The sequence below is a fragment of the Oncorhynchus kisutch genome, linkage group LG5 (assembly GCF_002021735.2).
Source record: "Oncorhynchus kisutch isolate 150728-3 linkage group LG5, Okis_V2, whole genome shotgun sequence".
In the NCBI taxonomy this organism is placed as follows: Eukaryota; Metazoa; Chordata; class Actinopteri; order Salmoniformes; family Salmonidae; genus Oncorhynchus; species Oncorhynchus kisutch.
In genome coordinates this window covers 31,755,398-31,896,455 of record NC_034178.2, presented here as the reverse complement: position 1 = coordinate 31,896,455, position 141,058 = coordinate 31,755,398, and the positions used below count along the sequence as shown (strand labels likewise).

At 41.8% G+C, this 141,058-nt stretch overlaps 13 protein-coding genes, 1 long non-coding RNA gene and 1 pseudogene across 29 annotated transcripts in view; 6 read left to right on the top strand and 9 right to left on the bottom strand.

Moving 5' to 3' along the window:
* Positions 1-9,043: 9,043 nt before the first annotated feature.
* On the bottom strand, positions 9,044-10,617 carry LOC109890165 (transcription factor HES-5-like). Its single transcript, XM_031823881.1, has 2 exons — positions 10,495-10,617; positions 9,044-10,374 (listed from the first exon to the last, which is right to left on the bottom strand). Exons 1-2 carry the CDS (start codon positions 10,615-10,617, stop codon positions 10,207-10,209), a joined length of 291 nt encoding a protein of 96 aa, XP_031679741.1. The 3' UTR covers positions 9,044-10,206.
* Positions 10,618-13,200: 2,583 nt separating this feature from the next.
* On the bottom strand, positions 13,201-14,748 carry LOC109890166 (transcription factor HES-5-like). The gene is made up of 2 exons (XM_031823880.1): positions 14,650-14,748; positions 13,201-14,531 (listed from the first exon to the last, which is right to left on the bottom strand). The coding sequence occupies exons 1-2, from the start codon at positions 14,710-14,712 to the stop codon at positions 14,100-14,102; spliced, it is 495 nt and encodes a 164-aa protein (XP_031679740.1). The 5' UTR covers positions 14,713-14,748; the 3' UTR covers positions 13,201-14,099.
* Positions 14,749-20,466: 5,718 nt separating this feature from the next.
* On the top strand, positions 20,467-22,042 carry LOC109891514 (transcription factor HES-5-like). The gene is made up of 2 exons (XM_031823879.1): positions 20,467-20,565; positions 20,682-22,042. Exons 1-2 carry the CDS (start codon positions 20,503-20,505, stop codon positions 21,111-21,113), a joined length of 495 nt encoding a protein of 164 aa, XP_031679739.1. The 5' UTR covers positions 20,467-20,502; the 3' UTR covers positions 21,114-22,042.
* A 2,569-nt stretch (positions 22,043-24,611) lies between these two features.
* On the top strand, positions 24,612-25,565 carry LOC109891513 (transcription factor HES-5-like). Its single transcript, XM_031823878.1, has 2 exons — positions 24,612-24,702; positions 24,825-25,565. The coding sequence occupies exons 1-2, from the start codon at positions 24,640-24,642 to the stop codon at positions 24,999-25,001; spliced, it is 240 nt and encodes a 79-aa protein (XP_031679738.1). The 5' UTR covers positions 24,612-24,639; the 3' UTR covers positions 25,002-25,565.
* A 6,108-nt stretch (positions 25,566-31,673) lies between these two features.
* On the top strand, positions 31,674-32,634 carry LOC116374091 (transcription factor HES-5-like). The gene is made up of 2 exons (XM_031823877.1): positions 31,674-31,767; positions 31,886-32,634. Exons 1-2 carry the CDS (start codon positions 31,705-31,707, stop codon positions 32,309-32,311), a joined length of 489 nt encoding a protein of 162 aa, XP_031679737.1. The 5' UTR covers positions 31,674-31,704; the 3' UTR covers positions 32,312-32,634.
* Positions 32,635-34,785: 2,151 nt separating this feature from the next.
* LOC109891512 (transcription factor HES-5-like) lies at positions 34,786-35,999 on the top strand (annotated as a pseudogene).
* A 3,452-nt stretch (positions 36,000-39,451) lies between these two features.
* Positions 39,452-46,485, top strand: LOC109890920 (bactericidal permeability-increasing protein). Of its 2 annotated transcripts, XM_020483064.2 has the most exons (17): positions 39,452-39,548; positions 41,864-41,922; positions 42,198-42,315; positions 42,410-42,524; positions 42,644-42,775; positions 43,120-43,275; positions 43,425-43,488; positions 43,648-43,708; positions 43,935-44,026; positions 44,135-44,311; positions 44,401-44,460; positions 44,635-44,802; positions 44,895-44,962; positions 45,054-45,096; positions 45,181-45,244; positions 46,050-46,126; positions 46,249-46,485. In XM_020483064.2, the coding sequence occupies exons 3-17, from the start codon at positions 42,213-42,215 to the stop codon at positions 46,288-46,290; spliced, it is 1,422 nt and encodes a 473-aa protein (XP_020338653.1). In that variant the 5' UTR covers positions 39,452-39,548; positions 41,864-41,922; positions 42,198-42,212; the 3' UTR covers positions 46,291-46,485. The 2 variants fall into 2 exon arrangements, with proteins under 2 accessions (XP_020338653.1, XP_020338654.1); XM_020483065.2 differs by lacking the exon at positions 41,864-41,922 and having other exon boundaries at positions 39,479-39,548.
* Positions 46,470-51,179, bottom strand: cdk5rap1 (CDK5 regulatory subunit associated protein 1). The gene is made up of 13 exons (XM_020483063.2): positions 50,526-51,179; positions 50,338-50,441; positions 50,202-50,236; positions 49,993-50,093; positions 49,661-49,871; positions 49,348-49,468; positions 49,003-49,233; positions 48,400-48,497; positions 48,225-48,280; positions 47,900-48,030; positions 47,524-47,673; positions 46,991-47,131; positions 46,470-46,738 (listed from the first exon to the last, which is right to left on the bottom strand). Exons 1-13 carry the CDS (start codon positions 50,812-50,814, stop codon positions 46,607-46,609), a joined length of 1,800 nt encoding a protein of 599 aa, XP_020338652.1. The 5' UTR covers positions 50,815-51,179; the 3' UTR covers positions 46,470-46,606.
* Positions 51,180-51,714: 535 nt separating this feature from the next.
* Positions 51,715-55,445, top strand: ghrh (growth hormone releasing hormone). The gene is made up of 6 exons (XM_020483062.2): positions 51,715-51,933; positions 52,415-52,505; positions 54,221-54,322; positions 54,453-54,557; positions 54,939-55,067; positions 55,229-55,445. The coding sequence occupies exons 2-6, from the start codon at positions 52,423-52,425 to the stop codon at positions 55,299-55,301; spliced, it is 492 nt and encodes a 163-aa protein (XP_020338651.1). The 5' UTR covers positions 51,715-51,933; positions 52,415-52,422; the 3' UTR covers positions 55,302-55,445.
* Positions 52,120-54,470, bottom strand: LOC116374196 (uncharacterized). Its single transcript, XR_004210006.1, has 2 exons — positions 54,074-54,470; positions 52,120-52,498 (listed from the first exon to the last, which is right to left on the bottom strand). It is a non-coding gene; the product is annotated as an uncharacterized LOC116374196 (long non-coding RNA).
* Positions 55,446-55,649: 204 nt separating the features above from the next.
* rpn2 (ribophorin II) lies at positions 55,650-65,045 on the bottom strand. Of its 9 annotated transcripts, none has more exons than XM_020483059.2 (17): positions 64,931-65,045; positions 64,219-64,406; positions 63,924-64,019; positions 63,578-63,753; positions 63,261-63,336; positions 62,986-63,120; positions 62,617-62,793; positions 62,146-62,264; positions 61,899-62,004; positions 59,928-60,019; positions 59,641-59,755; positions 59,251-59,532; positions 58,833-58,928; positions 58,408-58,483; positions 58,172-58,301; positions 57,412-57,506; positions 55,650-56,265 (listed from the first exon to the last, which is right to left on the bottom strand). In XM_020483059.2, exons 1-16 carry the CDS (start codon positions 64,941-64,943, stop codon positions 57,455-57,457), a joined length of 1,929 nt encoding a protein of 642 aa, XP_020338648.1. In that variant the 5' UTR covers positions 64,944-65,045; the 3' UTR covers positions 55,650-56,265; positions 57,412-57,454. The 9 variants fall into 9 exon arrangements, with proteins under 9 accessions (XP_020338648.1, XP_020338650.1, XP_031680729.1 ...); XM_020483061.2 differs by lacking the exon at positions 64,931-65,045 and adding an exon at positions 64,793-64,885; XM_031824869.1 differs by lacking the exon at positions 64,931-65,045 and adding an exon at positions 64,689-64,772.
* Positions 65,046-65,671: 626 nt separating this feature from the next.
* On the bottom strand, positions 65,672-87,328 carry mybl2b (v-myb avian myeloblastosis viral oncogene homolog-like 2b). Its single transcript, XM_020482136.2, has 15 exons — positions 87,121-87,328; positions 86,479-86,575; positions 86,304-86,375; positions 86,043-86,135; positions 79,222-79,442; positions 76,053-76,197; positions 74,293-74,346; positions 73,842-74,048; positions 72,299-72,571; positions 68,377-68,549; positions 68,155-68,254; positions 67,942-68,049; positions 67,722-67,838; positions 67,511-67,642; positions 65,672-67,416 (listed from the first exon to the last, which is right to left on the bottom strand). Exons 1-15 carry the CDS (start codon positions 87,138-87,140, stop codon positions 67,288-67,290), a joined length of 1,941 nt encoding a protein of 646 aa, XP_020337725.2. The 5' UTR covers positions 87,141-87,328; the 3' UTR covers positions 65,672-67,287.
* Positions 87,329-91,511: 4,183 nt separating this feature from the next.
* Positions 91,512-96,389, bottom strand: ift52 (intraflagellar transport 52 homolog (Chlamydomonas)). The gene is made up of 14 exons (XM_020483057.2): positions 96,223-96,389; positions 95,813-95,956; positions 95,585-95,672; positions 95,213-95,342; positions 95,023-95,098; positions 94,758-94,829; positions 94,356-94,482; positions 94,151-94,234; positions 93,680-93,748; positions 93,443-93,597; positions 92,614-92,701; positions 92,270-92,378; positions 92,014-92,159; positions 91,512-91,900 (listed from the first exon to the last, which is right to left on the bottom strand). Exons 2-14 carry the CDS (start codon positions 95,929-95,931, stop codon positions 91,859-91,861), a joined length of 1,305 nt encoding a protein of 434 aa, XP_020338646.1. The 5' UTR covers positions 95,932-95,956; positions 96,223-96,389; the 3' UTR covers positions 91,512-91,858.
* A 5,644-nt stretch (positions 96,390-102,033) lies between these two features.
* On the bottom strand, positions 102,034-107,712 carry LOC109890163 (serine/threonine-protein kinase Sgk2). Of its 3 annotated transcripts, none has more exons than XM_031824866.1 (13): positions 107,451-107,712; positions 107,192-107,240; positions 106,957-107,009; positions 106,101-106,158; positions 105,896-105,979; positions 105,620-105,751; positions 105,406-105,500; positions 105,172-105,208; positions 104,987-105,073; positions 104,805-104,900; positions 104,497-104,652; positions 103,711-103,800; positions 102,034-103,582 (listed from the first exon to the last, which is right to left on the bottom strand). In XM_031824866.1, exons 2-13 carry the CDS (start codon positions 107,207-107,209, stop codon positions 103,424-103,426), a joined length of 1,065 nt encoding a protein of 354 aa, XP_031680726.1. In that variant the 5' UTR covers positions 107,210-107,240; positions 107,451-107,712; the 3' UTR covers positions 102,034-103,423. The 3 variants fall into 3 exon arrangements, with proteins under 3 accessions (XP_031680726.1, XP_020337723.1, XP_020337724.1); XM_020482134.2 differs by having other exon boundaries at positions 105,406-105,518; positions 107,451-107,710; XM_020482135.2 differs by lacking the exon at positions 104,805-104,900 and having other exon boundaries at positions 102,037-103,582; positions 105,406-105,518.
* Positions 107,713-119,289: 11,577 nt separating this feature from the next.
* The window catches only part of LOC109890915 (ras association domain-containing protein 5), a 58,153-nt gene continuing 36,384 nt past the window's right edge, over positions 119,290-141,058 (bottom strand). For 2 of the 5 annotated variants that reach the window (XM_020483053.2, XM_020483055.2), the window contains exons 3-6: positions 126,578-126,685; positions 126,045-126,369; positions 124,250-124,365; positions 119,290-124,117 (exon numbers count right to left, since the gene is read on the bottom strand). In XM_020483053.2, coding sequence (XP_020338642.1) covers positions 123,974-124,117; positions 124,250-124,365; positions 126,045-126,369; positions 126,578-126,685 — 693 coding nt within the window. In that variant the 3' untranslated portion in view covers positions 119,290-123,973. Of the gene's footprint in view, positions 124,118-124,249; positions 124,366-126,044; positions 126,370-126,577; positions 126,686-138,588; positions 139,716-141,058 lie in introns of those variants that run through there. The other 3 variants (XM_020483054.2, XM_031824865.1, XM_020483056.2) reach the window with 2 other exon arrangements.

The window sequence follows — 141,058 nt, the reverse complement described above, 5'->3', positions numbered from 1 at the left end:
AGGAGGGAGACAGTGACTCACATCTGACCCACAACAACAACAACAACAACGCCTAGACTGCTTGGGTTCTTAATATGCCCTCTTTCTCCTCCTTCGCCTCCTAAGTCTGCTGTCACATGTGGTCTGTAAATGGAATACCTACTGCAGCGTTGTTGGTGTTCGTTCTTAGAATCTAAAAGAATATCAAAAGGATTTGGTCATAGCGATTTGATTAGAATCCTTGTAGGCGACCACCATCGTATCTCACTTTTGTTAACGTTCAATAAACCTGCATTGTATAGTGTAAGGGTGAGCTATGTTTGAAGTTATTTGTACTAGCGAGTTATACCTTCCTTGCAGAGGTACATGTGGCAGATACCTTAGTTATAACCAATTACAAATAGTGCAGGGGAACACCCTCTCACTCTATCATGCACCTTGTTTACACATAAGTCTTGTATGGTTTACCTCTTTATTCAGGTAATAAGACACCATTTTCATAACAACCTTTTTCCACTGTGTGGGAAGGGTCCCCTCTTCATTGTGAAACCTAGTGAGAACTACTTAATGGATGCCATTCCCAGAAGAAGACAATGATATTCCTACAATCAATCAATCAAATCAAATCAAATATATTTTTATAGCCCTTCGTACATCAGCTGATATCTCAAAGTGCTATACAGAAACCCAGCCTAAAACCCCAAACAGCAAGCAATGCAGGTGTAGAAGCATTTATTCATAAAGCCCTTTTTATATCAGCAGTTATCACAAAGTGCTTAAACAATCAACCGAACCCAAAACGCCAGAGAGCAAGCAATGCAGATGTAGAAGCACAGTGGCTTGGAAAAACTCCCTAGAAAGGCTGGAACCTAGGAAGGAACCTGGAGGTTCCAGGCTCAGAGGGGTGGCCAGTCCTCTTCTGTCTGTGCTGGATGGAGATTATAAGAGTACGTGGTCATTAAGAACAGGGGAGGGAGGGAGGGACAGCAGGTTCGGGACAATGTCTCAAATAGCCCCTAATAGCTGTGCTATTGAACATAAACTCATGACATTAAGGGCATTGGGGCTACAGAACTCACAGTCCCCTTTTATTGAAACAGAATTTAAAGAGCTTTGATGTTTTCAGATACAGAGATAAGGAAAAATATATATATATATATATGGATTAACATTTTTTTAAATATCCAAAACACTGAGGCCTATGCATTCCTCTCCAGCCATGGAGGATCAATAATTTGCACTACTCACTGCAGTAATTGGGAACGATATCAGTTTAACCATGAACTATTACTGACGATTTGTAGAATCCCATCATTTTAATCATAGCAGCTATTTTCTGAACGGTATCCACAAGGGTGGAGATGATGCTTGGGATAGGTGGCTTCTTTTCCACACTGGTATCAAAGGGGTGGTCTGCCAGGGGTGGGCGAGAGTTCTACAGATTCCAGCATATCGTGTACATTCATATGTGTTGTTCCCTGAGAACCTGTCTCAGACATCCAACATTGCTTCATAGGAATGTGTGCAATTAAGTCACTGGCTTTGTTTCAGGACTATGTGACAGTTGCACTTCATGCACTCACCACAGTGGTCCAACTGATGATGCCCCTCCTCCCAGATAGTCCAGAGAGGGAGAACTACAGACCAGCTCCTCCTCTTCAACTCCACACCCTGGGGCCTCGATATCCTGGGAGACCGGGGGATTATTTATTGACTTCGTGACCAGGGCAGGAAGAACCAGTGACGGCAGTTCTTCCTAGTCAAGTCGCACAGTCAGTAAACCTCTTGGGCCTGTTCATATCTGCATGTGCAGGGAAACAGAATGTCTGAGTGAGTGTCACCCTTGACTGTAGTGGATGGGGGGGGGGGGGGAATTACACAATGTCCCTATTTCTCCAATGTGTCTTTGAAACCACCGTTTTACCCCCAGACACTTGGCAACTCCATTCAGGAAGTTCCCTGTGGACCCAGTGGAGTTTGGATGGAGCACTAGTTTAGGCCTACTCTTTCCATCAGTGGACTATGTCTCCAGCAGTGAGGCTGTAATGACACTGGTGGGATGGTGGGTATTGTGTGAACTGGGAGCAAACATAGTGGCACATTGTGACAGAGTCTAAGAGTGAGAGTGAGCGGGGAGCCTCTTCTAGCTCTCTCAGTCACTCTGGGGCTCTGGTCAGTAATCACTATCAGCCCAGTTCTTTCTGCTTGATATTCACTGCACTCCTCCTGTCCTGTCGCTGATGCACTGCCCAGTGCCCAGTTTGCACTCTGAGAGAGATGAGGGAACGTCTATGTGAGGACGTAGCCTGGTTGTGCCAGATCGGTTTGTGATCTGGCACGGCCAGTCTGACCACGGGTATTTGAGGCCATCTGCACCATTACAGGACTGCCAAACCATTTGAATGCATCCTGTTTCCTATGAGAGCAGTGCCCTTGGTTTCCCCTGGCTCAATTTGCATTTATTACAATTTACTTAAATATAAATCTGTCATTGTGAGACACTGCAATGAAAGATTTTTGGGGGATGCTGGCCTTCCTCGGCAGAGTTGCAAAGAAAAAGCCATATCTCAGACTGGCCAATAAAAATAAAAGGTTAAGATGGGTAAAAAAACACAGACACTGGACAGAGGAACTCTGCCTAGAAGGCCAGCATCCCGGAGTCGCCTCTTCACTGTTGACCTTGAGACTGGTGTTTTGCGGGTACTATTTAATGAATCTGCCAGTTGAGGACTTGCGAGGCATCTGTTTCTCAAACTAGACACTCTAATGTACTTGTCCTCTTGCTCAGTTGTGCACCGGGGCCTCCCACTCCTCTTTCTATTCTGGTTAAAGCCAGTTTGCACTGTTCTGTGAAGGGAGTAGTACACAGCGTTGTAACTTGGATTAGCTAACACAACATGCCATTGGAACAGAGGAGTAATCGTTGCTGATAATGGGCCTCTGTATGCCAATGTAGATATTCCATAAACAATCAGCTGTTTCCAGCTACAATAGTCATTTACAACATGAACAACGTCTACACTGTATTTCTGATCCATTTGATGTTATTTTAATGGACAAAAAATGTGCTTTTCTGTCAAAAACAAGGACATTTCTAAGTGACCCCAAACTTTTGAACGGTAGTGTATATAATTATGCCCTCCCCACTTCTAAAACCAAAGTTGCACCCCTGACAGAAATATTATTACCATTGTCACCAAGACCATCAGCCCTTAAATGTGCTGATGTACCTGGTGGACACATTAGTGAGGTAGCAAGAGAGTCAATATCAATATTTACAAATACTGTATTCTATTATCTATTAGACTAAAGCAATCGTGTGTGATTAAGAGCACCTACACTTAATGGTTTAATTGTTTTACAAATTGTTCTCCGGACACTAGAGATGGACTTGATTTGGAGGTTGGCTCAGAAATTACGGACAGATGTTGTAAGACTGCAGTCTACTGGTGATTTTTAGCATTGCAATTAAAAAATGATAATTAGACATTTCATAACCTTTAATCGATGGCAAGAAATATTTCCTTCCTGGAAATATCCACAATCCACAAGCCAGTTTTGGTTGCTTTGATGATTACTCATTATCCCAGAAAGCTTATGACCAAAATATCCATCTCACTTCATAAAGCCTTTTTTCAGAACTATGGAAACAGCCCAGCAGAGCATCAGCATAGAGAGGAGTCCAGTCAATAGCGCCCTCTAGAGGCCCTGGTAGAGAACTACAGACAGGAGCCCCACTCAGACAAACACAACGGGCCATGTTGGTCTGACATAAATGTCAAGGACAGCAATGAGAACAGGAAGATATCTTCAGCACAACTGAAATGAATACTCTCAGTCACAGCGAGACTTTGAAAACCTCCTGCAAAAACAAAAGATGGAGAAGATACGTTTCCAAGAAAATTATTTGATCTATGAAAACAACATTTTTGTAGCGCTATAATTAAAGTCGTAATCTTGGGAAACGTGTTGATTATGTTGATCATGTGTTTATTCATAATCAACAATACGTTTAACAATCCTCCTTGAGGACTTTTAACCTAAAATAGGTATTATATCATTAATCTAACCGACAACATTTCTGAGACGTTTTTTTTACCAGTACATTTGTGTAGTGATATCAAATCAAATCACATTTTATTGGTCACATACACGTGTTTAGCAGATGTTATTGTGGGTGTAGTGAAATGCTTGTGCTTCTAGCTCCGATAGGGCAATAATATGTTTTTGTTGTGATGTTTAATCACTTTATTCGTCTTGAAATATTTACCTTAAATTAAGATCATTCATTGAATCCTGATGTACATTTGAGTAAATCATCAAATTAAGCTTATTGCTCTCGATTTTCTTTTCTTCCTTTCTTGTATCTTATTTACAGGAAACTCCGACTTCCAAATGTGCATGTATAGGCCTGGTACATATTGTTTCAACATCAGGCCTTGTGCTAATCATTTTGGTTACTTTTAACTCACAAAATGATTGTTTTCTGCCCACGTCCAACAACAAGTAGCAGCCATGTTTGGTTTTATCTCATTGCTCAAGATCATTTACGAAACAATTTGTTCTTTAAATGGCACTAGTTCTTGAGAAAAAAATGTTGTTTTTGTGCCCACACCAGTGTAAATGGAGATGTACTAACACGGCTAAACAATGTCTCAAGTGGCATTCACCTTCACTAACATCACATATTATGTTACCACAACATACGTGGTAATTGTGATGGTACAGTGTAGTTATATTTCAGGTAGGCCTACACATTATGAGATAGTACTTTAAATAACATCACAAATCTCCTGCACATTCTGATGAAGAATATATCTTCACACCGTCTTAATTACTGCTTAATTACATTCATCTTAGACCAAAATGTAACATTTTAAGTATTTGACATGTTGAGCCGAAATGTTAGCATAGTACTTTAAATAACATCACAAATCTCCTGCACATTCTGATGAAGAATATATCTTCACACCGTCTTAATTACTGCTTAATTACATTCATCTTAGACAAAAATGTAACATTTTAAGTATTTGACATAGGGAAAAGCAAAATAATTCATTTGATATATTTTCAATTTATTCAAATTGACTCGATTAATCACTTTGTAGAGAACAACTGCAACTTTGATACATTTCCAAGAGATACTGGTACTCCACTAGTTTGGCTTAGCTTTCTTGGTAGAGCATGGTGCTTGAAACTCAAGGATAATGGGTTCAATCCCCATGGGGGCACCGTATGAAAATATATGGAGTCACTACTGTAAATTGCTCTGGATACGAGTGTATGTAAAGTCTAACAGGCTCGAAGAATAAACAAGGGTTTTAGAATGAGAAAAATGTGTTCTCCAGTTGTTCAGGTAATGTAAGCAACATTTTCACATGTAAAGACTGATTTTAAAACAGATCAAATACTGCTCATCACATAGTGATTTTGTTAAGTAATCCTCATGGAGGGACGTTGGCGCCGTAGCTCATGTTCATCAATGTCAAATATATAACTGATACATGCTTCACAGAAGATGCTCAATACAATGTCAATATGACTATATCACTACACAAATGTAGAGGCAATACGTTTGTATCTTATAGAGTTTGAACTTCAAAACAGATCAATCAAAGAAATCAAAAATATATTGACGATATAACACCCATTTGGGTTGGAAGTCCTCTAAGAGAACCATTGCAGCTGATGTTGACCATGAATGAACACATGATCAACATAATCAACATATTTTTCATGAAACATAAATTATTATGATTTAATTTTAACACTACAAAAATGTAGCTTTTGTAGATCAGATCATTTTCTCAGGAAAATGCTTCGACTTCAGCACAACTGAAGTAAAATTCTCAATCACAGCAAGACTTTTTAAACATCCTGCAACAGCAAAATGGGAATTCTTATTATCCCCACATTAAAAATAGATGACAATTGTCCATTGTGGTTGTCTGAGTGGAGCTCCAGTCTGTAGGTCTCAAACAAGGTCTCCAGAGGGCGATGTTGACGGGACTCTAATATTTGCAGATGCTGGGCTGGGAGGATGAGGCAGGTCACTCTCCCTCCTGTTCTTATCAGAGGATGGCTGCAGGCTCTGGAAGGGGCTCAGCAGGCTTCTCTGGGACTGTGTCTTCACCTCATCTTTAGACAGGAAGTGAACAATCTCTTGGACACACTTGGAGTAACCCTGATTGACAGGTGCTGAGCAGGAGGAGGAAATCCTCCTGATTGGCTGGTCCTGTTGCTGTCATCTCAGGAAGCAAACTCTAATCTCCAGGATGTTGAAATTCTCCAGCTTGGAGTCGGACTGCTGATTGAGGATCTCTGGAACCAGAAAAGACCTGAATTGCTAAATGCTGTTGTTGATACGAGCTCTGTATAACTTCTCCAATGGCTTTCTTAGCTGCAAGAAGAGAAAAGGAGTGATTAATTACCTAAAGTCTGGTGTGTGACATTATTGAAACAAAAAATAAATAAATCAATACAATTGAATAAATGTCATTGAATTTGAATCTTCAATTTACCTTGTTTGTCAGAGTCAGGTGCTCCTTAGAGTAGATCATAGCTGAAGTGATTGTAGGTGCCATGGCTGGATCTCTGTGCTGTAGAGGTCTGTGTAGAGAGAATCTGATCTCTACTGGCTTCATCTCTCCTATATATTGTCCCAAATCTGCATATGAATGTGTGGGTCTTGGGCTTGTTGGAGTTTCTCACAGTCTGTAGCCAATGGGAGAGCTTGGGAGAACAGTGAGGAGTGTGGAGCTGCCACATGCTCAGTGTTCTTATTTCTGGGGGACAATCGTCACGTCTCAGGGGACTAGGTGGAGGGGTGGGGGTGATGGAGAGTGACTGACAGAGCGCTGTGTGAATCTGGGAAAGTGGTGACCCCTAGATCTGCTGCCTGATGTTGGCATCAATGACACTAACAGAGCACTTCAGACTTCTGAAATGAATTAACGACTCTACAATATGGTTTTACTTCGCACATACCGGTAGTTACATTTAACAATATGATGATGTGTGACAATGTTTCACAATTTTAATTCCTGTTTAAATTCATACATATTTATATGTTCAGTCAGTCAGAATGTTTAGGAATATATAAGATTTTTGACAACATTAACAGGTGAGTGGATAGATACCAGGATAATGTATACCTTGGTTTTCAGTATTTTAGGGGTCATCAGTATCAATAGCAAGGATGCTCTTAACTCAGTATTAGTAGTTATAAGGTCAAGCATTCTGGAGTTCAAACGTAGCAGATGTGTCCTCTGTCTTGAGGCCACTGGTCAGTGTGAGTAGAGAGCTGATCTGAGTTTCCCACACTGAGTCCTGTGTGCTGTGATCAACGCATTACAAAAGTGGACCATTAGTGACGGCTATCGACTCTGTGTTGTACTAAAGACAGACGCTGACGTCACAGACCTTCTGGATTCTGGAGGGAAAGATCAGCACTGGCAAGATTATACTAACAGGACATACCTTTATAAATAAATATTCATCCTTTAATGGTAAAAAACACATGATTTTGAGTACTCTGTTGAAAATGATTGTCTGTGATTTGTTTCATTATAAATCGACAAAGGGTTCACTTTTTTATGCCTAATTTGAATTGAAAGCTGTTCATTGTTTATCATACAAATCACTGAACTACATACATTTACTGAATAAAACCAAGTCCATCATCACGATAGAAAAAGCCTATCATAACTTGGGTAAATAATTCAGAATTTGCTTTATTTAATAATTATTGTATTTCCATCCTAAGAAAGAGTAAGAAATAACCCAATTATACCCCTTCCCACCCATTCTATCCCCTGAACAATAGAAGTGTGCCTATTCACCATAGAGAATCACAGGTGCTGGTGGGACTGATGAGGACACTAAACTGTGACTCTGCTCTCCAGAGCTTTCCCACACTTTTCCCATTGAGAGAGCTTCCACCAAACAATATAACTGTGCCTTGTTAAATGCTAATTCATCTCTACACAAGCAGTTCCTATCAATCCCTTGGGGGGTGAAGCTCATTACACAAATATTTATCTTAAGCTACAGATAATCAATTCAAGCTGTAATTGTATGTTTACACAACAAAATATCATGTTTTCAACCATGCCCCACATACAAACAGCATAAAAACATCATTAATTGCATTCATCTTGAAGAAGGGGCAAGTACTGCCTAAAAGTGCTTTCAAAATGCAAAAAAATTATATCTTGATCTTTTTTTTGAAACATACAGTATGTTTTAGCAGATTTCTAAAATCAAGACCCAAATAGTAAACATTAAATATGGGATTATCAGAAATATGTCCATTGATTTCCCATAGAGACACAGTCCCCCACTCTAACCTCTGACAGTCCAGGGTCGAGGTCCCAGTCTATTGTCCTGAAGAGGCCCTGTGAGTGAATTCTCCTCGGTTTCCCACATTCTCTCCATTCACTGCTTTCAATGGAGGAGCAATAGAAGTGTGTCTTATTACACATCACATTAGCTATTGAGTTTGAGGGTCACAGCTGCTCTAAACATTTAAAGCATTAAGATGACAGTACTAGTTTTTGCCCAACACCTGGAATCACTGATATATTATGATTAAACTAAAATAATTGATCACTTTCTGAAACACTGAAAATACATTTATTTAAAACAGGTGCATTAATAAAAAACATATGAGTCATGTCTCCTAAGGAAGTCAGAATGATGATCACTTACATCTCTATAGTTCATTACACCTTTACTACAACAAGATATGATATGACTGTTATGTTTTATTTAAAATCAATTACTGTAAAATAATCATGTTTGACTAGAAATGTCTCTTAACTTTGATATTACTCTGTAGATTTTGAATGAAGCATCTAGAGATAAAAATGAATATATTGATTCAATTGAGTGTTGCATTCCAATGCAGTCAATATAAATTCTGCATAGTCTTGGGTCATCATTGCTATTGCATTTGGATCAGCCACTTATTCTATGTGGAGTTTCATAAATCAATAATTTAATAATGTAATGTTGTTGAAGGATTGTCTTGGTCAAGAAAAGAATGAAGCAACAGACAAGAATATTTCATTTGATGATTTGTGTATTTATTCAGACTGACTCAATGAGTCACACCATTGAATACCTTAATTTAAGGTAAATATTTCAAGAGAAATACAGTGATTAAACATCACAACAAGAACTTGAACAAATCTCCAAGATATGATACTCTATCAGAGTACAGGATACACAGTTACTATCTCTATAAAATACAAAATAATTGTTTCAAATAAAGAAGGGTTTTTCAATTAGACATTTCTTTCTCCCATTTGCAATAAACACATTATTCAAATTACATGATCGATAATTTCACAAATGAAATTCGATCTTTAAACAAATCAAATATTGTTAATCACAGAGTGATGATAACAGGTATAATACCCAGTTTGGGTAAATAATCCTCACGGAGGAACATTGATGCTGTAGCTCAAGTTGATCAATATCAAATATATAACTGATACATACTTCACAGAAGATGCTCAATACAATGTCAATATGACTATATCACTACACAAATGTAGAGGCAATAGGTTTTTGTCTTGTATATTTTGAACTTCAAACAGATCAGTCATAGATAATCACAGACTGACTGATAATATAATATCTATTGTGGGTTAAAAGTTCTCATGGAGGAGCATTAAAGTTATTGTTGATCATGAATATAAAAACAAGATTAATATAATCAACACGTTTCATAAAACATTAACGTTATTTAAATGATCGATTTGATCATTTTCTCAGAGAACGTTAACGTGTTCAGTACAACTTTAATTAAACGTCTCACAGCAAGACTTAAAAAACTCCTGCATAAGCAGAAGATGAAGAATATATTGTATTATACTCATTACTGTCCATGAAATTAATCTTAGACCAACATGGTCCATCCATTGTGTTTGTCTGAGTGGAGCTCCAATCTGTAGGTCTCTACCAGGGCCTCCAGGGGGCGATGTTGACTGGACTCTTCTCTTTGCTGATGCTGTGCTGGGCTGGGGAGCTCAGCTGTGGACCGTCAATCTCCCTCCTGTTCTCATCAGAGGATGGCTGCAGGCTCTGGAAGTGTCGCAGCAGTCTTCTCTGGGACTGTAACTTCTGATCATCTTTAGAAAGGAAGTGAACAATCTCTTGGACACACCTGGAGTAACCCTGATTGGCAGGTGCTGAGCAGGAGGAGGAGCTCACTGGCTGGTTCTATTGCTGTCGTCTCAGGAAGCAAACTGTCATCTCTAGGATGTCGGCTTTGTCCAGCTTGGAGTCCGACTGCTGGTTGAGGATCTCTGGAACCAGGAGAGACTTGAGCTGCTCAATGCTGTTGTTGATACGATCTCTGCGTAACTTCTCCACCACTGGCTTTCTTAGCTGCAAGAAGAGAAGAGGAATCATTAATAAGATTATTCTGGTGTATGACATTATTGAAACAGATTAACAATCAATCAATACAATAGAATAAATGTAATTGAATTTGAATCTTCAATTTACCTTGTTTGTCAGACTCAGGTGCTCCTTAGGGTAGATCATAGTTGAAGTGATTGTAGGTACCATGGCTGGATCTCTGTGCTGTAGAGGTCTGTGTAGAGAGAATCTGATCTCTACTGGCTTCATCTCTCCTATATATTGTCCCAAATCTGCATATGAATGTGTGGGTCTTGGGCTTGTTGGAGTTTCTCACAGTCTGTAGCCAATGGGAGAGCTTGGGAGGACAGTGAGGAGTGTGGAGCTGCCACATGCTCAGTGTTCTTATTGCTGGGGGACAATGGTCACGTCTCAGGGGAACAGGTGGAGGGGTGGGGGTGATGGAGAGTGACTGACTGCGCTGTGTGAATCTGGGAAAGTGGTGACCCCTAGATCTGCTGCCTGATGTTGGCATCAATGACACTAACAGAGCACACGCTCATCATTATAACTTACAGGTGTGAGACTGACACTGATTCTCTAAATAAAAGAACTGTGTTATTAATCTCCACCTGTAAGAGCATTGTTGAATGTAATATTCTGTATCCAAGCTTCATCACTGACTTAGAAACATTTTATTATCTCCATGGATATGACTTCTGAAATGAATTAACCACTCTACAATATGGTTTTACTTCGCACATACCGGTAGTTACATTTAACAATATGATGATGTGTGACAATGTTTCACAATTTTAATTCCTGTTTAAATTCATACATATTTATATGTTCAGTCAGTCAGAATGTTTAGGAATATATAAGATTTTTGACAACATTAACAGGTGAGTGGATAGATACCAGGATAATGTATACCTTGGTTTTCAGTATTTTAGGGGTCATCAGTATCAATAGCAAGGATGCTCTTAACTCAGTATTAGTAGTTATAAGGTCAAGCATTCTGGAGTTCAAACGTAGCAGATGTCTCCTCTGTCTTGAGGCCACTGGTCAGTGTGAGTAGAGAGCTGATCTGAGTTTCCCACACTGAGTCCTGTGTGCTGTGATCAATGCATTACAAAAGCTGCTCAGTGGACCATTAGTGACGGCTATTGACTTTGTGTTGTACTAAAGACAGACGCTGACGTCACAGACCTTCTGGATTCTGGAGGGAAAGATCAGCACTGGCAAGATTATACTAACAGGACATACCTTTATAAATAAATATTCATCCTTTAATGGTAAAAAACACATGATTTTGAGTACTCTGTTGAAAATGATTGTCTGTGATTTGTTTCATTATAAATCGACAAAGGGTTCACTTTTTTATGCCTAATTTGAATTGAAAGCTGTTCATTGTTTATCATACAAATCACTGAACTACATACATTTACTGAATAAAACCAAGTCCATCATCACGATAGAAAAAGCCTATCATAACTTGGGTAAATAATTCAGAATTTGCTTTATTTAATAATTATTGTATTTCCCTCCTAAGAAAGAGTAAGAAATAACCCAATTATACCCCTTCCCACCCATTCTATCCCCTGAACAATAGAAGTGTGCCTATTCACCATAGAGAATCACAGGTGCTGGTGGGACTGATGAGGACACTAAACTGTGACTCTGCTCTCCAGAGCTTTCCCACACTTTTCCCATTGAGAGAGCTTCCACCAAACAATATAACTGTGCCTTGTTAAATGCTAATTCATCTCTACACAAGCAGTTCCTATCAATCCCTTGGGGGGTGAAGCTCATTACACAAATATTTATCTTAAGCTACAGATAATCAATTCAAGCTGTAATTGTATGTTTACACAACAAAATATCATGTTTTCAACCATGCCCCACATACAAACAGCATAAAAACATCATTAATTGCATTCATCTTGAAGAAGGGGCAAGTACTGCCTAAAAGTGCTTTCAAAATGCAAAAAAATTATATCTTGATCTTTTTTTTTTAACATACAGTATGTTTTAGCAGATTTCTAAAATCAAGACCCAAATAGTAAACATTAAATATGGGATTATCAGAAATATATCCATTGTTTCCCATAGAGACACAGTCCCCCACTCTAACCTCTGACAGTCCAGGGTCGAGGTCCCAGTCTATTGTCCTGAAGAGGCCCTGTGAGTGAATTCTCCTCCTCGGTTTCCCACATTATCTCCAATCAGTGCTTTCAATGGAGGAGCAATAGAAGTGTGTCTTATTACACATCACATTAGCTATTGAGTTTGAGGAGCACAGCTGCTCTAAACATTTAAAGCATTAAGATGACAGTACTAGTTTTTGCCCAACACCTGGAATCACTGATATATTATGATTAAACTAAAATAATTGATCACTTTCTGAAACACTGAAAATACATTTATTTAAAACAGGTGCATTAATAAAAAACATATGAGTCATGTCTCCTAAGGAAGTCAGAATGATGATCACTTACATCTCTATAGTTCATTACACCTTTACTACAACAAGATATGATATGACTGTTATGTTTTATATAAAATCAATTACTGTAAAATAATCATGTTTGACTAGAAATGTCTCTTAACTTTGATATTACTCTGTAGATTTTGAATGAAGCACCTAGAGATAAAAATTAATATATTGATTCAATTGAGTGTTGCATTCCAATGCAGTCAATATCATTTCTGCATAGTCTTGGGTCATCATTGTTATTGCATTTGGATCAGCCACTTATTCTATGTGGAGTTTCATATATCAGTAATTTAATAATGTAATGTTGTTGGAGGATTGTCTTGGTCAAGAAAAGAATGAAGCAACAGACAAAAATATTTCATTTGATGATTTGTGTATTTATTCAGACTGACTCAATGAGTCACACCATTGAATACCTTAATTTAAGGTAAATATTTAAAGAGAAATACAGTGATTAAACATCACAACAAGAACTTGAACAAATCTCCAAGATATGATACTCTATCAGAGTACAGGATACACAGTTACTGTCTCTATAAAATACAAAATAATTGTTTAAAATAAACAAGGGTTTTTCAATTAGACATTTCTTTCTCCCATTTGCAATAAACACATTATTCAAATTACATGATCGATAATTTCACAAATGAAGTTCGATCTTTAAACAAATAAAATATTGTTAATCACAGAGTGATGATAACAGGTATAATACCCAGTTTGGGTAAATAATCCTCACGGAGAAACATTGATGCTGTAGCTCAAGTTGATCAATATCAAATATATAACTGATACATGCTTCACAGAAGATGCTCAATACAATGTCAATGTGACTATATCACTACACAAATGTAGTGGCAATAGGTTTTTGTCTTATACATTTTGATCTTCAAACAGATCAGTCATAGATAATCACAGACTGACTGATAATATAATATCTATTGTGGGTTAAAAGTTCTCATGGAGGAGCATTAAAGTTATTGTTGATCATGAATATAAAAACAAGGTTAATATAATCAACACGTTTCACAAAACATTAACGTTATTTAAATGATCGATTTGATCATTTTCTCAGAGAACGTTAACTTGTTCAGTACAACTTTAATTAAACGTCTCACAGCAAGACGTTAAAAACTCCTGCATAAGCAGAAGATGAAGAATATATTTTCTTATACTCATTACTGTCCATGAAATTAATCTTAGACCAACATGGTCCATCCATTGTGTTTGTCTGAGTGGAGCTCCAATCTGTAGGTCTCTACCAGGGCCTCCAGGGGGCGATGTTGACTGGACTCTTCTCTTTGCTGATGCTGTGCTGGGCTGGGGAGCTCAGCTGAGGACCGTCAATCTCCCTCCTGTTCTCATCAGAGGATGGCTGCAGGCTCTGGAAGTGTCGCAGCAGTCTTCTCTGGGACTGTGACTTCTGATCATCTTTAGAAAGGAAGTGAACAATCTCTTGGACACACCTGGAGTAACCCTGATTGACAGGTGCTGAGCAGGAGGAGGAGCTCACTGGCTGGTTCTGTTGCTGTCGTCTCAGGAAGCAAACTGTCATCTCCACGATGTCAGCTTTGTCCAGCTTAGAGTCGGACTGCTGGTTGAGGATCTCTGGAACCAGGAGAGATTTGAGCTGCTCAATGCTGTTGTTGATACGATCTCTGCGTAACTTCTCCACCACTGGCTTTCTTAGCTGCAAGAAGAGACAAGGAGAGGCATTAATAACCTTATTCTGGTGTATGACATTATTGAAGCAGATTAACAATCAATCAAATGTAATTAATTTCATTGAATTTGACTCTTAAGTTTACCTTGTTTGTCAGAGTCAGGTGCTCCTTAGAGTAGATCATAGTTGAAGTGATTGTAGGTACCATGGCTGGATCTCTGTGCTGTAGAGGTCTGTGTAGAGAGAATCTGATCTCTACTGGCTTCATCTCTCCTATATATTGTCCCAAATCTGCATATGAATACGTGGGTCTTGGGCTTGTTGGAGTTTCTCACAGTCTGTAGCCAATGGGAGAGCTTGGGAGGACAGTGAGGAGTGTGGAGTTGCCACATGCTCAGTGTTCTTATTGCTGGGGGACAATGGTCACGTCTCAGGGGAACAGGTGGAGGGGTGGGGGTGATGGAGAGTGACTGACAGAGCGCTGTATGAATCTGGGAAAGTGGTGACCCCTAGATCTGCAGCCTGTTGTTGGGATCAATGACACTGACAGAGCACACTCCTCATTATTACAACTTACACGTGTGAGACTGTCAAGTCTCTAAAATGTTTTCGGAATACAGCACATTATATAAAATGCTTGTTGGCTACTGAAATTGTATTTCATTTTTCTTAAAGTTTTTGCTGACAGTCTTTGAGAAATAGTATCAATCAGATTGGAGTCATTTCACACCGATCTGTCTCTAGCAGATTACCTCCGAGCTAATGTGACTCCATCTAAGTGCAGCAACTCTGAGGCGATGATGATCTTCTGTCTGTCTACAGGCTCAGGTTTCATAGAAGCCCCAGGCAGCAAACTTCCCTCCTCTGAGCTCCACAGCACAGCTGGCTCCCTGCACAACGCTGAGCTTGCCCCAGTCACACGCCCTCCTTTTCCTGGAGCTGGGAGCCAAAGGGACACACGGCTTCCCACACTTCTGCATGCCGTCTGCTGAGCCCTGACACACAATAGAAGTGTGTCTACTCTCACAAAGCCCCACTGGCTGTGCCCTTGCACAGCAAGCAAGGGAGGGGATTGGTTCATAAGGCAATCTAGTACCTACAGTGCTGTAAATACTTAAGTAAAAATACTTTCAAGTACTATTTAAGTAGTTTTGGGGTGTTATCTGTACTTATATACTATTTATATTTTTGACAACTTTTACTTTTACTTCACTACATTCCTAAAGAAAATAATGTACTTTTTACTCCATACATTTTCCCTGACACCAAAACTACTCGTTACATTTTGAATGCTTAACAGGACAGGAAAATTGTCGATTTCACACACTTCATCAATCAGGAGAACATCCCTGGTCATCCCTACTGCCTCTGATCTGGCGGACTCACTAAACACAAATGCTTCCTTTGTAAATTATGTCTGAGTTTTGGAGTGTGCCCCTGACTATCTGTACATTTTTTAAATGATTTATACTTTTACTTTTACTTTTGATACGTAAGTATATATTTTTTATTACATTTACTTTTGATACTTAAATATATTTCAAATCAAATACTTTTAGACTTTTACACAAGTAGTATTTTACTGGATGACCCCACTTTTACTTGAGTCATTTTCTATTAAGGTATCTTTACTTTTGCTCAAGTATGACAATTGGGTACTTTCTCCACCATTGACTACAGCCAAATTATCTGGATCCCATATAACTCCATTTGGAAACACTTTAAGGAATTGCACAATATTTTGACAAGATCTTTACCAAAGAAACTCTTAAAATTATATGTGTGTGTACTATGTACTCTGAAGATTAAGTTTACAAATTGACCCCATATTATGGATACCAGGAAAGTTGATTATGTATCTCAACCAAAGATTTCCCAATCAATATGAACAAATAAGATTGCCTAGGTTATCTATTAGATTCTTGACATGACCAACTTACTGTAAAAAGGCCATATCGGAGATATAGTACGCACATATATTATTGTAATCTACTGCAATGATAGTTGGCTAGGAGCAGAAAGACTTGTGATCCTAGCATACTTTTCATATTTGCATTTTGTTGATTTGTATCACAACTTGACATGGGAACATGATTTGTCTGTGTACTCATGGGCATAGACACGTTCCCAGGGACTAATGTGGCCGACCTCTTTGGCATATGGCATAATAAAAAAAAACATCCCACCTGTCCTGTGAGGAATCAGCTATTATTCCCACTGACCATTGTCCCACCATCGGAGCACTCTGATTGGCTGCAGAGCGTGAGAAAGCGCAGAAGGAGGCACATAAATACGACATGGAGATGCAGAGCTCCCTAATGAAGACTCTCTAAGCATCAGCTGACCCAAGACCAGACGCAACAGAGCAGAACAGAGGAGCTACCAGAACACAAACTCTAGACCACCATCAAGACCTACCAAGAACAACATCTCCACTTTATTGACGAGCTGCAAACTCAAGGCCAAACATCTGAAAATGCCCGCCTACTTGGACATTGCGCTTCAGAACAGCACGAACGTGAAAGATCAGCACATTAGGTAAACTCATGACGAATTACATTGAAATGCTTCAGGTCGTAAGAGTAATAAACGAATACAAACTCTGTGAGCGAGAAGAGGTGTTCATGATTGTCTTGTGTTGTTTTTCAGGTGTAAACTCTCTCTGCTGGAGAGGAAGTGCAGCAGCGGTGTGGAGAAACTGAAGATAGTCATTGGAGAACACCTCCAGAACGGGATCCCTACATCTCCCATTTCTCCTATTCTGGAGAAAACGGTGTCCTTTTTCACTCCGAAGAAGGCCTTGCTGTCACCCACGGGCTATTCCAAATATTCCAGGGACATACTGCGTCTCTTCCCCACTCCAGAGGAGGACATTGTACCACTCTGCTTTGAACAATGAGTGGAGAGATGCATGGACGTGGAGGTTCCAGTTCAGAGGTCAAGGACCCTGCTGACATTTACTGTGGCGTTGGCTTAATGTATTCACTTGAGGCGCTGCTATAGACTGCAACTGATTGGCCGACACTGGATCGCAACTGACAGAGAGACATAGTTAAATTAATAATAAGTCCAAAATAGGTTTTGTCTAAAATTACAGTGATTTTGTGAAGGTTAGTTTGTGTATATTTCAATTCTGTGGAAATGATTTAGAAATGCATTTGCATGCATTGTTATTAGCAGTCGTACTGCTCTATCCTTTCTATGAGAAAGTCAACCTTGGATGTGTTTGGTGATCTCTGCTACCTGGAAGAAAGCAGAGCGGGTTACTCTGATTGTAAACACTTGTCCTCAGAGATTGAGTTAGCGAGTGCTGGGCACTCTTGTTACAATGTAGAAGTATGGACAATGTGACCATTGGTTCATCCCACTTTCTTAGGGTATGTGAGTCAATGTCGAATTTGAACCCTGCTAGCCTTTACACTAAGAGGAAATGTTATGATTGTTATTTTAAAATGTACTGTTTATTTTGTTTTCATCTACTAATGAATGGCTTCACACACATATAAATGTGCCTAATACACAAATGTGCCTAAAGTGTTTTTAAATGTACCTAAAGTGTTTAATTCAAAGACTAAATAAATAAATATTTTCAGCATATATTTCACGTCTTTTCATGTTGTCTTCAAAACACATCTCTCCATTGGCAAACCCCAGAGGGATGACGGCATTAGGTACATACTGTATGTTATATCTCATGTAGGAATGATTTCTTCTCTCCGTTTTATGCTCCTGACATGAAGTGACAGAAAAACGGGAAAGTATATTATACTAAAGGGCCATTCATACCTCTACAGTAGCTTGTGAACTTGGACAGTCAACAAGCCAACATTTGGTACATTTTATAGCACAAGAAAGCATCAAATGGAAAGTAAGAAACCAGGAAGTGAATACGTGTACAGTCCAGGCCCGGTGTGTTAAAAAGAAACTGGCATAACATAAGTAAATAACTTACTAAGATAGTGCAGGAATGAACACACAATGCTGTACTTAGAACGCTGTACACTTTGAACAGCTCAGAAAACCACAGAAAAACGTTTGCTGTATTGTTAGCGCAATGTGTTCAAGCACCAATGACATTACAGGGCTAGAACTATTATATCCGTTATATCCTGACTTACTGCAATACAACTATTCTTTTAAGATGTGTATCAGATTAAACAGATGTTGTCGGGGCAAAGGTCAAGTCAGTAACATGCTCAACTTCTGATAAATCACAACGTTGCACTAATTGGTTTCCTGATTAAAAAAGGCATCAGTAATTTGGTGATAATTGATCATGGCTGTCGCATGGCTGTTGTTTCACTCTTGTGCCTAGCACACTTGCAGTTGAGTCATACTGAAATGGAGTCATATTTAACTACCAAGTTTCTCACCAGGCACCTTTGGGGAATTGGTTGTATGAAGAGAAGAATTAGCATTTAACAAGGCACACTTCTATTGTTTAAAGATATTTCCATCAATGGACAAAGTGTGGGAAAGCTCTGGAGAGCGGAGTCACAGTTTAAGGTCTTTGGTAGCTTCATTCTTTACATCAATATAACAACAAATAACAATAAAAATATATTCAGTAAATGTAGTCTGAAACATTTTAATATCTGAATAAAATGAAATAAATATATGCAACAGTACGGAAGGAGCCAGTGGTAGTTTCCCTCCAGAATCCAGATGGCCCGTGATGTCAGCCTCTGTCTTTAGTACAACACAGAGCCAATAGCCGTCACTAATGGTCCACTGAGCAGCTTTTGTAATGCATTGATCACAGCACACAGGACTCAGTGTGGGAAACTCAGATCAGCTCTCTACTCACACTGACCAGTGGCCTCAAGACAGAGGACACATCTGCTACGTTTGAACTCTACTCTGGCAGTAGTCTGCCAAATCGTCAAATACACAGACACAAGAGCAGAATCGCAATGCAACATACAGGTAACTGCCAAGATAATGGAAACACTTGAGTAAATGAGGGATGCAAAGTATATTGAAAGCAGGTGCTTCCACACAGGTGTGTTAACTGAATGAATTAGGCAATTAACATCCCATCATGCTTAGGGTCATGTATAGAAATGCTGGGCAGGCCATTGTTTTGGCTACCATGACTATGGCCAAATAGGACGTCAATGCCCCCATACACAGGGCACGAGTGGTCACTGAATGGTTGGATGAGCATAAGATTCTGGAGCGATTCTGGAGCGACGATTGAGACAGCGTTTCCACCAACATCAACAAAACACCAAATGATGGAATTTATTGTGGAAGAATTGTGTCACGTCGCTCCAATAGAGTTCCAGACACTTGTAGAATCTATGTCAAGGTGCATTGAAGCTGTTCTGGCTCGTGGTGGCCCAACATACTGTTAAAACACTTTGTGTTGGTGTTTCCTTTATTTTGGCAGTTACCTGTATATATACAGAACAAGGGTAAATGACAGTTAACTTATAACTATACAATATTAGGTTTCAAAGGTGACAATGTTCTTAAAGTCTCTGTTGATTATAGCTAGAAATCTGTATAAAAAATCTATATTAAAATATTTTACTGTCAAATTTTACACTTTATTTTGCAATACAACCATCAGAAGGGATTAGGTGTTACAACATTCTCATGTAGAGAATCTGTGTCAGTCCCACAAGTGTAAATTGTGATGATGAGCGTGTGCTCTGTCAGTGTCATTGATACCAAAATCAGGCAGCAGATCAGGGGTCACCACTTTCCCAGATTCACACAGCGCTTTGTCAGTCACTCTCCATCACCCCCACCCCTCCACCTGTTCCCCTGAGACGTGACCATTGTCCCCCAGCAATAAGAACACTGAGCATGTGGCAACTCCACACTCCTCACTGTCCTCCCAAGCTCTCCCATTGGCTACAGACTGTGAGAAACTCCAACAAGCCCAAGACTCACACATTCATATGCAGATTTGGGACAATATATAGGAGAGATGAAGCCAGTAGAGATCAGATTCTCTCTACACAGACCTCTACAGCACAGAGATCCAGCCATGGTACCTACAATCACTTCAACTATGATCTACCCTAAGGAGCACCTGAGTCTGACAAACAAGGTAAATTGAAGATTCAAATTCAGTGACATTTATTCAATTGTATTGATTGATTGTTTATTTGCTTCAGTAATGCCATATTACAGAACAAGGTTTTGATGACTCATCTCTTCTTGCAGATAAGAAAGCCAGTGGTGGAGAAGTTACGCAGAGATCGTATCAACAACAGCATTGAGCAACTCAAGTCTCTCCTGGTTCCAGAGATCCTCAACCAGCAGCCCGACTCTAAGCTGGACAAAGCCGACATCCTAGAGATGACAGTTTGCTTCCTGAGACAACAGCAACAGAACCAGCCAGTGAGCTCCTCCACCTGCTCAGCACCTGTCAATCAGGGTTACTCCGGGTGTGTCCAAGAGATTGTTCACTTCCTTTCTAAATGTGAGCAGAAGTCACAGTCCCAGAGAAGACTGCTGCGACACTTCCAGAGCCTGCAGCCATCCTCTGATGAGAACAAGAGGAAGATTGACCGTCCTCAGCTGAGCTCCCCAGCCCAGCACAGCATCAGCAAAGACAAGAGTCCAGTCAACATCGCCCCCTGGAGGCCCTGGTAGAGACCTACAGATTGGAGCTCCACTCAGACAAACACAATGGATGGACCATGTTGGTCTAAGATTAATTTCATGGACAGTAATGAGTATAAAAAAACATCTTCTTTGTTTTCTGCTTATGCAGGAGTTTTTAAAAGTCTTGCTGTGATTGAGACATTTAATTTCAGTTGAACTGAAGTTAAAACGTTTTTCCAAGAAAACAATCTGATCAATGAAAACTACATTTTTGTAGTGTTAATTGAAATCATCATAACCTTTATGTTTTGTGAAACTTGTTGCTTATATTGATCATGTGTTTATATTCATGATTAACAATAACTAATGGTTCTCTATGAGAACTTTTAACCCAAAATGGATGCAATATCATCAATCTGTGTGTGATTGTATTTGAATAATCTGTTTTTATGGTCTAAAAATTAAGAGTAATTTTTAACCACTACATTTGTGTAGTGATATAGTCACATTGACATTGTATTGAGCATCTTCTGTGAAGCATGTATCAGTTATATATTTGATATTGATCAACTTGAGCTACAGCATCAATGTTCCTCCGTGAGGATTATTTACCCAAACTGGGTATTATACCTGTTATCATCACTCTGTGATTAACAATATTTCATTTGTTTAAAGATCGAACTTCATTTGTGAAATGATCGATCATGTTATTTGAAAAATAATTTTATTGCAAATGTGATTTAAAAAAATGTCTAATTGAAAAACACGATTATTTTGAACAATTATTTTGTCTTTCATAAAGAAAGTAACTTTGTATCCTATACTCTGATAGAGTATCATATCTTGGAGATTTGTTCAAGTTCTTGTTGTGATGTTTAATCACTGTATTTCTCTTGAAATATTCACCTTAAATTAAGGTATTCAATGATGTGACTCAGTGAGTTAGTCTGAATAAATACACAAATCATCAAATGAAATATTTTCGTCTGTTGTTTATTCTTTTCTTGACCAAGACAATCCTCCAACAACATTACATTATTAAATTATTGATTTATGAAACTCCACATAGATTAAGTGGCTAATTCAAAAAAAGAAAAAATGATGCCCCAAGACTGTGCAGAATGATATTGACTGCATTGGAATGCAACACTCAATTGAATCAATATATTCATTTTTATCTCTAGGTGCTTCATTCAAAATCTACAGAGTAATATCAAAGTTAAGAGACATTTCTAGTCAAACATGATTATTTTACAGTCATTGTTTTTATATAAAACATAACAGTCATATTATATCTTGTTGTAGTAAAGGTGTAATGAACTATAGAGATGTAAGTGATCATCATTCTGACTTCCTTAGGAGACATGACTCATATGTTTTTTATTAATGCACCTGTTTTAAATAAATGTATTTTCAGTGTTTCAGAAAGTGATCAATTATTTTAGTTTAATCATAATATATCAGTGATTCCAGGTGTTGGGCAAAAACTAGTACTGTCATCTTAATGCTTTAAATGTTTAGAGCAGCTGTGCTCCTCAAACTCAATAGCTAATGTGATGTGTAATAAGACACACTTCTATTGTTCCTCCATTGAAAGCACTGATTGGAGAGAATGTGGGAAACCGATGAGAATTCACTCACAGGGCCTCTTCAGGACAATAGACTGGGACCTCGACCCTGGACTGTCAGAGGTTAGAGTGGGGGACTGTGTCTCTATGGGAATCAATGGATATATTTCTGATAATCCCACATTTAATTTTTACTATTTGGGTCTTGAATTTAGAAATCTGCTAAAACATATGTTTTTTTTTAAAGTTCAAGATATAATTTTTTTTGCATTTTGAAAGCACTTTTAGGCAGTACTTGCCCCTTCTTCAAGATGAATGCAGTTAATTATGTTTTTATTCGGTTTCTATGTGGGGCATGGTTGAAAACATTATATTTCTTTGTATAAACAGAGAATTGACTCTCTGCAACAGTGAATCTTTATCTGTTGCTTAGGATACATATTTGTGTAATGAGCTTCACCCCCCAAGGGATTGATAGGAACTGCTTGTGTCGAGATGAATTAGCATTTAACAAGGCACAGTTATATTGTTTGGTGGAAGCTCTCTCAATGGGAAAAGTGTGGGAAAGCTCTGGAGAGCAGAGTCACAGTTTAGTGTCCTCATCAGTCCCACCAGCACCTGTGATTCTCTATGGTGAATAGGCACACTTCTATTGTTCAGGGGATAGAATGGGTGGGAAGGGGTATAATTGGGTTATTTCTTACTCTTTCTTAGGAGGGAAATACAATAATTATTAAATAAAGCAAATTCTGAATTATTTACCCAAGTTATGATAGGCTTTTTCTATCTTGTTGATGGACAGTTGTATTCAGTGCATTCATTCAGTTCATTTTTTTGTGTGATAAAAAGTGAACAGCTTTCAATTCCAATTAGTCATACAAGAGTTAACCCTTTGTCAATTTATAATGAAACAAATCACAGACAATCATTTTCAGCAGAGTACTCAATATCATGTGTTCTAAGCCGTGACAGGATGAAAATGTATTTATAAAGGTATGTCCTGTTAGTATAATCTCGCCAGTGCTGATCTTTCCCTCCAAAATCCAGAAGGTCTGTGATGGCAGCCTCTGTCTTTAGTACAACACAGAGTCAATAGCCGTCACTAATGGTCCACTGAGCAGCTTTTGTAATACATTGATCACAGCACACAGGACTCAGTGTGGGAAACTCAGATCAGCTCTCTACTCACACTGACCAGTGGCCTCAAGACAGAGGACACATCTGCTATGTTTGAACTCCAGAATGCTTGACCTTATAACTACTAATACTAACATTCTGGCTGACTGAATTACAAACAAGTATCTATCCACTCACATGTTCATGTTGACTAAAATATGATATATTCCCAAACATTCTGGCTGACTGAAAATAAAAACATGCATAAAATAACCAGGAATTAAAATTGTGATACATTATCACACATCATCATATTGTTAAATGTAACTACCGGTATGTGCGAAGTAAAACCATATTGTAGAGTCGTTAATTCATTTCAGAAGTCATATCCATGGAGAGAATAAAATGTTTCTAAGTCAGTGATGAGGCGTGGATACAGATTATTACATTCAACAATGTCCTTATAGGTGGAGATTAACAACACTGTACGTTAAATTAGAGAATTGTGTGTCAGTCTCACGTGTAAATTGTAATGATGAGCGTGTGCTCTGTCAGTGTCATTGATCCCAACATCAGGCAGCAGATCTAGGGGTCACCACTTTCCCAGATTCACACAGCGCTCTGTTAGTCACTCTACATCACTCCCAACCCACTACCTGTTCCCCTGAGACGTGACCATTGTCCCCATGCAATAAGAACACTGAGCATGTGGCAGCTCCACACTCCTGACTGTCCTCCCAAGCTCTCCCATTGGCTACAGACTGTGAGAAACTCCAACAAGCCCAAGACCCACACATTCATATGCAGATTTGGGACAATATATAGGAGAGATGAAGCCAGTAGAGATCAGATTCTCTCTACACAGACCTCTACAGCACAGAGATCCAGCCATGGTACCTACAATCACTTCAACTATGATCTACTCTAAGGAGCACCTGACTCTGACAAACAAGGTAATTTGAAGATTCAAATTAAACAACATTTATTCAATTGTATTGATTGATTGTTAATCTGCTTCAATAATGTCATACACCAGAATAAGGTTATTAATGCCTCTCCTTGTCTCTTCTTGCAGCTAAGAAAGCCAGTGGTGGAGAAGTTACGCAGAGATCGTATCAACAACAGCATTGAGCAGCTCAAGTCTCTCCTGGTTCCAGAGATCCTCAACCAGCAGTCCGACTCCAAGCTGGACAAAGCCGACATCCTGGAGATGACAGTTTGCTTCTTTTATCCCACAATAGATTTGATATAATCAGTCTGTTTGTGATTATCTGTTACCGATCTGTTTAAAGGTAAAAATATACAAGACAATAACCTATTGCCTCTACATTTGTGTAGTGATATAGTCATATTGACGTTGTATTGAGCATCTTCTGTGAAGCATGTATCAGTTATATATTTGATGTTGATCAACTTGAGCTACAGCATCAATGTTCCTCCGTGAGGATTATTTACCCAAACTGGGTATTATACCTGTTATCATCACTCTGTGATTAACAATATTTGATTTGTTGTAACATCAACCTTTATTTGTGAAATTATCGATCATGTTATTTGAATATGAATTTTATTGCAAATGGGAGAAAGAAATGTCTAATTGAAAAATCCTTGTTTATTTTAAACAATTCTGTTGTCTTTTATAAAGACAGTAACTTTGTATGCAATACTCTGATAGAGTATCATGTATTGGATATTTGTTCAAGTTCTTGCTGTGATGTTTAATCACTTTATTTCTCTTGAAATATTTACCTTAAATTAAGGTATTCAATGTTTTGGTGGTGTGACTCATTCAGTCAGTCTGAATAAATACACAAATCTTCAAGTGAAACATTCTCGTCTTTTACTTCACTCTTTTCTCCACTGAAATAAGCTTCCAATAGAGTTACGTTACTGACATGATATTCCACATATACAGTTGAAGTGGGAAGTTTACATACATTTAGGTTGGAGTCATTAAAACTAGTTTTTCAACCACTCCACACATTACTTGCTAACAAACTATAGTTTTGGCAAGTCGATTAGGGCATCCACTTTGTGCACGACACAAGTAATTTTTCCAGCAATTGTTTACATACAGATTATTTCATTTATAATTCACTATCACAATTCCAGTGGGTCAGAAGTTTACATACACTAAGTTGACTGTGCCTTTAAACAGCTTGGAAAATTCCAGAAAATGATGTCATGGCTTTAGAAGCTTATTATAGGCTAATTGGCATCATTTGAATCATTTGGAGGCGTACCTGTGGATGTATTTCAAGGCCTACCTTCACACTCAGTGCCTCTTTGCTTGTCATCATGGGAAAATCGAAAGAAATCAGCCAAGACCTCAGAAAAACAATTGTAGACCTCCACAAGTCTGGTTCATCCTTGGGAGCAATTTCCAAATGCCTGAAGGTATCACGTTTATCTGTATAAACAATAGTATGCAAGTATAAACGACATGGGACCACGCAGCCGTCATACCACTCAGGAAGGAAACATGTTCTGTCTCCTAGAGATGAACGTACGTTGGTGCGAAAAGTGCAAATCAATCCCAGAACAACATCAAAGGACCTTGTGAAGATGCTGGAGGAAACGGGTACAAAAGTATCTCTATCCACAGTAAAACGAGTCCTATATCGACATAACCTGGAAGGCCGCTCAGCAAGGAAGAAGCCACTGCTCCAAAACCACCATAAAAAAGACAGAATACGGTTTACAAATGCACATGGGGACAAAGATTGTACTTTTTGGAGAAATGTCCTCTGGTCTGATTAAACAAAAATAGAACTGTTTGGTCATAATGACCATCGTTATGTTTGGAGGAAAAAAGGGGAGTCTTGCAAGCCGAAGAACACCATCCCAACCGTGAAGCACAGGGGTGGTAGCATCATGTTGTGGGGGTGCTTTGCTGTGGGAGAGACTGGTGCTTTTCACAAAATAAATGGCATCATGCAGAAGGAAAATTACATGGATATATTGAAGCAACATCTCAAGACATCAGTCAGGAAGTTAAAGCTTGGTCGCAAAAGGGTCTTCCAAATTAACAATGCATACTTCCAAAGTTGTGGCAAAATGACTTAAGGACAACAAAGTCAAGGTATTGGAATGGCCATCACAAGGCCCTGACCTCAATCCCATAGAATAATTTTTACTAGGATTAAATGTCAGGAACTGTGATAATCTGAGTTTGAATGTATTTGGCTAAAATATATGTAAACTTCCGACTTGAACTGTAGCTACTAGATAGACTACAGTATATGGGGCTAAATCAGAAAGAGCCTACATTGAGCCAAGAAAAAATGACACTATATAGGTATATCATATTCCTCTTCGTGCTTCTCTGAAAACCTACATAGTACAATAAAATTCATTTTTAGCCATACTTTATTCATTCACATGATTTGGTTTGATGTAGTCAGAAATTGCTGACTAATTATTTAGGCTGTTTATTTGACCTATGATATCACTTAAATGTAATGAGGCGTGAAAGAGATAATTGGTCATGTGAGTTCCCAGAGACATGGCTGTGTTGTTTTTACTGAAACACCTGTTTTACATAAATGTATTTGAAATATATCAGAATGTATTGCGATAGCATTTGCATTCCATGATTTTGCATATGTACATGACATATCAGGAATTCAAGGTGTTAGGCCAAAACTGCTGCTGTCATTTTAGCACTCTAAACGTTTAGGGCTGCGTGCTGCATAATGTGATGTGTTATAAGACACACTTCTATTGTTCCTCTATTCAAAGCAGTGAATGGAGAGAATGTGGGAGACCGAGGAGAATTCACTCACAGGGCCCCTTCAGCACAATAGACTGGGACCTCGACCCTGGACTGTCAGAGGTTAGAGTGGGGGAATGGGTTTCTATGGGGAAATCAATGAATCTGTCTCGAATGATCCCATAAATGTCCTGCTTTGTGTGTCTTGCAGGAAGAAATCTGATCAAATATATACATTTTCCCAAAAGGTTCAAGACATCACATTCTGATTAGCTGTTTGGAGCCCAATCGAGCAGTACTTAAATTTTCTCCAGGGTTATTGCAATTAATCCCGTTTTTATTCTGTTTGTATGTGGGGCATGGTTTAAACATGCCATTTGTTTGTATTCAGAAACACACTTACAGATTGGGGGGGGGACAATGTAACTTGTCCGGTGGCGATTTACATGAAATGTTCAGCTGTCTAACGGCTTGGGGGTAGAAGCTGTTGAGGAGCCTTTTGGTCCTGACTTAGCGCTCCGGTACCGCTTCCCGTCCTGGATGGCAGGAAGCTTGGCACCAGTGATGTACTGGGCCGTTTGCACTACCCTCTGTAGAGCCTTATGGTCAGATGCCGAGCAGTTGCCATACCAGGCAGCTCTCGACGGTGCAGCTGTAGAAACGTTTGAGGATCTGGGGACCCATGCCAATTATTTTCAGTCTCCTGAGGGGGAAAAGGTTTTGTCGTGCCCTCTTCACGACTGTCTTGGCATGTTTGTACCATGATAGTATGTTGGTGATGTGGACACCAAGGAACTTGAAACTCTCGACCCGTTCCACTACAGCCCTGTCAATATTAATGGGGGCCTGTTCAGCCCACCTTTTCCTGTAGTCCACAATCAGCTCCTTAGTCTTGCTCACATTGAGGGAGAGGTTGATGTCCTGGCACCACACTACCAGTTCTCTGACCTCCTCCCTATAGGCCGTCTCATCGTTGTCAGTGATGAGGCCTACCACTGTTGTGTCGTCAGCAAACTTAATGATGGTGTTGGAGTTGTGTTTTGGTAAACAGGGAATACAGGAGGGGACTAAGTACACACCCCTGAGGGGCCACAGTGTTAAGGATCAGTGTGGCAGACGTGTTGTTGCCTACTCTAACCATCTGTGGGCGGCCCGTCAGAAAGTCCAGGATCCAGTTGCAGAGGGAGGTATTTAGTCCTACAGTCCTTAGCTTAGTGATGAGCTTCGTGGACACTATGGTGTTGAACGCTGAGCTGTAGTCAATGAACTGCATTCTCACATAGGTGTTCCTTTTGTCCAGGTGGGAAAGGGCAGAGTGGAGTGCGATTGAGATTGCGTCATCTGTGGATCTGTTGGGGCGGTATGCGAATTGGAGTGGGTCTAGGGTGTCTGGGAGGATGCTGTTGATGTGAGCCATGACCAGCCTTTCAAAGCACTTCATGGCTACAGACGTGAGTGCCACAGGGCGGTAATCATTTAGGTAGGTTACCTTTGCTTTCTTGGGCACAGGGACTATGGTGGTCTGCTTGAAACATGTAGGTATGTAGGTATTACATGTAGGTATTGTAGGTCTCGGTTAGGGAGAGGTTGAAAATGTCAGTGAAGACACTTGACAATTGGTCTGCGCATGCTTTGAGTACACATCCTGGTAATCCGTCTGGCCCAGCGGCTTTGTGAATGTTGACCTGTTTAAAGGTTTTGTTCACATCGGCTACCGAGAGCGTTATCACACAGTCATCCAGAACAGCTGGTGCTCTCGTGCATGCTTCAGAGTTGCTTGCCACGAAGCGAGCATAAAAGGCATTTAGCTCATCTGGTAGGCTCGCGTCACTGGGCAGCTCGCGTCTGGGTTTCGCTTTATAGTCCGTAATAGTTTTCAAGCCCTGCCACATCCGACCAGCATCAGAGCCAGTGTAGTAGGATTCAATCTTAATCCTGTATTGACGTTCTGCTTGTTCGATGGTTCGTCTGAGGGCATAGCGGGATTTCTTGTAAGCGTCCGAATAGGTCTCCTGCTCCTCCTCCTCCTGCTCTAGCCTTTAGCTCGATGTGGATGTTGCCTGTAATCCATGGCTTCTGTTTGGGATATGTACGTACAGTCACTGTGGGGACGACATCATCGATGCACTTATTGTTAAAGCCGATGACTGAGGTGGTGTATTCCTCAGACCCCCCCCATTGGATGAATCCCAGAACATTTTCCAGTCTGTGCTAGCAAAACAGTCCTGTAGTGTAGCATCCGCGTCATCTGACCACTTCCGTATTGAGCGAGTCACTGGTACTTCCTGCTTTAGTTGTTGCTTGTAAGCAGGAATCAGGAGGATAGAATTATGGTCAGATTTGCCAAATGGAGGGCAGGGGAGAACTTTGTATGCATCCCTGTGTGTGGAGTAAAGGAGGTCTAGGATTTTTTTCCCCCCCTGGTTGCACATGTGACATGCTGGTAAAAATATGGTAAAACTGATTTAAGTTTGCCTGCATTAAAGTCCCCGGCCACTAGGAGCGCCGCTTCTGGATGAGCATTTTCTTATTTTCTTATGGCCTTATAGAGTTGGTTGAGCGTGGTCCAGATTCGCTTTGTGGTGGTAAATAGACGGGTACGAATAATACAGATGAGAACTCTCTTGATAGATGTCGACAGCTTATCATAAGGTACTCTACCTCAGGAGAGCAATACCTCGAGACTTCTTAAACCAGTTGTCTTACCAAAGGTAGCGTCTCTGTTCTGCCAGTGCATGGAAAATCACGGCAGCTTTATATTGTCAGTTTCTTCGTTCAGCCACATCTTGGTGAAACATTGGATGTTGCAGTTTTTAATGTCCCGTTGTTAGGATAATCTTAATATTAGGTCATCAATTTCATTTTCTAACGATTGCACGTTAGCAAGAAGATCGGAAGGCATTGGGAGTTTACTCGCTCGCCTCCAGATTCTCAGAAGGATCCCCGATCTGCGTCCCCTTTTCCGGCTTCTGAAATAAAAATACGTTCTAAGTGTACATAAATACAGTATATGTTTTGCAGCACAATTTTAAGATTAAAGCCAGTGTTAGGGTGTTTCCCTCCGGAATCCAGAAGGTCTGTGATGTCAGCCTCTGACTATAGTCCAACACAGAGTCAATAGCCGTCACTAATGGTCCACTGAGCAGCTTTTGTAATGCATTGATCACAGCACACAGGACTCAGTGTGGGAAACTCAGATCAGCTCTCTACTCACACTGACCAGTGGCCTCAAGACAGAGGACACATCGGCTACCTCTGGACTCCCAAAGTGAGGGTTAATTGCATCCACTCTCAAAATAAATAAATAGTGAACGTGTGCTGCTACAAGACTTGGTCTCTCTAATGAGAAAACCACGAGGCTGCTGAGGGGAGAACGGAATGGCATCACAAACACCTGGAAACCAAGTGTTGATGGATTTGTTACCATTCCATATATTCAGCTCCAGTCATTACCACGAGCAATTTCTCCCGAATGAAGGGGCCACCAACCCACTGTGGAGAAAACCAATAATCGATCAGTTCAATCATTATCAATTAGAAGCCACTTAAATGGTCTTATCATTTATCTTAAATAGTTTGAGTGCAATGAATGGGGGGGGTCTGGTATTTAACACACATTTGTAAGAGGAACTTGACAAAGGATAGCCTGTGAACTGTGATGCAAATGTTTGATGAGCACCCATACCTTGAAATGAAACTGGAACAGACCATAGCACATTCATAACTGTGCAATCAGAGGTCAAACCCATCTTCAAGTGTTTAAATGTGACTGAACCTGCACTGTAACAAAAACAATGGAATTCAACAACAACAATCAAATGGACATGGGCAGCAGCATCTGTTTTTAATGTGAAGGATGACTGTCAGTCTCACACGTGAAAGTTGTAAAGATAAGTGTGTGCTCAGTTAGTGTCATTGATGCCAACATCAGGCAGCAGATCTAGGGGTCACCACTTTCCCAGATTCACACAGCGCAGTCAGTCACTCTCCATCACCCCCACCCCTCCACCTGTTCCCCTGAGACGTGACCATTGTCCCCCAGCAATAAGAACACTGAGCATGTGGCAACTCCACACTCCTCACTGTCCTCCCAAGCTCTCCCATTGGCTACAGACTGTGAGAAACTCCAACAAGCCCAAGAACCACACATTCATATGCAGATTTGGGACAATATATAGGAGAGATGAAGCCAGTAGAGATCAGATTATCTCTACACAGACCTCTACAGCACAGAGATCCAGCCATGGTACCTACAATCACTTCAACTATGATCTACTCTAAGGAGCACCTGACTCTGACAAACAAGGTAAACTTAAGATTCAAATTCAAGGAAATGAATTACATTTGATTGATTGTTAATCTGCTTCAATAATGTCATACACCAGAATAAGGTTATTAATGCCTCTACTTGTCTCTTCTTGCAGCTAAGAAAGCCAGGGGTGGAGAAGTTACGCAGAGATCGTATCAACAACAGCATTGAGCATCTCAAGTCTCTCCTGGTTCCAGAGATCCTCAACCAGCAGTCGGACTCCAAGCTGGACAAAGCCGACATCCTGGAGATGACAGTTTGCTTCCTGAGACGACAGCAACAGAACGAGCTGATGAGTTCCTGCTCAGCACCTGTCAATCGGGGTTACTCCAGGTGTGTCCAAGTGAATGTTCACTTCCTGTCTAATGATGAGCTGAAGACACAGTCCCAGAGAAGACTGCTGAGCCACTCCCAGAGCCTGCAGCCATCATCAGATAAGAACAGGAGTGAGATTGACGGCCCTCAGCTGAGCTCCCCAGCCCAGCACAGCATCAGCAAAGACAAGAGTCCAGTCAACATCGCCCCCTGGAGGCCCTGGTAGAGACCTACAGATTGGAGCTCCACTCAGACAAACACAATGGATGGACCATGTTGGTCCAAGATTAATTTCATGGACAGTAATGAGTATAAGAAAATATCTTCTTTGTTCTCTGCTTATGCAGGAGCTTTTTAAAGTCTTGCTGTGATTGAGACTTTTCATTTCAGTTGTACTGAAGTTAAAAACTTTTTCCTAGAAAACAATCTGATCTTTGAAAACTACATTTTTGTAGTGTTAATTGAAAGCATCATAACCTTTATGTTTTGTGAAACATGTAGATTATATTGATCATGTGTTTATATTCATGATCAACAATAACTTGAATGGTTCTCTATGAGAACTTTTAACCCAAAATGGATGCTATATCATCAATCTGTGTGTGATTGTATTTGAATAACCTGTTTTTATGGTCTACAAATTAGAGTAATTTTTTACCTCTACATTTGTGTAGTGATATAGTCATATTGCCATTGTACTGAGCATCTTCTGTGAAGCATGTATCAGTTATATATTTGATATTGATCAACTTGAGCTACAGCATCAATGTTCCTCCGTGAGGATTATTTACCCAAACTGGGTATTATACCTGTTATCATCACTCTGTGATTAACAATATTTTATTTGTTTAAAGATCGAACTTCATTTGTGAAATTATCGATCATGTAATTTGAATAATGTGTTTATTGCAAATGGGAGAAAGAAATGTCTAATTGAAAAACCCTTGTTTATTTTAAACAATTATTTTGTATTTTATAGAGACAGTAACTGTGTATCCTGTACTCTGATAGAGTATCATATCTTGGAGATTTGTTCAAGCTCTTGTTGTGATGTTTAATCACTTTATTTCTGTTGAAATATTTACCTTAAATTAAGGTATTCAATGATGTGACTCATTGAGTCAGTCTGAATAAATACACAAATCATCAAATGAAATATTTTTGTCTGTTGCTTCATTCTTTTCTTGACCAAGACAATCCTTCAACAACATTACATTATTAAATTACTGATATATGAAACTCCACATAGATTAAGTGGCTGATTCAAATGCAATAGCAATGATGACCCAAGACTATGCAGAATGATATTGACTGCATTGGAATGCAACACTCAATTGAATCAATATATTAATTTTTATCTCTAGGTGCTTCATTCAAAATCTACAGAGTAATATCAAAGTTAAGATACATTTCTAGTCAAACATTATTATTTTACTGTCATAGTTTTTCTGTAAAGTTATGATAGGCTTTCTCTTTCTTGATGATGGACAGAGTTGTATTCAGTTCGTTTACATAGTTCAGTTGTTTGTGTGATAAACAGGGAACAGCTCTCAATTCCAATTAGTCATACAAAAGTTAACCCTTCATCGATTTATAATGAAACAAATCACAGACAATAATTTTCAACAGAGTACTCAATATCATGTGTTCTAAGCCGTGACAGGATGAAAATGTATTTCTAAAGGTATGTCCTGTTAGTATAATCTTGCCAGTGCTGATCTTTCCCTCCAAAATCCAGAAGGTCTGTGACGTCAGCCTCTGTCTTTAGTACAACACAGAGTCAATAGCCGTCACTAATGGTCCACTGAGCAGCTTTTGTAATGCATTGATCACAGCACACAGGACTCAGTGTGGGAAACTCAGATCAGCTCTCTACTCACACTGACCAGTGGCCTCAAGACAGAGGAGACATCTGCTACGTTTGAACTCCAGAATGCTTGACCTTATAACTACTAATACTGAGTTAAGAGCATCCTTGCTATTGATACTGATGACCCTGAAAATACTGAAAACCAAGGTATACATTATCCTGGTATCTATCCACTCACCTGTTAATGTTGACTAAAATATTATATATTCCCAAACATTCTGACTGACTGAACATATAAATATGTATGAATTTAAACAGAAATGAAAATTGTGAAACATTGTCACACATCATCATATTGTTAAATATAACTACCGGTATGTGCGAAGTAAAACCATATTGTAGAGTCGTTAATTCATTTCAGAAGTCATATCCATGGAAGTCAGTGATGAAGCTTGGATACAGAATATTACATTCAACAATGTTCTTACAGGTGGAGATTAATAACACTGTTCTTATATTTAGAGAATCAGTGTCAGTCTCACACCTGTAAGTTATAATGATGAGCGTGTGCTCTGTTAGTGTCATTGATGCCAACATCAGGCAGCAGATCTAGGGGTCACCACTTTCCCAGATTCACACAGCGCTCTGTTAGTCACTCTACATCACCACCACCCCTCCACCTGTTCCCCTGAGACGTGACCATTGTCCCCCAGCAATAAGAACACTGAGCATGTGGCAACTCCACACTCCTCACTGTCCTCCCAAGCTCTCCCATTGGCTACAGACTGTGAGAAACTCCAACAAGCCCAAGACCCACACATTCATATGCAGATTTGGGACAATATATAGGAGAGATGAAGCCAGTAGAGATCAGATTCTCTCTACACAGACCTCTACAGCACAGAGATCCAGCCATGGTACCTACAATCACTTCAACTATGATCTACTCTAAGGAGCACCTGACTCTGACAAACAAGGTAAACTTAAGATTCAAATTCAAGGAAATGAATTACATTTGATTGATTGTTAATCTGCTTCAATAATGTCATACACCAGAATAAGGTTATTAATGCCTCTACTTGTCTCTTCTTGCAGCTAAGAAAGCCAGGGGTGGAGAAGTTACGCAGAGATCGTATCAACAACAGCATTGAGCAACTCAAGTCTCTCCTGGTTCCAGAGATCCTCAACCAGCAACCCGACTCCAAGCTGGACAAAGCCGACATCCTTGAGATGACAGTTTGCTTCCTGAGATGACAGCAACAGAACGAGCTAGTGAGTTCCTCCACCTGCTCAGCACCTGTCAATCAGGGTTTACTCCAGGTGTGTCCAAGTGAATGTTCATTTCCTGTGTAATGATGAGCTGAAGACACAGTCCCAGAGAAGACTGCTGAGCCACTCCCAGAGCCTGCAGCCATCATCAGATAAGAACAGGAGTGAGATTGACAGTCCTCAGCTGAGCTCCCCAGCCCAGCACAGCATCAGCAAAGAGAAGAGTCCAGTCAACATCGCCCCCTGGAGGCCCTGGTAGAGACCTACAGATTGGAGCTCCACTCAGACAAACACAATGGGTGGACCATGTTGGTCTAAGATTACTTTCATGGACAGTAATGAGTATAATAAAATATATTCTTCATCTTCTGCTTATGCAGGAGTTTTTAACGTCTTGCTGTGAAACGTTTAATTAAAGTTGTACTGAACAAGTTAACGTTCTCTGAGAAAATGATCAAATCGATAATTGAAATAAAGTTAATGTTTTGTGAAACACGTTGATTATATTGATCGTGTTTTTATATTCATGATCAACAATAACTTTAATGCTCCTCCATGAGAACTTTTAACCCACAATAGATATTATATTATCAGTCAGTCTGTGATTATCTATGACTGATCTGTTTGAAGATCAAAATATATAAGACAAAAAACCATTGCCTCTACATTTGTGTAGTGATATAGTCATATTGACGTTGTATTGAGCATCTTCTGTGAAGTATGTATCAGTTATATATTTGATATTGATCAACTTGAGCTACAGCATCAATGTTCCTCCGTGAGGATTATTTACCCAAACTGGGTATTATACCTGTTATCATCACTCTGTGATTAACAATATTTTATCTGTTTTTCAGAAAATTTTGCTCACATTAAATTAATAGTTTGTATATTGCATTGAAAAACCTTGTTTTAAAAAAAAACATTTATATTGCATTTCATAAAGACAGTAACTGTGTATCCTGTACTCTGATAGAGTATCATATCTTGGAGATTTGTTCAAGTTCTTGTTGTGATGTTTAATCACTTTATTTCTGTTGAAATATTTACCTTAAATTAAGGTATTCAATGATGTGACTCGGTGAGTCAGTCTGAATAAATACACAAATCATCAAATGAAATATTCTTGTCTGTTGCTTCATTCTCCTCTTCTGAGAAGTTTCCAACATGGTTACATTTCTGATTTCTGATATTCCATATGTACAAGCAAAGAAAGCCTACATTGACACAAAACAATGATCTAGAAAGCATTAGAATACAACCCTGAATCTACTGTACATACCTCTGGGTGCTTCATTCAAAATCGACCAAGTAAGCAGTGGTGGAAGAAGTATTCAATCGTCGTACTTGTCATAAGTAAATTCTATACATCAAATTCCTTACATTAAGCAAACCAGAAGTAACGATGTTGCTGTTTTTTTAAATTATGGACAGACAAGGCACACTCCAACACTCAGACATCATTTGTATTTGTGTTTAATGAGTCTGCCAGATCAGAGGCTGTAGGGATGACAATGTGTTATATTGAGAAGTGTGTGAATTGGTGTCAGGCGGTGGGTGTAGCTGGTGCATGAAGTCAGGAGCAGGAGAGCAGAGATGAGTGAACAACGTATTTTACTCAAGAAAATAGCACGAGTAACAGTACCAATGTGCGAACAATAACGGTTGCCACAAAACAGTATTTTTGATATAAGTTCTTTACCCCCCTGCAAGTAAGATACAAGTTCAGACACATTTCTATCCATACATCATGAGTTTACATTCATTTGTTTTATTTGACATGTGAAATGAATTATAGAGCGATAATTATTGATTATTATGGAGGCATGACTGTTTTTTAGTTTGTTGCTGATATCCCTATTTTACATGTATTTTCAGTCATCATTCCAGTCATCTTTTTTTATTTATTTCACCTTTATTTAACCAGGTAGGCAAGTTGAGAACAAGTTCTCATTTACAATTGCGACCTGGCAAAGATTAAAGCAAAGCAGTTTGACACATACAACGACACAGAGTTACACATGGAGTAAAACAAACATACAGTCAATAATACAGTATAAACAAGTCTATATACGATGTGAGCAAATGAGGTGAGATAAGGGAACTGCCCCTGAACAGGCAGTTAACCCACTGTTCCTAGGCCGTCATTGAAAATAAGAATTTGTTCTTAACTGACTTGCCTGGTTAAATAAAGGTAACATTTTTAAATAAAAAATTTAAAAAGGCAAAAAAAAGGCCATGGTGGCAAAGTAAATACAATCTAGCAAGTAAAACACTGGAATGGTAGATTTGCAGTGGAAGAATGTGAAAAGTAGAAATAAAAATAATGTGGTGCAAAGGAGCAAAATAAATAAATAAAATAAATACAGTAGGGAAAGAGGTAGTTGTTTGGGCTAAATTATAGGTGGGCTATGTACAGGTGCAGTAATCTGTGAGCTGCTCTGACAGTTGGTGCTTAAAGCAAGTGAGGGAGATAAGTGTTTCCAGTTTCAGAGATGTTTGTAGTTCGTTCCAGTCATTGGCAGCAGCGAACTGGAAGGAGAGGCGGCCAAAGAAATAATTGGTTTTGGGGGTGACCAGAGAGATATACCTGCTGGAGCGCGTGCTACAGGTGGGTGATGCTATGGTGACCAGCGAGCTGAGATAAGGGGGGACTTTACCTAGCAGGGTCTTGTAGATGACATGGAGCCAGTGGGTTTGGCGACGAGTATGAAGCGAGGGCCAGCCAACGAGAGCGTACAGGTCGCAATGGTGGGTAGTATATGGGGCTTTGGTGACAAAACGGATTGCACTGTGATAGACTGCATCCAATTTGTTGAGTAGGGTATTGGAGGCTATTTTGTAAATGACATCGCCGATGTCGAGGATTGGTAGGATGGTCAGTTTTACAAGGGTATGTTTGGCAGCATGAGTGAAGGATGCTTTGTTGCGAAATAGGAAGCCAATTCTAGATTTAACTTTGGATTGGAGATGTTTGATGTGGGTCTGGAAGGAGAGTTTACAGTCTAACCAGACACCTAGGTATTTGTAGTTGTCCACGTATTCTAAGTCAGAGCCGTCCAGAGTAGTGATGTTGGACAGGCGGGCAGGTGCAGGCAGCGATCGGTTGAAGAACATGCATTTAGTTTTACTTGTTTTGATGTTGATGTTTGCTTAGTATGATATTTACATTGAATTAAAGCCTGATAATCTGAAATAATCTTATACCGTACATATTGTTACCATTGTCACCAAGATCATCCTGTTCACACCCTCATCTGTTAGACCTGTTCCTTATGATTGTCTCCACCCCCCTCCAGGTGTCGCCCATCTTCCCCATTATCCACTGTGTTCTCTGTTTGACTGTTGCCAGTTTGTCTTGTTTGTCAAGTCAACCTACTCTGAGCCCGCCTGCCTGATCACTCTGCCTGCCCCTGAGCCTGCCTGCCAACCGGTACCTTTTCCCCACCTCTGGATTGTTGACCTCTGCCTACCCTGACCCTGAGCCTGCCGTCCAGTACCGTTGCCCCGCCTCTGGTTTACTGACTCCTGCCTGCCTTGACCTGTCTATTTCCTGCCCCTGTCAAGTCAACGTGTCTGCATCTGGGTGGGCAGATTAGTGAAGTAACAAGAAAGTCCATATCAATATTTACAAATAATGTATTCAATTATCTATTAGGCTAAAGCAATCATGGGTTATTAAGAGCACCTACACCTAATGTTTTAAATTGCTTTACAAGTTGTACTCCGGACACCAGAGATGGACTTGATGCGGAGGTTGGCTCAGAAATGATGAGCAGATGGTGTTAGACTACCATCTACTGTAACCAAAATAAGCCATTTTTACATCCTAAAATATCTCATTTCCACAAGCCAGTTTTGGTTGCTTGGATGGTTATTCAGTATCACAATCAAAATCTTAGGGTACTGCAAAAATACCAGTCTTCCTTTAAAAAGCCAGACCGCAGTAATTCTTATGTTCTTGATAAGAGTCAATGACGGAATGGTACACTACAAGACATTACTACTGCAATTATTAGTTGTCTTTGCATCAAACCATGTTACCAAGTTTCATTGGTACTCATAAAACATTCCATTGTTTACTCTTTCTTTACTGTATATCCTGAACAAATCCCTCTCTGAATGGTATGAATTAGTCTGTTAACATAACTAAGGGAACAGCTAACATTCACTAGATTGTCCTTCTTTGCACAAAATTCACTTCATCCTCTCCATTATCCACAGAATGGGTAGTCTCAGTAAATGCATTTCTCAAACAACTCTTCCTGGTTCAGAGAAGTGAATTAAAGGCCATGTGCCTCTCTTCCCCTTTCACTTTGCCCTGCCGCCAGCCAGGGTGCAACAACAACAGAAGTTCTCCACCACTTTCTTACTCGTGCATAAGGTAACTACAGAGTTGTGCATGACTAATTATGCTTTATCTAATACAATGTAACTCATATATGTTATGAGCGGTATTGTATACCATGTAGACTGTTTCTCTCGGTTTAAAAGGTATCTCGTGTTTAAAGAAGTGTCAGGGTATGAGAGAACCCATGTTGGTGTGTTTTGCAGGTATTTATGGGAAATTTATTGTAGAGTGCCGTGGTGTTATTTTATGAAAGCGGTCACTCCTCAATCACCACTGAGTAAACAGGCTAGAGGGTGGGTGACAGACAGTGGGGTAAATTATACAGTCTGTCAAAAGCAGTGTTGGGGAGTAGTGAACTACAAGTAATAAAACTACATTTTGCAGTAGCTTCAAATCTAGGTAGTGTTTTCATCAGTAATGAATTACTTTTTTTTTGCCATGTAGCGCTGTACTGTAGCTAACTATTGAAACTACACAATATGTTTTTGCAAAAATAAAATATATGTGAAGTAGGCAATAATGTCTATTCTTTTTTGGCATCAGACCTGCTTAATTGTCACTTGAAACATTGTTATTGTGTTTAACAGGCTAAATTACACATTCACATATGTTTTTGCATTTTGATTTCTATAATAGTTCCGACTTAGATGTGAAAATACTCCACAAAGTAGTTTGGATGTAGTGAACTACTTTTTCAAAGTAACTTCAGTTAAGCAAACTATCTTTTTCTAGTGGGTAGCTTGAGCGTAGCTTAAAGGGAAATTCCACCCTAAAACAATCTGTTCACATTTGTTTCATTAGTCCATTGTTGACATAGTCCCAAACTGTTTTGCTTGGCAGCAATCAAGTTTTCAAGATAGATAACTTTAACAAAAAAAATGAAATCCTCCCCATATGATACATTCTGCAAAACGCAGCATCACATGATGCAAAATGCATCATACGGGGATGATTTCTGTATTTTGAAAGTTACAGCTTCAAAACATTTTCCTTTATCTTCTTCCAGCATAAAGTAATTGGTAGCTTGGTAAACTATATTTTCCAAGTAGCTTTTCCAAAAGTGCTCTCTTTTTTCTCTGGGTAGTTGAGCAACTGTCTATATGTGGGTTTTGAGAATTTCTTCAACATTCTCAATTTGAAAAGCCATCTAAAAACTAATACCAGTTGGGAGGGCCTTCAACAAACAGCCAACTCTCTACACCGAGTTCCTTCAAGCGCACTAGTCACATGTCTGTGATTTAGCAAGCCAAATCGGTCTACTTTCTTTCCCTTGCCTCTGTTCATTTCAGGCAAAGCATAATTCAATATAGGCCCAGCTCACGCTAACTCCTCACGGGTCGTGTGTCTTTATCTGCAGCTCTGACAGAAACACTCAGCTCTTTCAGAGCCCTAAAGTGAATCAAGTCTGGATTGTACCATTTGGGTTTCTACCCCATCCCCCAGGGCTCCAATCAGGACCTGTAAGGCCACTGTCATGGCTGGTTACATTATCTGATTGTCTGTCATTCAGAATCAGTTACCAGTCAACAGAAAGAGGGTATAACTTCCAAAGTGATGATCACTGGGGTACTAAGCATGAGCATCTGTTGGTTTGTTAAAATTATGATGATCAGATAATGATACCAGTTCAGTTTCCTTTTTTGCCATTCTGACTGCCAAGCCCAAGATTGTGCAACTCCTCTTTAAAAGGATATGAAATATGGGACTTTCTTTCCCCAAGTGTTGATGGTGTCAGGGAAGTTGCGTGCAACAAAACAAAAAGTATTTGTCCATACAGAGGCAGAGCTGAGCGTTTTCCCCTGTGTGTGGCTGCTCGGCCATGGAAACCCATTTCATGAAGCTCCCGACAACAGCTCCCACTGGAATCATGTAGTAACCAAAAAAGTGTAAAACAAATCTAAATATATTTTAGATTTTAGATTCTTCAAAGTAGCCACCCTTTGCCTTGATGATAGCTTTGCACACTCTTGGCACTCTCAACCAGCTTCACCTGGAATGCTTTTCCAACAGTCTTGAAGGAGTTCCCAAATATGCTGAGCACTTTTGGCTGCTTTTCCTTCACTCTGCGGTCCAACTCATCCCAAACTATCTCAATTGGGTTGAGGTCAGGTGATTGTGATCACTCTCCTTCTTGGTAAAATAACAATTAAACAGCCTGGAGATGTGTTGGGTCATTGTCTTGTTCAAAAAGAAATTATAGTACCACTAAGCGCAAACCAGATGGGATGGCGTATCGCTGCGGTAGCCATGCTAGTTAAGCGTGCCTTGAATTCTAAATAAATCACTGACATTGTCACCAGCGAAGCACCCCCGCACCATCAAACCTCCTCCTCTTCCATGCTTCACAGTGGGAACTACACATGCAGAGATCCTCCGTTCACCAACTCTGCATCTCACAAAGACGGCGGTAAGAACCAAAAATCTCAAATTTGGACTCATCAGACCAAAGGATTGATTTCAACCAGTCTAATGTCTATTGCTCGTGTTTGTTGGCCCAAGCAAGTCTCTTCTTATTATTGGTGTCCTTTAGTAGTAAATTCGACCATGAAGGCCTGATTCACGCAGACTCCTCTGATTCACGCAGTCTCCAAATGTCTGAAGAATGTTGCAATTTCTATTATGACAAACAATTCACCTGCATTGTAGAATAGATATATTATTGTTGGTTTGTCCTCCATACAGGTGACTGTAGTCAAGATGTCTCCATGCTGTTGGCTGGCTCTGTTGGCTCTCCTCCCCTTCGCTCTGGCCACCAACCCTGGAGTCAAGGTCAAACTCACAGAGAAGGGCATTGAATATGGTAAGTGTAAAGCAAGGGCAATAGAGCTAAATGAGTGTGTTTGTGTGTTGTGATCCTTCTGTCCCAATCCCCTGCTATCCTGTCTTGTTCACAGGCAAACAAATTGGGATGGCATCTCTGCAGCAGAAACTCAAGACCATGAAGGTCCCAGACCTCTCTGGGACAGAGCGAGTTGCTCCCATTGGCAAGGTCAAGTACAGTTTGACAGGGTAAGGGAGTAAATCCAATATATTGCATTGATCTGCATATCTCATGGAAATTTTAGTTGATATCGTCAACTGTGCTGACAAATGTTACAGTGTTCACAATACTCCATTTAATCCTCCAGAATAACGATAGTGAATCTGGGACTGCCGTACTCTGCTCTGGCACTGGTGCCAGATACTGGAATCAGGCTAAGCATTACTAATGCCTTCATCAGCCTGCATGGGAACTGGAAGATTCGATACCTCAGTTTCATGTAAGTGCATCCTCGGGACCAGCTGGAGTGTTCCAAGCAAGCCGGAACTAAAGGCTGCACACCAGTAGAGGCTGCTGAGGGGAGGACGGCTCATAATAATGACTGGAATGGTGTCCATGGAATGGTGTCAAACACAACGATGTGGTTTCTGTATGGTCGATACCCCTCCGTTGACTCCATTCCAGCCATTATTATGAGCCGTCCTCTCCTCAGCAGCCTCCACTGCTAAACACCCAGTACATCCCCAGGACAAGGTTCGAACAACACTGTACAATTTTCTCTTGGGCCTGTCTACAAAACAAAGGACTCGATCCACAATCCATGTTTTCTCGGTAACCATCTAGAAAGGACAGTGGCTCCTTCGACCTGGAGGTGAATGGACTCACCGTCACTGACAGTATTACAATCAAGAGTGATGAGACTGGCAGGCCAACGGTCAGCAGTGTCAACTGTGTGGCCAACGTGGGCAGTGCCAGCATCAAGTTCCATGGTGGAGCAAGGTAACTAGACTATAAAGCTGCACAAGAAACTCCAGTCCACTAAAAACTTTGTGAGAATGCATGTTGCCGACTAAGGAAGCCTAATCAAACCGCAGTGTCATAAAATGATTGCAATGTGGATTTCTTGTGCTTTGGTTCTTGTTTCCCAGCTGGCTGTACAACCTTTTCAGTGCCTACATTGACAAGGCCCTGCGCAGTGCTCTACAGAAACAGGTGAGAGACAGTGTAATGCCAGACCGCAAACTCAACCAATAACTCTCTTCCTCTCTGACTGATCTCACTTCCTCTTTGACTCAATTCACTTCAACAATCACAACTGGTTATTCTTCTTCTGTTCTCTTGGCAATAACATTTGCTTTTTCATTGTTACAGATCTGTCCCCTAGTGGCTGATACAATTACTGACATGAACCCACACCTCAAAACTCTCAATGGTATTTTTTTTATTTTTTTATTTCACCTTTATTTAACCAGGTAGGCTAGTTGAGAACAAGTTCTCATTTGCAACTGCGACCTGGCCAAGATAAAGCAAAGCAGTGCGAAACACAACTTGTACATAAGAACGTATGATAAGGAATCGATTAGTTCATTATTGTGTAATTCATAGGCTACTAAATTGATTTAAAAATATATATATATATATATTCTGCCATCTTGAAGTTCTAGCCAAAGTGGACAAGTATGCTGAAGTTGAATATTCCATGGTGACATCACCCACCATTTCAAATACCTCCATTGATTTCAGTTTGAAGGTAAGAACTCCCGATTATCTCACAACAATTGTATCCGTTGAAAGGTGTAAACAAGCAAGAGGCATAAAGGTCAAATCTCTCTCTCTCTCTCTCTCTCTCTCTCTGCAGGGTGAGTTCTACAACATTGGGAAGCACCAGGAGCCTCCGTTCTCCCCCACGCCCTTCTCCCTGCCTCCTCAGGTCAACAACATGCTCTATATCGGAATGTCAGCCTTCACCACCAACTCTGCAGGCTTCGTGTACAACAACGCTGGAGCACTTAGCCTCTATATCACCGATGATATGGTGAGGATTCCTTCACAACTGCAAACGTGTTTGTTCCAGACTCATCTACAGAGTGATACAGAGTCCTCCTCTCTATTTTCCCCTGACAGATCCCTCCAAGCTCTCCCATTCGGCTGAACACCAGAACGTTTGGGGCCTTCATTCCAGAGGTGATAAACACAACCTACCATTGTCTTCATTTTACCTCACAATGTTCGGAATAGTACAGAATGACATTACTGTCCCTCTAGAAACGGAAACATGCCTTTGTTCAAACATCTAAGTAAGGATACCATGAGTGTTCTTCTCAGGTCAGAAGAGTGAAGATGTTCTTCTGTGCTCAGATAGCCAAGCGTTTCCCTAGCATGATGATGAAGCTGCTGGTGAAGACGGTGAAAGAGCCCACCATCTTCTTTGAGCCCAACAACGTGACTGTCCAGGCCAGTGGCAGCGTGACGGCCTACGCCATCCAGCCCAACACCACCCTCTCTCCCCTCTTCGTCCTCAACATGGTCAGTCAGTCACTCAATCAGGAAGTAGAATGCCGTAGGTCAGACTGTCAAGAGTGGTACATAACTCAACAAGCTCTCTGTTCTGACTACAGGAGGGTAGTGTCAGTGCTCGACTGTACGTGACCGGGGTGAAGTTGGCCGGGGCTGTCACTCTGAACAAGTGAGTGTGATTGTCTACACGGGTGCAAAAGGGGAAGAAATTCTTTTTCAGAAACTGACCAAAATAATTGAATGCGGTCTGCTTTTCACAGAATTGAGATGACTCTGGAAACGAGTTATGTGGGACAGTTTCAGGTAAGAATGACATATTCAGAGCTTGTAACTTGAAGATAACTTTCTTTTTAAACACTAAAACACACTGAATCTAAACACAAACAGGTTGGATCTCTTGACAACATCTTCCTGATGGTCCTGAAAGTGGCTGTGATACCAAAGGTCAATGGTGAGTGATTTCCTTCCTTGATCATTTATATTTGAGTCGTTCCATATTTAGGTGGAAATTGTGCACCAATATTGCATTTTAAAAGCCTGTTATATTAAATAAAGTGCTCATTAATATCAACCATGTGGAGAATTCAATAAATCTATCACTTCTTGGAAGATTTGAACCCATTTAATACCCTAATTTCTCCAAGTTGAATCATCATTGTAAAACCCTAGTTATTTTGTTGCTTCGACTTAGTCATTTCTGAATATTATTTATTTAATGTGATTCGTGATTCATTTACGTCTGTCCCTCATTTTAAGGTCAACCCTGAACTCTCGTTTTAATATGGTGAAAATATTCCTTTTAAAAAAAGTTAAAAGAAAAATTGAACATCTAACAGTCAAATCATAGTGTAAAAGCAGGTGAGCAAGTTATACACTTTTCAGCCATTTTCTGGTGTTTTGTGGTGGAAAACTGAGTGGGTCGAGCACAACACGTCAACCCCGTTACCCATAGACAGGCTAGAAATGTTAATATATATATTTTTTTTTTTGTGAAACTTGCATTCAATTACCATCCCTGTGGCACACAAGCTTCTAATCCCCCTGCCACCAGGGGATTTATGAATGATTTAAGATGAAGTCATCAATCCTGTTACTTCATTTAAAAAAAATGTAACCCCGAGGTTGGAAAACACATTTTTTAAATATTTTTTGATCTAAAGTATTTTTTGACTAAGATTCAGGGCCTTTTGAGGAGTGTACTGGTGGAAGGACACACTGTTTCTGCAATGATTAACCACTGTGTTTTTATCCTATAGCTCGCCTAGAGAAGGGTTTTCCTCTTCCCTCTATTGGAAAGATGAACCTTGTCAACACTCAGCTGCAGGTCCTGAAGGTACATTATATCTAAGAGCTCAGTGCTACCATCTCCTATACTATAAACAGTGTGTTTGTGTCCTATATTTGACAAACTACTGTGTCCTATATAAGCAACTACTGCTGCTTTTCTCTCTTCAGGACTACATGCTGATTGGGACAGACGTTCAGTTCACAGGATAAGTGCCATGTAAATCAACAATCAAATCAAACCAATGAGACATGCAATTAACATTTAAAAATCTAAATGTATTACACATAGAATACACCACATTCTTAAATATCTTTCTATCATTGCAGTATTCCACTTTTGTCCAATTTATAATGAATATATTTGTATAATTAAACAAATCACAATAAAGCTTTTTTAAATGTTTATTTTAACTTGAAAAGTCTTCTTCAGTCAGTTGTCTCTGGATTGGATCTTTGTCGATGTTACATCTGCGTCGTGGTGCCACAGAAGACGTCCACTTCACACTCACTTTCAGGGTACAGAGGACTAGACACCGTATCTAGCGACTGAAGCCAGTTGTCCGTCATGGCAGTGGTCAGGTAAACGTGTGGCTGAGTCACTCAGAGAGGTGTGGCTGAGGGCGTGTCCTCTCAGGCTCTGGGAATTGGCTGACTCGATCTGTATGGGAGACAGGCCAGTCAGTCACAGGGCAGGAACAACGCAGTTCTAAGCATGGTGCCCGATTACCTTTAAAATGGCTTATTTCTTGAAAATAACTACTTAAGCCCTTATAAAGGACCTAAGCATTTAAATAAACATCCATCAAAGCAAAGCTTTTCATACATACAGTATGTGTTCATACATACAGTATAATTGAAAGAGAGAAGTCTTGCTGTGACTCAGTGTGATAGAAAATGTTGTATAGTGTACCTTGATCAGGACATAGTCTCCCGGGTTGATGGGGGAAGTGTGTGTGTCAGTGGGCTGACCAGCCACTTCCTGCCGAGGGAAAATCACCTTCACGTTCCCATCGTTCCTCCCACACAGGTCCTGAGCTGATCTCTTACTCTCCTGGGGGGACGTTAAAACAAGGTCAATTGATATTGGAACGATGTGGGACAATTGCCTATATGTGAATTAAAGTGGGTTTTACATGAATCGCCCGGTGAATTTTGAATCCTCGTTGGCTCGACCTGCTATAATACTACGTTTGCATGCCACGGGTAAATATGAATAGGTCCGGTCTAAATTGCTAGTTTCCCCATGCAGGGTAAGTCTGAGGTGTGGGGAGCAGGGGCTCACGGCTCAATTAATTTGATTTTAAACATGTATATTATGCTAATAGTAACCATATGAGTAGGGATATGAGTTTCTCTCCATCACATCAGATGGAAAGGCCAAGCATTGGGCCCAAGTTATGAGGAGAGTGTTTTATTTCAAGAGCAGAAGAAAATGGTACTCACTCCCTCCACTAGGACGAGCTGTGTTCTGCCGATGAGGGCGGAGTTGACCTTGGTGGCCTCCTCCCTGAACATGCAGATGAGCTCCTCGAGCCGCCGCTGCTTCACCTCCGCTGGCACGTCGTCCTGAAGACGATGGAACGCATGGGTTTTCTGGGAGAGGACACAGCAGTGTACACAGGATATACGGCATTAACACAATAAATGACATTTAATTTACTCTTGAAAATATTGTCTAAATTAGAGGGGCCTGGATTTCGTAACACAAACTCTATGGGCCCCTGAAAAAAAAAATATGGTTGTGAACCCATGCTCTACACCAATGGTATTGACAGAACATGTGGAATCATTTCCAGTACATTAATTGAGTTGAACGGACCTTCCGCATACTGTAGGCAAAGAGGAAGCCCACGTTGTAGCGCACCTCCCTGATCAGAGACAGGGTCTGCAGGTGGTCCTCTTCTGTCTCCCCACAGAACCCAGAGATGAAGTCACTGCTCAGGCTCACCCCTGAGACAGACACACAGGACTGAACCGTCACTGACCCAATGGCAATAAGACAGTCGGTGCTTTGAAAAGCACATTACACAAGATGCCATTGGCATGCAGCCAATGTGCATAGCCAAACCGGTCTGCAGCGGTTACCTGAATTCACAGCAACTATTCATCACAAAAAAACGTATAAACAAGTAGAGGTGGTCTACCTGGGATTATTCTCTTGATGTTATCCACAAGCTCCAGGTAAGCCTCCCTACTATAACTGAAATTTCCAAAATGGACACAATTAAGACGACAAACATATTTGACTCTGTTTCCATGGATCTAGTTCCATTTCTATTTGAGAGCAGAGTAAAAGCTGAAACAGAGGAGCTGTATTACCCCCTCCGCATGGCCTGTAGGACTGTGCTGCTGCCGCTCTGAGCCGGGAGGTGGATCTGCTTACAGATGTTCGCCCTCTCTTTTATCAGCTGCAACACCTACACACAAACACCAGTGTCAAAATGTCCACGTCAACATGTCAATGCTGAGAACAATCTACTTCATAAACTGGGTGGTTCGAGCCATGAATGCTCATTGGCTGACAGACCATATACCACGGGTATGACAAAACATCTATTTTTAACTGCTCTAATTACATTGTTAAGCAGTTTATGATAGCAATAAGGCACCTCTGGGGTTTGTGGTATACGGCCAATATACCACGGCTAAGGGCTGTATGCAGGCACTCCGCATTGCGTAAAATCAGCCCTTAGCTGTGGTATATTGGCCATATACCACACCCCCCCGTGCCTTATTGCTTAAGTATATCCTTCAATGGTCAAATGTTTACCTTACATTTTTTTGCTTGTGATTAGTGTGTGTGTGTGTAGCAGTGAACAGAATAACAACAAAGTGCATTCTTTACAATCTTACAGACTATTAGAATAACAATATAATCCCAATACTATTAACTTCAGTTTGCCTTTTGGACTCCATTTGTACCTCATCAGGGAAGTCCTTGGGATGAGGGGAGGTGAACCTGATTCTCATGTCCGGGTCTATGAGGGACACTCTGTCCAGCAGGTCAGCAAAGCGCAGGCCCCCGGGCCGGGCTCGGTACACCGTCCTAAAGCCCCGGCTCAGCTGGCCTGGCTCTGAACTACAGAACTGTTCCTCTGATGTGTCCCTGTAGCTGTTCACATTCTGACCCAACAGGGTCACCTCCTTCACACCCTGGTACAGAACAAAAGCACAGTAATGCTAAGAATAGCCTAAGCCTGCATACAGTCTATTAAGACACAAACAAGAGAAGTATCTGCACACCTGAGAGACATTTAAAACACCTACCTGCTCTGACAGGATATGGACTTCCTCAAGGATAGAGGACACTGGTCGACTCCTTTCTCGACCTCGAGTGAACGGGACAATGCAGTAGCTGCACATGTTATCACATCCTCGCATGATGGACCTACAAAGCAGAGAGGGACATGAGGATGCAGGATCAAGGCCAATTTCCTGTATTCGATTCTATATGTAATTCTAGGGTCCTGTGTAACTCATCTGATTGTAAATGGTAAAATGCACCAGAGTACATTCAACCTGACGAATAAACACTTGCCTAGCTGTACAAGATGTGACAGACAGTCAGAGAGACACTCACACAAAAGCACTGTAACCCTGGGGGGAGTGGTGAACTGGCATGACATCAGCATATGTCTCCTCTAGAGACAGCAGCACGTTGCTAGCCTGCTGACCACCATGGGCCACAGACAGGAGGCGAGGAAGGTCCCGGTATGCATCTGGACCAGCCAGAACATCCAACAGCTTCTCCCTCTCCAGCAGCTCAGACTTCAGCCTCTCGGCCATGCAACCTGGGACCACAAACATACAGGGGATCAGAGCCAGCACGTATGCTGTGTTGATCCTAGAGTGTCGGTTCAGACAGAGACATCATAAGTATCATAGTCACAGGTCAGACTGTAAGTCATTCACCTAAGACTCCAATTTTCATGGGTACGCGGGTCTTTAAGCGTCTTTTCTTCATGGCTGTGAGTTGCCGTAGTCTGTTCCAGATTGTTTGTTCAGCTTTTTCTCTGTGCAAAGCAGAGCAGGGAAAAGCTTGCTTGAGTATGTTGAAAGTTCAGTGAACAAAACTTAAGGAAAAATGCCTCCCTCTGTCCCAAAAAGACTTGGAACTTTACCTTATGGAGCATGTAACAAGGAGGACAACATCAGCCTGAAAGAGATAAAATGTATATTTAAACCACAGGTTTCTGTCAATAGAAATATTTGGTCATGCACATTTTAATCCTCCTAAAAAGTGAACGTCATGTGTACCTCAGCGACATCACTTGTGCGTTGATATCCCTTCTTCTGCAATATTGACCAGGCAATTTCTGTGTCGTTGACGTTCATCTGACAGCCATAGGTTTCAAAACACACTGTAAAAATGCATTATTTCAACGGTCATTAATTAATGGAAGATTTTTTTTAAAATCCGCGATGTTAATGTGCAGTGCACAAACCTGTCCTAGAATTCCCACTTTCTGAGTCCTCGGGAAGATAGGCATGCTTGTCAGTGTCTATCAAATCATCAGTGATAACAGGTTGCAGTTTGTTGATAGAAGCTCCCTTGACAAAGTCATGAAATCTTGGACCTGTGGCTATTTGAGTCTTGAATTTTTCTGCCCTGCTCTCCTCGTTTGAATGAACGCTGACTGGCTTTGAACAACACAATCTGTGTTGCAAGCTCCATCTAGGTAACCATTGTTCAAAAGTAAGAAAAATAGATCTTAAACGGTTGGTGTTTCTCATATTTGTCAAATAATAACGTCAATTACTGCGCCATTTTTTGCAATGGGTGAAATTGTGAAAACAATGTTCAAAATAGCTAACGTTATCCAGCTAGTGGCTTGACACTGAAAAAGAGCCCTCCGAAATTGTACTCAGCAGGTGCTGCAGCTTTCGTATGTCATAATTCTTCTTTCTGCATATGAACTTGTCGGTTGAATACTAAATTTGCCCTATTGAAGTCGTTTTAATCCTCAAGTTGTCATTCGGTACACAAAGCAATTCGCTAGCGTGATCTTGTGTAAACAACTGCCGTCTATCAATCGCGTCCTCAAGGACGTACAATATTGCGGTCCGTCTTGAACCAACTATTTTACAAAAGGTTCCACTGTGACAGTGCCATCGTCGTGCACCTTGAAGGAATCTGTACTTAACTACAGAAAAACTGTTCAATTAATATACATTATATTTCAGATGTATTTAAACAAATAAAACATATAGACATTATACGGACATGCTTCCTGTCCCAGACCTATTATTTGACCATGCTGGTCATTTATGAACATTTGATCATCTAGGCCATGTTCTGTTATAATCTCCACCCAGCACAGCCAGAAGAGGACTGGCCACCCCACATAGCCTGGTTCCTCTCTAGGTTTCTTCCTAGGTTTTGGCCTTTCTAGGGAGTTTTTCCTAGCCAACGTGCTTCAACACCTGCATTACTTGCTGTTTGGGGTTTTAGGCTGGGTTTCTGTACAGCACTTTGAGATATCAGCTGATGTACGAAGGGCTATATAAATAAATTTGATTTGATTTGATTAGATATGACCAATGAAAGAGAAGGGAGAGAAATCTAAAGCATACCTCAACCAGTACGGTGAAAGGGAGAGAGAGAGAGATGAAGAGAGCGATAGAGGGGGGGAGTGGGACATACAGACAGGCAGAGAGGTTAGAGCGAATTTAACATCAGAGGTGATGTCATTGGTGTCTTTGATGGTTTGGTTTAAAAGGTTTATTCAGAGAGTGATGTCCACAAAAAGCTGTTCCAGCATCTCTTCTGAGATGATGACCTGAACTGACATCAAGGACTGCGGGAGAAGGACCCAATAGAATAAACTCACACTTAATTCAGGTCACTTTAAGGTAACTATCTTTATGTTTCAGATTTGATAGTGTGTGTCAAGAAGACCATTTGATGATATGATTACATACGTTGATATTGTAACCTTTTTAACTATATGTCAATCACTTCTTAAAAATAAATATAACATTTCTATTGTTAACATCAATCATACATGGATGTTTAGGTATCAAATGCAATCACTACACTTTGTGCTTTAATTATTTATTGGTTGGAACATCAAACAAAAATATATATTACCTGAGTAAAGTTACCCATGTAGTGGATAAAGACATTTTACATTATAACAAATATTTACTTAAATTTAGTTACACTGAAAAATCCATACTTTATCTTTGTAAAAGTAATCATCAGAACAATATAGAAAGGCTTCCTCTCCAAGAGAACTCAATGTCTACTGCAGTGATATCAGATCAGGGGCCAACTGGCTTCAGCGTATTTTCTAATGTAATTTTAACTCTTCCATTTCTTCTTGTTTTCCAGAAGTAGTCATGATGATGGATCGAGCTGTACTGCTTGTTTTCTGCTGTCTGGTGATGTCTGTATCAGTTGCCCCACTCTACCCATCTATTAGGTAAGAATACAATCAATCTGCATGATAGCAATTTTGTTTAAACATTTAAAGTCATGTTAATAGCATTAAAATGTCAAAAATATAAACCAACATGCTAATTTGACAAATATTGTATCTAACATGGGTTGTATGACCAATTGTCCAATATAATTATTATTTCAAAAATGTTTCTGATAATACATTTTAAGTTTGATATCTAAGAAAAGCATGCTGATACTACTTGAGTTTAAATAATTAAATATTATTATGATTGCAACTGTTAAAGCTCACTAACCATAATGAACTTGAATACGAAAGAGTGATTTATGATTCTAGTAGATTACTGCTAGAGCATCCAAAATAGTTCTGTCACTTGTCATATGATTAAATTACATTTTTAATCAATTAGCTTTTCACGAACCCCTAGTAGCTATGTCAGTAGTGGTGTGCATTGCCTTTTGAGTGACATTTACAACACTCCAATGTGTAACTGTTCTAATACCAATCTCTGTGGAACAGCAGCTAAACCCCCTCAGTAAAATATGTTACTAACCCTCTTGTTAAACAGGCTAATGACGCAGAGCTTGTTGAGTGGAATGATCCACACCTGAACTGCAGTTATCCCCCCTACTCTGCCCCCAGTCTCCTTGACCAGGGGCCAGGTATACACAAATAGTCTCTGCTAGCTCCCTTTCCAATAATTCAATTTTCACCCTGTGCTGCTGAAAAAAATGATGTAATGCTTCATCCCACTGATGGACGATCTAACAATGGAATGAACATGAGGTGTGGTCAGTAACAGACAAAGACTGGACTGCCAAGAGAGAGCAGAAAGAAATCGAGAATAACTGCAGCCAGCAGTCTGTCTCTGAACATGATGCTTTAAATCTATCAGGGGTCAGTGTGCCTGTCATAGTGTGCCCTGTCTTTTTGTTATGCTAACAAGGGTCAAGATGTCTGGATTAGTCACTAAAATGTGTAACATTTGCACAGCACATTAATCACAGCATTCGGGGGCAAAGTATGAGACTATTCTGCATATCTACTATTGTTCTGCATATCCGGAAAAACACATCTACTGAAAATGATCACTTGACCTAACTACAATTAAGATAATAGCATTTGAAGTATGTTTTTTGTTTACGATAACATTTTTTTAGACAGTTTATTTTGAATGTTATCTTTATAATTCCCTATAAAGATTAGAGCTGCCCAGACATTTTTGTTGTTGCGATTTCACTTGGTTTTGCTAAAGTTACCGCACCGGTAATACACTTCCTCATGCTTGTCCTGCAGTTGCAGAGATAAAACATGAAAAAAGCTTCCATAAACACCCAAATATGTATTTTTAGAAACGGCAACGCTCTCTGTATAATGATGCAGGTCTATCGATGTTATACTCATGAAATTGTTATTCCGAACTTAATCTAAGTGACTAAAGCCCACTGGGCACAGACGTCAGTTCAACGTTTAGTTTTGATTTACATTTGGATGAGCTGTCAACTAATGTGAATTCAACAAAACATTTCACCGTGTAATTGGATTTAGGTTAAAAGTTGGGTAAAAAAAACAACACATAATGCCCTTACCTTGATGACTTTTTGCAAATTCAATCAGTTGATTCAACTTCAACACATAGATTGAGAGTTGAAATGTGGAAACAACTTTGATTCAAACAGTTTTGCACAGTGGGTGGACACGTCATACCATATTTATGTGACGTGTTTTCCCCCCAGGTTTGGTCAGAGGGACACGTCCATCCTGATGACCTCTATAGAGCATCCCATGCAACTGCTGGAAGAAAACAGCACTCCCTTGACGCAAAAAGCCGAACTGCGGTCAGTGCCACCCGAAAATCTGAAATAGCTTTTGTTGTTATACAACAAAAAGGTATCAAGGCAATGACTGAACTTTCAAATTCTACACATCTATCCATGAAATGATCATGTGCTCCCTCCCATCTTTCAGATCAGGAAGACATGCTGATGCTATCTTTACCAACAGCTACAGGAAGGTTCTAGGTCAAATCTCAGCCAGGAAATTCCTACAGAGCATCATGGGAAAACGTCTACAGTGAGTAGTGGCTGTTTATGCAATCTGTGAGTAATGATATACTATAGTTAAGCAATAAGGCCAGAGGTGTGGTATAAAGCCAATATACCGAGGCTATAGACTGTTCTTTGCACGACACAACGCGGAGTGCCTGGACACAGTCCTTAGCTGCAGTATTTTGGCCATACATCACAAACCCCAAGGTGCCTTATTGCGATTATAAACTGCTTACCAACGTAATTAGAGCAGTAAAAATAAATGCTTTGTCATACCTGTGGTATACAGTCCGATATACAACAGCTGTCAGCCAATCAGGGCTCAAACCACCCAGTTTATAATTAAGTATAGAAGCACTAAAAATGTTCATACTGTACTTATTCTATTCTTTTTTTTCAAACCCAGAGAAGAAGGCCGGAGCTATAATGTGAAATGCCAGTCAGACATTTACGAGGGCACCTACAAACAGGACCTGACATCTGTTCAGAGAAAACAGAGTTACAGAGGACAGCAAAACAATTTCAAGATGCCAAGGTACAGTTCCCACCCAGTACATGGTTTTGAAATCATGATCTCACTGCAGACAAGTTATCTGTAAGCCTTCAGAGCATACACATTGCCAAATTGTGAAGTGTGTCTCGTGGAAATGCATAGTTGTGATTGAATTGACATTCCTACTTAATGTTCTCTTCCAGACTTTTATGTAGTGAATGTAAGCGAGGACAAAGTGAAGACAAGAAGTGTTTAGCTCCAACCCTAATGACCTGAAAATGTCAAAATAAAAAATTAAAAGCTATTTTACTATCAAAGCTTTGAGTCAAGAAAATCAATGTCCCTCAGTTCATACACTCTGGCAAACAATTGTACTAAAGGATATGTAACCAGTTTTCACAATAAAGCAAAGAGATTTGATATGAGTCTAGTGCATTATTTTTACTTCCTTCTACCAACTGAAACAAATGCAATTGTATAGGCACTATTATTTCAAGTACTTGAGTATGATAGAATTAGTGTGTATTGCACCAATAAGAAACAGCAGTACACTAAAAATTAATCACCATTTCTTTAATTACAAAAACACCAGATTTTTAGGACTGCCCATTTTATTCTGTGGGGGGGGGGGGGGGGGGGGGTCTTTATTGTAATGAGTGAATAGCTCACACCCTCCACATGTAATTCAGTGAGGAGACAAGCAAATAATTAGACTTACGATGACCATGTCAGTGAAGCCACCTCAATTAACTTCTATCAAAAGGCCTTGTAAAATTGATGGGTACCTTCTTGATGCAATTTTTTTTACAAAGCAGTGGTAAGATGGGCACTGAGAAACATGAATGTACAAAAAAAAAAATAATAATAATAATCCATCCACATTTCATTATGAAACCACAAAAGTATATCCCCAAGCCCATTATAAAAACAAATAAGAAAAAGGGCATTTGCAAAACAGTCAAACAAAAATGAAGTGCAAGGATGGTTAGCGTTGCAGACGTCAGCTGGAGCATCTGTGTCAGTAAACATCTGTCCGATCAAATCAAAAGGTCTCGGTAGAGTTAACATTTACTTTCAAATGAAGTCAAACTGCATTTCAAATTTTCTATTGGATTCATGGAATAACATGTCTTTGATGACAGTCTGATGGTTGATGTGTCCTTAAAATGACTCCTTGAAAACCAAAAACTAAGCTAAGCATCTTAAGTCTCCAATCTTCGGTCATCATTTACTTGCAATTCTGCCAGAGAAGAAAATAGATACATAAGTCAGTTTGTTGTACATGTTAATTATCAGACAAAGACCTTTACATTTAAAAAATAAAAAAATTATCTACAGTGAGCTCAAAAAGTATGTTGTTTTGTCTCTGTACACCAGCACTTTGGATTTGAAATTATACAATGACTATGGAGGTTAAAGTACAGACTGTCAGCTTTAATTTGATGGTATTGTCATCCATAACAAATCAGGTCAAACATTTAGAAATTACAGCACTTTTTGTACATAGTGCCCCCCCCCCAATTTCACTTGAATAAAGTAGTAAAGTTCAGTAATTAGTCCCATATCCTAGAACGCAATGATTGCATCAAGCTTGTAACTCTACAAACTTGTTGGATGCATTTTCCATGCATTTTGGTTGTGTTCCAGATTATTTTGTGCCCAATAGAAATGAATAGTAAATAAATGTAGTGCCATTTTGGTTTCACTTATTGTAAATAAAGATGTTTCTACCACCACATCTACATTGTGGATGGTACCATGATCACGGATAATCCTGAACGAAAATCGTGAATAATGAGGAGAGAAAGTTGGAGGCTGAAATGCTTATCTCCCATGTTAATGTAATGTCTTTGGGGGTATGATATTTGTGCACGCATCATTATCTGTTATCATGGGAGCATCCACATTAACGTAGAAGTGTTTAGAATTTTTTTTTACAATAGAAGTGACAATATTATATTACAATTAATTTCTATTGGGCACAAATTTCAAACTGAAATGAGATCTTAAAATGTAAAGCCTGCATGAGAAGTCCTGGATACATTAAAATCACATCCGATGTGAGAAACTTCACGCATTTCTTTCCAGCATAAGGATGAAGTGTACAGGATTTCGCCGCAACAGAATATGAACGGAAGAACAATGAGGATGATAATGCGGGAATGAGGAAGCGCCACACACATTGCATCTTTAGAATAACCATGTACAATGGCAGGCAATATTAAGATTAATAACTGGTGACATGGACAGGATGGAAAAGGTGAGCAAAGATGATTTTTATGGTGGGATGAGCAAGATGTTGGTGAGTGAGCACTGCACCACACAGCCATGCATTACACAGGGCAATGGGGATGCACTGGGATGCAGTCCATAGACATGCCCTTACTTCAGCCTGGAAGACTGGCCCTTTGTTATTAGAAAACAGGCCTTTACCGCAGGCTCCTATACTTTGCCAACCTACTACTTTGCTCTGCGGCAATCCTGAAAGAGAGAGATGTAGCAAGGAGTAGACAGGAGTTAGGGAGACAGGAGGGCACTATAGGAGACGGTGGCTAAAGAAAGTCAGGCTAGTCAAGTTTCATCAATTGTGAAATTAAATCCACTGACTCCACATCAACCAAAAGGAGCATGAGACTAGAATATGGTTAAAAGGACTGGGTCAGAAAGGACAGGAGTAAGGTGCAGTAATTCCACAGTAATACTAGGCAATTAGAGCTTGAAGCCTTCAGCCAGTGACACTTATTACCGCTGTGTCTCGATGGCCTTTGGAGAGCTCTACATGTGGAAGGCTTGAGGGAAGAAAAAAAAGCACCCACACAGTTCAATCTGGCCAGGCCCTCTCATGCTCCCAGTAGACACACGCTCTACAGCGGTGGCTCCACTCTTCTGCTAGCCTGGCTGGGTAAAGGGCCCCCGGGGGACACACACTGAGGGGGCAGCGCGTCACAGTAGGCCCTTACACACGATCTCAAGGGCCTTCAGTGAACGTCCGGCAGCCACAATCTCAGAGTAGCACCAAGAAGCCCCAAAGCCCCAGAGTCCTTCTCATATGAAGAGGTCAAACTTTCTCCCTGTGGTCAAGAGCTCTCTAGGCAGGAAATCTGACAGTCAGTCTGTGTTTTTGTGAAAGCTAACAGAAGCCATACCTCTTGACTGCTTTCTGGGCCAACATGCGGTTTCCAGCCAGGAAGGTGAGACTGCCGATGATGGCCAGGTACTTGAGGGTCTGGAACATGTTGAGGTGAGTCCAGTAGACATACATCAGTCCCAGCATGCCTGAAACATCACAATAAACAGAGTAAAAGGTGATAAACTAGGAATCTGTGGAGTGACAATGCCAGTAGTTTCCATTGTAATCCACGACTCAGAACTCCGTACTCACATGCGTGGCCCACATGGAAGAGGACAGCGCTGGGGGAGAGGCTGAAGTTTGAGATGTTGGCCCCGAGTTTGAACCACTGAACAGAGAGGGGGGCGAGAACAAGAGAATATTGTTGATGGACCACGGCAGTAAAACAAAAGGTCTGGAAATGGATTAATTTACAATGCACTGATGCAAGCCTTTCGCAGTATGGACAATGTCACCACACAACTGTGTCAGAAATTACATACAGTATCACTATTGTCATTTCAAATCAAAACAAGTGTTAACCAAAAACCAAGGCTCATTCAGGAAGTATCAAGGTTTTATTCTAAAGGGCCTTTGCTAAACAGAAAAGGCAGTGAAGAGGCAGATGTGAAAATGTTCTAAAAATAAACCTTTGGACCTTCATACAATTCCAAACTTGAAGAAGTAAAGAGTGTCACCAGAATAAGCAGCAGCAGGAAGGGTGAGAGGACGAGGGCTGTGAAGGCGTTGGACACCACTGTGGGTGGCTTCTTCTCTGGCTCCCGGAACAGGTGCTACACACGACAAGAACATCAGGTCAAGTCCAACTATTTGTTTCAATGACCACGCACAACATGGACATTGGCATAATCGTTCACCCAAAACCGTAGCAAACGAAAAATAAGTTTATCGGACAAATTCAGGTAGTTCCCGCCCAGTTTTGTTCCTAGTGAATACACCCCAGCTATTCATCTATTTATTTGTCAGGGACCACACACACAACATGGATATTGTACCAGAGTTAGCTTAGCTATATAGCTCATTTCAAGCTATGACTAGCAACCAGAAGACTAGAGAAACAAACCAATGTGTTTATATGCAAGACTTGTTGTTTACCTGGATATCTGGCTTAGGCATGTAAAGGGTCTTAGATTGGATGGCTGCTGGGGCCTCCTCATCAAGGAACTTCAAGACAACGTCCGCCACGTTCCACAGAATGGGGTTCTCCAAGGTGGCATCTCCCACAATGAGGTGGAGGGTATATGTTCCAGACATTGAGTCAAACTCAGACTTCCTCTCGGCTATGTCAAGCTCAAACTTGTAAAGGTTCTTACTGTCAGGCTCGGCCACAAACACAACCTCCTGGCCAGTTTTATGATTGTGCAACCTCACAAAGGTCTGGAGAGAAAGACAATAACAATACTCAAGAGATATAATAGCACAATGTTGACAGAATGAGAGTATGAACATAAAAATGTAGACCCACAGGAACAACCAAATCTCTACCTGATGGGGAGTGAGCTCTACTCCAGTGTTGACATCCACTAACTGGAATGTCATGGCAAAGTTCTGGTGGCTGTCTGCAGTAAAAGAACCCTTGGCCTTGAAGGGATAGTCCACCCTGGAAATGAAAACAATTATATTATATATATATATATATTTTGTGTGGCTAATGGATAGGGCCATGAGCTTTTCCTGACCATACAACCTGCAGGAAATAACTCTGTCTTAGTTATGGGTCTGACAAAGCCTGTATTAAAAAGGGCTTCATATACGAGATTGGGCTCCCTAACCTGGATGTCTTGGTGCCGATGCTCTGGTCCTTATCCACTACGGACAGGTCCATATTAGTGATGGCCACCTCAGTGGACACCTTCACTTTTAGCTGAAGGCATGTGGGGAGAAGGAGAGAGAGAGATGGAGGAAAATGAGAAATTCAAGGGAATTCATATGGTGAAATTCACATGCAAATTTCAGGGTGATTAGTGTCACATTTATGGTGAATGAGTGTCAGAGAGTAAAAGTAAATGCTAGAGGTTAATTGCTTTGACACATGGTTAAGTAACATAAAGGTTTGTAAGCTAATGAAAGCGGCTACTAAGTAATAATCCTCCATTTCGAGCACATTGAACTGCTAACCTTTTGGAAAAAGCGAAAGGCAACTGACTTAACTTACAAGAACTGCAACTTCTCACAATTACAAATCCAAAACTATATACAGCGCATTCGGAAAGTATTCAGACCACTTGACTTTTTCCAAGTCAAGGCTGTAAGCCTTATTCTAAAATGGATTCAATTGTTTCCCCCCCCTTCACCAATCTACACACAATACCTCATAATGACAAAGCAAACAGGTTTAGAAATGTTAGCAAATTTTTTACAAATAAAAACACTGAAAAATTACATTTACGTAAGTACTCAGACCCTTTACTCAGTATTTTGTTGAAGCGCAGGCTCTGGCTGGGCCACTCAAGGACATTCAGAGACTTGTCCCGAAGCCACTCCTGTGTCGTCTTGGCTGTGTGCTTAGGGTTGTTGTCCTGTTGGAAGGTGAACCTTCACCCCAGTCTGAGGTCCTGATCGCTCTGGAGCAGGTTTTCATCATGGATCTCTGTACTTTGCTCTGTTCAGCTTTCCCTCAATCCTGACTAGTCTCCCAGTCCCTGATGCTGAAAAACATCCCAAAAGCATTATGCTGCCACCATGCTTCACTGTAGGGATGGTGCCAGGTTCCCTCCAGATGTGAGGCTTGGCTTTCAGGCCACAGAGTTTAATATTGGTTTCAATAGACCAGAGAATCTTGTTTCTCATGGTCTGAGAGTCCTTTAGGAAAACTTCAAGTGGGTTGTCATGTGCCTTTTACTGAGGAGTGGCTTCAGTCTAGCCACTCATCCATAAAGGCCTAATTGGTGGAATGCTGCAGAGATGGTTGTCTTTCTGGAAGGTTCTCCCATCTCCACAGAGGAACTATGAAGCTCTGTCCGACAGACCATCAGATTCTTGGTCACCTCCCTGACCAAGGCCCTTCTCCACCGATTGCTCAGTTTGGCCGGGCGGCCAGCTCTAGGAGCAGTCTTGGTGGTTCCAAACTTCTTCCATTTAAGAATGGAGGCCAATGTGTTCTTGGAAACCTTCAATGCTACAGAAATGTTTTCGTACCCTTCCCCAGATCTGTGCCTCAACACAGTCCTGTCTCGGAGCTCTACTGACAATTCCTTCGACCTCCTGGCTTGGTTTTTGCTCTGACATGTACTGTCAACTGTGGGACCTTATATAGACAGGTGTGTGCCGTTCTAAATCAAGTCCAATCTATTGCATTTACCACAGCTGGACTCCAATCAAGTGGTAGAAACATCTAAAGATGATCAATGGAAACAGGATGCACCTGAGCGACATTTCGAGTCTCACAGCGGTGTCTGAATACTTATGTAAATAAGGTATCCGTTTTTTTCCTTTGTAATAAATTTGCCAACATTTCTAAAAAGCTGTTTTCGCTTTGTCATTATGGGGTAGTGTGTGTAGCTTGATGGGAATTTTTTTTTAAACAAGGGTGTAGTGTCACAAAATGTCGAACGTCAAGGGGTCTGAATAGTTTCCGAATGCACTGTACCTTTTATACTGTTGATGAGTGAACCATGTCCCCATTTTGGACAAATGTAAACTGGCATAAACTTTCAAATAATATAGAAGATTGTTAATCTTACATGTAAGCAGGTACAAAATTATCCCCAATACATTTTCTCTTGAAAAGATGGCCAGCTCACCTCAACCTGACTGGCAACCAATCGGGTGTCCCCGGTGATAGCCACAGAGAACTGGTAATATCCACTGGCTGGCTGGCTAGTCATGAAGTTCAGTTCAAAAATGCCACTGTCAAAACAGGTAGAAAGAATTATTATACACTACAAACACTGCAAGGCAGACATACACAAATAATCCATATTAAAAAGCAACACAACTAGCAACATTAGTGCCCAGACAAATTCTAATCTTTCTGTCTAACAAACTTACTCCCTGAGGGAGAAAGGTGCCTGGGTGAGTATGACGTTCTTAGAGACCACAGCTTGAGCAGATTCCACCACCACACTGGCTGAGGCAAGAGGATTGGAGAGGACATCAGTCACCAGAAGCTGTGGTAAAGACAAGGAGGCAGAAAGATGTCAGTGAAAAGAAAAGCATCATGTGAGAACAAAGACCATGCTCAGTGGTTGACTAGAGCAAGGTTCCCCAAATTTGGTTCTGCTCCCATCCCCTGGGAGCACTTTTTTTTGTTGTTGCCCAAGCACTGCACATTCAAAGCTTGATGACAAGTTGGTTATTTGAAATCAGGTGTCTAGTGCAAAAACTAGAAAACATGCACCCGGGGCCCATGCGAAAACCTTCAAATGTGTCTCAAATTGATGACGACCAAATAATGGACATTAAAAAAAATTAAGTGTAGTCAGTCACTGATTTAGAAACACCGGTCATAGTGGAGTGTACCTGCAGGATTGGCTGGTTGTGGGAGACGGTGGCAGGCCCCTGGGCGCTGACGATGACTGGCACCTGGAAGCGATTGTTGGATAGGGCGGCAGCAGCACAGGCTACGCTGAATGCCTCAGACAGGGATTGCCAGGACTTCTTACTGAACACAGAGTTCACCAGCTGGATCACCTGGTCCTGTGAGGAAAACAGCTCACATTAATTCCACATGCAGTTATTTTAAAATAGGTAGGTTGGTGTTGTTATTCTAGATTTCTATTATCAAGTATTATACAGAGGTCTAATACCCTGGCCCTACTCATGCAGCCTGCTTTCCTTCAACTCCCCTGCATCAATCTACCACCCACATAAATTGTGAGAGAAGTTTACCTCTTTGAGAGGAGGCTCTGTATCCACATGGTCTGAGAGTGTGTAGGCTGCTGTCACAAACAGGGCAGTTGCCTCAAGTCCCTCTTCGAACTGGAGGTACACTCCACCCAAGTCATCCAATCGTGCTGCAAGATCCTTAAGAGGGAGAGAAAGGTTCAAATACAACACCTCTGCTTAAGAAACCAGTTTGCATGGGAGTAATTAGTAACTTTGTAAAGTAATTTACCCAACTAAACCTGCAGCACAGCACCACCTGGTGGACTTGTGAAACTCACCTCAATCTCCTCCAGGATTCCTCCAAAGTCAGCCTGCTGGGAGAGACGGGTGGCAGTCTGGAGTGCTGTGGTGATCCTGTACAGAAAGACAAGAAAAGAACAGTCACAATACAATGACAAAACACGTCATGGCTTTAGATTCATGTCCATAGGAATATTGTCTGTTCAAAAGCAGAGTTTGTTTGAAACGATTCAAAGTAACAATTAAGTTCAGAAGCTTATTTCTAGCAGTTAAACAAGGCAGATCTCACAGAAGATCAAATAAATTATCCAGCAGCAAGTCTGATCCACCTGCCAGGCTAGCAGGTATTACTCACGCCAAGACGTTGTCCTCTTTAGCAATACGGGCAACCAGCGCACCGACGACTTCTTGTGAAGCCAGAGGAAGCCCTAGGGAACTGAGGGCGCTAACAGCTCTGAAGATCTGCGTGACTGTGGAGTCCTCGCTGACTGCTGCCAGAAGGATGTCACGGGTCTCATTGGACACCGGGATCTAAAAGAGGATGAATAAAGAAGTCAACAGAACCAAGCTATTAGTGAAGAATTCACTGGCAGAGCATCCAAAAAGCAAAAACACAAATGCTGTTCGCCGGTTCATCTTGCTGGAGGAGCAAATGACATGTTTTGGTCAAATAGAATGAAGCACCATATACAAGTACCTACCTCACAGTCTGAGATGGCCTGACTGGCCTCAGCAGCAAAGAAGAGGGAGTCGACACTCATGGGGTCCAGTTGGGCCTTCAAGAAATGACAGGCATCCTGCAAAAGGAAAAACAAGGATTTGATGAGGCAACAAACTGTACTAGTGTCTCCCTTGGATTTTTTCTGGAGTGGAAAACATTGTGGACGTGAATAGCAAAGGTGCAAACTTAACACTAGTGCAAACATGTCATAGGCTAGGTTTTGGGTCCTCCAGTCAAGCCCCTTTACTTTGATACTTAGTAGCCCGTTTTCTTACATTTTCATCAGCAACTGAGGCTCCAAGCTTACTTAGACCAACAATCGAGTAGTATGCTGATGCCAGGTCTGTGAAGGGTTGGCTGAGGAGAGCTTGAAGTCTCGCAACGTCTGACAGGGAAAGGTGATGGGATGGGGTCAGAGCCTGGGCTCCGAGAGCCACGGTGAGGAGGACCAAGCTGAACAAACCTGTGGGCACAGACATGATGGTTACAGGAAATATTGCAACCGTTTTAAACGTGTGAAGTCAAAGTGAAGTAGTTCGTAGACTCAATCATGCAGCCATTACACAGAAACCCATGCATAACATCCCATTCCTTAACTAGAGGAACCAGCTTAGTTATCTAGCTAACTTACCTAACTAATTTAACAAGCTAACCAGCTAACGTGAGCGAGAGATTTCAAACTCACTAGACATACTACAGACAACGCTAGTTCGTATTCAATCCAATGATCTTCATGATGATGTACCTGTAAAATACATGTCTAGCAAGATCTCGCTTGCTAGCTACGACAACCGTGTTAGCTAGCTTATTAACGTTCGCTTCCACTGTCACTCCAAATTCATTACATACCTGCACGCGTTATTTATAGACTACGAAAACTCTGCTTATATAAAATCACCGCTAGATTATATTACTAAATTATAATAACCATGAATACGAAGTGTACTTATATGGTATTTAGGGCAAACAAAACCCTAAAATACTTACGAGGTTGGGCCATTTCTTTTCTTCTAATGCAGCGTCACCAAAGAGCCGGAATTGCTTCCGGGATCCAAGCCTTGGACACTACCATTTCAAAGACAAGGGGTGGTAATTGCATTTTCAGTCTTGGTACGTATTATTATTATTAGACACACACCTTTCACATAACGTATTGTGTCCAACTATACTACAATAAAATAACATGTTTAGATCGCATATCCTCAGTTGCTTTGTTTTATTCCATGCTCAATCTAACGGTTGTTACCCCTATTCGTGTAATTGGTTACAACCAACTCCTGCAAATGAATGAACTTGTTCGGACATCAGAACCAGAGGTTGTTGGACCATCTGAAATGTGGGCAAGAATAATTTGCGTTTTGAAATATAAAATAAACTATCCACAAATATTGTACATTTACATACAAATTCACATTTTATTTCAGTGCCTTTCAAAAGTTACCGGGCTCCCGTGTCCGCCCCTGAAAACAAAAAGGGGCATTGTGTCCGTTTTTCATTGGTCCTCAACAAGAATCAAACCAGTCTCTCAAAATACTAATGTCTCAATCTATTACTTATCAGAATATCAATAGTTCACCAACCTACTAGGTCAATAAAAGGCAACTTCTAAGATGGCATCATAGATTTATTACTTGTTCAATCACACATTGTTTAAATGCACAGACAATTTTACAAATTGTTCATAAAATGTATTATATATATATATATATATATTTTTTTACAGAGGTCAGCAGATGATTTACTCATACATCTTATCTGCAAGCAGAAAATGATCCGTTTTCAGCAGAAACATTCTGTAATTCAAAACACCATAATCTTATCAAATCTATACAACTTTGGACATGTGAATAGGGCAACCTGAATGTATGATGATTCATATTCACATTACATTCTATTCTTAATAAAATAGTAGCCTATAATAAACCTTAGATTGGCTAGTAGACTACATAACATAAAAATAGATCATAGGAAACAAACATTTCAGCAACCCCTCAACTCTCTGTTCACTTGTGTGTCAATTTGTTTCCATTCATTATTGATTGATCAGGTAATCAAATGCATGAGGCAGTTACAACCGAAACGCAATACTGATAGATGTCAGTGCAAAATGACAAGTATACTTGAGATATCAAAATGAAAACATGAAGACGATAGACCTTTACATTACTTTTGAGTATGACAAACGTGATGCAAGTGTGGATTATTCAATTGTTGATGGGCTGTGGTAAAACTTACTAGGAAATGGTGTGTGTAGATTCAAACATTACATTTGGAAAAACTTGAAATAACATGACAAAGTTGCCCTACAATAAAACATTTTCCCCCATATTTACAAGTATCTACTACTTCAGTTCAGTTGAGCTTGCTCAACATAGCACGGCATCAAAAAATTTTCAAAACCTTTTAGAAACCTATAACACATAACCTTGCTATGAAAGAATACCAACACAATCTTTGGAATAGTTACATTAAACATGTTTAACACAATGAAAATTTCTGCACAGCAGAGAGTTATGCCACATTCACGTGCTTGTCAGAACTTCCTATTTCTTAGTTGTGATGACGGAAATACGAATTTGTTTCATTCATGTACTTTTTGGTCAGAATCATTCTTCAACCAAATCTTGATAAACAGCTAGCTTGCTTAGCATTGACAATATCGTCAAACTAGCTACATCCTCCATATTGATGAGGTTGTAGTTGTCAAAAACTGATGTCATCTTTTGTTTGAAAAGGTAAAAGGGCACTGGTAAAACGTCACAACTCTGCAACAACATTTTCTCACTTGTAATCCAACTATTTTATTAACCCTTATTCTACCAGGTAAGTTCACTGAGAACACATTCTCATTTACAGCAACAACCTGGGGAATAGTTACAGTGGAGAGGAGGGGGGGATGAATGAGTCAATTGTAAACTGGGGATGATGGTATGAAGGCCAGATTGGGAATTTAGCCAGGACACCGGGGTTAACACCCCTACTCTTACGATAAGTGCCATGGGATCTTTTGTGACCACAGAGAGTCAGGACACCCGTTTAACTTCCCAGCCGAAAGACGGCACCCTACACAGGGCAACGTCCCCAGGCACTGCCCTGGGGTATTGGAAAAGGGTGTCTCCTACTGGCCGTCCAACACCACTTCCAGCAGCATCTGGTCTCCCATCCAGGGACCAACCAGGACTAACCCTGCTTAGCTTCAGATACAAGCCAGCTGTGGGATGCAGGGTGGTATGCTGCTGGCATTGGGTTGTTTAAGTGAAACTTCCCAGACACAAATAGGAATTTCCCCAACTCTGATAGCATGTGAACACAGCATAAATGAGAACTTGGTAGTGAGGGAAGGCTCAGGACAGGATGAGGGCCCGGTTGGGAGCGTGGGATTTTAGTGAGCGGAGGTAACATCTTGCTTTCTCTGTCATTATAAGTTGGTCCTTAGTCTGTCCACATACCACTGCTTCCCATGCCTGGGACATCTAAGGACACAACAACGCATATCAATAACTTCAGATACAAACAAGGGAAATACATATTCTAAAATATGACAAGACATAATATTATGATACTTACTGGGGTTGGTGGCACTGGGTTGGAATATGCACAACTCTCCCTGGGTCCTAAACAGAAGCCCTGATCCAGAACATTCTCCTCTTTATATTCTCTCTTCATGCAAAAGGACGAGGAGTTGAGAGACGTCTCAGCCTGTAACAAAGACAAGACAAAATCCAAAATCAATGAAAACACTATAAACAATTACAGCATAACCATTTCGTCCATGTACCTTAGAACAGGGTTGGGGCAAAAACTTAATGGACTGATGCCTGGAGGTGACCGTCTCTTTGCAGTCCATGACATCCAAGGCCAGAGATTTACGCACTTTCTTCATTGTAGGTCGATGCTGGAACCAAAAGGAATGGACCACATATTCAGACCATTCCATAAAACTGAAAAGCAGCATTGAAGTAAATGGTTGTTCTTAGGTGTAAACTTCCATCACTCACCACCTGCTTACGTCTTTGCTCAAGTGGACTCTCATCCGTCACGATCAGCTCAATCCCAGTCTCTTTCAAGAGGACTTCTTTCAAGTCCTCCTCGTTCGGAGTCTGAGGCTAAGAGAAAGAAAGAACATGCTTTCTCTGTGGAATATCGAATAAATTATACACACAGACAATTCAATTACTTTCGTTGACATCTGTAGTGAATGAGGGACTCACCAGAGGCTGCAGAGGACCATACTTCTCCATGGCATTCTTGAATGGAGTTGGAGTCCGCGGGGTGTTGTCAAGATTTGACTTGTGGTTGGGTGTGATGAACCTTTACAAAAATAAAAAATGAAATAACATTATATTTTGCCACAAATGAGTAATCATATTGCATCCTAATAATCACTTATTACATACAAGAAATGTGTGTGTCAATAACGACTTATTACATACACCGAGTTTGAGTACAGCTTGGACGCAAACACAGAGTTTTCCTTCTGTGTGAGTGGAGTCTTATCGCGGTGTAGTTGTGTGGTACCCGTGGACTTCTGACTACAGACTGGGGTAGAGGTGAGGGATGGATTCTCCAGTTCAAAGTTGTCCTGTTTGGTCCACATGTTGAGGAACTGGAAACATATTCAAAGTAAATGTGACCTCCCCGACATCCATTTGAAATCATACCATATAAATAAAAATGATGGCATTTAATGTGAGGGATATAGCAATTGGTGACAGTTGAAAAATATATGGCAAATTGGAAATCCAAACTGGATGGTCTTCAGAGATAGATGGGAGGGGTTGGGGGGTAGCAGAAGGACGGGACTAAAAGCAACATAAGACAACTAATGTAAAACAGTGTGTACGTAAAATGTGTATAGCATGTATAAACTGGAAGTAGAAGCCTAAGTGTTGTTGCCAAATTAGTTTACGCCAATTAGGGGGAGTGGTAGGGTTAGGGGAAAATACACTGTACACTACCAGTCAAAAGTTGACACCTACTCATTCAGGGGGTTCTCTTTATTTTTACTATGTTCTACATTGTAGAATAATAGTGAAGACATCAGAAATATGAAATAGCACATGAAATCAAGTAGTAACAACAACAAAAAAGTGTCAAGAGTGTGCAAAGCTGTCATCAAGACAAAGGGTACTTTGATTTGGTTACTACATGATTCCATGTGTTATTTCATTGTGTTGATGTCTTTACTTTTTTCTACATTGTAGAATAATAGTGAAGAGAAACACTGGAATGAGTAGGTGTGTCTTAACTTTTGACTGGTACTGTATACAGCCGGTCAAAAGGGTTTTTCTTTATTTTTTCATTGTAGAATAATAGTGAAGACATCAAATCTATGAAGTAACACATATGGAATCATGTAATAACCAAAAAAAGTCTTAAATCAAAATATATTTTGTATTTGATATTCTTTAAAATAGCCACACTTTGCCTTGATGACAGCTTTGCACACTCTTGGCATTCTCTCAACCAGCTTCATGAGGTAGTCACCTGGAATGTATTTCAATTAACAGATGTGCCTTAACTTGTGAAATGTCTTTCCTTAATGCGGTTGAGCCAATCAGTTGAGTTGTGACAAGGTAGGGGGGTATACAGAAGATAGCCCTATTTGGTAAAAGACCAAGTCCATATTATGGCAAGAACAGCTCAAATAAGCAAAGAGAAACGACATGAAGGTCAGGCGATGTGGAAAATTTCAAGAACTTTCAAAGTTTCCTCAAGTGCAGTTGCAAAAACCATCATGACTCTTATGAGGACCACCACAGGAATGACCCAGAGTTACCTCTGCTGCAGAGGATAAGTTACCAGCCCAAATAAATGCTTCAGAGTTCAAGTAACAGACATCTCAACTAGAGGTCGACCGATTATGATTTTTCAACACCGATACCGATTATTGTCAAAGAATATATATATATTTATTTGTAATGACAATTACAACAATACTGAATGAACACTTATTTTAACTTAATATAATACATCAATAAAATCAATTTAGCCTCAAATAAATAATGAAACATGTTCAATTTGGTTTAAATACTGCAAAAACAAAGTGTTGGAGAAGAAAGTAAAAGTGCAATATGTGCCATGTAAGAAAGCTAAGTTCCTTGCTCAGAAGATGAGAACATATGAAAGCTGGTGGTTCCTTTTAACATGAGTCTTCAATATTCCCAGATAAGAAGTTTTAGGTTGTGGTTATTATAGGAATTATAGGACTATTTCTCTCTATACGATTTGTATTTCATATACTTTTGACTATTGGATGTTCTTATAGGCACTATAGTATTGCCAGTGTAACAGTATACCTTCCATCCCTCTCCTCGCTCCTACCTGGGCTCGAAACAGGAACACATCGACAACAGCCACCCTCGAAGCAGCGTTACCCATGCAGAGCAAGGGGAACAATTACTCCAACTCTCAGAGCGAGTGACGTTTGAAACAATATTAGCGAGCACTCCGCTAACTAGCTAGCCATTTCACATAGGTTACACCAGCCTAATCTCGGGAGTTGATCGGCTTGAAGTCATAAACAGCGCAATGCTTGAAGCACAGCGACGAGCTGCTGCCAAAACGCATGAAAGTGCTGTTTGAATGAATGCTTATGAGCCTGCTGGTGCCTACCATCGCTCAGTCAGACTGCTCTATCAAATCATAGAGTTAATTATAACATAATAACACACAGAAATTCGAGCCTTAGGTCAATAATATGGTCGAATCCGGAAACTATCCTCTCGAAAACAAAACGTTTATTTCAGTGAAATACAGAACCGTTCCGTATTTTATCTAACAGGTGGCATCCATAAGTCTAAATATTCCTGTTACATTGCACAAACTTCAATGTTATGTCAATTAAGTAAAATTCTGCCAAATTAGTACGCAACGAGCCAGGCGGCCCAAACTGTTGCATATACCCTGACTCTGTGTGCAATGAACGCAAGAGAAGTGACAATTTCACCTGGTTAATATTGCCTGTTAACCTGGATTTCTTTTAGCTAAATATGCAGGTTTAAAAATATATACTTCTGTGTATTGATTTCAAGAAAGGCATTGATGTTTATGGTTAGGTACAGTCGTGCAACGATTGTGCTTGTTTCGCAAATGCGCTTTTGTTAAACCATTGGCGAAGTTGGCTGTCTTTGTTAGGAAGAAATGGTCTTCACACAGTTAGCAACGAGCCAGGCGGCCCAAACTGCTGCATATACCCTGACTGCTTGCACAGAACACAAGAGAAGTGACATTTTCCCTAGTTAAAAGAAATTCATGTTAACAGGCAATATTAACTAAATATGCCGGTTTAAAAAATATATACTTCTGTGTATTGACTTTAAGAAAGGCATTGATGTTTATGGTTAGGTACACGTTGGAGCAACGACAGTCCTGTTTCGTGAATGCGCACCGCATCGATTATATGCAACGCAGTACACGCTAGATAAACTAGTAATATCATCAACCATGTGTAGTTAACTAGTGATTATGATTGATTGATTGTTTTTTATAAGATAAGTTTAATGCTAGCTAGCAACTTATCTTGGCTTCTTACTGCATTCGCGTGACAGGCAGGCTCCTCATGGAGTGCAATGTAAAGCAGGTGGTTAGAGCGTTGGACTAGTTAACTGTAAGGTTGCAAGATTGAATCCCCGAGCTGACAAGGTAAAAATCTGTTGTTCTGCCACTGAACAAGGGAGTTAACCCACCGTTCCTAGGCAGTCATTGAAAATAAGAATGTGTTCTTAACTGACTTGCCTAGTTAAATAAAGGTGTAAACATTCTTTTTTTTATAATATTTTTTTAAATTATTATAATAATTATTATATATATTTTTTTAATACCGAACTGTTATGAAAACTTGAAAATCGGCCATTTCGAACCCACAAATGCTGATGCTCCAGATACTCAACTAGTCTAAAAGGCCAGTTTTATTGCTTCTTTAAATCAGAGAAACAGTTTTCAGCTGTGCTAACAATTGCAAAAGGTTTTTTTAAATGATCAATTAGCCTTTTAAAATGACAAACTTGGATTAGCTAACAACGCACCATTGGAACACAGGAGTGATGGTTGATGATAATGGGCCTCTGTACGTCTATGTAGATATTCCATTTCCATTTATTTTTAAATCAGCCGTTTCCAGCTACAATAGTCAATATTAGCACTGTATTTCTGATCAATCTGATGTTATTTTAAATGGACAAAAATGTGCTTTTCTTATGAAAACAAGGACATTTCTAAGTGACCCCAAAGTTTTGAATGGTAGCGTGTGTGCGTGAGATTAATATATCTACATGCACACATAATTCTGTACAAAGTAAAAGGCACTGATGAGTCCTCTCACTGTGTGTTAGGTCATGGTGGTCGAGCGATTACCTGTGAGGGAGAGAAGGGCAGGACCTTGACCGGGGTGCTCTTGGGGGTCCTGGAATAGTTGGAGTCAGGAGACAGAGCGATGCGACGGCGGCTGCGGCGGGTCAGTATGGAGGGTGGAGTGATTCCTCCAGGGGAGATGGGGATCAGCTCTCCCCGGTTGCCCTTGCTCAGCTCCTGCAGGGTGCTGCCCTCCAGACGGAACTGGGTCCGCTCTGGGCTCTGGCTCTCCTCAGGCAGATCAAAGACAGACATGTTGCACCATCCATCTAGGTCCTGGTGGAGGGCAAGAAACAGTTAATGAAATATCATTTCCCAAGCTAGGTCTACCCCAAATCTAGTCATACTCTACATCTCGTTTTACATAGTGGGGCAAAAAAGTATTTAGTCAGCCACCAATTGTGCAAGTTCTCCCACTTAAAAAGATGAGAGGCCTGTAATTTTCAGCATAGGTACACTTCAACTATGACAGACAAAATGAGAAGAAAAAAAATCCAGAAAAATCACATTGTAGGATTTTTTATGAATTTATTTGCAAATTATGGTGGAAAATAAATATTTGGTCAATAACAAAAGTTTCTCAATACTTTGTTATATACCCTTTGTTGGCAATGACAGAGGTCAAATGTTTTCTGTAAGTCTTCACAAGGTTTTCACACACTGTTGCTGGTATTTTGGCCCATTCTTCCATGCAGATCTCCTCTAGAGCAGTGATGTTTTGGGGCTGTTGCTGGGCAACACGGACTTTCAACTCCCTCCAAAGATTTTCTATGGGGTTCAGATCTGGAGACTGGCTAGGCCACTCCAGGACCTTGAAATGCTTCTTACGAAGCCACTCCTTCATTGCCCGGGCGGTGTGTTTGGGATCATTGTCATGCTGAAAGACCCAACCACGTTTCATCTTCAATGCCCTTGAGGGAGATTATCAGTGGCCTTGTATGTCTTCCATTTCCTAATAATTGCTCTCACAGTTGATTTCTTCAAACCAAGCTTCTTACCTATTGCAGATTCAGTCTTCCCAGCCTGGTGCAGGTCTACAATTTTGTTTCTGGTGTCCTTTGACAGCTCCTTGGTCTTGGCCATAGTGGAGTTTGGAGTGTGACTGTTTGAGGTTGTGGACAGGTGTCTTTTATACTGATAACAAGTTCAAACAGGTGCCATTAATACAGGTAATGAGTGGAGGACAGAGGAGCCTCTTAAAGAAGAAGTTACAGCTCTGTGAGAGCCAGAAATCTTGCTTGTTTGTAGGTGACCAAATACTTATTTTCCACCATAATTTGCAAATAAATTCATAAAAAATCCTACAATGTGATTTTCTGGATTTCTTTTCTCATCGTCTGTCATAGTTGAAGTGTACCTATGATGAAAATTACCGGCCTCTCATCTTTTTAAGTGGGAGAACTTGCACAATTGGTGGCTGACTAAATACTTTTTTGCTCCACTGTATCTGTACAAATATGACTTCTTTGGTGATTTATGCAAAGTACAAGATTAACGTCGTGAAACTAAGAAGACTGAGGTATTACAACCCATCCAGAACTCTTACCCCATCCACCATATCCATCACCTCCTTTAAGCTTGAGCCGTTGGGAGAGAGGAAGCCTGAGCTGTCCACCACCCAGCTATTGGTATTTAGCTCACGTCCTGGGGTGTCTGGCTCACTTTTGGGTGTCTTTGACTGTTGAGGAGAGACAGCCTTGTGGGAGCCTGCTTCCCTTGGTCCGCCTCTCACAGTGGCTGTAATGGTATTCTCCTGTACGGGCGACATAAGCTTGAAAATCAGCATGAGAGAGAGAGAAGTAAAGATGAACTGAATATGAATGAACACAAACAGCTACCGGAACAATGTGTTCTACCTTGAAAACCAGCATAGGTTGGTGATATTTTAACACGCTCTGTATCTACTACACTATATATTTGTCACACAAAACACTACAGTTTATCTGCCCTTTACCCCCACATAGAAGATAGCCGGCATACAGTGTTGGCATTCTTACCAGCAGTGTAGTGTCTTGGTCTGAATCCCTCTCCATAGAACAATCATAGTCCATCTGTAGAAACATAACAAATCATGTTTCACAGCACAACATTCAAATAACGATTACAGTGCACAGATGTCAAACTGATGTCAAGCGGAACCTACAGTTTAAGTCAGAAGATTAAATGTATTTAAACTCAGTTTTTCGCAATTCCTGACATTTAATCCTAGTAAAAAACGTCCCTGTTTTAGGTCAGTTAGGATCACCACTATTTTAAGAATGTGAAATGTTAGAATAACAGCAGTGAGAATGAATTATTTCAGCTATTTATTTATTTCATCACATTCCCAGTGAGTCAGAAGTTTACATACACTCAATTAGTATTTGGTAGCATTGCCTATAAATTGTTTAACTTGTGTCAAACATTTTGGGTAGCCTTCCACAAGCTTCCCACATGTTGGGTAAATTTTGGCCCATTCCTCTTGACAGAGCTGGTGTAACTGAGGCAGGTTTGTAGGCCTCTTTGCTCGCACACGGTTTTTCAGTTCTGCCTACACATGTTCTATATGATTGAGGTCAGGGCTTTGTGATGGCCACTCCAATACCTTGACTTTGTTGTCCTTAAGCCATTTGCCACAACTTTGGAAGTATGCTTGGGGTCATTGTTCATTTGGAAGACCCATTTGCGACCAAGCTTTAACTTCTTGACTGATGCCTTGAAAAATGTTGCTTCAATATATCCACATAGTTTTCCTGCCTCATGATGCCATCTATTTTGTGAAGTGCACCAGACCCTCCAGCAGCAAAGTACCCCCACAACATGCTGCCGCCACCCCCGTGCTTCACGGTTGGGATGGTGTTCTTCAGCTTGCAAGCCTCCCCCTTTTTCCTCCAAACATAACGATGGTCCTTATGGCCAAATAGTTCTGTTTTTGTTTCATCAGACCAGAGGACATTTCTCCAAAAAGTACGATCTTTGTCCCCATGTGCAGATGCAAACCGTAGTCTGGCTTTTTATGACAATTTTGGAGCAGTGGCTTCTTCCTTGCTGAGAGTCCTTTCAGGTTATGTCGATATAGCACTTGTTTTACTGTGGATATAGATACGGTACTTTTGTACCCGTTTCCGCCGGCATCTTCACAAGGTCCTTTGCTGTTGTTCTGGGATTGATTTGCACTTTTTGCACCAAAGTACGTTCATCTCTAGGAGACAGAACGAGTCTCCTTCCTGAGTGGTATGGCGGCTGCGTGGTCAGATGGTGTTTATACTTGCGTACTATTGTTTGTACAGATGAACGTGGTACCTTCAGGCGTTTGGAAATTGCTCCCAAGGATCAACCAGACTTGTAGATGTCTTTTTTCTGAGGTCTAGGCTGATTTCTTTTGATTTTCCCATGATGTCAAGCAAAGAGGCACCGAGTTTGAAGGTAGGCCTTGAAATACATTCACAGGTACACCTCCAATTGACTCAAATGATGTAAATTAGCCTATCAGAAGCTTTTTAAAGCCATGACATCTTTTCTGGAATTTTCCAACTGTTTAAAGGCACAGTCAACTTAGTGTACGTAAACTTCTGACCCACTGGAATTGTAACACAGTGAATTATAAGTGAAATAATCTGTCTGTAAACAATTGTTGTAAAAATGACTTGTGTCATGCACAAAGTAGATGTCCTAACCGACTTGCCAAAACTATAGTTTGTTAACAAGAAATTTGCGGAGTGGTTGAAAAACAAGTTTTAATGACTCTAACCTAAGTGTATGTAAACTTCAACTGTACCTGCTGATCTTTACTGTGGTGGGCCATGCCCTCCTCGGCTTCCACCTGATGATGCTTCAGAGTAGGATCCACCCCACTAAAGAAGCCCATCTCAACCCTACGCTTGATGGTTGAGTTCCAGCGGTTCTTCACAGCATTATCTGTCCTGGAAGGGCACATTTGAACATAATGTTATAGTAATGAAGATGTGGAGTATGAAGGTGAACTAATGATGTGGAACAAAATGCTGTTCCTAAATGTCACCAATCCATTCAAATTGATCACCCCCCATCTAGCTTCAGAGTTTGTTCTGTTAGGTGACCTAAACTGGGATATGCTTAACTCCCCAGCAGTCCTACAATCTAAGCTAGATGCCCTCAATCTCACACAAATCATCAAGGAACCCACCAGGTACAACCCTAAATCTGTAAACAAGGGCACCCTCATAGACCTTATCCTGACCAACTGGCCCTCCAAATACACCTCCGCTGTCTTCAATCAGGATCTCAGTGATCACTACCTCATTGACTGTATCCGCTACGGGTCCGCAGTCAAACGACCACCCCTAATCACTGTCAAACGCTCCCTAAAACACTTCTGCGAGCAGGCCTTTCTAATCAACCTGGCCCGGGTATCCTGGAAGGATATTGACCTCATCCCGTCAGTTGAGGATGCCTGGTCATTCTTTAAAAGTAACTTCCTCACAATCTTAGATAAGCATGCTCCGTTCAAAAAACGCAGAACTATGAACAGATATAGCCCCTGGTTCACTCCAGACCTGACTGCCCTCGACCAGCACAAAAACATTCCGTGGCGGACTGCAATAGCATCGAATCGCATCGACTATTCGAATAGCATCTAATAGTCCCCACAATATGCAACTGTTCAGGGAAGTCAGGAACCAATACACGCAGTCAGGAAAGCAAAGGCCAGCTTTTTCAAGCAGAAATTTGCATCCTGTAGCTCTAACTCCAAAAAGTTCTGGGACACTGTAGAGTCCATAAAGAACAAGAGCACCTCCCCCCAGCTGCCCACTGCACTGAGGCTAGGTAACACGGTCACCATCGATAAATCCATGATAATCGAAAACTTCAACAAGCATTTCTCAACGGCTGGCCATGCCTTCCTCCTGGCTACTCCAACCTCGGCCAACAGCTCCCACCCCGCAGCTACTCGCCCAAGCCTCCCCAGCTTCTCCTTTACCCAAATCCAGACAGCAGATGTTCTGAAAGAGCTGCAAAACCTGGACCCATACAAATCAGCTGGGCTTGACAATCTGGACCCTCTATTTCTGAAACTATCCGCCACCATTGTCGCAACCCCTATTACCAGCCTGCTCAACCTCTCATATCGTCTGAGATCCCCAAGGACTGGAAAGCTGCCGTGGTCATCCCCCTCTTCAAAGGGGGAGACACCCTGGACCCAAACTGTTACAGACCTATATCCATCCTGCCCTGCTTATCTAAGGTCTTCGAAAGCCAAGTCAACAAACAGATCACTGACCATCTCGAATCCCACCGTACCTTCTCCGCTGTGCGATCTGGTTTCCGAGCCGGTCACAGGTGCACCTCAGCCACGCTCAAGGTACTAAACAATATCATAACCGCCATCGATAAAAGACAGTACTGTGCAGCCGTCTTCATCGACCTTGCCAAGGCTTTCGACTCGGTCAATCACCGTATTCTTATCGGCAGACTCAGTAGCCTCGGTTTTTCTAATGACTGCTTTGCCTGGTTCACCAACTACTTTGCAGATAGAGTTCAGTGTGTAAAATCGAAGGGCATGTTGTCCGGTCCTCTGGCAGTCTCTATGGGGGTGCCACAGGGTTCAATTTTCGGGCCGACTTCTCTGTATATGTCAATGATGTCGCTCTTGCTGCGGCGATTCCCTGATACACCTCTATGCAGACGACACCATTCTGTATACTTCTGGCCTTTCCTGGGACACTGTGCTATCTAACCTCCAAATGAGCTTCAACGCCATACAACACTCCTTCCGGGGCCTCCAACTGCTCTTAAACGCTAGTAAAACCAAATGCATGCTTTTCAACCGTTCGCTGCCTGCACCTGCACGCCCGACTAGCATCACCACCCTGGATGGTTCCGACCTAGAATATGTGGACATCTATAAGTACCTAGGTGTCTGGCTAGACTGTAAACTCTCCTTCCAGACTCATATCAAACATCTCCAATCCAAAATCAAATCTAGAATCTGCTTTCTATTTCGCAACAAAGCCTCCTTCACTCACGCCGCCAAACTTACCCTAGTAAAACTGACTATCCTACCGATCCTCGACTTTGGCGATGTCATCTACAAAATGGCTTCCAACACTCTACTCAGCAAACTGGATGCAGTTTATCACAGTGCCATCCGCTTTGTTACCAAATCACCTTATACCACCCACCACTGCGACCTGTATGCTCTAGTCAGCTGGCCCTCGCTACATATTCGTCGCCAGACCCACTGGCTCCAGGTCATCTACAAGTCCATGCTAGGTAAAGCTCCACCTTATCTCAGTTCACTGGTCACGATGGCAACACCCACCCGTAGCACGCGCTCCAGAAGGTGTATCTCACTGATCATCCCTAAAGCCAACACCTCATTTGGCCGCCTTTCCTTCTAGTTCTCTGCTGCCTGTGTGTGACTGGAACAAATTGCAAAAATGGCTGAAGTTGGAGACTTTTATCTCCCTCACCAACTTTAAACATCTGCTATATGAGCAGCTAACCGATCGCTGCAGCTGTACATAGCCCACCCAATTTTCCTACCTCATTCCCATACGGTTTTTATTTATTTACCTTTCTGCTCTTTTCCACACCAGTATCTCTACCTGCACATGACCATCTGATCATTTATCACTCCAGTGTTAATCTGCTAAAATTGTAATTATTCGCCTACCTCCTCATGCCTTTTGCACACACTGTATATTCCTTTTTTTTCTACTGTATTGACTTTTTTATTATTTACTCCATGTGTAACTCTGTGTTGCTGTCTGTTCACACTGCTATGCTTTAGCTTGGCCAGGTCGCAGTTGTAAATGAGAACTTGTTCTCAACTAGCCTCTCAGGTTAAATAAATAAAAAATAAAAAAATTGCATTCATCACAAAATATGTTCCGAGTGATCCTGACATTTCAGCACAGACATGGTAGAGGGATTCTCTTAGCTGGAGTACCAGTCAATATAGTTACCTTCCGGGGAGGAGCTTGGCAATCTCGGCCCAGCGGTTTCCCAGCATGCAGTGGGCCTTGTAGATAATGAGGTCTTCCTCTTTTGTCCAGGACGACTTCTTCACATCCGGGTTGAGGTGGTTGTGCCAGCGTTCCCTGCACTGCTTCCCCACACGGCCCTTCAGGTGCTTAGCCACTATGGCCCATTGCTTGTTGCCATACCTTTTCACCAGTTGTATCACCTGTGGAGAGGAATGCAGGGTTGAAGTTTGTCTGGAAATGTGGCTGTGTCTGCAGTACAAGACAGGAGTCAAAGCAGCCAGTGGAAGGTATATTTCCCTCGTTGTACAACAGACATGATTCTGAGATCTGACTGGACGACTGTTGATAGAACTCAACTTTGCTGTCACAAAGAAGTCTAGTAGAACTCAAATTTTATTAGTCACACGTGCCGAATACAACAGGTAGACCTTACAGTGAAATGCTTACTTACGAGCTCATAACCAACAATGCAGTTTAAAAATAATATGAATAAGAGATAAAAGTAATTAAAGAGCAGCAGTAAAATAACAATAGCGAGACTATATACAGGGGTGTACCGGTACAGAGTCAATGTGCGGGGGCACCGGTTTTGTTGAGGTAATATGTAAATGTAGGTACAGTTATTAAAGTGACTATGCATAGATGATAACAACAGAGAGTAGCATCGGTGTAAAAGAGGGGGGGGGGGGGGGGGGGGGGGGGTAATGAAAATAGTCTGGGTGGCCATTTGACTAGATGTTCAGGAGTCTTATGGCTTGGGGGTAGAAGCTGTTTAGAAGCATCTTGGACCTAGACTTGGCGCTCTGGTACCGCTTGTCATGCGGTAGCAGAGAGAGCAATTTATGACTAGGGTGGCTGGAGTCTTTGACAATTTTTAGGGCCTTCCCCTGACACTGCCTGGTATAGAGGTCCTGGATGGCAGGAAGCTTGATCCCAGCGATGTACATGGCCGTACGCACTACCCTCTGTAGTAGAGGTTGACCGATTAAAATCGGATTGGCCGATTAATTAGGGCCGATTTCAAGTTTTCATAACAATCGGTAATCTGCATTTTTGGACGCCGATTACAATGCACTCCACGAGGAGATTGTGTGCAGGCTGACCACCTGTTACTTGAGTGCAGCAAGGAGCCAAGGTAAGTTGCTAGCTAGCATTAAACTTATCTTGTAAAAAAACAATCAATCTTAACATAATCACTAGTTAACTACACATGGTTGATGATATTACTAGTTTATCTAGCTTGTCCTGCGTTGCATATAATCAATGCGGTGCCTGTTAATTTATCATCGAATCACAGCCTACTTCCTCAAACGGGTGATGATTTATCAAGCGCATTCGTGAAAAAAAAGCACTGTCGTTGCACCAATGTGTACCTAACCATAAACATAAATGCCTTTCATAAAATCAATACACAAGTATATATATTTTAAACCTGCATATTTAGTTAATATTGCCTGCTAACATGAATTTATTTTAACTAGGGAAATTGTGTCACTTCTCTTGTGTTCTGTGCAAGCAGAGTCAGGGTATATGCAGCAGTTTGGGCCGCCTGGCTCGTTGCTAACTGTGTGAAGACCATTTCTTTTTAACAAAGACCATAATTAATTTGCCAGAATTTTATATAATTATGACATAACATTGAAGGTTGTGCAATGTAACAGCATCATTTAGACCTAAGGATGCCACCCGTTATATAAATACGGAACGGTTCTGTATTTCACTGAAAGAATAAAAGGTTTTGTTTTCAAAATTACAGTTTCCGGATTTGACCATATTAATGACCTAAGTCTCGTATTTCTGTGTGTTTATTATAATTAAGTCTATTTGATAGAGCAGTCTGACTGAGCGGTGGTAGGCAGCAGCAGGCTCGTAAGAATTCATTCAAACAGCACTTTCCTGCATTTGCCAGCAGCTCTTCGCTGTGCTTCAAGCATTGCGCCGTATATGACTTCAAGCCTATCAACTCCCGAGATTAGGCTGGCAATACTATTGTGCCTATAAGAACATCCAATGGTCAAAGGTATATGAAATACAAATGGTAGAGAGAAATAGTCCTATAATAACTACAACCTAAAACTTCTTAACTGGGAATACTGAAAACTCACATTAAAAAGAACCACCAGCTTTCATATGTTCTCATACTCTGAGCAAGGAACTTAAACGTTAGCTTTTTTACATGGCACATACTTTCTTCCAACACGGTGTTTTTGCATTATTTAAATCAAATTTAACATATTTCATTATTTATGACACCAAATTGATTTTATTTATTATATTACGTTAAAATAAGTGTTCATTAAGTATTGTTGTAATTGTCCTTATTACAAATATATAAAGAAATCAGCTGATTAAATCGGAATCGGCTTTTTTTGGTCCTCCAATAAATCTGTATCGCTATCGGCGTTGAAAAATCATAAAATCGGTCGACCTCTACTCTGTAGTGCCTTGAAGTTAGAGGCCGAGGAGTTGCCAAACCAGGCAGTGATGCAACTGGTCAGAATGCTCTCGATGGTGCAGCTGTAGAACCTTCTGAGGATCTGAGGACCCATGCCAAATCTTTTCAGATTCCTGAGGGGGAATAGGTTTTGTCGTGCCCTCTTCACAACTGTCTTGGTATGCTTGGACCATGTTAGTTAGTTGGTGATGTAGACACCAAGGAACTTGAAGCTCTCAACCTGCTCCACTGCAGCCCTGTCGATGAGAATGAGGGCGTGCTCGGTCCTCTTCTCCTGTAGTCCACAATCACCTCATTTGTCCTGATCACATTGAAGGAGAGGTTGTTGGCACCACACGGCCAGGTCTCTTACCTCCTCCCTATAGGCTGTCTCGTCGTTGTTGGTGATCAGGCCTACCACTATTGTGTCATCGGCAAACTTGATGGTGTTGGAGTCATGCAGTCATGCGTGAACAGGGAGTACAGGAGGGGACTGAGCACGCACCCCTGAGGGGCCCCCGTGTTGAGGACCAGCATGGAGGATGTTTGGTTAACTACTCTTACCACCTGGGGGCAGCCCGTCAGGAAGTCCAGGATCCAGTTGCAGAGGGTAATGTTTAGTCCCAGGGTCCTTAGCTTATTGATGAGCTTTGGAGGGCACTATGGTGTTGAACGCTGAACTGTAGTCAGTGAATAGCCTTCTCACATAGGTGTTCCTTTTGTCCAGGTGGGAAAGGACAGTGTGGAGTGCAATAGAGATTGCATCATCTGTGGATCTGATAAGGCAGTATGCAAATTGGAGTAAGTCTAGGGTTTCTGGGATAATGGTGTTGATGTGAGCCATGACCAGCCTTTCAAAGCACTTCATGGCTACAGACGTGAGTACTACGGGTCGGTAGTCATTTAGGCAGGTTACCTTAGTGTTCTTGGGCACAGGCACTATGGTGGTCTGTTTTAAACATGTTAATATTACAGACTCAGAAAGGGAGAGATTGAACATTTCAGTGAAGACACTTGCCAGTTGGTCAGGGCATGCTCGTAGTACACATCCGGGTAATCCGTCTGGCCCAGCGGCCTTGTGAGTGTTGACCTGTTTAAAGGTCTTTCTCACATTGGCTGTGGAGAGCGTGATCGCACAGTCTTCCGGAACAGCTGGTGCTCTCATGCATGTTTCAGTGCCTCGAAACGAGCATAGAAGTAGTTGAGCTCGTCTGGTAGGCTCGTGTCACTGGGCAGCTCTCGGCTCTGCTTCCTTTGTAGTCTGTAATGGTTTGCAAGCCCTGCCACATCCGACGAGTGTCAGAGCTGGTGTGTTACGATTCGATCTTAGTCCTGTATTGGTTCGTCGGAGGGCATAGCGGGATTTCTTCCAGGTTAGAGTCCCGCTCCTTGAAATCGGAAGCGCTACCCTTTAGCTCAGTGTGGATGTTGCCTGTAATCCATGGCTTCTGGTTGGGGTATGTACATAGGGTCACTGTGGGGACGACGTCATCGATGCACTTACTGATGAATCCAAAGACTGATGTGGTGTACTCCTCAATGCTATCGGAGGAATCCAGGAACATATTCCAGTCTGTGCTAGCAAAACAGTCCTGAAGCTTAGCATCTGCTTCACCTGACCACTTTTTTTATTGATAGAGTCACTGGTGCTTCCTGCTTTAATTTTTGCTTGTAAGCAGGAGGATAGAAATATGGTCAGATTCGCTAAATGGAGGGCAAGCGAGAGCTTTGTATGCGTCTCTGTGTGTGGAGTAAAGGTGGGCCAGAGTTTTTTTTCCCCCTTTGGATGCACATTTAACATGCTGATAGAAATGTTGTACAACGGATTTAAGTTTACCTGCATTAAAGTCCCCAGCAACTAGGAGTGCCGCCTCTGGGTGAGTGTTTTCCTTTGCTTATGGTGGAATAGAGCTCATTCAGTGCAGTCTTAGCGCCAGCATCAGTCTGTGGTATGTAAACAGCTACGAAAACTACAGATAAACTCTCTAGGTAGATAGTGTGGTCTACAGCTTAACATGAGATACTCTACCTGAGGCAAGCAAAACCTTGAGACTTCCTTAGCTGTTATTTACAAAAATACATAGTCTGTCACCCCTTGTCTTACCAGACGCCGCTGTTCTTTCCTGCCGATACAGCGTATAACCAGACGGCTGCATGTTGATAATGCCGTTCAGCCACAACTCCGTGAAGAATAAGCTATTACAGTTTTGAATGTCCCGCTGGTAATTTAATCTTCCGCATAGGTCATCGATTTGATTTTCCAAAGATTGCACGTTTGCTAGCAGAATGGAAGGAAGTGGTAGGTTTATTCGATCGCCTAGGAATTCTCAGAAGGTAGCCCGCCCTCCGGCCCCTTTTTCTCCGCCGTCTTTTCTCACAAATGACGGGGATCTGGGCCTGTTCCCGGGAAAGCAGTATATCATTCACGTCGGGCTCTTTAAAGGAAATAAAGGATTCTGCCAATTACATGGTGAGCAATCGCAGTTCTGATGTCGAGCAGTTCTTTTTGGTCATAAGAGACAGTAGCAGCAACATTATGTACAAAATAAGTTACAAACAAAGAAACAAACAAAATAACACAATTGGCTAGGAATACGTAAAACGTCTGCCTTGTTCTCCGGCGCCATCTTATTATCTGAACTGATTGCAAGGTTCGTACAGACAGTGCCAAGTCAAATTAAAGAACTTTCATGTACTTTTCAAGCACTAATATTTATTTTCAAGGACCATCAAGATGCAATAGTTCCTATAATGCAATTGTTTCTTGTCGCCACTTGATGGCAGTATATCATTACAGCCACATAAAAAAAATAATCTAATTACATCACTACTTTACAAGATCTAATCAATAATTTCACTACATACATGAACAGTAAGTCAGTACTGATGATGTTGTAATTTGAGTATTGATCAGCACAGTTTTGGGGCCTACTGGTGAAACCATTTCCTATTTGCATTACTACACAATTCTAGCTTAATGACTGTATTGTATTTTTATTGGGTATTTGGGTTTCTACTACTTAATAGCTATGAAAAAGCAACTAGCTTCCTTCCGACTGGCATCTTTAGTGTCGCCGGTCGGGAGAAGGGCCGGGTGGGCTGTGTGAGGAAAATGGACACAGGAATAGCAGGAGCATAGCTGCCACTTGATAAAGCAGCAGCCAGGCGCTCCTGTGAATGAGGCGATTGGTAAACAAAGCTCTGGAGTTTGTTGCAGAGAAAAATATACAATGTAGAACTGGCACCAGCGCAGGATGCAGCGTTGTCCCTTCATGTGGCTCTTCAGGGCCGATGCACCCACGCTCGCAAATGTCAAAGTCTGACGCATTTTTTGCACCTTACACAATGTGGGGTGGTTGGGTCCAGTGATGTAGTGGTAAAAAAAAGGTGGGTAAACTATAATGAACAAAAATATAAATTCTCAATGACTGCCCCGCCTTTCCTTCCTGTTCTCTGCTGCCAATGACTGGAGCGAATTTCAAAAATCACTGAAGCTGGAGACTCTTATATCCCTCACGAACTTTAAGCATTAGCTGTCAGAGCAGCTCACAGATCATTGCACCTGTACATAGCCCATCCAACTACCTCATCCCCATATTGTTTTTTTCTCTCCTTTGCACCCCAGTATCTCTACTTGCACATTCATCTTCTGCACATCTATCACTCCAGTGTTAATTGCTAAATTGTAATTACTTCGCCACTATGGCCTATTTATTGCCTTACCTCCCTAATCTTACCTCATTTGCACACACTGTATATATATATTTTTTCTATTGTGTTATTGACTGTGTTTGTTTTTCCATGTGTAACTCTGTTGTTGTTTGTGTCGCACTGCTTTGCTTTATCTTGGCCAGGTCGCAGTTGTAAATGAAAACATGTTCTCAACTGACCTACCTGGTTAAATATATATATATTTTTAAATAAATAAAACACAACATGTAAAGTTTTGGTCCCATGTTTCATGAGCTGAAATAAAAGATCCCAGAAATTCTCCATACGCACAAAAGGCAGGCTGGAATCTACATTTGCCTGACATTTTAGCTATCGATGTGACCTTTGGTGGCGCCTAATCAGTCAGTTCTGTACCTGCCTGGCTGAGTGGCAGTGTTGGTGGAATGATCAAGCTAGCCTGGCAACCAGAGCACGAAACACATGAGGAAACAAAACTGGGTAGTCTGCTTGAAAAATAAAGACAAATCCATTTTTCTAATATTTTTCATAAACATCTGTTCTCTTATTTTAATTTGAGAAAATGTCTGATTTTCAAAGTATTCCTGTACTTGAATTTCAGAGTGCCAAATTCAAGTACTTTAAGCACCTTGTGTGAACCCTGTGATTGTAGAATGGTCACCATCACACCACTTACCTTCTCATCCTCTTCTTTGGTCCAGGGCCCTTTAACCAGATCTGGATCCAGAACCTTCAACCAGCGGTGCTGGCACTGGTGTTCTGAGCGATTCTGTGCAGAAGGGTTACCATACAGTTAATGATTTCATGCAATAGAAACCACACAACCCTTCAGACAGCAAAGTGGAGTCTTTTCTATTTTAAAACGCTTCAGTTGTATTATTTGCATTGTCAACTGGATATTACAGAACATATACTGTAATCTCTCGATATAACTCACCAGTAAAAAACTGGCTATGTGTTTCCAGTCATTTGGTCCCAGGCTTTGGACCAATGCTTTCAGATTGTCATCCTGAAAATAAAGGACAGCCATTTTATGAAGAGCAAAGTAGCCAACTCATCCTCACTTGCTGCAAATAACCAACCATGTCCCCCTGATCTATAAATTAACTCACCTCCTCTTGTGTCCATTTCACTTTGACCTTTCCACAGTCTCTCTGTTCAGCCACATCAGAGTCGGTGTCCTGATACATAGCCTCCTCCTCATCCTCTCTGAAAAGACAAGCAACCAGTCAACTGGGTGTGGTAGAGATCAATGCAGAGATTGCAGAGATTATCGCGAGCATTCTTTCTTTAACAGAAACTGACCAGACCCCAAATCTAGTATGCATGCATTCTATTCCCTGAAAAGTAGCTGACATGGGTGGGTCGCATACTTAAATTGTCACACAATGCATTTTTGATTCACTAGCTACATAGCTAGATACTACAGCCAGATTCAGTTAACTAAACGTTTGTGGCCGACATTTCGAGCTTTCCGATTAAACCGGTATGTATTAGAAAATTCCTTGGATACACGTGTTTCATGACATTTGGCTAGCTAACGTTCAAAACATCTGACATCACCCCTGGTAGAGTTACATAAGCGCATTCAAATCACGTAAACGCGCAAAAATAATCAAGGACATCCAATAATCTCAGAAATGATAAATGGTGCATTGACCCCTGTCCTATTGAAAACATAGGAAGTGGAGTCGACATTGATATTTGTCCAACAGCTGCTGTAACCTTAACAAAGTTAGAATCTGATTACTTACCCGCGCAACCACCAGGACATTTATCACCAAAGCCCTTAGCTAAAATACAATTGTATATTTTTGTCAACCACGTCGTGCATAGATTCCCAAACTATATACCACGAGCAAATCTGTGTTTTTTGTAGTATATAGTCCATGAAACTCTGTTTGTCGGAGGGCTGGGTACGCTGACGTTAGTCCGCGCTCCAGTTTCTATCTCGCGCGCTTCTTTTTACTTCTTCTTCTTCTTTGATATCATGGCGGTCCGCAAACAAACGTTTAAAGTGCATGCCGCCACCTACTGTATTGGAATGTACGATCAATAATGATATGCCCAATTCTGTACTACCGTGAAAATAATCATCTCAGCCAAATAAATCCCTACGTACTTCTACGTTGTTGCCTTTCCATCAGCACTGGGGAGCCTAAATAAATCTGCACCGTTGGAAAGCTGGAATTCACCTCTCCTGAGTGGCGCAGTGGTCAAAGGCACTGCATATCAGTGCTTGGAGCGTCACTACAGACACCCTGGTTCAAATCCAGGCTGTATCAAATCAAATCGTCTTACAGCCTCAAAATATGATACAATCATGACTGTTCCATTTTCTCTAAGCCTCTCTATGCACCTGGCATCCACCAAATACTGCACTGTGTTCTCCCCCACAATTACAGCAAATGAACCTTCACATTGCTTCCACATTCGCTGTAATCATGTTCCCCTCCACACTTGGCACAACTTTTCTTTCCTTTACATTCAGCAGCTACAAGTCCCATTCTTCGGGCATTTAAAACACCACAGTGCATATAGAACAAATTCTCTAACAGGATTCCATAGATTCAATATCTGTACTTTTCCCAGCAAAACATTCTCAAACCTCAGTATCACTGATAAGCTTTCACTTCTTTGCGCCTCTATCCTACTGATCAAACTTTTGGCCTCAATCACTCAAACTCCATTCACATTTTCTTCAATATCATCTGTGGTATTATATATCGGACCCCAGTGTTGACTCCCCTCAATCTAGCATAAGCACCAGGGACATGGCTTTTAATCTTCTTCTCATGAACCTTTTCCATTTGCAGAATTTTCCCTTGCTGAGCCTGGCTACCACTTAGTATTATCTACCATTTCCAATTAACCCGGCGAGTTTAACTTCACCTCTCTTTCTCTATGACATCAGTCCGATAAGGCGTAAATGAGGCCCTATGGTCTCATCAAGCTCCATCACAACTTTCAACTCCGACACATTATTATTCTTGCTTCCTACCTTGACCCTCTTTTTGATTTCCACACTCGACGCACCACTGATTTCAGTATCATGATCTCTCTTCTTCCTATGTCTTTCCACTACAGACCATTCAGATCCTTGACAATCATCCTCCCGCTCCATATCATCAGAACGGTCACCCATATTGGTCGCATTCCAGCACAGCTGTTGCTTCTCCAACGTTCTCTCCATTTCGTCCACACTACTCGCTGCCATTTCAAGCCGATGCTGCGTGTCTCCTCAGCATCATTCATTTCTCTCTCTCGAGCGATTCTTTTCTCGCAGACTCTCAAAGCTTTCCCTGAGTGACGTGACCAGAGGTGTGCGCGCAGAATTGTGATCCTATCCTATGAATAGGGGCAGAAATATTTTTTATTCCAAAGTGACTTCTTACAATGTTGTGTCTGTGTAATTATAGTCTACAGAATACACTGTTGATCATATCTATGCATACATACAATAAGAGAGAAATGCACGCTTTTCTAACAAATTATTCACCCCTGTGGTGGTGCGTGGGTAAAATCACTCCGGAAGCCAGAAAAAAAGCCATATTACAACCTGTGTTGTGATAATTGCGTTGTTTGCTCTATAACCTGTTTATTAATTTGCCTTGCTACCGCGATATATAGGCCGAAAGGCCGAGACAATAAGAAGACACAGCGGAAAAATTAATTCAACAACACCATTGTTTTATCACAAAACCGGATGGAAAACTGTCAGGTTTAGTCAAAAGTTTCCAGATTTTTCGGATCACCACACAACTATTGATTTAGAACCACAGAGTTGCCGCAAGTCGCAAAGAAAACAGGATCTGCCGCCACTATTCCAGCACAATTTCGATTTCAACATAATCAAATCAAAGTTTATTTGTCACGTGTGCCGAATACAACAGGTGAAATGCTTACTTACAGACTCTAACTCTAACCAATAGTGCAAAACAAAGGTATGTGTTGGTAATTAAAGAGAATTTAAAAAACAGTATAAAGACATTCGAAAATAAGAGCAGCAAGGCTATATACAGACACCTGTTAGTCAGGCTTATTGAGGTAGTATGTACATGTAGGTATGGTTAAAGTGACAATGCATATATGATGAACAGAGAGTAGCAGTAGCGTAAAAAGAGGGGTTGGCGGTTGGTGGGACACAATGCAGATAGCCCGGTTAGCCAATGTGCGGGAGCACTGGTTGGTCGGGCCAATTGAGGTAGTATGTACATGAATGTAGTTAAAGTCACTTGGTTGGGAGGGGGTGGCACACAGTGCAAATAGTCCGGGTAACCATTTGGTTACCTGTTCAGGAGTCTTATGGCTTGGGGGTAAAAACTGTTGAGAAGCCTTTTTGTCCAAGACTTGGCACTCCGGTACCGCTTGCTATGCGGTAGTAGAGAGAACAGTCTGTGGCTGGGGTCTTTGACAATTTTTAGGGCCTTCCTCTGACACCGCCTGGTGTAGAGGTCCTGGATGGCAGGCAGCTTTGCCCCAGTGATGTACTGGGCCGTACGCACTACCCTCTGAAGTGCCTCGCGGTCGGAGGCCGAGCAATTGCCGTATCAGGCAGTGATGCAACCGGTCAGGGTGCTCTCGATGTTGCAGCTGTAGAACCATTTGAGGATCTCAAGACCCATGCCAAATCTTTTTAGTTTCCTGAGGGGGAATAGGCTTTGTCGTGCCCTCTTCACGACTGTCTTGGTGTGTTTGGACCATTCTAGTTTGTTGTTGATGTGGATACCAAGGAATTTGAAACTCTCAACCTGCTCTAATACAGCCCCGTCGATGAGAATGGGGGCGTGCTCGGTGCTCCTTTTCCTGTAGTCCACAATCATCTTAGTCTTGGTTACGTTGAGGGATAGGTTGTTATTCTGGCACCACCCGGCCAGGTCTTTGACCTCCTCCCTCTGCTTAGTCTAATACAGTGAATATACTAAAATATACCAAAAACTATTTAGTCCAACATAAGCTAAATATGTCCATGGTTCTGATGTATGTGTGCGTTCGTGCAAGTAAAAAAATATGTCGACTCGAAACTCCGTCGTCATCCTCCTCTCTTTCATGTTAAACGGTCGAGCACTCTGTCATACAGTACAAGCTTTTATTTTTTGTTGTCCTAGACTACCCGGCTAAAATGTTTGCTCGCTAGTCTAACTTCCATTCATGAGCAACATTATTTAGTTAACATTAGCCCAACAGCTAGCTACATATTGAACTTCCATCTTCGCAGGCCAGGGGCACAATAAAGGATGGATTAGAATCGCTGTTATAATAATTAGCCCGTAAGGATAATTAAGTAAAATCACAAGTTCAAATCCCCAACTCCAACCATTGCTAATTTAGGAAGGGGCCAACTTTAGCTAGGTAGCTGCCAAAGGACAACGACATGCAACAATTCAAGTTGTTTCTGTCAATGACATATGCCCTCAATGCTCAACGCTGATTGGCTCATTTTTATGCTTTTTTAAATACTTTTTTTTGTCAAGGTAGGCCAAATGCTCCATTCAATGCTACGGGCGGTAACAATATCATACTCGTTTGGACCAAAAAACATCAGATAGATGGCCTACACGTAGAGAGTCAGGGGGGCGCTGTTTCGCTTTCTCCTGTGAGATACATTCAGCCTCTTGCGAATTGAAAGGAAATGATGAAACACAGAGAGATGAAAGATGCATCATTTTTTAATTGGTGAATTCTTTGGGGGGGAAGCCTGACTTCCCTTGGCTCCATGAATACACGCCACTGCCCCCTCCCATCATTGCTGTTGGCAGTTGCCTTGTTGGTGAAGTTGCTCATCAACTAGCAGATTAAATACAAACTGCATAATTAGGCAACCGTTCAATAATTGACCTAAAAACATGGACGAATAGCTAGCCAGTGCTGGTAAGACTGAACAAGCCAAAGTGGTCATGTGACAGTGCTATACTGAACAATTGAGGTAAGGTTCTCAGGCTCAGTAACTGCTGCTGTGTCTTGGCCAGCAAAAAGTCATTTTGGTGAAAGTGGACCACACTTTGGCATGCTATTTCCTAATTATAAGTGTATATATTTGTTTTATGGTTGGGCAACTAAGACTCCAGTGGTTGATTAATGGCTTGTATATTGACATGTTCTCTAATTTCACTTTTACAGACAAAGGGACACAAGAAGATGCCAGTCTGAAGAAAATGTATATTTTACAATATTATAGTAAATACATTTTTTTTTATTGATTAAATCAACCATGTATTGAGGAAATGATGGAACACTTTACACAGTAAATGCCAAAATGTGTCATCCTTTACCACAAGTAATCAATCAGATATGGAAAGCTGTATACAATATTAATTTCACTTGTCAGATTTAGTACATTCATCTAATCAACTATATACATTCTGTTTAAAGGCTAGGGAGTTACATTCTTGTAGTTACTGGAAAAATGATATGGATACATCTAGATTGAATGTAGGTATATACAAGCCCATGAAAAATACATCAAATTGCAACCTCATTGGTTGCAATTCATCAGAACGGGGAAAACCTGGTCTCTGTGTCAAGATCATGTTCCTGTATGGGAGAGATCATTTTAATGACATAAATTACAAATTAATGTCAATCATTGCCTAGATCAACTAACCTTGTGTGCATATATCAAAGGGTCTGATGTTCATATGGCTCACCTGATTGAGCTTCTTGAACTCCACGACCTGGAAGAAGATGTGCTCCAGGATGTGTTTGGCATCCCTCTGATCTTTATCCAACTTCCCCGTCACCCCCAAGATGTCCCCACACTTCCTCACGTAGAACTCTAGATCATCGTCTGTGCCTGCAGGAACAACAACGTCATTAAGTCAAATAAGACCTGGGGTTAACACTGACATTGTCGGAGATCAGCTAACAAAATAGTAGGGTGTAGTATGACGGTTCAACACTTACATTTGTTGGAGAGCTGTGCCAAACGCACCTTCTCAGAAGAGAAGGTTTCATCCAGGTCAAAGAGGTCAAGCATGGGGGGAGGCAGATCCCTGAAGGCAGGCGGGAAGACCTGCTCATAGCAACCCATAGGAGAAAACAGACAGATCTTGGAGGGATGGCAAATTGGTCATTTTCGACAATGATCAAGTGTGTATAGTCTCATCACTAAATCCCAGTCAATAAGCTCGATTTGAATACAATCACTAATGCACATGCCATTCTCAGTTGAGTGTATAGAACCCACACAATGGTTGAGCTAGAGGAGATTGTGTAGAGCTAGTGAGGGTTGCTGAGGGGAAACTTACAGCAGGCTCCAGCTGTGGAAGGGGAGTCTCAAACTGAGGTGTGATCAGCTGGAGAGGCTCGTGTTTGACATTCATCTGCTTGTAGGAACTGCAGGAGGACAAGTCAAACACATTGTCAACAAACATACCGTAAGATCAAGGACCTCAGCCACCCGAGTCACGACCTGTTCACCCCGCTACCATCTAGAAAGCAGAGACAGTACAGGTGAATCAAAGTTGGGGCAGAGACACTGAAAAACAGCTTCTATCTCCAGGACATCAGACTGTTAAATAGTCACCACTAGCCATCCTCCGCCCATTACCCTAAACTTAGTTACTGTTACTTGCCGGCTACCACCCGGTACTCAACCCAGGACCTTAAAGACTGCTGCCCTATGTACATAGTAATTGAACACTGGTTACTATAATAATGTTTACATACTGTTTCACCCACTTCTTACGTATCTACTGTATTCCAGTCAAGGCTCATCGTATTTAACTACTGCTGTACATACCTTTTCTATTCATCTACTGTCTATACACACCATCATATACATTTCTATTCCGGACTCTGACATTGCTCGTTCTGATATTTCTTAATTCCTTTATTTTATTTTGGGATGTGTGTGTATTATTAGGTATTACTGCACTGTTGGAGCTACAAACATTAGCATTTTGCTGCACCTGTGATAACATCTGGAAATTATGTGTACACGACCAATAAAATTTGATTTTATTTATGATTTAAACATGCAGGCATGGAAGACAAAACAGCCTGTACCCACTTCCACTATGGCCTACTGTAGTGAAAACTGATGTCTCCAGTTTATAAAGCAGTATGTGTTCTCACCTGATGACTTGGGGCAACGTGTTTGTTGATAGTTTGAGTAGAGACATGTCAAACAGGGAGGTAAAGTCTCTTGGATTTTCCTCTCCCTCTTGCAAGCATACTCGCAGTCGCTCAGACAGGCAGCCTGTGTCTGGCAGCATGGTGTAATCTGTGATCTGAGCCAAACAGAACGTGAAGTGTCACTTCTAGGACTCAAAGGTAAAACTGCAGATCCTAAAACATGCCTTGGCTTCTCACCTCGGGGTCCTCTGCATCTATCTGGTTCAGAATAATGTTATCACCCATGAGCCACTGGAAAACGACATCCTGTATAACAAAAAGAGAAAGGGCACATTACAACCGAATGGAGTCAGTAGGGGATCAAATAGTGGATCACCAACCATTACCATTGCAGTGCTATATGGATCACACTCTCACAACTATTCTTGTATTACTGTGAAGACGTTAACAAGCCTCCCATCAGGAAGTCGTCAAATACCCTTTTCACACAACTGAGCTGAGCAAAGATATGCACAGCCATGCTGTACTGCCCTGGCCTGTTTATGCACCCATCATAGTTGCTGGAACCATTCTGGAAAGGACAAAAATCTCTAAACCAACACATTGCAGTTGGGTTGGCATGATCGTGTGAAAAGGGTAAAAGAGCCTACATTATTGGCTCTCAAACGTGACTGAGTCTGAGTGTTTATAGACAGACACTCCACTCACCATTATTTTACTGTTCTCCTCTTTGTCCAGGTACTGGTCACTGAACATGTGACAGGACCCCATCACTGCCAGTTTGCCTGCCTCCTAAATTACAAAAAAAAAAAAAATTGACACAACTAGTAAATAACGGATATACTGTATCTTTGAAAAACAACGCATGATCATGTTGTATTGTGTTGGCAGGAGGTCAACGGGAGCTCCTCACCTTGACCTGATAGAAGGCGAGGACAGGCCTGTTGAGGGGGAAGCAGACGGACCCAGTGGAGAGAACAGCCACAGCAGGCTTCATCACGCTCAGTGTCGCTCCATACGGGTACACAAATGTGAGGGCCCTGTTCAAGTACACATTAAGAATACAGGTTGAATTTTTTTTACCAGGGGGGCACTGGACAAGCCAAACTGCAATCACTGTTTCACTCATTGGTTTGCTTGTTTAACAAGGGCCAACCGCTTTTGGCAAATCTGCCTGTTTGTTTATGTTTGGCATATGATATGATTAAACATGAAATTGGGATAATATTTCTGTTGTCTGGTGTGTGTTGACAGTTATAAACATGAAAACAAACATACACTTGGCAATGATGACATGAAAACCGAGAAGACCTACTGTGCATTGTTCCCGACACTTTCATCTTCGATGATCCCCGTCACCACTTTGCCTGCAGCCCGACTGATCTCTCTAAAGGATTAAAAGCGAGATGCTTGTACAGTAGCACAACAATGCATGTGTCTCATAGCTTGTGAAAGTATCAACCCCATTATCCTTTTCTGCTACATTTACTTAATTGGCATTGACAAGAAAGCAATGAGAAAAGCACTATTACTTTGGGACACACCAAATATCCAAATGTCTAAATGGTTAATCAACTAACCTGTTCAGAACACCATTGGACACAAGTGCTTCTTTTGGATGGAAATACTTGTAGTAAACATTCCTCACGACAGCATCTACAGTAAAACAGAGAATGAAGACAAGACACTCATCATCAATAAAACTCTGACAGTGAAATATCTGGATGACCACAATCGGAGTCACATGGTCTATTCTCATACGATCCTCACCATTGTTGACCATTATCCCAAACTCCTCAAGGAGGAAGTTGATATTGGTGTCATACTTCATCTCCCCTCCTTCACCCAGCATCACAAGGACATCTCCTCCCCCATCCAGGTACTGCTTCAGGACCTCCAACTGAACAAGAGAGGGCAAATCAATGTCTGACTCAAAACATAAAGCAACCAACATACAGTGTTTAGGTTGGCAGAAAAATGTTCTATATTAGTGGAATGTGTTGCTGCAGAATTGCAATGCAGGGACACATTAAACGTTGATATGAAACTTTTAAATCTGTTCTTTGAATATCCTGATTACCCTGCCCAAAACTCCATCCAAAGGCATGTCATTTGACCTCCTACAACTGACCAGCAACACACCTCAGCTGCAGTGAACTTTTCCCTGGGGCCAGCAGTAATCCACAACTTCACACCATTCAACTTCTCCAAGGAGAGCTCCTCTTTCATGCTGTGCAGGAACAAACATAAAACCACATATATGAGTAAGTAACCTTATTATGATGACAAATACGTGACTACAATGCATTGTTCTTATGTAGTTACAGCAAACAATATAGTCAGCTAACTAGCTTCCTAACGTTAACTTACCTCTGAATCTTCCATTGTGCCCTGAGTCTCTTCTGCAGGGACTTGTAACCATTGTTGGCAGTGAACAGTTCTCTCTTGGATGCGTTAAAAACAACACTGCTGCGCTGCTCCTTCTCCATTGTATGTTAACTTCTATTTAAAGACCTGTGACAAACACGTTGTTACATTATTGCATTGCGTAGCTATATGATGATCTACTCAACGTTAGCTAGCTAGCAGCTAAGTTAGCTAGCTAACTTACACAAATCGTCACTAGCGAGCAAAGTGTTGAAGGAACAATCATTTGCTGTTTCTTTCTATATTTGAACAAAGTAGCTAAATCCCTAATGCATCTTAAAATATTAACGGATTTCTATTTTTTTTAAAGGATAATAATCGTTGTAAGTGAAGTTAGCTGGCTAGTTAAATACCTCAAGAAACCATCTTCCAGTGGCTCAAAATGGTGCATTGTGGGTACAAAACTGATCCACAAGAGTAACCATGGGCGCTACATGCATAGCAACAGGAGAAGGGATCACAGACACAGGTTCTCTCTTCCCCGCGGATACTGCCCACACTGTAGCAATACATGCTCCACGGTCTCTTTTTCCTGGCAATAATCACGCTTTCCTATCACATTTAAAGTCTTATTTAACCGGCTGTGTCCCATCTTTCCACCGAGTTGGGCCTCTCTTCTTCTTTTTATTGGCAAATCGCAACCAACTGACAGGTGCATACACATCCACCTGGAGTGTGAGGTCAGTCACGACCTATCTACATCACTATATTCTCTTAACTAACCCTGAATTTCTAATAAAATAAAATAATTTATATGTTCAACTGTTTCCTCTACCATACAGCCATTTCAACTTCCAGTACAATGTTTCCCTATCAATTTCAAAGAGTTATTCAATCCTGTATGCCCCAGCATAACTTCCTTCCACTAATGACACTATCTCCCGTACAGATTTCCTTGTACTATAAAAATGTCTGCATTTACTACTTTCATCCCAGGGTCTCTGCCAGCAATCTAACCCATTTTTCCAGAATCAATGTTTTAATTTCCCCTCTACCAAACTGCACCTGTATATCCACAATATTATTTTTCACAGCTTTTTTTGCTATTATATCTACTATATCATTTCCATAAACTCCTGTATGAGCCGGAATCGAACAGAACTGAATTTCAATACCATTTCTTTGTAAGCCCAACAACAGCATCATATATATATATATATATATATACACACACTGCTCCAAAAAATAAAGGGAACACTTAAACAACACAACGTAACTCCAAGTCAATCACACTTCTGTGAAATCAAACCGTCCACTTAGGAAGCAACACTGATTGACAATATATTTCACATGCTGTTGTGCAAATGCGATAGACAACAGGTGGAAATTATAGGCAATTAGCAAGACACTCCCAATAAAGGAGTGGTTCTGCAGGTGGTGACCACAGACCACTTCTCAGTTCCTATGCTTCCTGGCTGATGTTTTGGTCACTTTTAAATGCTGGCGGTGCTTTCACTCTAGTGGTAGCATGAGACGGAGTCTACAACCCACACAAGTGGCTCAGGTAGTGCAGCTCATCCAGGATGGCACATCAATGCGAGCTGTGGCAAGAAGGTTTGCTGTGTCTGTCATCGTAGTGTCCAGAGCATGGAGGCGCTACCAGGAGACAGGCCAGTACATCAGGAGACGTGGAGGAGGCCGTAGGAGTGCAACAACCCAGCAGCAGGACCGCTACCTCTGCCTTTGTGCAAGGAGGAGTAGGGGGAGCACTGCCAGAGCCCTGCAAAATGACCTCCAGCAGGCCACAAATGTGCATGTGTCTGTTCAAACGGTCAGAAACAGACTCCATGAGGGCGGTATGAGGGCCCGACGTCCACAGGTGGGGGTTGTGCTTACAGTCCAACACCGTGCAGGACGTTTGGCATTTGCCAGAGAACACCAAGATTGGCAAATTCGCCACTGGCGCCCTGTGCTCTTCCCAGATGAAAGCAGGTTCACACTGAGCACATGTGACAGACGTGACAGAGTCTGGAGACGCCGTGGAGAACGTTCTGCTGCCTGCAACATCCTCCAGCATGACCGGTTTGGCGGTGGGTCAGTCATGGTGTGGGGTGGCATTTCTTTGGGGGGCCGCACAGCCCTCCATGTGCTCGCCAGAGGTAGCCTGACTGCCATTAGGTACCGAGATGAGATCCTCAGACCCCTTGTGAGACCATATTATGGTGCCCTGGGTTCCTCCTAATGCAAGACAATGCTAGACCTCATGTGGCTGGAGTGTGTCACCAGTTCCTGCAAGAGGAAGGCATTGATGCTATGGACTGGCCCGCCCATTCCCCAGACCTGAATCCAATTGAGCACATCTGGGACATCATGTCTCGCTCCATCCAGTTGGCGGATGCTTTAGTCCAGGTCTGGGAGGAGATCCCTCAGGAGACCATCCGCCACCTCATCAGGAGCATGCCCAGGCGTTGTAGGGAGGTCATACAGGCACGTGGAGGCCACACACACTCATTTGGACTTGTTTTAAGGACATTACATCAAGGTTGGATCATCCTGTAGTGTGGTTTTCCACTTTAATTTTGAGTGTGACTCCAAATCCAGACCTCCATGGGTTGATAAATTTGATTTCCATTGATCATTTGTGTGTGATTTTGTTGTCAGCACATTCAACTATGTAAAGAAAAAAGTATTTAATAAGAATATTTCATTCATTCAGATCTAGGATGTGTTATTTTAATGTTCCCTTATTATTATTATTTATTTTTTGGAGCAGTGTATATTACCACCTTTTTCTCCCCAATTTCACGATTATCCAATTGCGATCCATTTACGATCTTGTCCCATCACTGCAACTCCCCAACCTTGCTCGGGAGCGGCGAAGGTCAAGTCATGCGTCCTCTGAAAACATGACCCGCCAAACTACGGTTCTTAACACCTGCCCACTCAACCCGGAAGCCAGCTGCACCAATGTGGAGGAGGAAACACTGTTCAACTGATGACTGAAGTCAGCCTGCAGGCGCCCTGGACCACCACAAGAAGTCGCAAGAGTGCAATGAGCCCATTAAAGCCCCCGCCCCCTGGCCAAACCCTCCCCTAACCCGGACAACGCTGGGCCAATTGTACGCTTCCCTATGGGACTCCCGGTCACGGCCGGTTGTGACACAGCCTGGGATCGAACCCAGGTCTGTAATGACGCCTCATGCAGTGCCTTAGACTGCTGCATCACTCGGGAGTCTAGCATCGTTATTTCTAACCATAAATCCTCACGTTCTGACTTTCCAGATCGTAAACTACACAAAACTGATGCAGAGTCCCAACATATTACTACTCTTCTTGGTTGCACCTCCTCTACCATTGGTATCCAACAATTATCGCAGCCATTTCTGTTGAATATACAGATAAATCATGTGTTAGTGTCTTGCATAGATTAACATCGAACTCAGGAATAAACACACCTGTTCCTGTCTTCCCATACATGGCATCCTTTGAACCATCTACAAGACAAGAATAAAACTGATTCATAATATATTGATCCACTATTGTTTCTATGTTACCTTCTTCACACCACTGTTTATTTTTCTTCGATCAGGCTAAGAACAACATGTGGTCTTGTATAAAACCACACCTCTTCCTCTCTGTCAGCAGTCAGTCTGTAACATCAGCCAGGAAAGGAAGCCAGCTCATGTCGTGTTCAAATCAATTTGAAACTCAGAAGTCTCTGACTTCAGTGCGTTCAAGACAACTGGGAATTTGTGAAATATCGCTTTGAACGGTCATCCATCACGAAATTCCATCCCAGGAATTCAGGAACTTACTGACCTGAAGATCACTGACGTCATAACGTGTAAAGCTTTCCGCCATTGGAATCTGGAGCAGTGGAAACACGTTCCCTGGAGCAATGAATCCCGCTTCACTATCTGGCAAGTCGACTGACGAATCTGGGTTTGGCAGATGCCAGGAGAACACTACCTGCCCGAATGCATAGTGCCAACTTTGGTGGAGGAGGAATAATAGTCTGGGGCTGTTTTTCATGGTTCCGGCTAGGCCCATTAGATCCAGTGAAGGGAAATCTTAACGCTACAGCATACAATGACATTCTAGATGATTCTGTGCTTCCAACTTTGTGGCAGCAGTTTGGGGAAGGCCCTTTCCTGTTTCAGAATGACAATGACAATACTGAAATGGTTTGTAGAGATCGGCGTGTAAAAACTTGACTGGCCTGCACAGAGCCCTGACCTCAACCCCATCGAACACCTTTGGGATGAATTAGAACTCCAACTGCAAGTCAGGCCTAATCGCACAACATTAAAATCATCCAACCTCCTTAAATCTGAATGGAAGCAAGTCCACGCAGCAATGGAAAACCTTCCAAGAAGGGTGGAAACTGTTATAGCAGGAAAGGGGGGACCAACTCCATATTAATGCCTATGATTTTAGAATGAGATGTTCGACGAGCAGGTGTCCACGTACTTTTGGTCATGTAGTGTATTTGCAACTGCTCGGATAAAAACAATCTTGGTCGACCAACAGCCTATTGACCAAACAATAGACCAGTCGACTAAATGGGGTCAGCCCTAAATGTAACAATCATTTATTGTTGCCATCGGTGCATTTCTTACAAATAACCTGTCGATCCGTCTTTAAAGCCAATGGGACTGTCATCAAATGCTTTTGGCTCTTGCTTTTTTACTCATTGTATTGATGAATATCATCATCGACAATACTTCGCAAACTCAATGTGCAATCAAATGTTATATGAATGCTTCCTTCCAGGGAAACAGAGGTCTGTCCTCAGCTAGGTGCTCACTTGGATTTATGCCAAGCTTTGACTCAGTGCCAGTGCCTAGTCATTACTTGATTACTTTATTGTATAACTATGATAACGCTATGATGTCCAATGTGTAAGACGAGTGTGAGACATCTCATCTCCTGTGTTTACTCTAGTGCCCCTTACATCTATTGTAAACACCGGGTAACAACTCAGGGGAGTGTTTTGAGCAGCTCCAGGGGTTCCTGAGGATGGATACATGTGATGAGGTGGAGGTCAAGGTGCCAGTCGATATGATATACACAGATGTCCCGGACAGAGTGATTGAAGTGCTGCAGGACATCTACCCAGCCGCTAGCCAACTAGAGCAAGAGCTTCTCCAGAGTGTCTCTGCCAGAGCCATTGTAAAAGCGGTCGTGCAGCAGATCAATGCAGCTCTGTCTAGGGCCCTCCAAATAACCTGCTTATATCGTAATTACTTACTATGGTGGGATCTGCCAAGCACTATAGCGAAGATGGGTTGGCAGCTGTTGAGGGCCATGGAGTTCCTTTGATCACCCCTTCAGCAGACATCTGTGGTAATGAGGAAGGAAGTAGACCATTCAAATGTCGTTCTAACATTTTCCTTTGTGTCATGTCAGTGAAACTGAGAAGTATCTCCAAAGGGATTAAACAGAGTAACAAGGGAGCACAACAAGAGCACAGGCTACTTGTTGAACTGCCATCTTCTAGCAAGAGTCAGCAGAGGAAGCTGGGTCTAGTACAGTTTCTGAACCCTCTAGGGAGATCACTGAGGTCAGGGAAGTCCTTCAGTCAGAATCAGACGATCCTCTACCATTGGGGCAATGCTCTACAACGTTGGGTTCATGCCGCAGGAAGGACGTGTTGATAAAGGCTTGTCCAAGGCTTGTTCCAGGACAACTTCTTTAGCACCACTTTCTCAATTGATGAGACCCAGAAGACTGTCGCTACTATGAGCACTTCTGGAAGTGACAGGGGTACTAGCATTATCACTACCCCAGAAACCCCACTGCAGAGTCTGCACCACCAGGAAGGAGGTCTCTTCAGAGAAAAGAGTGGCCGAAAGTGACAGAAACAGGCTTGCAACCTGGTCAGATGCAGAGGGATTTAGTACTGCAGAAATGGCTGTATTGGAGCTAATGGAGAGGATGGTGCTCAGCCGGAAGGATGTAGCATCCGGAGCCTGGAGAGCCTCCTCTCCTCTAGTTGTCTCCGTCCTCACACTGACAATTTAGTCGACCAGCTGCACAATCTTTTGACTGTAAACAGCACTTTTACTGCTCTGCCGAAGTCCAAAATAACAGGGGAACTCAAGGGAGGGTTTTCTATAGATGGCATATGCTCTCACCGAGAGATCTACACTCAACAAAAATATAAATGCAACATGTAAAGTGTTGGTCCCATGTTTCATGCACACACAAAAAAATCCCAGAAATGTTTCATATGCACAAAAAGCTCATTTATTTCAAATGTTGTGCACAAATTTGTTTCCATCCCTGTTAGTGAGAAGCTCTCCTTTGTCAAGATAATCCATCCACCTGACAGGTGTGGCATATCAAGAAACGGATTAAACACCATGATCATTACACAGGTGCACCTTGTGCTGTGGACAATAAAATGCCACTTTACAATGTGCAGTTTTGTCACACAAAATAATGTCTCAAGTTTTGAGGGAGCGTACCATTGGCATGCTGACTGCAAGAATGTCCACCAGAGCCGTTGCCAGAGAATTGAATGTTAATTTCTCTACCATAAGCCGCCTCCAATGTTGTTTTAGAGAATTTGGCAGTACATCTAACCGGTCTCACAACCACAGACCCTGTGTAATCACACCAGCCCAGGACCTCCATATCAAACTTCTTCACCTGCACCTTCACCTAAGGAATTTCTTTCAATTGACTGATTTGCTTATATGAACTGAAACTTTGTCAAATCTTAGAATTTGTTGCATGTTGCGTTTATATTTTTGTTCAGCATAGCCTAATGAAATAATCCCCATAAAAATATGCTAGTTTTAAGCAAGCGATATTCATTTCTTTTTTTCATTGGATGCATCTCAATCCACCACATCGGCCTATGTAACAATTCCGCATCTGTGGTGAAAGGTGGCAGAGCTAGAACGGTGTCAGACCATGAAACATCCTGAAAATCAGTCTTCTCACAAAGTCGTCTGTAGTGTCCAAAAAGTTTAGCCTAAATGTAGTTAAATTACCTAAAAAGATTTTTTGAGAAAAATGACGATACATGAAATAACTATACAAATACGAAAACAACAAACGGAACGTGAAACCTAACTACAGCCTATCTGGTGAAACAACACAGAGACAGGAACAATCACCCACGAAATACAAAGTGAAACTCAGGCTACCTAAATTTGGTTCCCCATCAGAGACAACAAGAATCACCTGACTCTGATCGAGAACCGCCTCAGGCAGCCCAAACCTAACTAGACACACCCCTAATCATTAGTAATCCCAATCCTATAAAACCCCAATGCGAAACAACACGTAAACCCATGTCACACCCTGGCCCGACCAAAATACACAATGAAAACACAAAACACTATGACCAAGGCGTGACAACATGTTAACAATTAACTCCCCATTCATTTATTTCAGGGAATGATTTATCTATCATTGCCTTGAAAGTCCTAAAGGCCTATTTGCATTTTCTTTCTTTATTTGCATTGTTCATTTCTGCATAATAGCTTTACAAATACAATGACAAAGTAATCGAAGGGCCAATTCATTAGGGGTGCATTTTAACAAAGTGGGCGGGAGAAGTTTGGTTCTTTTGGGTGGCAGCAATATTAGAATCTGAATGTCCTAGAGGAAGTTGTCATCACTGGAGACATAGGAGAAGCCAGTGAAAGCATTTGGGCTGCTGGTTGATAAGTTGGAGAATTCAGGGGTAACCCCCACAGAGCCTGACACCATCTCTTTGGTGAACTCTGGATCAATATGCTGCATATCTGCTGGGCCTTTCTGTTGGGACAAAAAGGTTTAGCACAGCAGAAAACACTGAATGAATGTCATATTAATTGTGTATGTATGTTATGGATCGAAATTCGACGAAAAACAATACTGGAATCAAATTTGTTTTACACACTTACCACGTTGGGGTTGTACGGAGGTTTGATTCTCCGATGGTAAAGGTCATCCCAGTTTATCGGCGAGAAAAAAGTATGGTTTTTAACTTCGAGCTGCATGTGAAAGACAAAAAGATTTTAAGGTTCAATGCAGCCGTTTTTATCTTGATATCATATCATTTTCTGGGTAACAATTAAGTACCTTTCTGTCATCGTTTTCCTTTCAATTAGCAAAAAAAACTTTCTCAAGCAACAATTTTGCTTGGACTGTCTGGGGGTGGTCTGAGTGAGGGGCCTAGTTGGAGGGGCCTAATTGGAAGGATATGTAACCTGAAAACTAGCTGTTATTGGCAGGGAGGTTTGAAACTCTCTTTGTTATTCGTCTATTAACTCATACTGCCTGCCAGGCACATGGACTGTGGTTTATGAGTCAACCCACGTATCACTATCAGAGGACACCTGGACCACCTATTGAGATGTGCCTTTTGTTAAAGATGCAATCCTGTATTTTAAGGGCTTACAAAAATTTGTTTTTGCAGGATGTAACATATCATATGAAAGGGATGATGTTGTACACAATTGTGCCCAAGTTTCGGGGACCCGTTTTGCCTCGTTGGCACTACTTTCAAAACTACTGGCTGAAGTTATACAAAAGCTCTGGAGCATCCCTTTAAGTAAATTAGGTTCTAGTGATTCTAGAGTGGGTCTGTGTGTATGTGTCTGCATGTGCGTTAACTCTAGGAAAGAGAGAGAAAGTAGACTGTCCGGTGAGGACATCCTCATCCTGCGTATTGTGACAAGTTCACTCACAAAGTCTGCGATAGCACCCAGCCTGCGATGCTGGTCTTTCTGTAGGAGGCCCATCAGCAGGTCACACGCCACAGAGCTGGCCCCCCCTGGCACACTCAAGGGCCTGTGGAGGATGTTGTCGTACATCTCAGACATATCCTGGCTATAGAAGGGGGGCTGGAAGGAACAGAGGACAAAATGAGTTGATACCCACAATGAGGTGTGGCCGACTTGGTTTGGAAAATGATAAATACGTTACTATAGTACGCAGAACCATAATTCATTACGGCAAAGTGCACGTGACTAGGCCTTTCAGAGGGTATGCTCACCAGCCCATATATCATCTCATAAAGTACAGTTCCCAGACACCACCAGTCTACCGTGTGGTCATAGGGCTGCTGTTTCAACACCTCCGGAGCCAAATACTACAGAGCAAATTGCAGTGTCAGTGGATACAGTGACTAAGGGAAATGGGGGGACTGTAGGATATACAATAGAAATCAAAACTTACCTCTGGGGTTCCACAGAAAGTGGAGGTGGTGGACTCCGGGTCTATCCCCTCTTTACACAAGCCAAAGTCAGTCAACACAACATGGCCCTGGAGAAGGTCCAAATCAAAACATCAGGGTGACCTTGTTCAACCCACGGAGAACTAATATAACGATAGTCGTGAATTCATGATATACATACACTTACCTCGGAGTCTAACAGCACATTTTCAGGCTTCAAGTCTCTACAACAGAGAAAATAGTGTTTTTTTTAAAACAGAGAACCTTCTGTACAGCCTAAAGGCACTGCTGACAGAATGACCTTCCATAAAGGGAGCATAGGAAACCAGCAGAGAACATGTGGGTTTACTGTGAATGACCTGTGAATCCTGTTAAGTGGGTGAGACTTAGTTGTCAACATTGTTGAGAGGGTGTGACTGACCTGTAAACAATGTTGTGCGAGTGTAAGTAGCCGATGGCACTGGCCAACTCAGCCGTGTAGAAGCGAGCCCTTGGCTCTGAGAAGCAGTGCTCTCTCTGAAGGTGATAGAAAAGCTACAGTAGAATATCAAAAGTAGAAGGAAATTAAATATTTTTTTTACATCTCTTGTACAAATTTTTAAAAAAAGAGCCTATGTCTTTACTCCGTACATTACCTCTCCTCCATTGACGTAATCCATGACAAAATAGAGCTTCTCTGGGGTCTGGAACGAGTAGTGGAGCCCCACCAGGAAGGGATGTTTCATACTCTTGAGCAGCACATTCCTCTCTGCCATGATGTTCTTTTGCTTCACATGGAAGAATCCAGTGGCAAATAAATACAGCAATTGTGAATCATTATTGTTAAACCCACTCCTACCGACAGCATGTTTTGTATCTTTAAAAAAATGAATCTACTGTTATATTCAGAATTGTGAAACTCTGCGTGGAACCTCTTTTTTCCTCAGTATGATTTTTTTCTGCAGCACTTTCACAGCATAGAACTTGTTGTCGGATTTCAGTTTGGCAAGAAGAACCTGGGGACACAACAACATTGATTAATAATAAGGTAATAACACAAAGTATATCAATTGTTGGTTATACACCAACAGCATTTTTTTTTGTCAATTTAGAGAGCACTGCCAAAGATGACCATACCTTCCCAAATGTTCCTTTCCCAATTATAGCCAGGATTTCAAAGTCTGATGGCTTGGCACTAAAACGTAAGAGGGAATGGTGTGGGAGAAAGAGGGACATGGCTTTAGTAGCAAACTGTGCAATAGTATACAGTGTGTCTTTAGATTTTAAAATGTATAGGCAAGGCTTTGCTGGTATCTCTTTGTTCTGTGGAAAGCCTTTCCATGTCACCCCCAGATATCACCAATACCAGTGTAGTTGCCAAAATAGTGACACATCCTCACGGTTCTGTCAACAAGTTAAATCATGTCAATAACAGAGGATCTGCTATATTTTTTTTTATGGTGAGAACCATGATAACGCCTGGGAGGGTCATCTCTCGATCAGACCGCATGCTGGTGTTGATAACAATAACATCATTGTTGTGATGTTTCCTCTGTCAATGACTATCCACTGAGTGTTGGCTATATGCTGCAGGTGGTGGATTACAGAAAATAGCTAGAGAGAGACATGGGTTTACTAATTCCCTCTGGCGTCAGCGGCCTGCCCTTAATCACTTCCTTTACACTAGTTCCTGACTGAACTTGCTTTACCTCTCAACTTAGTTTCCAATTGGCTCTTTCACCCCCCCCCCCCGTTGCTGTAAATGAGAATGATTTCTCAGTCAATTTACCTGATAAAATATGGGTTAAATAACAATTAATTTATATATATATCACTAATTGTGTGTTTAGTGTTCACTTCTTACCCATTTGCAACATCTACAGACAGTATTTCAATATTTGCATTAGACAATCATGACCTGAAGTGTGGACTGCAACAGTGATCCAAGTGTGTGCATCCACATTGCTTATTATCATAAAGCCTGGTTACTCACTGGTGATTGTGTGAGTGACCAAGGTTGACATCAATGGAGTTTGCTGATTGAAGCTGTGAAGCAATTTGAGGAGACAATATTACTGTGCTAAATGGTTTGATGTGAACAATGCCATGTTCACTGATTCGATTGATTGTAGAGGGGACAAATAATAGGTATACAAATGAGGAACCATCACACACCCATGTCATTTTGTGAAAATAAAAGTGATTGGAAAATATACATTCAAATATACCTGACTCCAATTATCCATGTCTCTTTTCTGTGCCTATCAGGGTGGGAGTCTAAGGCATTTGAACAGAAATTGATTATTTATTTGTACCATCAAATATGAGTGAGCTCAAAATAACTTGTACATTTTTTAAAATACTGACTTGAAACCTAGACACTCATTGCTAGAAATCAATAAAAGTCAGCAGTATACAAAAACAAATGTACAAAATGCAACTGTAAAATAAACAATATATGAGCATTAAGTTGGTCAAGGATCTTACCCTCTTATGTGTAGAGGACTTTTTTTCCTCAGGTGTTCTCAGGTAGGCTATTGGTATTCTGTCCTCGCAAGAATCTGTGACTTGCCAAATAACCTACAGCTTATTTTCAAGTCTCAGATAAATATGTATCTTTGGCCAAGTCTTATGTCCAAAAATCTACTAGAAAACAGCGTAAATTCAGAGAAGATTCTCAGGTATGTAAAAGTGTAAGAAATGGATTGATGCTGGACATCCAGAGCACTGACGCAAACTCGTTTTTGCACACAACAGGTTGTATCACTGTAAACAAGTACTACGCAAACCCACATGGTAACATGTGGCATGTATACAGAGTTGATACGCTCAAACTACTAATTCAAAGGTGCATTCACCAAGAGGGCCCAGGAATGTAATACTGTAGCTTAGTTGTCTCAACATATTTCCTTTTGAAACAAACCAAACTGCACATATTATTTGACACACTGAGTGTCCGCACACATTTTATTGCAATTAATTAGGTACATCTTATTATGGTGACCATTTCAAATAAGACAGTCAAAGCCAAACATGTCAAGACTGTTTATAAACATGAGTGCTTAACACATTTTTTGTTTATTTTTTAAGACTTATTTCCACCCCTAAATCAGATATCTCAGAGCAAATAGTGACATGATTTCCCATACATCTTCTTTGAAAATAGCCAATACACCATAGTAATGCTGTATGTCAGTCAATACTCAAATGCTCAAAGGACAACTGTCTAGACTATACAGACAGCATCAACTACACCAATAGGAAAGAAACCAATAAATAAACCAACAAATCTGCCAAATGTATAAACTAGAGAGGGACAAATTGAAACACTTGTAGCTGCATTCGAGCCGTGATTTATTTTTAAACAATCTTCCCTACTTCCTACTTAAACAAGTGCATTTAATCACGGGAAGCCAATCGGGACCAGGATTTAGAGCGTGAGGCGGATCCAGAAGCTGGGTGCTTGGCGGGGGACTTGGATTGGTGAAGGTCTTCTTGTGGGAAGGGAGACTTGGACCTCTCTCCGTCTCCATTCTCTGTGGGTTGGTGGAGAACGACTCTGGGAATTCTCGCTGACAGACATCCTTGGAATAGCCTCTGGTTCCCCGCTCAGACTTCACTTTAGAGTGAAACTTGCTTGTGCGAGAGCGAGATTTGTGGCTCACCGAGCAGCTGTGAGACTTGCGTGCCAGAGCGAGAACTGGACTTGGAACGGGACTTCCTGGTGCTAGAGCGGGAATTGGAACGGGTCTGGGACTTAGAGTGGATCGAGAACAGGATTTGTGGTCGGATCTGGTGCAAGAGTGCTGTTCACAGCATGAGAGTGACCGGTGGAGGACAAACACACAGGAATTTAAACTAGGTCTTGTATTTGTGTAGTTGTCTTGTAAAGTATGTGTGCTTGTCAGTATGCTGCTGTGTTACATTGAAATTTCCCCTCTGGGATGAACTATGTATTAATCTATGCAACTACCCCAGCCACGTGAACTATTGGAGTTCTTGGGCAGGGCAGATGCAATTTGGTCAGTATTATTTCTGTGAGAGTGACCTGGAGTAGCTGCCAGAACATCTGCAGCTCCTTCTGCGAGAGCGACGTCTGTTACGAGACCTGGGAGATCAAACGTATTGTAAAGCCTGGGTAAATTACCAGCTTTCGTACTAGAATGATAGCAAATGAAACCTGCAACACCTTCCACATTAGGGCAGTAAGGATCCAATGCCTGCATTTCTGAGGTGATGTAAGTCCAGACTTAGAGGAGCGTCGGCGGCGAGGCTTGTCCTCCACCAGGCAGATCTTCCTCCCATTGATGTAAGTGCTGTACAGCTTGTCCAGGGCCCTCATCATGTCCGAGCATGATCGGAACTCAATCACCCCCTCATTGGTCCACTGCTTATGGGCGTCGGCATAGGTCCCCTCACCAGCTTGGCGAATGAAGTCCTGTCAACCAAAACAAATGGTGTGCTTGTAACATGTGCTGTTGTTCGGAACCCAGTTTTCAGAGAAGGACGGATAAAATATAAATGGAGACTTGAGCGCTCACCTTTAGGTCCTGCCAGCTGCAGCGACTAGAGAGGTTCTTCACAATAAGGCGGTACTCTGTGCGTGCAGGTGGCCCGTACTTGTCCCGGCCAGTGCGGCTTCAGCTGCTGTAACCACTACTATCTTTAAAAGAACACTGAACAGACAGTATGGCACAGTGGGGGAGTCTACAGAGGCTACACTGGGGGTGAAAACTCAAGGGGGGCTACTAGAACTGATCCTTGGACGTTTATCCCATTGTGGACCAGGCCACTAGCCCCTTAACATGATTGTACAAATAAGTGATGTGGTCTAACATTGCCCTGGAAGAGGTAGTAACACATACATTCAGCCAATGTACATCTGAGCATCATGGCAGTTACAGGGAATGGACAGCATTCCCGCTCTTTCCCCATTTCTCTGATTCATCGACCTCAGGCTTACATTTATTCTGCTGTACAAAAAGGTATACATCACAACACTAAAATGGGGGAGAAAATACAGTGCCTTGCGAAAGTATTCGGCCCCCTTGAACTTTCAGTGCAGCAACCTCTCTCCAGAAGTTCAGTGAGGATCTCTGAATGATCCAATGTTGACCTAAATGACTAATGATGATAAATACAATCCACCTGTGTGTAATCAAGTCTCCGTATAAATGCACCTGCACTGTGATAGTCTCAGAGGTCCGTTAAAAGCGCAGAGAGAATCATGAAGAACAAGGAACACACCAGGCAGGTCCGAGATACTGTTGTGAAGAAGTTTAAAGCCGGATTTGGATACAAAAATATTTCCCAAGCTTTAAACATCCCAAGGAGCACTGTGCAAGCGATAATATTGAAATGGAAGGAGTATCAGACCACTGCAAATCTACCAAGACCTGGCCGTCCCTCTAAACTTTCAGCTCATACAAGGAGAAGACTGATCAGAGATGCAGCCAAGAGGCCCATGATCACTCTGGATGAACTGCAGAGATCTACAGCTGAGGTGGGAGACTCTGTCCATAGGACAACAATCAGTCGTATATTGCACAAATCTGGCCTTTATGGAGGAGTGGCAAGAAGAAAGCCATTTCTTAAAGATATCCATAAAAAGTGTTGTTTAAAGTTTGCCACAAGCCACCTGGGAGACACACCAAACATGTGGAAGAAGGTGCTCTGGTCAGATGGAACCAAAATTGAACTTTTTGGCAACAATGCAAAACGTTATGTTTGGCGTAAAAGCAACACAGCTCATCACCCTGGACACACCTCCCCACTGTCAAACATGGTGGTGGCAGCATCATGGTTTGGGCCTGCTTTTCTTCAGCAGGGACAGGGAAGATGGTTAAAATTGATGGGAAGATGGGTGGAGCCAAATACAGGACCATTCTGGACGAAAACCTGATGGAGTCTGCAAAAGACCTGAGACTGGGACGGAGATTTGTCTTCCAACAAGACAATGATCCAAAACATAAAGCAAAATCTACAATGGAATGGTTCAAAAATAAACATATCCAGGTGTTAGAATGGCCAAGTCAAAGTCCAGACCTGAATCCAATCGAGAATCTGTGGAAAAAACTGAAAACTGCTGTTCACAAATGCTCTCCATCCAACCTCACTGAGCTCGAGCTGTTTTGCAAGGAGAAACATGCTGTGCAAAACTGATAGAGACATACCCCAAGCGACTTACAGCTGTAATCGCAGCAAAAGGTGGCGCTACAAAGTATTAACTTAAGGGGGCTGAATTATTTTGCACGCCCAATTTTTCAGTTTTTGATTTGTTAAAAAAGTTTGAAATATCCAATAAATGTCGTTCCACTTCATGATTGTGTCCCACTTGTTGATTCTTCACAAAAAAATACAGTTTTATATCTTTATGTTTGAAGCCTGAAATGTGGCAAAAGGTCGCAAAGTTCAAGGGGGCCGAATACTTTCGCAAGGCACTGTATGTACGACTACCAACTGATACCACAGTAGCCCATTTCTCTGATTCATCGACTTCAGGCTTACACTTATTCTGCTGTACAAAAAAGTTATACATCACAACACTAAAATGGGGGAGAAAATATGTACGACTACCAACTGATACCACAGTAGCTGGCAGAAATGTACCAGTCCACAGATACCATTTAACTTCCAACTGAATGCAAACTGCTCTCTTACGTAACAGTTAACTAACACAGACGCCAACATGGCTTCAACCTTTGGCGATATTTATTTTTAACAGAAAAACAAAAAATGGGATTCCTCACCATCACCCTGGTCTATTGGCAAAAGGCTGCTGTCGTCATGGCTTCCGGTAAGGTCAGCCAAGAGGTCATACGTCAAAGGTCACACAGACATTAAGGTGAAAGCCAAGGCCAAACGGGACAGACAGGCAGTCATCATAGCCAGTCATCATCAGTCATCTTAGCCTAAAGGTCAACCGATTCAGCCCACAGTGGACTCTTTCAAATTGAAACATCCAAGGACTTTGTTAAGATGGTGTAATGAATCTACACTGCTCCAAAAAATAAAGGGAACACTAAAATAACACATCCTATATCTGAATGAATGAAATGTTCTTATTGAATAATTTTTTCTTCACATATTTGAATGTGCTGACAACAAAATCACACGAAAATTATAAATGGAAATCAAATTTATCAACCCATGGAGGTCTGGATTTGGAGTCATACTCAAAATTAAAGTGGAAAACCACACTACAGGCTGATCCAACTTTGATGTAATGTCCTTAAAACAAGTCAAAATGAGGCTCAGTAGTGTGTGTGGCCTCCACGTGCCTGTATGACCTCCCTACAACGCCTGGGCATGCTCCTGATGAGGTGGCGGATGGTCTCCTGAGGGATCTCCTCCCAGACCTGGACTAAAGCATCCGCCAACTCCTGGACAGTCTGTGGTGCAACGTGGCGTTGGTGGATGGAGCGAGACATGATGTCCCAGATGTGCTCAATTGGATTCAGGTCTGGGGAACGGGCGGGCCAGTCCATAGCATCAATGCCTTCCTCTTGCAGGAACTGCTGACACACTCCAGCCACATGAGGTCTAGCATTGTCTTGCATTAGGAGGAACCCAGGGCCAACCGCACCATCATATGGTCTCACAAGGGGTCTGAGGATCTCATCTCGGTACCTAATGGCAGTCAGGCTACCTCTGGCGAGCACATGGAGGGCTGTGCGGCCCCCCAAAGAAATGCCACCCCACACCATGACTGACCCACCGCCAAACCGGTCATGCTGGAGGATGTTACAGGCAACAGAACGTTCTCCATGGCGTCTCCAGACTCTGTCACGTCTGTCACATGTGCTCAGTGTGAACCTGCTTTCATCTGTGAAGAGCACAGGGCGCCAGTGGCGAATTTGCCAATCTTGGTGTTCTCTGGCAAATGCCAAATGTCCTGCATGGTGTTGGGCTGTAAGCACAACCTCCACCTGTGGACGTCGGGCACTCATACCACCCTCATGGAGTCTGTTTCTGACCATTTGAGCACACATGCACATTTGTGGCCTGCTGGAGGTCATTTTGCAGGGCTCTGGCAGTGCTCCTCCTGCTCCTCCTTGCACAAAGGTGGAGGTAGCGGTCCTGCTGCTGGGTTGTTGCACTCCTACGACCTCCTCCACGTCTCCTGATGTACTGGCCTGTCTCCTGGTAGCGCCTCCATGCTCTGGACATTATGCTGACAGACACAGCAAACCTTCTTGCCACAGCTCGCATTGATGTGCCATCCTGGATGAGCTGCACTACCTGAGCCACTTGTGTGGGTTGTAGACTCCGTCTCATGCTACCACTAGAGTGAAAGCACAGTCAGCATTCAAAAGTGACCAAAACATCAGCCAGGAAGCATAGGAACTGAGAAGTGGTCTGTGGTCACCACCTGCAGAACCACTCCTTTATTGGGGGTGTCATGCTAATTGCCTATAATTTCCACCTGTTGTCTATTCCATTTGCACAACAGCATGTGAAATGTATTGTCAATCAGTGTTGCTTCCTAAGTGGACAGTTTGATTTCACAGAAGTGTGATTGACTTGGAGTTACATTGTGTTGTTTAAGTGTTCCCTTTATTTTTTTGAGCAGTGTATATTATTTAGTATACATTGCATCTATATTCTTTAGTATACATTACAGCTAGGCTATTTGAATCTAAGAAACAGGCAGTGGGTGCATTAAGATTATACCAATGCATGTTCCAAAGCAAGCAGCATAGCAGAAATGTAAACACTACATTTTACATGCCCAACCCTTAATTTTCACTTTTATTTAACTAGGCGAGTCGGTTAACAAATTCTTAGTTACAATGACGGCCTACCGGTGAACATTGGGTTAACAGCCTTGTTCAGGGGCAGAATGACAGATGGGGATTAGATCCAGCAACATTTCGGTTACTGGCCCAATGCTCTAACCACTAGCCTACCTGCCACCTGGGGCAGGTAGGCAGATCTGTGGGTAAAACGTGTTAAACAGCAGCATTGTTAGAAACCCGTAAGTAAGCATTTCACTGTTAGTCTACACCTGTTGTTTATGAAACATAGTGACAAATACAATTAGATTTGTCAAATTGTGTTTTTCACGCGCTAAAAAATGGCTTAAAATCCGCAATGGCTTAAAAGAATTTTGGCAAACAAGACACTGCATACATCCAAACATTATTCTAACATTCAATCTTGTGCTTCATTAAAATTGCAATTGTAAGGCTACAGAGAGGTGGTACTATTTCAGTGGCCCTACAAATGACAAGAAACAGGTAGCTAACGTTAAGTGTTGTCCATGACTTTACTGCCCCCTGCTGGAACTCTCCATCATCACACTTGATAAAAAAAGAAGTAAATCATGTAATTTTGCTGTAGATATACAAACAACTTCTCAGAGAACACTTACTACGTCCACCTCCGCCAGCACCGTATACACCACGGTCCATCCACCGGGCCACGAGCGTGCTCAATGACGAGTCGTTCACCGCACAAGTATTTCCCGTTCAACATTCGATCGTGCATGTGAGCGAGAAGACGGAGCAATCATTGCTGACAGTAGGTCTACTGTGTTGGCTAAATCAAAAACAGCTGACTAACCAGCTAACCGTTGTACTGCATTAGTAGTCGCCATTTTGCCCATACGATCCTAACGTTAGCTAGTTAAAACTTATTATGGCTGGGGGCAGTATTGAGTAGCTTGGATGAATAAGGTGCCCAGAGTAAACTGCCTGTTACTCAGGCCCAGTTGCTAATATATGCATATTATTAATATATATGGATAGACAACACTCTGAAGTTTCTAAAACTGTTTGAATGATGTCTGAGTATAACAGAACTCGTATGGCAGGCAAAAACCTGAGAGAAAATCCAACCAGGAGGTGGAAAATCTGAGGTTTGTAGTTTTTCAACTCTTTGCCAATCGAATATATAGTGTCTATGGGGTCATATTGCACTTCCTAAGGCTTCCACTAGATGTCACCAGTCTTTAGAACCTTGTTTGATGCTTCTACTGTGAAGGAGGGGGGAATGGGAGCTGAATGAGTCAGTGGTCTGTCAGAGTGTCATGAGCTGACCACGCGCGTTCACGTGAGAGCGACCCGCGTTCCATTACATTTCTAAAGACAAAGGAATTCTCCGGTCGGAACATTATTGAAGATGGTTAATAATATCCTAAAGATTGATTCAATACTTCGTTTGACACTTTTCGTCTGGCCTGCGTGTCATGAATTTGGATTACTGGGCTAAACGCACAAACAAAAAGGAGGTATTTGGACATAAATGATGGACTTTATCGAACAAATCAAACATTTATTGTGGAACTGTGATTCCTGGGAGTGCATTCTGATGAAGATCATCAAAGGTAAGTGAATATTTATAATGTTATTTCTGACTTCTGTTGACTCCACAACATGGCGGATATCTGTATGCCTTGATTTGTTGTCTGAGCGCTGTACTCAGATTATTGCATGGTGTGCTTTTTCGGTAAAGCTTTTTTGAAATCTGACACAGCGGTTGCATTAAGGAGAAGTGTATCTATAATTCCATGCATAATAGTTGAGTCTTTTATCAATGTTTATTATGAGTATTTCTGTAAATTGATGTGGCTCTCTGCAAAATCACTGGATGTTTTGAAACTACTAAACATAACGCGCCAATGTAAACTCAGATTTTTGTATAGAAATGTGAACTTTATCGAACAAAACATACATGTATTGTGTAACATGAAGTCCTATGAGTGTCATCTGATGAAGATCATCAAAGGTTAGTGATGAATTTTATCTCTATTTCTGCTCCTCTCTTTGGCTGGAAAAATGGCTGTGTTTTTCTGTGACTAGAAAGCATTTTTGAAATCATACACTGTGGTGGGATTAACAACAAGTTTATCTTTAAAATGGTGTAAAATACTTCTATGTTTGAGGAATTTTAATGATGTTGTTTTGAATTTGGCACCCTGCACTTTCACTCGCTGTTGTCATATCGATCCCGTTAGCGGGATTCAAGCCATAAGAATTAAAATCGTATCCATCCTTCAGATCAACCTCCAGTAGTTCCCCGTAACCGGAGAAAAACCTTTGGATGTCTTTCTCATGAACATGTATCTCAATCTGCCGACTTAGAGACACGGCAGTTTGGCCAATAGTTGTAATACTGTTATATAGTTTGCCAAACTAAAAGTATGGAGGTCCAGGACACACCTTGGCATTTTGTCTGGATAAATCCCAAATCACTCCCTACCCCTTGGCTCTCCATTTGCGCACCTCATTAGATTAAGCAAAGCAGTGTGACAAAAACAACAACACAGAGTTACACAATCAAACATTCAGTCAATAACACAATAGAAAAATCTATGTACAGTGTGTGCAAATGTAGAAGACTAGGGAGGTACAGCAATAAATAGGCCATAGTGGCAAAAATAATTACAATTTAGCATTAACACTTGAGTGATAGATGAGCAGATGATGATGTGCAAGTAGAGATACTGGGGTGCAAAAGAGCAAGAGGATAAGCAACAATATGGGGATGAGGTAGTTGGGTGTGCTATTTACAGATTGGCTGTGTACAGGTACAGTGATCGGTAAGCTGCTCTGACAGCTGATGCTTAAAGTTAGAGAGGGAGATATAAGACTCCAGCTTCAGTGATTTTTGCAATTCGTTCCAGTCATTGGCAGCAGAGAACTGGAAGGTAAGGCGGCCAAAGGAGGTGTTGGCTTTGGGGATGACCAGTGAGATATACCTGCTGGAGCGCGTGCTACAGTTGGGTGTTGCTATGGTGACCAGTGAGCTGAGATAAGGTGGGGCTTTACCTAGCAAAGACTTATAGATGACCATGAGCCAGTGGGTTTGACGACGAATATGTAGTGAGGGCCAGTCAACGAGAGCATACAGGTCGCAGTGGTGGGTAGTATATGGGGCTTTGGTGACAAAACAGATGGCCCTGTGATAGACTGCATCCAATTTGCTGAGTAGAGTGTTGGAGGATATTTTGTAAATGACATCGCCGAAGTCTAGGATCGGTAGGATAGTCAGTTTTACGAGGGTATGTTTGGCAGCATGAGTGAAGATTTGTTGCTAAATAGTAATCCGATTCTAGACTTAATTTTGGATTGGAGATGCTTAATGTGAGTCTGGAAGAAGAGTTTACAGTCTCACCAGGCACCTATGTATTTGTAGTTGTCCACGTATTCTAGGTCAGAACCGTCCAGAGTAGTGATGCTAGTCAGGAGGGAGGGTGCGGGCAGCAGTTGGAGGCCATGGAAGGAGTGTTGTATGGCATTGAAGCTCGTTTGGGGGTTTGTTAACACAGTGTCCAAAGAAATATCAGACTTCAGACTTTAGTGGGTTCAAGACAACTGGCAACAGAAATAAAAAGAGCTCCAACTGGGAAAATTCATTTTGAATGGTCATTCAACTCGGAATTCCAATTCAGGAACTTGTGCCACTTTCGAGAGCTCTGACTTTCCGACCTTAAGATCATCGACGTCATGATTTTACCTCGTTTATATCAGAGTTCCCAGGTGTATTGAACACACGGGCAGCGCCATTGAGGGCTTCGATCATTTTAATGTAGTCAACTGGGTGGGACTTCCAACTTCATTGGCTGATCCCTCCTGATGACCCGGTTGGACATGGCACCAACAGGGTCTTCAAGAGGGATCAGCCAATGAAGTTGGAAGTCCCACCCAATTGTGAAGAAGAAAATTGAGGAGGCTACTTTAAAATGGAGATGGCTTTAATGGCGTCACAGACGCTTTAACGGAACAGATACTAAGATGAGTCCTCTATCTCTATGGTTTGTGCTCTGGAGCGTACACTAAATTGCGTACAGACATTTCCTCGCCTGTAATTTATGTTCAAACCACACTGACGTGCAGTTTGTGCACATCAAAAGATCTGGCCATCAACAATTCTAAATGTTTATTGGGCACACGTGATATTATCTCATAGAACAAACATATAATATCCACTAAGCCGGTGTTAACCTCAGACCTTATTTTTGCATGGCTGAACGCAACTCATTTCCGGAGATTGGACCATCAAAAATCGAAAACTGTTTGTTGGGAAAACAAAAATCCACTAAATATTAATGTGCACTTGATTTCTATTAGCAGGAATCGTTTTTTAAAATAGTATATCATTTGAAGCTACCATAACTATCCATGGGACCTGTTTCTCCAGGTTTTTGTTAAACTTTGTAAAACAAACTATACTGATTCATAATGAATGACGTTTACTCTGGCTCTCTCCTACCACTCAACCCTTGGATGAGCACACTTCTGGAACACACAGACACAGGAAACCACACAGACACCACACAGACACAGGGAAACTCCTCAGAGTTTGACAAAGCTCCAAAATGAGGAGCTAGAGACCTTTTAGAAAGAGCTGGTTGAACTCGGGGTGATTTCGGAACAGCCACTGACAGAGGAAGCAGGCCTGGCTACTGTACATAAAGTCATTAAGACTGCAGCACAGAGAAATTAGTATTTCCAGAGAACTTTCCTGACCAGGAAACAAAGTGAGAATGAGCTCATAAAAGGACATGAAAGAGACTCATTAAAGGATAACAATTTGATTTAATTCTTCATTTTCTTTACAGGTTTACAGATAACTATATACACATCTAATTCCTCAGATAAACCAACCTAAGAGGTTGCTGGAAAGCATTGATTGTCCACATCCTCTGACACGCCATGCTGAAGGGGGTGAAACGTAAAATAATTAACACACACGCAGATGTAACAGGCACAAACAGACAGACACACATTCTTATGGGTTCCATCACAGACATGTAGTCTGGTCTCAGATCTGTTTGTGTGGCCTCTCTATATGCCCTGTGAGGGCAGGAATAGGAGGGGGGGGTGATAAAGGACAGAAATAGTTGGTAAGGAAAAGAGATATGACATATATGACATAGAACAAAAGGCACTGCCAGCAGGAACAGCCTGAACATTGAGAAGGTTAGGGTTGGGTTATAAGGGGTTGAGGAGGTAAGGGGATGGGATGGACATGGGCATTTCTTTTGGGCTCTCTGCATCAGGAAGGCATGTGCTTTTGGACGATGATAGAGACTCATTGGAATACATCGGTATTAACTCTCATGTAATTTTTTATACTATTATCTCCAGCCCTTGACTCACACACCAATGATGACAATCATTATAACCAATGTTAATAATTTATCATCCAATGTTTACTTCCAGAGCCTTCAGAAAGTATTGACTTTTCCCACATTTTGTTGTGTTACAGCCTGAATTTAAAATAGATTACATTTAGATTTTGCGTCACTGACCAACACCGTATAATTCTGTTTGTAGAACATTTTTGAAATGAATACAAAATTAAAAGATGACATGTCTTAAGTCAATAAGTATTCCATTTATTGTGGCACGAGTAAAAATGGGCTTAACGAATCGCACAGTAAGTTGGATAGACTCTGTGTTCAACAATAGTGGTTAAATGATTTCTGAATAACTGCCTCATCTCTGTACCACACACATACAATTATCTGTAGGGTCCCTCAATCGAGTAATGAATGTCAAGCACTGATTCAACCACAAAGGCCAGGGATGTTTTTCAATGCCTCGCAAAGAAGGGCATCTATTGGTAGATGGGTAAATATAAAATAAAAAGCAATTGCTGAATATCCCTTTGAGCATGGTGAAGCTGTTAATTAGGCTTTGGATGGTGTATCAGTACACACCCAGTTACTACAAAGATAGGCATCCTTCCTAACTCAGTTGCCGGAGAGGAATGAAACTGCTCAGGGATTTCACCATGAGGCCAATGGCGATGTTAAAACAGTTACGAGTTTAATGGTGGGATATGATCAAAGTGAGGATGGATCAACAACAACGTAGTTACTCCACAATACTAACCTAAATGACAGAGTGAAAAGAAGAAAGCCGGTACAGAATAAAAATATTCCAAAGCATGCATCCTGTTTGTAGCAAGGCACTAAAAAAATGTGGCAAAGAAATGAACTTTTTGTCCTGAATACAAAGCGCTATGTTTGGGGTAAATCCAATACAACACATCACTGAGTATCACTCTTCATATTTTCAAGCATGGTGGTGGCGGCATCATGTTATGGGTATGCTTGTCATCGGCAAGGCCTGGCAGCGTTTCCCAAACTCTGTCCTCCAGCTTGATGATTAGTTGATTATTTGAATCAGCTGTGGAGTGCAAGGGTAAAAACCAAAATGTGCACCCCTTGGGGTCCCGAGGACTGAGTTTGGGAAACCCTGGACTAGGGAGTTTCAAAAAAATACAAAAAATGGAATACAGCTACGAGCACAGGAAAAATCGAGAGGAAAACCTGCTTTCTATGGTAAGACTTGAAAATGGCTGTCTAGTAATGAATGATCAAGTTGACAGAGCTTGAATAATTAAAAATAATAATAAATGGGTAAATATTGTACAATCCAGGGGCCTCATTTATCAATATTGCGAAGAAACTATCCTAAAATACTATTTACAAACTGAATTTAGAATGGTGTATGCATAGAAACGGTGTGATTCATCAAATAATCCTACGAGCATCACATGCACACTGGTAGGAGATAAACCGTTTATAAATACCAATTGTTCTCAGCCTCAGTGCTCTTGCACGACCTTGGTGGTTTGCATTTCAAGAATGCCCCTAAATAAACATAATTAAACAATGTTTAAACAAAATCAAAAGCATCACGTTAAAGCACGCGGGGAATATACAACCCCATACCATGAAATACAACAGCCTAACCAAAAAGGCAAAGAAGAAGAAAAATGTCTGAGACTGAAAAAGAGGTGCTAGTGTCAGAGTGAGTACAACCAAAATATTTTATTTGGCTCGCTCAGTTGTGGCTTTAACCAGTAAACAAAAAAATCATGGCTACAAAGAGGGCCATTATGACAATTCAAGTAGCTTTAGCAATGGCAAATATACTTAAAATAAGTAGGTAACACTAACCAATAAGCCATCCATCTTCCACAGCTCCCTCGGGCAGGCGTATAGGCCAACATTGCTGTTCTGCAGAATGAGTCGTGCGTTCCTCCTCGCCACCTTGCCACCACATTCAGCAGCGTCTTTTGCGCGTCATATAACCTGCACATAAAGAGTGGAAGCCTTTTCTGTTCACATAGTTGAAATAGTTTTGGGATGGTAATTTGATGGCAATGTGGGTGCCGTCTATTGCTCCGTTCCTATTCGGGAACCCGTTGTTGGCATCATGGCAAAGAAAACCCTCTTGACTTCAATGTGTTGTGCGATGGTGTATGGAACTTGTATGTGTAGCTAAGTTTTGCTGATGACTTCATCCAAAACATTGGCTCATCAAGGGCTGTGAGATGCCGAACGGCAAGCCCCCACGCAGAAAAGTACCCGTTGCCAAGTACCCTTAAAAGTACCCTTTTTAAAGTAGGTCTTAAATCCTCTCAAAATTCAATGATATCTGATGAGCCAATCTGTACTTTCTGCAGAAAAGGTCCCACCCGTCTCTACAAAATGCAGCGTGTGCCTAATCTTCAAACCGAGCAGGATCAGCCATCACTCTTTCCATTTCACATTAGCTCAGGCTTTTATAGCATTTCAACAATGTTCGAAATAGTTTAACAAACGACTGTACTTTATATGAATTATTATCTAAACACGTGTACTGATGCGGTCAAATTATATCGCATGTCAAGGTATGTTGCATAAATCCACAATGGAAATACAATGAAATAAAAAAAATGATTTAATTATTACTCAAATAATGTCACACATTTTCAACGTATATTTTCCCCATTCTACACTCAACAAGCAGTTCCCATATTCCAGCATTTGGCACTGTGCGTAAGCATGGTCATGGTCGTGCATAAATTTATGCACACTCAAGCAAGCGTTCATATTCATAAATCTCACACTTTGTGTGGAAACGACTCCATGTATGGTTTACACACAGATTTGTGCATCTGCATGATTGATAAATGAGGCCCCAGGTGTGCGAAGCTCTTAGAGATTTACCCAAAAAGACTGTCGTCGCTGCCAAAGTTGCTTCTCCAACGTATGACTCAGGGGTGTGAATATTTATGTAAATGAGATATTTATGCATTTCATTTTCAATACATTTGCAAACATTTCTAGAAACATGTTTTCTCTTTGCCATTGTGGGACATTGTGTGTAGATGGATGAGAGAAAATATTGAATCCATTTTGAATTCGGGCTGTAACACAACAAAATGTGGAATAAGTCAAGGGGTACGAATACTTTCTGAATGCACTGTATGCGTCACACTCAGATAAACATCATTGGTACGATAAAATTCAATTTCTACAAAATAATCACTAATTTCATGCCTAATTTCATGCCCCTTCTCTAGGATACTCTACAGACCTGTGGCCAGAATCAGTTTGTTTATTCTACAATAAGTCATATTTCCAGTCAGATATCCCACTACCTCTGGAGATAGAGGGACACAGGGTTCCTGTCCCTCTTAACTTGGGTGTGATCAACAGAATGGTGTTTCTCAATGAACAATACAGACAGGAGTTTTTCCTGACCACATGAACTGACCAGGAGTACCTCCTCGCGGTATGACCCTTGACCTCCAGTCAGTGTTTAAGCATCAGTTCCTCTCATTCACTCAGTCCTGTAACAGTCGGCTCAGTGGCAGGGCTTCATGGGCCTGTCACAGCAGCACAGAGTGGCTGGCTCTAACAGGCCTCTAACAACAGTAGCTACAGCTGCATACGCTCTACACAGACACAGCAGCACGGCACATCTCCCATCAGACTAAATGTTCATTTCCAGGTTAGGAGATAGGAGTCGGGGGTTACTGATGACAGGGTGAACAGTTCACGGAGAATCAGAACATCAACATCCCATTGAGCTGTTTGTAAATGCTTAAAACACCAGCAGACAGTTCAAGCAGTGAAGAAATGCTTACTTGTTCTGATTGTTTACGTTCTGTATGCTTACGTAGAATGGGTTAATGAATAACAGGGTGGATATCTATTGGGTATATAAGGCCTATTGTATGTTGCTATATATATATGTGTGTGACTGCTGTCAGGGTACACAAATGGCTGTCTGAAGAGATGGGAATAACATCTACCTATGAAATACACGTCTGTCTGCACAAGACCTCCCACACTAGCATGGCTACTCTGGTAGAGGGAGACGCAGGGTTAAGTGCAAGTTAGCCGCCTGAGATAGAGGGTTCATTTCAGTGCTGGATAAAGAAGTTAGGACAGAGATGTTTAAGTCTTCTTACGATTCTGTAGCCTTCTGGGCTTAATAGAGCGGTTCCATGAGAAACACTGCTGTACATACCTGGGACTGATATGAGAGGAGTCTGAAGATGAGAATGGATTCTGGTGTTCCTTTTTCCACACCCTAACCCTACACAGATGTACCCCACCATACCAACCCTGCTTCCCAATCCAACCATGACAACCCCCCCCCCCATCCTACCCTCGGCCCTGGACAGAAGGCATGCAGGGACAACATGAGAGTTGATATAATAAACATCAAGTAACGGAACATTTCAAATGGTCCACCCACCATGGAGCGTTGCTTTGAATAGTAATGTCTGTTCTGGTCCTAAATCTTTATGCATGGGCACAGGGGCAGATAGAGCAAGGTGAGACTCATGCGTAAGCAACACTTGCAGTAGCAGCGGCAGCAGCAGTAGAATCTTCAAAACATTCTCAGACCAAACTGAGATTCAAAGTAACAGTAGAAGACCCATCAGGTCAGATTGTCAGATCAAACCAAGATATCCGAGCCCCAACGAAGTCAGACGGTCGGTCCTTCAGTTCAGTGTCTTTTTACTCACAGGGATGCACAGACTTCTTTTGTTCTAGCATCCTGTCCACTCATCCCTCAAACAGTCCCTTTTCCCCGTTTCCGTGCTTTCTCAACCCCGCCTCCCTTCTCCAGAGGGGATGTGAGGAGTGAGGGAGGGGCTGCCCGTGTCCTGAGGGGAGAATAGTAATCTAAGCCTCAGTGGGCTCCTGTCTCTCCCTGGGTCAAAAGAGGGCGAAGGTTGAAAGGTCAGAGTGAGAGATGAAGGGTGAGGGGTCAGGGTTGATCCTCCCGTAATGCCTTCTGCAAGCTCTGTCGGTAGACTGCGAATCTCTGCTCCACCAATCGCACACGCTCTGCCTCCTCCTTCTCCAGAATCACCAGGAAGTTCTGCAGCTCAGGAACCGAGAACGCATGCCACTGAGATGGAGAGAACGAAAGGGAGCGAGAGCGGTATTAGTGATGTTAGAGATGGCATTCATGAAGCAGGACACACAGTATGTGTGTGTGTGTGTGTGTGTGTTGTGTTGTGTTGTGTTGTGTTTGTCTTACCTCCACCTCTCCAGTCTCGTTCTCCTTGAGGACGAAGCTGAGCAGCTCAGGATCTGGACCCACCACCAGTCTCAAAGCAAGAGGACACTCCACAAGAGGAAGCTTCTGGAACAGATCTACACAGACACACGACAAAGGAAAGACACATTAGATTCCACATCCAGGCCGTTTGCATATTATCAGAAATCTTCCAAATCTACTCTCAGTTGGGTGGCAGAGTGTAAATATGCGAATGTATACAGTGGGGAGAACAAGAATTTGATACACTGCCGATTTTGCAGGTTTTCCTACTTACAAAGCATGAAGAGGTCTGTAATTTTTACAATAGGTACAGTTCAACTGTGAGAGACGGAATCTAAATAAAAAATCCAGAAAATCACATTGTATGATTTTTAAGTAATTAATTTGCATTTTATTGCATGACAAAAGTATTTGATCACCTACCAACCAGTAAGAATTCCGTCTCTCACAGACCTGTTAGTTTTTCTTTAAGAAGCCCTCCTGTTCTCCACTCATTGCCTGTATTAACCGCACCTGTTTGAACTCATTACCTGTATAAGACACCTGTCCACACACTCAATCAAACAGACTCCAACCTCTCCACAATGGTCAAGACCAGAGAGCTGTGTAAGGACATCAGGGATAAAATTGTGGACCTGCACAAGGCTGGGATGGGCTACAGGACAATAGGCAAGCAGCTTGGTGAGAAGGCAACAACTGCGCAATTATTAGAAAATGGAAGAAGTTTAAGATGACGGTCAATCACCCTCGGTCTGGGGCTCCATGCAAGATCTCACCTCGTGGGGCATCAATGATCATGAGGAAGGTGAGGGATCAGCCCAGAACTACACGGCAGGACCTTGTCAATGACCTGAAGAGACCTGGGACCACAGTCTCAAAGAAACACACTACGCCTTCATGGAATAAAATCCTGCAGTGCACGCAAGGTCCCCCTGCTCAAGCCAGCGCATGTCCAGGCCCGTCTGAAGTTTGCCAATGACCATCTGGATGATCCAGAGGAGGAATGGGAGAAGGTCATGTGGTCTGATGAGACAAAAATAGAGCTTTTTGGTCTAAACTCCACTCGCCGTGTTTGGAGGAAGAAGAAGGATGAGTACAACTCCAAGAACACCATCCCAACCGTGAAGCATGGTGGTGGCAACATCATTCTTTGGGGATGCCTTTCTGCAAAGGTGACAGCATGACTGCACCGTATTGAGGGGAGGATGGATGGGGCCATGTATTGCGAGATCTTGGCCAACAACCTCCTTCCCTCAGTAAGAGCATTGAAGATGGGTCGTGGCTGGGTCTTCCAGCATGACAACGACCCGAAACACAGCCAGGGCAACTAAGGAGTGGCTCCGTAAGAAGCATCTCAAGGTCCTGGAGTGGCCTAGCCAGTCTCCAGACCTGAACCCAATAGAAAATCTTTGGAGGGAGCTGACAGTCCGTATTGCCCAGCGACAGCACGACTCCCTGCTGCAGTGTGTGCAAACCTGGTCAAGAACTAGAGGAAACGAATGATCAAAGGTTTCTGTACCAAATATTAAGTTCTGCTTTTCTGATGTATCAAATACTTATGTTATGCAATAAAATGCAAATTAATTACTTAAAAATCATACAATGTGATTTTCTGGATTTTTGTTTTAGATTCCTTCTCTCACAGTAGAAGTGTATCTATGATAAAAATTTCAGACCTCTACATGCTTTGTTAGTAGGAAAACCTGCCAAATCGGCAGTGTTTCAAATACTTGTTCTCCCCACTGTATACGTGTAAATTGTGAGCGTAACTCACCTTGTCCATCGCGGTGTGTCTGTCTGTACAGAGCAAACTTGCGTGGGTTATCCTGCACCATAAACTTCTTCAGCAGGCCCTGTATGACCTCCCTGACTGTGGTAGTACTACTGATGTGAATCTGCTTCACACAGTCACTGGGCAGGTAGAACGACGTCCGCTTCTCACTGAACCCTGCTCCCGCCCCCTCCTGGCCCTCTGACACAGTCATTGGCCGTCTTTCCGCCTGGCCGTCTAATCCCGTCCCCTCCACAGCAAGCACCGTGACTGGTCGACTTAGTCTGAGGTGGACCTTAATGAAGCCAGTGTACAAACCATCAGCACCCTGGGGAATAGAGAGAAAGAGACAGAGATTCATGTGTGTCTGTATTGGTAAATTCCCACTCAGTACTTCCTACTAGTACACTCTTTGAAAAAAGGGTTCCAACATGGTTCTTCAGCTGTCCCAGTAGGAGAACCCTTTTATGGTTCTAGATAACACTGTTTTTTCTAAGAATGTACCTATGTGTATATTTAAGTGTTGTAGCGCCCACCAGTTTCATGCCATTCTCTGAGACCGTAGAGTTGTAGTCCTCTATCTTGGCCCGTAATTCTTCCTCTGACAGAGCCTTGGGCCCTCTCTCCTCTTCGACCTCTTTCTGCTGAAACACAGAGAGAGACAGACAGCAGGCTGTGTGAGAAACAGGAACTGCAGTACAGGGGGAAGTTGAGACAGACAGAGCAGTCATTATGACTCAGACCTGAGGACACCTGGACTATATATGATGTTTCTTTCAGTCTGCTGCTATCACTCCAAACAACAGAGGGCGCGCTGTCTTTCAGACAGGCACAGTGGAGTTTACACTTAGGCCTACGAACCCAGGGTGCACTGTGCGCGCGCACACACACTCACAGTCTTGTACAGCTAACCTTGTGGGGACACACAATTCAGTTCCATTCAAAATCCTATTTTCCCTAACCCTAACTGTACTCTTACCCTAACCCTAACCCAAAAACCTAACCTTAACCCTAGCTCCTAACCATAACCCTTAACATAATTCTAACCCTAATTCTAACCTTAACCCTAAACCCCATAGAAATAGCATTTGACCTCGTGGGGACTGACAATGTCCCCAGTTGGTCGAATTGTTATATTTGTACTATTCTTATGGGGACTTTTGGTCCCCACAAGAATAGTTAAACACGTCCTCACACACACACACACACACACACACACACACACACACACACACACACACACACACACACACACACACACACACACACACACACACACACACACACACCCACACTTCTGTACATTGCCCATTGGGCTCTAACATTTATAGAATGTTGCGTGACTCCTCATTCTTGTCTCCCTTTCCCTTCCTCCTCCTCCCATCCTCCCAAGCCCCAACATGACACAACACTGCAGTTGCCCCCACAGACTGAACAGGAGGCAGGAAATATTCTGAATGGAGCAGAGACATAGAGAATTACACTGAAACTATGACTCTATGCCCCTGTGTTGCTCTTTTTCTCAGTCTCGCTCCATCTTTCTCTCCCCCCGTTCTCTCCCTCTTCATCCCCACTGACAGACACATCAAGCAGTCACTCGGACAGCTCCAATCTCTCCCACTGCTAAGGCCACGAAAAAGCACAAAACTCCCCCTCCCACCATGCAGTGTGAGTGAAGGGCTCATCATGAGGCTCGCTCATTATGGGGGTGAGGGAGAGATGAAGGAGAGATGGGGGATGATGAGGCGCGAAGGGATGATGAGAACGGGGGAGAGGAGGCGAGAAGAGGAGAGAACATGGGGAGGCATGGTTGCTGAGCAAGCCTTAGCAACACAGAGTTTGACTGGGTTATTTATAGATGCATCCTCTTATGTGGATGCTGTTTTCTCCTCCTTTTCACTCTCTTTTTCTGGGACACGGTTGTGTGAGCGATAGACAGCTAGGGGAAGAGAGAGAGAGAGAATGCAGGGCAGGAATCTTTTATGTATGGGAGTCCTCAGGGCGTGAGGGGACAGATTCTGCTTCATTCAGTACAGTCACTTTGTATACGTGTGTGTGTGTGTGTGTGTGTGTGTGTGTGTGTGTGTGGTGAGGGTGCAGTATATCTTGGCTTGCATTGAGCAGAGATGGGGAGTAGGTTCAGTATGAACAGGACGTGGTGTCTTCCCTTTCTTCAATCCTCTCTTGTCTCATGACAGACCCATTAACTTCTCTCCTCCATGAACAATCTGCTCAGGCGGAGGTTTACTTTTGCTGTGCGTTTACGGCTTAGTGTGTGTGTGTGTGTATGCGTGTGTGTGTGTGTGTGTGTGTGTGTGTGTGTGTGTGTGTGTGTGTGTTTATCTTGGCAGGTTCCAGTGCAGTAAGAGTTAATGATGTGAGAACGCAGAGGAAGCTTTGGGCAAACTGGTATAAAATGTCAAACTGACCATCTCTAAACAACCGCGAGACTAAAGACCTTGAAACAGCATGAACATTCCTGCAACATCAAAGCTAGAGGATTGGCACAGCATTACTGTATTATGTGCAATTCAATGTCTGCTGATGGGGAAAATACTCCACTGCAGACTGTATATATTTTTTATATACATTTAGGTTGCTATATGCCATAGAGACGCATTTTGAACACACACACCTGCCTCACACATAGGCAGGGTCAGACTACGGCATTTGGGACGCCGGGGCACTTCCCCAACCCCCCCCCCCCCCCCCCCCCCTGCTGTTTTATAGCTCATCTCATGCTATTCTTCACTAAGATATTCCAATGACCCTGGGATTAAACACCTCCCTCTGGAACTGGATCCTGAACTTCCTGACGGGCCGCCACAAGTTGGTCAGGGTAGGCAAAAACACATCCGCCACGCTGACCCTCAACACGGGGGACCCTCAACATGGGGGGCCCCTCAAGGGTGCGTGCTTAGTCCCCTCCTGTACTCCCTGTTCACCCATGACTGTGTGGCTACGCAGGACTCCAACACCGTCATCATGTTTGCAGATGACGTAACGGTGGTATGCCTGATCACCAACGACGATGAGACAACCTACAGGGAGGAGGGCAGAGACCTGGCAGTGTAGTGCCAGGACAACAACCATTCCCTCAACGTCAGCAAGACAAAGGAGCTGATCGTGGACAACAGGACCGAGCATGCCCCCATTCACATTGATGGGGCTGTAGTGGAGTGGGTCGAGAGCTTCAAGTTCCTTGGTGTCCACATCACGAAGGCTCGATCATGATCTAAACTAGGGTTGAATATTTTCTATGTATTTTACAAATGTTCCATCCTGAAAATAAAAGACTTTTCTCCCGGGTAACCTGGTATTTCCTGCCAAAACCGGAAGTGTCATTCAAAATCATTATAAAGCATATGCATCGTGCCTTCGTAAAGTATTCAGATGGCAGGGACTGTAAGACTAATCAGGATCGAGCCAAAAATTTATGGAGCAAAGTACAGATCTTAGATGAAAACCTGCTCCAGAACGTTCAGAACTTCAGACTGGGGTGAAGGTTGACCTTCCAACAGGACAACGACCCTAAACACACTGCCAAGACAATGCAGGAGTGGCTTCGGGACAAGTCTCTGAATGTCTTTGAGTGGCCCAGCCAGAGCCCGGACTTGAACCCGATCGAACATCTCTGGAGAGACCTGAACATAGCTGTGCAGCAACGCTTCCCTACCAACCTGACAGAGCTAGAGAGGATCTGCAGAGAAGAATGGGAGAAACTCCCCAAATTGACTCGGTACCGGTACTCCTTGTATATAGCCTCGATATTGTTAAAAAAATTAATAATTAAATCTTATTTGCTCATCTTTTCTTACTTTTTAACTCTGCATTGTTGGTAAAGGGCTCGTAAGTAAGCAATTCACGGTCAAATCTACACCAGTTGTAAAATATTGTAAAAATATTATTTGATTTTGCCAAGAGGAGAGAACATTTTGCAGTTTTAAAGCTAATTTCCTGCCATTCTACACATTTTGCCATGAGGCTGAGACACAAGATTCCAGGGTCAGAGTTGAAAAATCCTCCTTCACTAGTTCTTAGTTCTTGAAAACTCTCAAGTCTCTCAGGAATTCCTGTGTTTGTGGCTTGATGTTTCCTAACTGCTAAATATAGTTCTCTCCCTCCCCTCTGTGCATTCCTCTAGAAGTGAGAGAGAGAATGGTCAGAGGACAATAGAATAGTAGGACAATTCACCCCTGCCGGGTCCATGGCCGACCACACCCACACAGAGCTCAGGCCAAGAGAAAGTAAACCAGAATATCCAAACTCAGACCCAGGGCTCCCAGACATCCACAGCCAGAGAAAGTAAACCAGAATACCCCAACTCAGACCCAGGGCTCCCAGACATCCACAGCCAGAGAAAGTAAACCAGAATACCCAAAGCCAGACCCAGGGCTCCTAGACATCCACAGCCAGGGAAAGTAAACCAGAATACCCAAAGCCAGACCCAGGGCTCCCAGACATCCACAGCCAGGGAAAGTGCACATGGCTCACACATTGGAGGTTGTTGTTGCTCCCACTTTGACAGGATCAAACTTTGTGAAGCATTAATTTGGGCTGCAATCTGAGGTGCAGTTAATTTCCGATATCTGAGGCTGGTAACTCTAATGAACTTATCTTCTGCAGCAGAGGTAACTCTGGGTCTTCCTTTCCTGTGGCGGTCCTCATGAGAGCTAGTTTTATCATAGTGTTTGATGGTTTTTGTGACAGCACTTGAAAAAACTTTAAAAGTTCTTGACATTTTCCACATTGACTGACATTCATGTCTTAAAGTAATGATGGACTGTCGTTTCTCTTTGCTTATTTGAGCTGTTCTTGACATAATATGGACTTGGTCTTTTACCAAAAAGGGCTATCTTCAGTATACCTCCCCTACCTTGTCACAACACAACTGATTGGCTCAAACGCATTACGAAGTAAAGAAATCCCACAAATTAACTTTTAACATGGCACACCTGTTAATTGAAATGCATTCCAGGGGACTACCTCATGAAGCTGGTTGAGAGAATGCCAAAAGTGTGCAAAGCTGTCATCATGACAAAGGGTGGATTCTTTGAAGAATCTCAAATACAAAATATATTTGGATTTGTTTAACACTTTTTTGGGTTACTACATGTATGTGCCATTTCATGGTTTTGATGTCTTCACTATTATTCTACAATGTAGAAAATAGTCAAAATAAAGAAAAACCCTTGAATGAGTAGGTGTGTCCAAACTTATGACTGATACTGTATGTTAGAGCACTTTGGTTTCATGAATAAATATGTTGTAATGGAACCACATGACCTGTTTCTGTCTTCAGTCCTTTTTAATTAGGATAGATGGGCTATATGGGCTAGGGTATAGGACGAATGTAATAGTCTGACTATAACCAGCCTAAAACTCCATTCCTATTCAGAGTTCCGAGAAAATTAATCGAATTGGAAATGAGCTATTATCAGGCTGGTTAATCTGAAGCATGTCTGTTGAATTTAGAAAAATCCATCGCACTCGTCCCCACCCCACCTACTCAGCCAGTCAGGAGCTGCTACTGCGTTGCGGCCATGGCATACTGCATACCTTTTACTAAATGGTACACGCTAAATAGTATGTGGCAATAAGTACATAATATACAGTTTAAATATGTAGTACGCTAGTATGGTTATTCGGGCATGGCCAGTGTCATCTGAGGCTGCAGTGTTGCCCCAGAAACATTACAAACAGATTCAGGCAACAAACACAACAGCTTAACATTCAACATTTACTAAAAAAGTTCCCCTCAACGGTAAATGGTGATGACTCATATTCGCCTGGGTACTCCGTGGCTCACTCTCAGATACCAGTTTACAGAAGGGTTCCAGCACTTTAGTGTCATAAACATTTTACAAAACAGAACTTTAAGTGATGTGGGCATCCTGATACTGGATTACCTAACCCTGACCTGAGCTGCACCCTCATCTCAGACTTTGTCTCAGAACGTTAGGTCTTTATTTTTACTTTTAAAAAATATAACATTTTCTAAAACAATAGACAACATACACATCTAAATGACAACATCATACAAACATCAACCACATCACACCTGCCCAGACCCACTAACACACACCCCCATCTCCAGTGCCCGAATCACTTTCCACCACTTAGCCTGAAACCGAACCATTTTGTTTCTCTCTGTAACCCACGGACTTGATTTTTCCATCGTGTTAATGAAGGTGGATTGATTTCCTTTAGAATATATTTTTTCAAGATGATTGATTGAGAAGAGAATCAGCCAACCCATCGGGTATCCCACAGCACCTCCATATGCATGTCTTGAAATATGCAGACAGACAGATTACAAAGTAAGTCAACATTGTAATACTTCTGACAGCCAACTTTCTAGCTCCTCCCCCAACTTCCAGTCTTTACAGCGTTCCCAGAAAGCATGGATTATTGAGTGTTTATTAGTTTTACACTTAAGACACGACTCTGTTGTACTGTAGAATTTGAGAATTTTGTCTCGTATAATAAATTCTATACATTAGTTTACACTGGATTAAGTGTAGATTTTCATTAACTGCAACTTTGTTAGTTATGCTCAAACTTTCCCTACATATTGCACCAACATCACTACTTTTTAAGTCCTGGTTCCAATAGTTAATATTTTTTTCTAAGAGATTGTCAGTTGGATATGCTCTCTGCAAGGTTTTGTATATATTTCCTATAATATGAACATCCTTTTCCCTCAAGGTTGCTCTGATGTCCAAAAGATGTCAAAGTTGCATGTATTTGAAACTATCTACATACTGTATTATTGGTTAGTCCAAAATGACTTTAATTCTGTCATGGAAATAAATGCATTTCCTTTAACCACGACATTTACAATTTCTATACCTTTAGTTTTCAATGTGGACAAATTTATTGGTGAATTCTGAAAAGCTACCAAGTATTGTTTTTAGGAAGGGATATTGGTTCTTGTAGAATACGTTTCAATTTCTTCCATGTTGTTATAGTATTCTTAACTATGAAGTTGTTCATGTGCTTAGCTTTATCGTTTAAAAAACAGACACCTAAAAAGATTCTGGGAATGAGCATGCGCATTATCAATATGTACCCATTGTTCCTCTTTAGTGCATTTAACTATATGTCGCAAGTAAAAGCCTTGAGTAGCGAGTTGATACAATCCAACATCTGGAAGGTTAAAACCACTCTCTGACTTAAGATGCAAATCCTCCCTTTTATTCTATTAATTTTATTTGCCCATATAAAAGTCCTATGACAGAGTGTACTTTTTTGTGTCTTCGGTGGGGTAATTAGTATTACAGAAAATACATGCAAAAACTTTGGCAGCCATGCCATTCTAAAAGAGGTTTATTCTACCTGTAAAATGTATGGGGAGATTATTCCATTTAAATCGCTCTGCTTTCATATTGTTGAGTGATGGAATAAAGTTATCTTTATATATTTGTCATCACTTATTCATCCTATGTATGTCATTTTTTTGTGGTCCACTTAAAGGATTGCTGTAGATCGTGAGTTATTTATTTTCTTTTTCCTATTGCCATTATTTTGGAGGTTTTCCATGTACATTTTTTATCCTGAGATTTATGAGTATTCTGAAAATAGTTTTAGCAAAGGGAGCATTGAGTTTTCAATATTGGTCAGGTATATCAGGAGATAATTTGCAAATAAGTTTTAAGGTTTATAATCCTGTTTACCAATACAGATACCTGTTAGAATTAGACAGGGCCCAGATGTTTCTGCAATTGGAACAATTGCCAGTGCATACAGGAAGGGAGAGAAGGGACACCCCTGTCTTGTGCCCCTTTCTAAAGTTTTATTTGTGCATATTTTTGCTTTAGGACATGTATAAAACATTTTTTTTACAATGTATTATTTCATCTGGAAAGCTTCCAAAGTTTTGAATAGAAAAGGCCATTCAAGGCGGTCAAAAGCCTTCTCGGATTCCACAGCCATTATTGATATATCTATATCTTGTTTTTTGTGTATTGTATTACATTTAAACATGTTCTTATATTTTTTTTGTAAGTATCAAACCCTGTTTGATTGATCTTTGTTATTATTTTGTCACAATTGATTAAACTTGTGGATTTATAATGAGCAGGGGATCCTCCAGATTTTCCTGGTTTTAATATAACTGAAATAACTGTTTGATACATGGAATTAGGCTGTACAGCATTGAGTGACGTGTGTTGTCATTTGTGTAAATAAGGGGGCTACTTTGTCCCAAAATGTTGAATAGAATTCTATAGGAAAAGCATCCATACCTGGTGCTTTTCTCCGCACTAACGTTTTAACAGTATCTAATATTTATATTTAGGTGACCTCTATTTTTAGTGATTCATTTCTGTCTGCTGATAATTGCTTCAAATTTGTTTAGTCTAAGAAGGCTGTAGGATCAGTCCAGCAATTCAGATTTGTATAGATTTTCATATAATCTTTTAAACATTGTTGTTTCTAATTACCGCTTTTGTAACTTTATCTATTAAAATTATAACTGGTTTAGCATGTATTCATTTTGTGAAAGCTGCAATATATTTAACAGGTTTATTTGCCATTACGTAGTATGCTTTATTTGAGTTTAACCTGTAGTTGTTGGATCTCAAATGCAAAAGACGGTATTCCTGATTAAGTTCCGAAATGTTATTTTCTTCTTTCCCTTGTCAAGATTTTTTATGCGCTTTTTCTAAGATGGTAATTTATTTTTCTTTCATTTTAATTTCAAAACCAAGTAGAATTTTTACTGAGTATGCCTTAAAAGGTATCCCAAATTACTTTTCATTTAAGTATATAATACATGTGCTCTGTTCATTCTATAAATTCTGTCGCTATATGTATTTCTATTGGTGTAATGATCCGATATGACTACATCATTACTTTTTTAATCCAGTAAATAGTTGAGCGCATTTCAGAAAAAAATGTGGTCAATTCTTGAATCGTTTTTTTTACTTTGAGAAAAAAAGGAATAGTCTTTTGTAGTTGGGAATAAATCTCCAGGTGTCCTGTAAAATATGTGTAGAGATGAACATGTTCAGCCTCTTTGGAGGCTCCCTAAATTAGACTTTAAAATTAATATATCTGTTAATCTTATCGAATGTATATTTTAGGTCCCCTGCTAAAATAATAGTTCCTGTCTGGATTTAATCTAATATAGCTTGATTTCTATCTAAAATCAGCAGATTTGTCGCTGGTGGAATATACAATGAAATCAATGTGCAATTTTCACCATGTAAGGTACAATTCATCATTAGAAAATGGCCTTCTTGGTCCATGTGCTGGGATATAACGGAAAATGGTGTATTCTTATTTATCAGGATGCCTACACCTCTGCTATTACTACATTAGGTGGCAGCATAGGCCTCTCCAACCCAGCTCCTCTTTAAATGTTCAATTTCAATTTTTATTTTTTTAAATGTAACTCTAGCTAGAAAACCACATCTGCTGACAATATCTCTTTAAATGTTCAAGAAACATATGTTATTTTACTCATCATGGAGCGCGTGCACATTCCATGTGATAAGTTGGATTTTGTTGGTCTTTACTTGTGTAGAATCAAAGTTAACCTTATCTATTCCGTCTATCATTGAAGAACCAAGTAAAACATTTTAGCAGACATGACATGTGAAGGCAGTGGGCATTCCATATAATGGGAGGGTCACAGTATAAATACATAGTTATGGTATACATTACATACATAGAGAGTGTGGGCATGTGGGCCGAGCAGACATATTTATATATATTTTTTAATAAAAAGCAAAGTACGTCTTTGTACTTGAGGCGCCATGCTTCAGTTCTACACGTCGCCGTTACCACGGCAACACAAAACCCACTTCCTGTCGTGGCACATGGTCGTTGGACGTGATCAGGTGACACAACACCCCTGGTGTCACGCACCGCTGTGGCCATTACGGTCTAGAGTGAGCCTGTAGAGGACTCATATCCCACAACACTGCCATACAGACATCACAGAGAATGAAACCCACGTACAACTCTATGAACCGATCTCTCCGAAATGGATCCGGGCTGGTATAACGGCGGTCCACAACACCATTAAGCCCTGAGCAGACTGCTCCAGTAAAGGAGGCACACGGGACAGGAGACCACACTTAGCTCCCCAAGTCTCTGATAGCCAAATGAACTCCTGTAGATGAGCTGTGACAGCTGCGATAGCAGAGTGCCGCTAGAATAATGAGCGGTGGAGGTGACATAAGGGAGTGACTGAGTGAGGGAGGCAGGGGAAAAGAGAGGCACAGATCCTGTAATGGAAGCTCTAACCCACGCCTCGTTTCCCCATTTCACAGATGGCATAGAGAGTAGACCAGGTGTGTGTGCGTTTCCCTGTGCTACTAGTTTCATACTTTCATTCAGTGTCGTATCTCCCCCAATCACGTTCGCTCCTCTTGTAATCAGCAAGCGCCAGACAGACAGGAATACGCACTCACACTCCTGCTTGCGCACCTTAGCTGAGCTCTGTTAGTGGGTCAAAGTGTCGAATGGAAGAAACACATGATCCAACCCCAGCACTGATTCCATTTCACAGCTCGGTGTGCGCAGACACAGACAGACACACACAAGCACATGTAGACGTGTGTGTGTGTGTACGTGTATCTCTGTGACATTAATTATAAACACTGGTGATTTTACTAATTCATTCATTTCCACGACATCAAAGCTCCCTTTAGAGCAAGGGAGCGCTCCACAGCAGTAACCACACACACACACACGCATGACACTGACGAACATGCTCATCAGGACGGGAGGGAGGAGATTAGAGGTCCTCTTTTCTTTGTGAATTAATGTCAAGAGAGGAGCCTACTGCTCCAGATCAGCCAGCTTTAACATTCAGCTAGGGTAAGTGAGACAGCGTTCGAGAGAGAGAGTTTATAAATGCATGTAAATGTGCGTGTGTCTGTTTCGCTGGGTTTGCATTGGCGCCATTCCTTCTGCGTTTCTTCTGTGGGAGGCAAAGTGCTTCCAGTTCAGAGGTCATTAAAGCTGGAATCCGCAGCAGTGAAACTGTCATGTCCATTAGGTTGATGGAGTAGGGCTGGGGAGTAGGAAGAAAAAGCCCCTAGACCAGGAGGTAGGGTTTCTCCCATTATGGTCAGGATTAGGGTTTGGAGAGCTGATTCTAAGCTGATTTCAGATCTGTGGCTGGAGCCATTGTAGACAACAACAAGAGTAAACTGACACGCGCTCTAGTAGATTGTGTCGGAGAGTACAGGCAAACTGTGGCTTTCCTATATTTGCATGTCTGTTTTTCATATTCAAACGTTAGTGAGTGACAGGGTGGTTTTCCTGTACTGAGAGACAGTTGCTACAGCACGGTATCGTTCTTACAATTTATGGGGAATTGGAAACTTTGGGTCATGGTTTAAGACTGGGTCCTTTGTTTTTGGGGCACAACAATCTCCACTCTGGCCTTCCAAAGTCCCCAACACACAACCGTCTCCACCCTGGCAACCCAAACTCCAAACAGACAGACACAGGGCTGGGGCTGAATTATTTAATGATGGTGCTCTTTCCAAACCAGAGAGCAGAGGCACTGCAGGTATTGAGATCACACTGACAAAGGCCTGTGTGTAAGTGTCTGTGTGTGTCTATGTAAGTGTGTGTGTGTGTGTGTGTGTGTGTGTGTGTGTGAGAGCGAGAGAGAAGGTCATGTAGCCCGTTAAAAGCCTTAAGAACAATCTCCCAGTGGAGGTGTGAGAGTGGTGTGGGGGTGTTTTCTGCATAAATATGTAGTACATATTATTCTGTAACTTTACATCGACACAGTTGCAGTCCAATGTTATACAACTGCTTACTATTTACATGAACAGACAAACAAGCTCCAAAAACGGCATCACCACTGCTCTGCAACATTAAAAGTGTGTGTGTATGTGTGTGTGTGTGTGTGTGTGTGTGTGTGTGTGCGCGCTCTCCTGTGGAGTTCCGATCTCAAAGCAGAATCAGTGAGATCCGCCGTTGCTATGGTTACACTGACCAGCTGAATTATGCTAAGCGAAAAGAAAAAAACGTGGAAGAGCGAGAATGACAGCTGTAGCAAAACTCACACTGAACAACGGATGTGTGTAACTATTTAACTAACTTCCCTGTTTCTACGGAAACAGCGACAGGCGAGGGCTGTCGATGAACCCATTACCATCTTGCTGCTATGCAGTTCTTTACATTTTAAGCCATGAAGAACTGTCCTAGAGGGGCTCCTACAAGGAAGGCTGCATGGATAGCTGATCGAATGCAGGCACACCTCTGTCACACACACACACAGTAAAACACAAACGGTCACACTTTATTTGGATAGTCCGGATATTCTATCTGAAGACCCTCTACAGATGGTCAACCAATCTGTTGATAAGCAAATGCTTGCCAAGATTACGGTTAGGGATAAGGGTTAGAGCTAGAGATAGTTGAAATGCCTCTACCGATGGACCATCCACATAGTGTTTCCACACACACTTTACTCAACGCTTCTCCTTTTTCAGGCATAAAAAATGGACACAACATGAAGTGAAACATACCCCTCCTCACCTCCCTCCATCTTTAAAAAAGAACATCTATGTCGTACCTTAACCAGCTTTGGGGGCTGGCGGAAGAAGGAACTCTTTGCGGTGAAGAAGGTGAAGTCTTCGCCCTCCTCGTCCAGACTGCAGTAGCCGCTGCTCATGCTGTTGCTGCCCGTCATTTAAGGGCTTCAATTTGAGCCCTCGGCTGCCTATAAACACCCAGCAGAGCAGCAGGAGGAAACCTGATTGTCCCCGAGGGGGAAATACTCTGTCTGGAGAGGCATTCAGCCACACTCACTGTTCACAACGCTCACAGTCCCAGAGCCCTTCACATCCACGATGCATCCACAGTCAGTCACCTCAGTAGGTCAGTATAGGGACACACGTACGGCTCACAGTCCAAGTGGCGCCTCTCGATTCCAAACATCCACTGTCAGTCCTCCACAGTCTTGTGTCTGTAGGTACCCAGATAAGCTTGGGCTCCAGAATCAGGGGCGAGGTCAGCTCAGATTCGGGTCCTATCAGTGCTCCTCGTGTCACCGGAGAGGCTTCAGGAAATCCGAGAGCGCGAGTAGAGACGTGTCACTTCCTCCTGTCGTGTGTGCTCTGACCCCGATATCACACACACACACTGTGCACACACATTGGTGTCACAGAGTCAGTTAACCCTGCTCACCTGAATGTCTCACACACACTTCCCCTTCAACCCCCTCCTGCCCTGCAGCTGTGTGTGTTGATCAGCTAATAAGAACTGTGAATGGGTGCACACACACACACAAATTACTTCAGCAGGGTACTGCTGCTTACCCATTCAGACACACGCTCACATCAATTACTCTGACAGGCTCTCTCACACACACACACACACACACACACACACACACACACACACACACACACACACACACACACACACACACACACACACACACAGGTAACTGTAGTTCAGGTCAGTGGCTCCAGACTGCAGTGGGCCTGTGCTGTATGGCTGTGTGAGTGTAGTCCTTGGTTCTTAGAGAAGAGACCCAGGCTGCTGCAGGCTTCTGACATTCAGCGGTTTCTCCTCTGTTCTCCTCTCTTCTTCTCAGACTCACGGACTAACAGAGAATCCTACGCGCTGCACCTCCCACTCGCTCTCTCTCCTTTTGTGTTCGTTTTGCTCTCTCTCTTCCTCTCTCTCTCACAGCCTTGCTCAACCATCTGTGGTTGAGTCTTATCTGCCAACGAGTTTTCTGCAGAGCTACAAAAACACCCTCCCCCCATTCTCTCTCTTCCTGCAAGCAACGGCACCCAGCTCAGCCCAGCCACATCCTCTGAGAGAGAGAGAGAGAGAGAGAGGGGGAGAGAGAGAGAGAGAGACAGAGAGATGCGGCCTCGCAGCTCATAACACCTGATATGCATGAGCAGGAAGCCACTCAGTAACATGGCTGCTGTGCTCTGCCTTAGCGCTACCAATGCTGCATGAGAGAAACCTCCAGATGTATAAAGACCCGGAGAAGAGCAGAGAACTGATCATCTTACTGCATTATACATACACTCTTATCAACATGCTCAGAAACACAGCGGAACCAAGTACAGGTCCTACTGCTTGAGTTCTTGTACCTCTTATAGAATATTTATTGTGGAGTTCCTAAATATACAACAGTACCAGCACCCAAAATGAGTACTGGAACCCATTTAATTCCAAGTCAAGCACTGGTGATGATCAAGAACAGGAATCTCAGAGAACCTCATGAGGTCTAGTTCCATAAAGAGGAATTGAAAATATGGGTACGATTGTCTGTTGGTTTTAGGAGAAACCAAGCTTGGAGGTCACGTGATTGTCCCCCAGGGGTCAGTGATGAAGATGACCTCTAACCTTTCGTTGACCCCTGACCTGTCCCCTCTGCCCTCTGGCCCTGGTCTTGACCATATGAACAGGGTCCAGCTAATGCCACTGTCAAAATAGAGATGGACTACCAAATAATAGTGTGTGTATATGTACGGTGTGTGTACGTGTGTGTGCCGGTGTGTACGAGTACGTGCATGTGTGTGCGTCTAAGTCAGAGAACAATATCTAGCTATGGTCTTTCTCTAAATCACAACCAACTCAAGGCATACAGCAGGTTATTCATTAAAACATTCGATTAACAGACAGCTGTCAAAGAGAGAGAGGCTGTTCTGTCAGAGGAGACATATCCTCCATTAAAGAGATGGAGCCTGTCCATCTCCTCAAGCCATCCCCCCTGTCAGAGGTTGATTAGATTCTGAAAGATTGTTGGGAGAGCTGTCTGTCTCTCTCCAGTGGTAACAACAGACAGAGAGAGAGCTGTCTGTCTCTCCAACCAGTGGTAACCACAGTCAAACAGAGAGCGGTCTGTCTCCAGTGCTAACCACAGACAGGCAGAGAACTGCCTGCCTCTCTCCAGGTCAGTATCAGCTGACGACAGATTAGTCTACCAGCAGAGACAGCCGTCAACCCCATTACCATCATCACTGTGGAGGGAGAAGGATGGGGACAGAGCGAGACAGATGGGGACAGTGGGTGGTGGG

Excerpts from the sequence above, each read along its gene's own strand:
- LOC109890165 (XM_031823881.1), bottom strand. The coding sequence starts at position 10,617 with ATGAAGCCAGTAGAGATCAGATTCTCTCTACACAGACCTCTACAGCAC. Across the intron at positions 10,375-10,494 it reads ACCTGAGTCTGACAAACAAG|CTAAGAAAGCCAGTGGTGGA; the intron begins GTAAATTGAAGA and ends CTCTTCTTGCAG.
- LOC109890166 (XM_031823880.1), bottom strand. The coding sequence starts at position 14,712 with ATGGTACCTACAATCACTTCAACTATGATCTACTCTAAGGAGCACCTG. Across the intron at positions 14,532-14,649 it reads ACCTGACTCTGACAAACAAG|CTAAGAAAGCCAGTGGTGGA; the intron begins GTAAACTTAAGA and ends CTCTTCTTGCAG.
- LOC109891514 (XM_031823879.1), top strand. The coding sequence starts at position 20,503 with ATGGTACCTACAATCACTTCAACTATGATCTACCCTAAGGAGCACCTG. Across the intron at positions 20,566-20,681 it reads ACCTGAGTCTGACAAACAAG|ATAAGAAAGCCAGTGGTGGA; the intron begins GTAAATTGAAGA and ends CTCTTCTTGCAG.
- LOC109891513 (XM_031823878.1), top strand. The coding sequence starts at position 24,640 with ATGGTACCTACAATCACTTCAACTATGATCTACTCTAAGGAGCACCTG. Across the intron at positions 24,703-24,824 it reads ACCTGACTCTGACAAACAAG|CTAAGAAAGCCAGTGGTGGA; the intron begins GTAATTTGAAGA and ends CTCTTCTTGCAG.
- LOC116374091 (XM_031823877.1), top strand. The coding sequence starts at position 31,705 with ATGGTACCTACAATCACTTCAACTATGATCTACTCTAAGGAGCACCTG. Across the intron at positions 31,768-31,885 it reads ACCTGACTCTGACAAACAAG|CTAAGAAAGCCAGGGGTGGA; the intron begins GTAAACTTAAGA and ends CTCTTCTTGCAG.
- LOC109890920 (XM_020483064.2), top strand. The coding sequence starts at position 42,213 with ATGTCTCCATGCTGTTGGCTGGCTCTGTTGGCTCTCCTCCCCTTCGCT. Across the intron at positions 42,776-43,119 it reads ATTCGATACCTCAGTTTCAT|AAAGGACAGTGGCTCCTTCG; the intron begins GTAAGTGCATCC and ends GTAACCATCTAG. Across the intron at positions 45,245-46,049 it reads TGTGATACCAAAGGTCAATG|CTCGCCTAGAGAAGGGTTTT; the intron begins GTGAGTGATTTC and ends TTTATCCTATAG.
- cdk5rap1 (XM_020483063.2), bottom strand. The coding sequence starts at position 50,814 with ATGAGAAACACCAACCGTTTAAGATCTATTTTTCTTACTTTTGAACAA. Across the intron at positions 49,872-49,992 it reads CATGAAAATTGGAGTCTTAG|GTTGCATGGCCGAGAGGCTG; the intron begins GTGAATGACTTA and ends TTGTGGTCCCAG. Across the intron at positions 47,132-47,523 it reads AGCTCGTCCTAGTGGAGGGA|GAGAGTAAGAGATCAGCTCA; the intron begins GTGAGTACCATT and ends ACGTCCCCCCAG.
- ghrh (XM_020483062.2), top strand. The coding sequence starts at position 52,423 with ATGATGATGGATCGAGCTGTACTGCTTGTTTTCTGCTGTCTGGTGATG. Across the intron at positions 52,506-54,220 it reads CCACTCTACCCATCTATTAG|GTTTGGTCAGAGGGACACGT; the intron begins GTAAGAATACAA and ends TTTTCCCCCCAG. Across the intron at positions 55,068-55,228 it reads AACAATTTCAAGATGCCAAG|ACTTTTATGTAGTGAATGTA; the intron begins GTACAGTTCCCA and ends GTTCTCTTCCAG.
- rpn2 (XM_031824868.1), bottom strand. Across the intron at positions 63,337-63,577 it reads AAAGAGGACAACGTCTTGGC|GATCACCACAGCACTCCAGA; the intron begins GTGAGTAATACC and ends CTTTCTGTACAG. Across the intron at positions 62,794-62,985 it reads CAGAGCCTCCTCTCAAAGAG|GACCAGGTGATCCAGCTGGT; the intron begins GTAAACTTCTCT and ends TTTTCCTCACAG.
- mybl2b (XM_020482136.2), bottom strand. The coding sequence starts at position 87,140 with ATGTCCTGGTGGTTGCGCGG. Across the intron at positions 72,572-73,841 it reads TGATGGATATGGTGGATGGG|GACCTAGATGGATGGTGCAA; the intron begins GTAAGAGTTCTG and ends GCCCTCCACCAG. Across the intron at positions 67,839-67,941 it reads AGCAAAGACGTAAGCAGGTG|CATCGACCTACAATGAAGAA; the intron begins GTGAGTGATGGA and ends TTTTGGTTCCAG.
- ift52 (XM_020483057.2), bottom strand. The coding sequence starts at position 95,931 with ATGGAGAAGGAGCAGCGCAGCAGTGTTGTTTTTAACGCATCCAAGAGA. Across the intron at positions 94,830-95,022 it reads TCCAATGGTGTTCTGAACAG|AGAGATCAGTCGGGCTGCAG; the intron begins GTTAGTTGATTA and ends TTAATCCTTTAG. Across the intron at positions 92,379-92,613 it reads TTCCACAGCTGGAGCCTGCT|GTCTTCCCGCCTGCCTTCAG; the intron begins GTAAGTTTCCCC and ends TGCTATGAGCAG.
- LOC109890163 (XM_020482134.2), bottom strand. Across the intron at positions 105,519-105,619 it reads ATTACGTCAATGGAGGAGAG|CTTTTCTATCACCTTCAGAG; the intron begins GTAATGTACGGA and ends ATTCTACTGTAG. Across the intron at positions 105,209-105,405 it reads TCGCACAACATTGTTTACAG|AGACTTGAAGCCTGAAAATG; the intron begins GTCAGTCACACC and ends TCTCTGTTGTAG.